The sequence below is a fragment of the Rana temporaria genome, chromosome 3 (assembly GCF_905171775.1).
Source record: "Rana temporaria chromosome 3, aRanTem1.1, whole genome shotgun sequence".
In the NCBI taxonomy this organism is placed as follows: domain Eukaryota; kingdom Metazoa; phylum Chordata; class Amphibia; order Anura; family Ranidae; genus Rana; species Rana temporaria.
Genome location: NC_053491.1, coordinates 262,223,829 through 262,368,007, shown reverse-complemented (window position 1 = coordinate 262,368,007; position 144,179 = coordinate 262,223,829). Strand labels below are relative to the sequence as shown.

General features: G+C 45.6%; 1 protein-coding gene across 1 annotated transcript; it reads left to right on the top strand.

The window, feature by feature from the left end:
* Positions 1-64,833: 64,833 nt before the first annotated feature.
* Positions 64,834-139,369, top strand: HSPA4 (heat shock protein family A (Hsp70) member 4). Its single transcript, XM_040344618.1, has 19 exons — positions 64,834-65,078; positions 94,950-95,007; positions 95,517-95,657; positions 96,231-96,353; positions 103,373-103,472; positions 108,872-109,005; positions 113,166-113,410; positions 116,782-116,858; positions 117,443-117,594; positions 118,741-118,847; positions 118,977-119,110; positions 119,578-119,759; positions 119,858-119,944; positions 123,124-123,276; positions 124,175-124,300; positions 125,684-125,791; positions 130,560-130,679; positions 132,731-132,892; positions 137,877-139,369. Exons 1-19 carry the CDS (start codon positions 64,972-64,974, stop codon positions 138,075-138,077), a joined length of 2,517 nt encoding a protein of 838 aa, XP_040200552.1. The 5' UTR covers positions 64,834-64,971; the 3' UTR covers positions 138,078-139,369.
* Positions 139,370-144,179: the final 4,810 nt, after the last annotated feature.

The following is a 144,179-nucleotide window of genomic DNA, read 5'->3' as shown; positions in this document are numbered from 1 at the left end:
TGAGGAGTCCCCCGAACTGTTTCAACACAGTGTTGGGTACATGCTGCATGAAGATGCGCAGCGTTTTGAAGGCTCCGATGATGGAACACAGATAGAGGAAGGCATTGATGTAAGCCCAGAGAGAGCAGGTGCCCGAGAGGGACAGCAATCTGGCAGTCATGTTCCCCCAGCTGCAGCATGCTGCCAGGTTTTCGACAGTGATGAGGAGGGGGGGATGATGAGGTCACTGACTCTACGTGGGTGCCTGATAGGAGAGAGGAGGAGGAGGAGGAAGAGGCACAGGCACATTTCCAAAGAGGCAGGATGCTCTCCAGGGGCCAGCTTAAGGGCAGCACACCAACTGCATTACATCGCAGAGCTACGCCTGTGCAGGGCGCTGCTGTGTCTCAACGGTACTGCAGAAGTTCTTTGGTGTGGGCCTTTTTTGAGACGTGCATCAGATCGCACCGTTGCTATTTGCAACATATGTCTCAAGCGTACCTCGCGTGGCCAAAACATCACCCGGTTGGGCACCACATGCTTGACCAGACATATGTCGACCTGCCATGCAGTTCGTTGGCAACCCACACCAAAGAACAAAGCCTCCCCTTGCCCCTCATCAGCTAGGACCTCCAACCCCACTAGACCCTCAGTCCTCTCTGAAGACTGCACTGATATGACTGAAGGTGTAGAAATAGGTGTGTCATAACCTAGTAGTACATGCGGGAAATCTACTGATGGTAGCAGACAAATTTCCCTGCCCCAGCTGCTGCAGCGCCAAAAGAAGTACTCTCCCAGCCATCCACATGCCCAGCAGTTGAATGCTAGCTTTGATATAATAAGAAGCCACACATTGTTGAGTATCCAAAAATATTTATTGTATCACACTTAAAATGTGTCATTTTTATTTTTTCAAAAAATATCTTAATATAAATTCTTAAATTTTTTTTTTTTGCTTTGAAATACTTGTCTACATCTATTTTTTAATTTTTAATTTATTTATTTATTTTTAAACCCTCCCCAGCACATCAATGAGATTCTTTAGTTTTTGGTCCACCTTTTGGTTTTTCTTTATAAGCTTCTCTAAGGCGAGGTTTGTGTCCTCTATTTCTGCCCTGCAGGACATGATCTCCCCAATTAGGACATGGGCACTGTAGGTGTCCAATCCGCCCCCAACAGCTCGAACACCTCCTGAAATTTGGAAAAAAAAAACATGTATTACAATTATGCAGGCCTACATGTATTACCTGAAGCTGTGCTGTATGACACTGACCTGATGTGGTGGCATTTTTCACTTCCTGCACATCCGGCGAGGATGGGGCTTGGCTCTGTGTGGGGTTGGTCGGCTCCACTGCTGCAGCTTGATTGCGCCCTATGAGATTGTAAAATAAGGGATACATGAATCAAAAAGATTAGAGGCCTGAAAGAGGAATATCAATCATTCTTTTTATAAAGTGTGGTACACTTGTCTGTTTTTACAATCCATTAACACAGGATTTTATCCATTACCAAAGCTTCTGCATTTCTCTCTTTGGCCAAGTTTCCTACATGGAAAAACAACAAGTATACACTGGATCACCTCTGTGTGACACCCTAACTAGGTTGTTCTTGTGGCCAACACTCAGTGCCGATCCTGCCCTCCCTGGGGCCCTAAGCAAAATGACATGGCATATTAAAAATGAGAAGCGGGAAGCGCTGACGACAGTGACATGTCACATTAAAGAAAGTTGAGAAGTGGGGGGAGGGGGTGTTCTGCTGTCGGAAATGACATCTTACATTAAATTGAGAAGCAAGGGGTGCTGACTTCTTGCCTCTTCTCCCATGCAGCCAGCGAGTTGAGAAGCGGGGTGAGAGGGCGAAAATAACTTCTTACCAGGCGGGGCCTCTAGTAATTTGGGGGGCCCTTTGCAGCTTTGCGGGGCCCTAAGCGGCTTGCATAGTGGGCCTATAGGGCGGATCGGCCATGCCAACACTTCTGCTACTGAGTCCATATGTGTAACCAACTGCTGAGCATACTCTCCTTTTACTGTATATTGACTTAAATTGGATTATTTAAATCTAGTTAATAACCCATCTACATTAAATAAAAAATTGGTCTTACATTAAAAAAATCTTAAATAGAATGAACAACCAATTATTATGCCCACAAACATGAACCTTGAGACATCTATTCTTGAACTGTATATATACACAACCTGAAATAAAAAGCACATGCCGCAAAATATTAAAAACAAATATTCAGAGTACACATGAAAATTACTTACGTCTTCTTATGACTCTTCGAATTCTCTCCATCTGGTCCGGCTCTCTGATTTTCAAATCAGACCATCTCTTGCGCAACTGCTCCCTGGACCTCTGCACCCCGAATTTTGCATAGATAGTCCTCCGTACCTTCTTCATGATCTCGGCCTTGACTTTATTTGGGTTCTTGTAAGGCCCTTTTTTGCAGTCGTAGTCCTCTTTTTTAAGAATAGCCACCATCTCAACCATCTCGTCGAAGGTCATGTTGGTGGCTTTGTACCTCCTGCTCCTCCTGGTGTGTGCCTGGCCTCTCTCCTGCCTGTTTGCAGCTTGCTGTCTCTCCTCCATCATGTCTTCACCGTCTTGCATTGACTGACTGAAAAGGGGCGTGGCAATCACTAGAACGATCGTCATGGGCGGGGAAACGTGCGGAGCTTCTCACAAGCGCAGTGTATAAAGGGATATTGCGTGAATGAGAACGTCGTTCACAGTCGGTAGAAAACGTCGGAAAAACGATTGTGCAATACGACGATACGAAACTTGATTTTTGGACTTTATGATCAGTGGATGAGTTTGTGGGTTAGATATGGGGAGGAAGCTAAGGCTTGACTGACATTAGCTTTTTTTGCTTAATTTTGACTTTCAGGAATAATGGAGGCCTTCAGAGAACAGGAGTTCTTCACAGAATTTGTTCAAAGGGGGCCCCGGATGGCAACCCCCCTTTTTTCTAGAATTTTTATTTCCCAAACCAAAAATGTATTCAGCCAAGATCTGGCATTGTAATGGCCCCCCCCCCAACCCTAAAATAATCGACATATTGTTGCCACACAGCATGTGCACTTTGGGGGGCCAAGCCTGTATGGACAGTCTCACGGGCCACCACCACTGGAACATCAGTGGCCTCATCAGGCACAAGTGTCATGTAGTTTGTTGAGGGTCTCTTTAGGAAATTGTGCAATATGCAGGAGCAAAGTACGACATGGTTCAGATTCTACTTAACAAACCTACAGTCCTTATCTTGTTTGCAACGCCTGTATACTGCTGTTCAAAGTATATAGGGCCAAAAGGTCTTGTCAGGGACGATCCTCGCTATAGGCTCACTATGCAAGCAGCTTAGGGCCCTGCAAAGCTGCAAAGGGCCCCCCAAATTACTAGAGGCCCCGCCTGGTGAGAAGTCATTTTCGCACCCTCACCCCGCTTCTAAACTCGCTGGCTGGCCTGAGTCATTTACGACAGCAGAACACCCCCTCCCCCCGCTTCTCAACTTTCTTTAATGTGACATGTCACTGTCGTCAGCGCACCACCCGATTCTCATTTTTAATGTGCCATGTCATTTTGCTTAGGGCCCCAGGGAGGTCAGGATCGGCACTGGGTCTTGTAATGACCTGGGGGGAGTGGTGGCGGGGAAACTCATGCTATTTTTTTCAATGATTTTTATCCATATTGCAGGGACCAAACATTACATTAAAGCCACAAGCAGTATTAAATTTCTTTTTTCTTATAGTAATCTCATGTTGTGCAGGGACATTTCTAAACATGTGCCACTACTATAGACACCCAACAGGTACGATATTTAAAGGAATTTTTGATTTATTTTTTTCACTTTAAGCATCATTAAAATCGCTGCTCCACAAAAACTAGTTTTTAAAAGTTTTTTTTCCATTGATACATGTTCCCTGGGGCAAGACCCAGGTTCTCAAAGACGTTTTCCAACAATAACTTCAATATTGTGCTTTAAAATTAGCACTTTTGAATTTGAACGTTCGAGTCCCATAGACTTCAATGGGGTTCTAAATGTTTGCGCGAACGTTCGGTCCGTTCAAAAGTTCTGGTGCGAACCGAACGCGGGTATGTTCGGCTCATCCCTACTCCCAAGGAATAGTGCCCCCTCTAAAGCAGGGGCCCATAGTCAGTAGGCAAGAGGCTAGCCTGCAGTCCCCTCCAAAAGCGCTTGTCCCAGTTGGGTCTGTCACAGACCATGAATAATAAGAAAAGGGGAAGGGGGGAAGCACTCACATTGCCACATCTGTATAATCAGGGGAAGCAAGGGGATTACTCAAAAAAGAATAACCAATGATAGGACTTTGGAGGCAAGACAACAACAGAAATAGCAAAAAATATTTTATTACAAAAAGTATAAACCAAACAACACAGGGCCAGATTCTCAGAAGAGATACGACGGTGTATCTCCAGAAACGCCATCGTATCTCTGAGTTGTGCCGTCGTATCTATGCGCCTGATTCTTAGAATCAGTTACGCATAGATTTCCCTTCGATCCGACAGGCGTAAGTCTCTTACGCCGTCGGATCGTAACTGCATATTTACGCTGGCCGCTAGGGGCGTGTACGCTGATTTATGCGTCGAAATATGTAAATCAGCTAGATACGCAAATTCACGAACGTACGCACGCCCGACGCAGTACAGTTATGCCGTTTACGTTAGGCTTTTCCCGGCGTAAAGTTACCCCTGCTATATGGTGGCGTAAGTGCGGCGTACCAATGTTAAGTATGGCCGTTGTTCCCGCGACAAAATTTGAAAATTTTACGTCGTTTGCGTAACTCGTCCGTGAATGGGGCTGGAGGTAATTTACGTTCACGTCAAAACCAATACGTCCTTGCGGCGTATTAGGAGCAATGCACACTGGAAGATTTCCACGGACGGCGCATGCGCGGTTCGTGAAAAACGTCAATCACGTCGGGTCACACAACATTAACATATAACACGCCGCTGTACGAGAATCTGGCCCACAGTGTTCAAAGATAAAAAAACATACAAGATATAAGAGAGTATGAGTTGTATCCCTTGTGCGTCTACGCGTTTCGCTGTGAGGCTTCTCCAGGACAAGCAACAAGAGGAGACAGTGACAAAGAAAAAAACTCACTATCTTTGGACGGATATAACCAGGTATAAAAATATGTATGCGAGTATCAGGGATTCCACATATATAAATGATACTCCATAGGAAGATGATAGGGATAATATAGATGAATATATCCAGGGACTCGCAGAGAAGACCAAATATAAAATATTCAAGCACAGACCACTCCCTTTAGAGGGAATATCCAGTATAGGAAAATCCCATATAATGAGCATACGTTCCAGGGATTTGAGGAAATATCAATTCAGCGGGGGAACAATCCAGAGAAGTAACAAGAAGAAAACTTAGAGGGCCAGATTCAAGTACATCTGCGGCGGCGTAACGTATCGCATTTACGTTACGCCGCCGCAAGTTTTACGGGCAAGTGCTCGATTCACAAAGCACTTGCCTGTAAAGTTGCGGCGGCGTAGCGTAAATCCCTCCGGCGCAAGCCTGCCTAATTCAAATGATCCGGGTAGGGGGCGTGGATCATTTAAATTAGGTGCGTTCCCGCGCCGAACGTACTGCGCATGCTCCGTTTTGAAATTTCCCGCTGTGCTTTGCGCGAAATGACGTTGCACCGACGTCATCTTTTGAACGTCGACGTGAGTTACGTCCTTTCCTATTCACGGACGACTTACGCAAAAAAAAAAATGTTAATTCGACGCGGGAACGACGCCCATACTTTAACATGGCAAGTCTAACTATAGGCCACAAAATAGCAGCTCTAACTATACGCCGGGAAAAGCCGACTAGCGACGACGTAAGAGAATGCGACGCCCGCGCGTACCTTCGTGGATCGACGGAAAATGCTAATTAGCATACCCGACATGGAAAACTACGCAAACTCCACCCAGCAGGCGCCGAAGTATTGCACCTACGATCCAAAGGCGTACGAAGCCGTACGCCTGTCGGATCGAAGCCGTCTTATCTTGGTTTGAGGATTCAAACTAAAGATACGACGCTGCAAATTTGAAAGTACGCCGGTGTATCAGTAGATACGCCGGCGTACTTCTTCTGTGAATCTGGCCCAGAAAGTCCACAAATAGTCAGGATATAATATCCAGTGGCAGATCAAGTGGATCAAGCTGACATGTGTAGATAGCGATAAACTGCTGGGTAGATATAGTCCGCAAGATATGATCATAAAAGAGCTTATGCAATCAGGCATCAGGATTTACTCCCTGAGCCGCCACAAGGCAGGGTCCTTCAATGACACCCCCCACACACACAGACACAGGGGCCAAGTGTATCACGGGAGCGCGCCTGCAAGAACTTACCCATATGCGAGAGAGCTCTCATGAAGGGGGTTAGTTCTTGCGAGGAGGAGTCGAGACAGCCGCCGATCCCCCATCACAGATTCCCCCCATCAAAAAGCCCCCATATAAGGTCATCCATCACAAAGCCCCCCATAAAAGATCCCCCATCACAGACTCATCTATTATTACAATGTAATATAAATTTAAATAGTTCAACTCACCATAATGCAGAATGAGTGGGAGCCCTGATGTCACTGTCCCCAGCCAGCGGAGTGCCTCCTTACACCTCAGGTGTCCCTGTCCCCAGCGGAGTGTTTCCTTACATCTCAGGTGTCCCTGTCCCCAGCGGAGTGCTTCCTTACATCTCAGGTGTCCCTGTCCCCAGCGGAGTGTTTCCTTACATCTCAGGTGTCACTGTCCCCAGCCAGCGGAGTGCTCCTTACATATCAGGTGTCACTGTCCCCAGCCAGCGGAGTGCTTCCTTACATCTCAGGTGTCACTGTCCCCAGCCAGCAGAGTGCTTCCTTACATCTCAGGTGTCACTGTCCCCAGCCAGCGGAGTGCTTCCTTACATATCAGGTGTCACTGTCCCCAGCCAGCGGAGTGCTTCCTTACATTTTAGGTGTCACTGTCCCCAGCGGAGTGCTTCCTTACATCTCAGGTGTCACTGTCCCCAGCCAGCGAAGTGCTTCCTTACATCTCAGGTGTCACTGTCCCCAGCCAGCAGAGTGCTTCCTTACATCTCAGGTGTCACTGTCCCCAGCCAGCGGAGTGCTTCCTTACATATCAGGTGTCACTGTCCCCAGCCAGCGGAGTGCTTCCTTACATTTTAGGTGTCACTGTCCCCAGCGGAGTGCTTCCTTACATCTCAGGTGTCACTGTCCCCAGCCAGCGAAGTGCTTCCTTACATCTCAGGTGTCACTGTCCCCAGCCAGCGGAGTGCTTCCTTACATCTCAGGTGTCACTGTTCCCAGCCAGCGGAGTGCTTCCTTACATCTCAGGTGTCACTGTCCCCAGCCAGCGGAGTGCTTCCTTACATCTCAGGTGTCACTGTCCCCAGCCAGCGGAGTGCTTCCTTACATCTCAGGTGTCACTGTCCCCAGCCAGCGGAGTGCTTCCTTACATCTCAGGTGTCACTGTCCCCAGCCAGCGGAGTGCTTCCTTACATCTCAGGTGTCCCTGTCCCCAGCGGAGTGCTTCCTTACATCTCAGGTGTCCCTGTCCCCAGCCCGCGAAGTGCTTCCTTACATCTCAGGTGTCACTGTCCCCAGCCAGCGGAGTGCTTCCTTACATCTCAGGTGTCACTGTCCCCAGCCAGTGGAGTGCTTCCTTACATCTCAGGTGTCACTGTCCCCAGCCAGCGGAGTGCTTCCTTACATCTCAGGTGTCACTGTCCCCAGCCAGCGGAGTGCTTCCTTACATCTCAGGTGTCCCTGTCCCCAGTGGAGTGCTTCCTTACATCTCAGGTGTCCCTGTCCCCAGCCAGCAAAGTGCTTCCTTACATCTCAGGCCCCATACTCACGAGCAAACATGTCTGCTGAAACTGGCCCGCAGGCCAGTTTCAGCAGACATGTTTGGTCGTGTGTGGGCGCGAGCGGGCCGAATTCCAGCAAACATTTGCCCGCCGGGCCTTTTCCCAGCAGACAAATATTCCTGGACTTGTTTTAAAACAGCCCGCTGGAATTCAGCCCGCTCGGACATGTACGGTCGTCAGTACAGACCTACCGTACATGTCCAGGCGCCCGCCGTCCCTCGCATGCGTCGAATGACTTCGACGCATGCGTGGAAGCATTTTAAAGGCGGGCCGCCCACGTCGCCGCGTCATTGTCGCGGCGACACCGCGTCATCGACGCGGCGACACCGCGGACACGCCCCGCGTATTGTTTACGCGCGGACTTCTGTACGATGGTGTGTACAACCATCGTACAGAAGCCCTCTGGCAGACATGTATGGTGAAAACGGTCCGACGGACCGCTTTCACCATACATGTTTGGTCGTGAGTACCCGGCCTCAGGTGTCACTGTCCCCAGCCAGCGGAGTGCTTCCTTACATCTCAGGTGTCACTGTCCCCAGCCAGCGGAGTGCTTCCTTACATCTCAGGTGTCACTGTCCCCAGCCAGCGGAGTGCTTCCTTACATGTCAGGTGTCACTGTCCCCAGCGGAGTGCTTCCTTACATCTCAGGTGTCACTGTCCCCAGCCAGCGAAGTGCTTTCTTACATCTCAGGTGTCATTGTCCCCAGCCAGCGGAGTGCTTCCTTACATCTCAGGTGTCACTGTCCCCAGCCAGCGGAGTGCTTCCTTACATCTCAGGTGTCACTGTCCCCAGCCAGCGGAGTGCTTCCTTACATCTCAGGTGTCACTGTCCCCAGCCAGCGGAGTGCTTCCTTACATCTCAGGTGTCACTGTCCCCAGCCAGCGGAGTGCTTCCTTACATCTCAGGTGTCACTGTCCCCAGCCAGCGGAGTGCTTCCTTACATCTCAGGTGTCACTGTCCCCAGCCAGCGGAGTGCTTCCTTACATCTCAGGTGTCACTGTCCCCAGCCAGCGGAGTGCTTCCTTACATCTCAGGTGTCACTGTCCCCAGCCAGCGGAGTGCTTCCTTACATCTCAGGTGTCACTGATCTACCAACCTGACGCACACACTGACCCACCTACCTGACGCACACACTGACCCACATACCTGACGCACACACTGACCCACCTACCTGACACACACACTGACCTATCTACCTGACACACACACTGAACTACCTACCTGACACACACACTGACCTACCTGACTCCTATAAATTCCTGCACTACGCACCCCCCTCCCCCACACACAGCTCGATGTAGATAGGGAGGATCCATTCTCCTCCTTACCTCTGCATCTTTGACCACATTTTAGACATCCGGGGGGAGATTCAAATAGAGATACGACGGCAGGGCTCAAGTCCTGCGGGAACGCGTGGGAACGGAGTTCCTGCACTTTTTTCACAGCAGGAATTCTGTTCCCTTTGCAGGACTAGAGCAGCCGAGTCGCCCGAGCCAATCCTTCACTAAGCGGCGATGCCCAGCTCGACTCAATGTCAGGGGCAGGCGAACCTTAGTAATCCTTAATGTTACTGGCTGCTTCCTGTATATGGATTCATCAGGTAGTGTGCCGGTATTCCGTCACTTCTTCAATGCTGCAATGTCTCCTGGGAGCTTTTGTCATTGTTCCCAGGAGACATTGCGGAGGTCTGTCGCGAATTATCGCGGGATTTAGAAAGACCTCCGCACACTCTAAGGTACAGTGGATAAAAAAAAAAAAACATGCGGTTTAGTAATTATGCATATGAGCGTATCATTTTTTTTTTTGGTGGGGGAGTGGATCTTGGGTGGGAATTCCCACACTTTTTTTCCCAGGACTTGACCCCTGTACCTCTGAGATCCGACGGTCGGATCTATGCGACTGATTCATAAGAATCAGTTACGCATAGATCTCTCTTAGATCCGACAGGTGTAAGTGACTTACACCGTCGGATCTTAGGCTGCAATCTCCTGCCGGCCGCTAGGTGGCGCTTCCATTTGTATACGCGAAGAATATGCAAATGAGGAGATCCGGCGATTCAGAAACGAACGCCCGCCCGTCGCTTTTCTTTTACGTCGTTTGCGTTCGGCTTTTTACGGCGGATAGTTACCCCTGCTATATGCGGCGTATCCAATGTTAAGTATGGCCGTCGTTCCCGCACCGAGTTTTGAATTTTTACGTCGTTTGCGTAAGTCGATCGCGAATACGGATGGACGTAATTTACGTTCACGCCCAAACCAATGATGTCCTAGCGACGTCATTGGGAGCAATGCACGCCGGGAAAATTCGCGTGCCCCTTCAGTGTCCCCCCTTGCATCAGAGTGTCCCCCCTTGCATCAGAGTGTCTCCCCTTGCATCAGAGTGTCTCCCCTTGCATCAGAGTGTTCCCCCTTGCATCAGAGTGCCCCCCTTGCATTAGAGTGTCCCCCTTGCATTAGAGTGTCCCCCCTTGTACCAGAGAGCCCCCTTTGCATCAGAATGTCCCCCTTATATCAGCGTGTCCCCCTTTGCATCAGTGTCCCCCAATGCATCAGAGTGTCCCCCATTGCACCAGGGTGTCCCCCATCAGTGTGTCCCCCCCTTGAATCAGAGTGCCCCCTCTCCCTCCCCTCCCACATGTACTCATTCACAGCTCTCCAGAAAGGCAGCATTGTTCCTCTCTCCAGTCATGTGATAAGTGACAAGTGATAAGGGGAGAGAGGAAGGAAAGTCTGCCGGCTGTCTATCTCCCCCTATAGGGCGCAGGGCGGGAGGGAGCAGAAAGGCTAATACTCACTCCAGCAAGTGACGGCTGCTGCTTCTCTTGACAGGAGTGAAATCGCGATTACTCACTGTCAGAGAGGAGTGGCTCGAGGACTGCACCTGACCGGCCCACTGAGCCATCCGCCCACCGGGAAACTCCCGGTAGTCCCAATGGCCAGTCCATGCCTGTATAAGTCCATAATTATAATTTCATAAACAGGCAAAAAAAATTGGTATATTTACATTTGAATTGCTTCCTCTTTTATCTATTCCTTTCATGACCGGGGATCATTACCACTTGGATGCACAGTCCCCCTTACATCAGAGTGCCCCCCTTGCATCAGAGTGTTCCCCCTTGCACCAGAGGGCCCCCTTTGCATTAGAGTGTCCCCCCTTACATCAGAGTGTTCCCCCTTGCATCAGAGTGCCCCCCTTGCATCAGAGTGTCCCCCATTGCATCAGAGTGTCCCCCATTGCATTAGAGTGTCCCTCATCAGAGTTTCCCCCTTGCATCAGTGTCCCCCATTGCACCAGGGTGTCCCCCATCAAAGTGTCCCCATCAGTGTGTGTCCCCCTCCTCCCCCCCCCCACTTGTACTCATTCACAGCTCTCCAGAAAGGCAGCATTGTTCCTCTCTCCAGTCATGTGACAAGTGATAAGGGGAGAGAGGAAGGAAAGTCTGCCGGCTGTCTATCTTCCCCTATAGGGCGGGAGGGAGCAGAAAGGCTAATACTCACTCCAGCAATTGACGGCTGCTGCGTCTCTTGACAGGAGTGAAATTGCGATTACTCACTGTCAGAGAGGAGCGGCTCAAGGACTGCACCTGACCGGCCCACTCAGGAGCATACCTAGAGCATTTGGCACCCGGGGCGGATCCAATATCTGGCACCCCCCCCACACGTTAAAATGTAAAAACACCCCACTGTGCCCCCTGCATACCTCTGTATCCTTCAATATCTTTTTGTTACTACTGTGTACCCCTTTCCACAACTGCACCTCTGGACCCCTTTACATTGCACAGCACCCTGCATCACTGGACCCCTTTACATTACACAGCCCCCTGCATCACTGTACCCCTTTACATTACACAGCCCCCTGCATCACTGTACCCCTTTACATTACACAGCCCCCTGCATCACTGGACCCCTTTACATTGCACAGCCCCCTGCATCACTGGACCCTTTTAAAATTACACAGTACCCTGCATCACTGGACCCCTTTAAAATTACACAGCACCCTGTATCACTGGACCCCTTCACCTCTGGACCCTTTTACATTACACAGCACCCTCCACCTCTGGGCCCCTTTACATTACACAGCACCCTGCACCTCTGGACCTCTTTACATTACACAGCCCTCTGCACCACTGGACCCCTTTACATCACATAGCCCCCTGCACCTCTGGACCCCTTTACATTACACAGCACCCTGCACCTCTGGACCTCTTTACATTACACAGCCCCCTGCATCACTGGACCCCTTTAAATTTACACAGTGCCCTGCATCACTGCACCCCTTTACATTACACAGCACCCTGCATCACTGGACCCCTTTACATCTCATAGCCCCCTGCACCTCTGGACCCTTTTACATTACACAGCCCCCTGCACCACTGGACCCCTTTACATCACATAGCCCCCTGCACCTCTGGACCCCTTTACATTACACAGCACCCTGCACCACTGTACCCCTTTAAATCACATAGCCCCCTGCACCTCTGGACCCCTTTACATTACACAGCACCCTGCATCACTGGACCCCTTTACATTACACAGCACCCTGCACCTCTGGACCACTTTACATTACACAGTACCCTTCATCACTGGACCCCTTTAAAATTACACAGCACCCTGCATCACTGGACCTCTTTACATCTCAAAGCCCCCTTCACCTCTGGATCCTTTTACATTACACAGCACCCTGCACCTCTGGGCCTCTTTACATTACACATCACCCTGCACCTCTTTACATTACACAGCCCCTGCACCACTGGACCCCTTTACATTACATAGCACCCTGCATCTCTGGACCCCTTTACATTACACAGCACCCTGCATCACTGGACCCATTTACATCTCATAGCACCCTGCATCTCTGGACCATTTTACATTACACAGCACCCTGCATCACTGCACCCCTTTTACATTACACAGCCGCCTGCACCTCTGCACCCCTTTACATCACATAGCCCCCTGCACCTCTGGACCCGTTTACACTACACAGCCCTCTGCACCCCTTTACATTACACAGCACCCTGCACCTCTGGACGCTTTTACATTACACAGCACCCTGCACCTCTGGACCCCTTTACATTACACAGCACCCTGCATCACTGGCCCCCTTTACATCTCATAGCCCCCTGCACCTCTGGACCCTTTTACATTACACAGCACCCTGCATCACTGCACCCCTTTTACATTACACAGCCACCTGCACCTCTGGACCCCTGCATGTTACACAGACCCCTTCAGTGCAGACACCCCCCCCCTAAGTGCAACCCCCCCAGTGCAAATCCCCCCCTCAGTGCAACCCCCTCAGTGCAAACCCCCTCGGTGCAAACCCCCTCGGTGCAACCCCCCAGTGCAAACACCCCCAGTGCAAACACCCCCCCTAGTACAACCCCCCAGTGCAAACCCCCCTTAGTGAAAACCCCCTAGTGCAAACACCCCCTTAGTACAACCCCCCCCCCAGTGCAAACACCCCCCCCTTCAGTGAAATCCCCCCAGGTTCAAACACCCCCCCTTCCCATTCAGTACCTCAGATCATCGCAGGCAGCGCCACGGCACATGGACAGAAGGTCCCCTCGGCCCCTCCCCCTCTGTACACACAAACAGAGAGGAGGGGGCTGTGCCTGTGTGCCGACTGCCGAGCACCGCTAACAGCCCATGACTGTGAGAGGAGGGGATGGATGGTGCTGCGGTGTCACCCCGCAACCCCCCCTCCTCTTGTACCACGGCGCTCTGCGGTCTGCGCTTGAATATTTTATATTTGGTCTGCTCTGCGAGTCCCTGGATATATTCATCTATATTATCCCTATCATCTTCCTATGGAGTATCATTTATATATGTGGAATCCCTGATACTCGGATACATATTTTTATACCTGGTTATATCCGTCCAAAGATAGTGAGATTTGTTCTTTGTCACTGTCTCCTCTTGTTGCTTGTCCTGAAGAAGCCTCACGGCAAAACGCGTAGACGCACAAGGGATACAACTCATACTCTCTTATATCTTGTATGTTTTTTTTATCTTTGAACACTTTGGTTTGGTTTATACTTTTGTAAAAAAATATTTTTTGCTATTTCTGTTGTCTTGCCTCCAAAGTCCGACCATTGTTTATTATTTTTTGAGTAATCCCCTTCCTTCCTCTGTCACAGACCAGTTTTGTGGCAAGTTTTCATTAATTTACGTTCACATCTGTCGACAAACTTACAATAATTAATTCATTTTATGCATTCTGTGCAATGCGTATTTAAAATTTTACTGAGAATTGCAATTCATTTCTATTATTATTATAATTTTTTTTTGCTTTTCTAACAGCTTCACAATATTCTGTAACTATCAGCAGCATAGTGTTACATTTAACATTTTCTTACAGGCCTGTGCTGAAACACCATGCCAGGAATTTTCCAGTAAACGCTGCAAAACTCTGCACGAAACACAGTAATAAAACAATCTTTCTCCCAAAGGATTCCTTATATCCCCCCTGCACTTAACAATGCCATGTTCTCATCGATCCAAAATGTGCCTGTTCTAAAAGCTCAGATACTCGGAATTATCATACAAAGAAAAAGAAGAGAGGAACATAGCCTTATCATAATTCATAATCACACAGCAAATATGCACGCATCCAAAAATGTTCCATTTGTAAAAGCGGTTACGTGATCAGATAAAGAAAAGAACAACATGTAATAAATCATACAGAGCAAATATACATTTGCATGAAATTTACATTGCAACATCCTAATTGTTCTCCTGTGCCCAATCTACTAAATAGTATTACAACCAGTCAGGGTTTTTTTTCTCAGAGGATAGGTGCAGGAACTCCGATCTTCACCCTTCGTTTCTGCTCCCTATCCGCCCCTGAGCACTGTTCCTTTGCTCCACCTCCTACCGACCTCCCAGTACCGCCCATGTTAGAGAATACAGAACCAAATATAATTTTTGCTACTAAGTGATTTGCATTAAATTTGTTTATGATAACTAAGAAAAACAGTAAAATATATCCCCTGCAGTGAGCAACAATAGATCCTACCCCAACAACAGTAGACCCCCCCCAGCAATGATAGACCTTACCCCAGCCAAAATAGAGCCCACACACAACACAATACCACCCCAGCCACAATAGACCCCCGTCAACAACAGCAAATGTCCCAGCAGACTGCATCAATAGACCCTCCAGGAGGCAGCAACAATAGACCTCTCCCTCAACAGTAGATCCCTCCCAGCAACAATTGCTCCCTCCTAGAAACATAGGACCCCCCACTAGCACCAATAGATTTACCCAGCAACAAGAGGCCTCCACACAAAAATAGATCCCCACCAGTGAAAATAGATCCCCCAGCAGCAAGCATCAATAGACCCTCCAGCACACCCCTGCACTCTAACATGTGCTGGATTTCACACCACCCCAGCTACTGGGGGGGATATATCCCCCCCTGGCCCTCTTTTCCATGCTGTATCCTGATGCGATATATACTGTAAGTACCCAGGTTAGACATTTTGGCTTTTCTGATGCACTTAGTCAATATTTTGACGCAATTATATCTTAACATTTCAGATATCCCCAGCATCTGCCCCTGAGGAAGTGTTTTTTACAACAAAAAAACACAGAAACGCGTCGAGGACTAAGGATGCAGTTACCTACCTCAACAAGATGATTCTCATCTAAACTTGTTACGATTTATACTTTTATATCATGTTATGTGCTGCTGAATTTACACCTGTATTTAATTAATGATTATAATCTTTTCTACTGTTTAATGAATTATGTTTATTATTACTATATGAATATGTTTATTATTACTATATGTATATGTTTATGTAGGTTTCATCGTGTACACTGACACATGTCACCTTCCATATATCAATACATTAATGTTTTATATACACATTAAACTTGATTATTTTCATTTTTACTCCCCACCTGTGAACTGCTTCATTTAAAGTCCCACTGTCCTTCCTATGTTCGCTTCAATCGGGATGGAAGCATTTCCCCATGCTTCATTTAAAGTCCCACCAATTTTCCTTTTGTCAATGCATGTTTGAAGGTCATAATTAAAAATAAACCATACATACCTGCAATACATCCTTCAAGCGCACAGTGGTGTAACCAAATGCCCAGATTGGGAACTAAAATAAATTCTAAGGGGCAGATCCTCAAAGAAATTACGCCGGCGTATCTCTTGATACGCCGCGTAATTTCAAATTTTGCGCGTCGTATCTTTGTTTTGTATCCACAAAACAAGATACGACGGCATCTGGGTTAGATCCGACAGGCCTTTTCCAGGCGTATAGTTAAAGCTGCTATATGGTGGCGTACTCAATGTTAAGTATGGCCGTCGTTCCCGCGGATAATTTTGAAAATTTGACGTCGTTTGCGCAAGTCGTCCGTGAATGGGGCTGGACGCCATTTAGGTTCACGTCAAAACCAATGATGTCCTTGGGACGTCATGTAGCGCAATGCACGGCGGGAAATTTTAGGGACGGCGCATGCGCAGTTCGTTCGGCGCGGGGACGTGCTTCATTTAAATGAAACACACCCCCTACCCGCCACATTTGAATTTCGCGCCCTTACGCCGCGAGAGATACACTACACCGCCGTAACTTACAGGGCAAATTCGTTGAGGACTCAAACAAAGCCAAAGTAAGTTACAGCGGTGTAGCGTATCTGACATACGCTGCGCCCGGCGCAGATCTATGTGGATCTGCCCCTGAAGCTTTATTAATTCTCTTCTGTACTTTTTCCAGTGGCTTAAAGGCAACTGATTGTAACCATCTTAATCTCAGGACAATTTCTGAGAAGACTAGAACTGTATGTGGAGAAGTTATTTTAAGGAAACAAAACGTATCCTTCATACTAGAAATTAAATCAAAAGTTTTAATTTTCCCTATATCATTCCCACCTAAATGAACTATAAGAACATCTGGGGCAGTAAAACTAGCATAAAGCCTACTTAATTCAAAAACTAAGTCACTCCAGACCATACCCCTAAGTCCATGCCAATTAATGCAGAAGGAAGATGGATCCAGGCCCAAATTCTCAGTGTAAATTCTGGGCCCAGAAAATAATACGATTTGTATAACAGCTTACCTGTAAAAATCTTACATCACGCGTCACGCTTTGCTGTTTGCGTTCCACGGCTGCATTCCACCACGCCGGATTACGGCGTTCCTGCATTTCCCTGCTGTACCAGCGCTGAATTACCATCCAGGGATCCCCAGAGACGCCGCACCTGGCCCCCGCCCGGGGATCATCTACCATGCTGACTGCCTGAGCCCTAGGCAAGATCTACACAGCGGAGTTCATGTACCCCGGAAGTCAGCCACTGATGATACCATTATTTTCATTGCCTGTACCCTCTGCAGTCCTGTGAGTAACCCCTCATAAGAATTGTTGTCTATTTTGTGTTTTGTATTAAACCTCATACTACGCTTAGAGGGCGCCGCTTTTTGTTCTTTTGTTGTGTTTCAGAAACACTACACTAACCTACCTGACTCCTATACTGACCACTACACAAACTACACTATCCACTACACAATACTCTACGCAGCCTGTAAATTATTAATCCTGCAGCAGTAGGAGGGGGGGGTGCTTGGAGGGGGCTTTTGGCATGTAACTGTACTTAGGCATGATGCTGCGTGTGTGCTTGCTGGCTGGCAATGACATTAACAACATGTGGCGGTTCAGTGGCGTGACTCTCCCTAACTTCAGTGCTGCTGACCGGCGGCTGCTCCCATGATCTGAGATGCCTCCCTCACAGGCTCACTCATGACTCATCTTCTTTTTTTGTTGAACATCGATCAGCTTGGGAATGATTCCCACTCAGTCCCAGATGAAGTCCCATTGGACTTCCTTTGCTTCCAGATCTGGCGCGGTCAGGACGTGGAGGAGAAGATGGCGGCGGCTTAAGGAAACTCCAGGAGCAACCTTCGCGCATGCACAACGCCCAGGTTCAAGGACTGGCCAGCCCGCCGCAGCACATGACCACATTCACCCAATCACAGGGCGCCAGCTGCCGCAAAATGGTGGCCGGGGCCCCGGGGACACAGTTAATGGAATTTCACAGAATTTAGAAAAGTGACACAAACTGGTGCAGGATTTCGCTCCCCCAAATGTTGCGTCCGGTGCCACGGTGATGGACACTGGCATAATCAAGACAGGAAGACCCCCCTCCTATATAACCCCTCCCATACAGGGAGTACCTCAGTTTTGTAGCAAAGCAGTATATACATATCCCAATAAGAGGGGAGGGACCTCTGTGTCCCCTGATGTACTCCAAGAAAAGGATTTTACATGTAAATCCTATTTCTCTTTTCATCCATTGACGGACACAGCTCCTTATATTCTTGACTTGTGGGTTATGTTCCTGTTCTATAGGAGAGGACTAGGCAGAACATGTTAGATATTTAAATACATGTTACTTTAAACAGAGTTGAACAGCCCCGTCCAGGGGGCGGTCCCTCCAGGAATAACCCTCCTCCCTGCAGTCAGCAGTTTAGTTTTTTTCTGCATAGTAGAGAAGGATGTGGCTCCCTTTGGGCCCAGGTCCTGAGGAAATCTTTTATTATTTTATTTATTTTTATGATTTTATTTTTAAGAATTTTCTATGAACTGCTGGCTGGGTGACAGGCTGTATAATATAGATCCTTGTAGTCCCCCCAGTCCGGCCATCGAGTGTGAGCAGGCTTTAGCTACGCACTGGGTCGCCACGACATACCCCATGGCTCCAGGGGTTGCCGGTGAGCTATGTGCTCCAGGGTTCACATATGACCGGGCTGCTTGCTGTCTCAGTCACAGTGGACCGGGCCGACAGCTACTCCGTACTACTCGGTTGAAGGTCTGTCAGGAACGCACCAGCAGGTCCTCGCAGGGACGGGTAAGTACAATGCCTCCTGCCTCGGCAGGATGGAACAGCTGGGCATTCCTGGGAAGGGGGTTCTCCTGTCCTCCTCTTCCTCTCCCTCTGTCACCCTTTTTCCTCCTGTTGCCCTGACCTCGGCTTACCCATCACTATCGCTTGTCCTGGTTGCTGCTTCCCCTCTCTCCCTGCAGAGCGTGACCTAGGGGATCCAGCTGCAGCGAAGGCCATCCTCACCACTAGAGGCTCTGGTGAACACAAAGCTGGGTCTTAGACTCTGCGCCCTGGGGAATCTTGGGCTCACGTTTCCTCTCTGATTGCAGCAGTCGGCTATAGGGTTCACTACTCTGTGGTGCATCCCTGACCCCAATGGGGTGCACTTGTCTCCTGGCCACAGGTGACCTGACAATTCCTTTCTTGACACTATCTCAGAAAGTGGCCTTTCTAGTGGCCATTACATCTGTCAGACGAGTTTCTGAGTTGGCGGCCTTGTCTTGCAAGTCACCTTATTTGGTACTCCATAAGGATAAGGCGGTCCTACGCCCGCAGCCTTCTTTTCTTCCGAAGGTGGTTTCAGCTTTTCACCTAAATGAGGACATTGTACTTCCTTCTTTGTGTCCTCGGCCGTCGTATCCCAAAGAGGCTGCTTTACATACCTTAGACGTGGTACGTGCCTTGCGGGTGTACCTATCTGCTACGACTCCGTTCCGGAGGTCTGACTCACTGTTTGTGTCGGTGTCTGGTCCACAAAAGGGCCTGGCGGTCTCATCGGCCACCATTTCTCGGTGGATCAGGCAGTTCGTCAGCCAGATTACGACCTTAAGGGGCGGGCACATCCTTTTCCTGTCACGGCGCATTCCACCAGGGCTATTGGTGCCTCCTGGGCTTTCCGACATCAAGCGTCTGTCTCACAAGTGTGTAAGGCGGCAACTTGGTCGTCACACATTTTCCAAATTTTACAAGGTTGATGTGAGTGCATCTTCAGATGCTTCTTTCGGCCGCAAGATTTTGCAGGCGGCTGTTAAAAATTGGAACTCCTCCATTGAAGAGCTCTGTTTGTTTGGGGTGAAGTTAGTTTTTTGATTGCTGTTCCCACCCCTCGTTTTTTGACACTGCTTGAGGACGTCCCATAAGTCAAGAATATAAGGAGCGGCGTCCGTCCATGGACGAAAAGAGAAAGTATGATTTTTTGTACTCACAGTAAAATCCTTTTTTCTGTCGTCCATGGACGGACACAGCACTCACCCCTCCTTTTTAAATTTGTACTGCTTTTTACGAACTGAGCTGCTAACTGCAGGGCGGAGGACTATGTCTGGAGGGGCCGCCCCCTGGGCGGGGCTGTTCAACTTTGTTTAAAGTAACATGTATTTAAATATCTAACATGTTCTGCCTAGTCCACTCCTATAGAACAGGAACATAACCCACAAGTCAAGAATATAAGGAGCTGTGTCCATCCATGGACGACAGAGAAAAGGATTTTACGGTGAGTACAAAAAATCCTATTTTTCTTTACCGTACATCACTGGGCACAGAGCACCATAGTAATTACTACTGTATATGGGATGTCCCAAAGCAATGCCATCTGATGGGAGGGGGACACACAAACAAACAAACTGCTGTCAGATGTGAGAACCTATACTGTCGCCTGCAGAACACTGCTCCCAAAAGCGGCATCCTCGTGCTGACCTACATCCACCTGGTAGAATTTTGTGAATGTATGTACTAATGACCATGTTGTGGCCTTGCAAACCTGAGCCACAGAAGCTTGGTGGTGAACTGTCTAAGAAGCACTAACTTCCCTGGTGGAGTGTGCTCTAGGACGAAAAAGTGTAATCTTCCCCTTTAAATCATAAGCCTGCGTAATAACTTGACGAATCCAACAAGAAATGGTGGACTTTGACGCTGCCTGCCCCTTTCTGGGGACCTTCTGGTAACACAAACAAAGTGTCAGTTTTCCGAATCTGGGCAGCTGCCTCCAGATAGAAATTGACCGCTCTCACTACATCTAGAGAGTGCAATAATTCTTCTTCTACAGAACATGATTCTGGAAAAAACGAAGGTAAGGAAATATCCTGGTTCAAATTAAAACCAGACACTACCTTAGTCAAAAAAGACGGATGAGGACGTAACACCACCTTGCCTTTTATGAATCACCAAGAATGGCTCTTTACAAGAAAAGGCTGGCAATTCAAAAACTCTTCTTGCGGAGGTGACTGCCACCAAAAAAAATAATTTCTTTGTCACAAGGAGCAACGAAGCCTCCTCCATTGGCTCAAAGGGGGGCTCCTGGAGGGCCGACAGGACTAGATTAAAATCCCATGGGCACAGAGGTGACCTAATTGGTGGATTTATCCATGTCCATGGCAAGCGTCCTTTGGAAAAAAACTGACAAGGCCGAGATCTGACCCTTGATAGTGCTCAGGAATAGCTTCATCTCTACTGCCAACTGTAGGAAAGCAAGAATCCTCCCTATGTCATACTTGCAAGGATGCCAACCCTTGTCTTCACACCAGGTCACATAGGCCTTCCACACCCTATAATACAGGGGGCCAGTTCACAGTCCCTCAGACTGTTGGGGGGCCAGACTATAGTTTAAAAAAAATATGAACCTATGCACACATCTTATTTAAAGAACAATCTTAATCAACATAAACTTATTAGTATTTCACAGACTCCCCTCATCACAGAACCCCTCCCCAACACAGACCCCCCTCATCACGAAACCCCCCCATCACAAATTCCTCTCCATCACAGATTTCCCCCATCAAAAAGCCCCCATATCAGGTCCCCCCATAGCAGATCCCCCCATCACAGGTTCCCCCATATTAGGCTCCCCAACACAAACTTCTCTCCATCACAAAGCACACAATAACTGACCCCATCACAAAGCCCCCCCAACACAAACTTCTCTCCATCACAAAGCCCCCAATAACTGACCCCCCATCACAAAGCCCCCCCCAACACAAACTCCCCTATATCACAAAGCCCCCAATAACAGACCCCCCACCACAAACTCCTCTCCATCAAAAAGCCCCCATAACAGATCCTCCCCATGATAAAGCCCCCCCACAACACAAACTCCTCTCCATCACAAAGCCCAGAATAACAAACCTCCCATTACAGACTCCTCTCCATCACAGATCTCCCCATCAAAAAGCCCCCACATCAGGTCTCCCCCATAGCAGACCCCCCCCATCACAGACTCCTCCCATCATAAAGCCCACCCAACACAAATTCCTCTCCTCACATAGCCCCCCATAACAGACTTCATCATCACAGATCTCCCTCCGTCACAGATCTCCCCCCAACACAGATCTCCCAATCGATTTTATTACACTGCCGCCCCTTCTATAACATCCCAGCACTCCGCCTCTCTGCTACCTCAATCACAGAAGACGTGAAGCATGGCAGGTCCTGACAAAGGGTGGGACTTTGCTAGTAAAAGGCAGGTGTTTGATTGCTAAAACCGCCCTGCTGCTTAAGTCAAAAGACCCGCCTTTTGTCCGGACCTGTCGTAGTTCTCATCTTGTGTGATAAAAAGGTAGCAGAGGGGAGGGGGATTGCTGCTGCAATATTAAAGGGGCAGTCCGCGGACCGGATCCGGCCCGCGGGCCATAGTTTGAGGACCCCTGCTATAAAAGATGGCTCTGGAGGCCAGCTTCCTAGCATTCATCAGGGTAGTTAGCACTGAACCTTAATGCCCCTGCTCTTTTAGAATGAGGGTTTCAACAGCCTAACTGTCAAATTTTGCGTTTGTAAGGCAGGGTGGAATATTGGCCCTTGTGAAAGCAGATCCGGACGAAAAGGAAAAGTCCAAGGACCCCTTACTGCCATCCTCACGATCTCCGCATACCAGGATCTCCTGGGCCATGCTGGACCAACTAGGATTACCAGCTTCTGTTCCCCCTTGATCCTGCGCAGAAAATGCGGAAGCAATTGTACTGGAGGAAATGCATAAATTAGAGTGAACTGATCCCAGGGAGTCACTAAGGCATCCGTCCCGCATGCTAGTGGATCCCTTGTCCTTGACACAAACCTGTCCAACTTTCTATTGAACCTAAATGCTAATAGGTCTACTTCTGGGTACCCCATTTTTGGTCAAAAAGACGACGGGGGCAGAGACCATTCCCCTGGAAGCAATTGTTGGCAACTTAGAAAGTCTGCCTCACAATTCTCCACTCTTGGGATGACTATAGCAGATAGGCAAGGTACATGCTCTTCTGCCCAAGCTAGAATATGGTTTACCTCTTTCTGGGCAGCGCGGCTTTTGGTGCTGCCTTGGTGATTGATATAGGCCACTGCTGTGGCATTGTCAGACAGGATATCGCCATAACCTGCTTGTCCAAGCCCTTAGGGCCAGACGTGCTACCCGAATTTCTAGAATATTGATGGGCAGGGTCTTTTCGGATTCTGACCACTTCCCCTGGATGGTATTCCCCTCCAGGACTGCTCCCCAGCCCAAAAAGCTGGCATCGGTCGTTACTATCCTCCAAATCACTGGTATGAAGGTTTTCCCCTTCTGTAAATTCCTGGCCAGCAACCACCAATTGATACCCTGGTGCACGCTTGGAGTCAGGCACATTGGACAACCCAGATCCTGGCCTTTCCTGCTCCAAGCAGACAGGATACGGTATTGCAACTGCCTTGAATTGAATGGAGCATAGGGAACTGCCTCGAATGAGGCTACCATTTTAACAACCTCATGCAAAGGCGGATGGAGGGACTCTCCTTTGTCCTGACGGCATGAACCAGTTCTCTTATAGCGCAGACCTTTGCCTGGGGTAGGAACACCCTTTTGTGGGTTGTATCTATAAGCAGACCCAGATACACCAGCCTTTTTGCTGGCTGTAAGGATGACTTTTCTAGGTTGTGAATCCATCCTAAATGTTCTAGGTAACTGACCGTGCGGACAACACTCTAGTCTAGCCCTGCTACAGACTGATTTATCAGCAACATTTCGTCCAGGTATGCCATTACTGCTATACCCTGGGCCCTGAGTCTTGCCAAAGGTAAACACCCTTGGTGCAGTGGCCAGCCCGAAGGGCAAGGCCACGAACTGAAAATGCTGCTGTTTCTGATGAGCGGGGAATATTGGGACATGAAGATACGCATCCTTAATGTCTATGGATGCTAGAAGTTCCCCCCCCCCCCCCGGAGGGTGGCTACCACCGACTGAATTGATTCTATTCGAAACGAGCGGATGTTTAGAAACTGATTCAGACTTTTGAGATTTAGAATGGGTCTGACATCTCCGTTTGGCTTTGGCACTGTGAGGAGTTTTGAATAAAACCCTGTTCCCTGCTTTTCTAAAGGAGTCTCTGATCACCCCGTGAGACTGAGATAGCAGACGGTCTAGTGCCTGGAATAAAGACCCCCTCTTTATAAGGTCCTTAGGAACGCTCGATCTTAGGAAACGAGGCGGAGGAAACCTTCGAAACTCTAGTCTGTATCCTAGAGATATTGTGGAGATGACCCATCTGTCCTGGATTTCCTCTTGCCAGACTTCTGTGAACTGCCGAAGCCTTCCCCCCACTCGATCGAGCGGAGGCGAACCTTCATAGGGAGGGCTTGGGGCCCTGCTTTGCAAGTTTTTGCCCCCAGGACTTTTTCTGACCCTGAGCTTGGTTCTGAGGCCTTCCTCCTGGAGCTGACGGCAGAGGCCGTCAAAACTGCCTGGGGGCTATTGCCCCAGGAGATGGAGAAGCTGAACACTTAAATGAAGGACACCTACTTCTTCTTTTTACTGGAAGAAGGGTACTCTTTCCACCCAAAATCTTCTGGTTTTTATTTTCTAACTCATCCCCAAAAAGCCGTTCCCCATAAAAAGAGAACCCAGTCAACAGCTTTTTACAAGGTAATTTTGCTGACCAATGCTTAAGCCAGAGAACCCTCCACATGTGAACTAACATGAGGACAAGGCAGGACGTCTGATGGATAGAGTCTTTAATAGTGTCTACTGCAAAACAAAGAGCCCTAGGTAAATCTGCTAGGTCTGGGACCACTTCCCCTTTAACGACCTGCTTCACCTTGTCTCTAAGGGATTGACAGATGCCAATTGCTGCAACCGCTACAGCACCAGTCATAGAAAATGAGGCTTTAAGCAATGACTCCAGCCTTTTATCCGCTGGATCTTTAAAGTGGAGGTTCACCTGAAAACTTAATTTTTAACATTAGATTGATGCTCATTTTGTCAAGGGGAATCGGGTAGTTTTTTTTAAATCGAAGTCAGGGTCAGGCTTCCGACGGTCGCATACATCGCGTCACGATTTTCCGAAAGTAGCCGAACGTCGGTGCGCTGGCGTCGTATAGAGCCGCACCGACGTTCGGCTTCTTTCGGCTACTCGTGACGCGATGTATGCGACCATCGGAAGCCTGTCAATCAAATAGGAACGCCCAGTCCCGAAGACCATACCCGGAAGCGGCGGAGAAGATCGCTCTCTAAAACGGTAAGTACTGCTTTGATTTAAAAAAAACGACCCGATTCCCCTTGACAAAATGAGCATCAATCTAATCTAATGTTCGGGCGTAGGGTCCTGTAGATACAACTCCTCTGCTTTTTCCACCGCCCTTTCAGCCTCATAAGCCCACTGCCTATTCCTTGTTTTAATAGGACTGATTTCTTTTATACACATCCCCCTAATATAGGCTTTTAGCGTGTCCCATACCACTCCAGGCGCAGCTGACAATTTATTATCATCCAAAAAATATTGGATCTGTGTCCGCATGCTCCCCAAATCGGTAAATAACCGAAACCAAAAAGGGTTCAATTTCAGAGGTCGCAGTGAGTACTACACTACAGTTGCGCTTTTAAAAAAAGCCTGCTAGCGCGCGCCTGTGCCGTAAGCTGCGTGCACACCGAAAACACGCGCACGTCGGCGGCGCTGAGTCCTGCCCCCCGCTCATGACGTCATCTCAATCATAAGAAGGAGAAGCTCTTGCGTGGCGGTCCATTACAGGAGTCACGGGGGAGGTAGGGAGGAAGAAGGAGCCTGCAGAGCGAACCTAATCCAGCATTGGTGTCAGTGGGATCAATAGTGACCCTTCATTGGCGTGTGTGGCCATACTGACATGATTGCGCAGTGCCCCCCCCCCTTTTTTTTGACAACAGGGGAGGCATAAAATGTATTCAACAAGAGCTGCTGATAACCAAAGGTAAACTGCGGCTGTCAACACACAGGTATGTTAGCTTTACACCCTCCAGTGGAACAAACAGGCAAGACATCTTCTAGAGAGACCATAGGATATCACCCAGGCTCTTCTTAAATGGGTTGTAAAGGTTAATTTTTTCTGCATTAAGGTGAAAAAAAAAACTGGCAATGACGGCCCCCCCCCAGCCCCCCATTTTACTTACCTGAGCCCAAATCTGCTGTGCGCGTCCCAAGGCGTCCTCTTCTCTTCGGAGTCTGGCCGTCGATTGGCTAGATTTGCTAGATTGATAGCAGCGCAGCCATTGACTCGCGCTGCTATCAATCACATGCAATGATGTGGCAAACTGGGGGCTGAGGCCGTGTGATACAGTCGACGGCTATGGCCGCCGGCTGTGTCACAGGAGCGCGCCCGCAAGCTAACCCCCTTGGTAGAGAGCTTCCCATGAAGGGGGTTAGCTGATGCAGGGAGGAGCTGAGACAGCCGCCGAGGGACCCCAGAAGATCAGGATTGGGGCCACTGTGTGCAAAACGAGCTGCACAGTGGAGGTAAGTATAACATGTTTGGTATTTATTTATTTTTAACCACTTAAGCCCCGGACCAAAATGCAGCTAAAGGACCTTGCCCCTTTTTGCGATTCGGCACTGCGTCGCTTTAACTGACAATTGCGCGTTTTTTTCCCCACAAATAGAGCTTTCTTTTGGTGGTATTTGATCACCTCTGCGGTTTTCATTTCTACACACAGCTCTCCCCGTTCTTCAGCTCCGGGGACCGATCGCGGGACTCCACGGTGACGGAGCTTCGGACCAGGTCGCAGGAGCGCGCCACGGGCCCGCGACCCCACGGATGGGCTTAAAGGACAACGTACATATATATATATGTTGTAACAAGTGAAATATTTGCGCTGTAAAGTGTTATACAAATTAATGTGTGTGTGCATATAACCACATACATATACAAGTACAAAAAATGGGTGGGGAAAGTCCAAAAAAGGGGGAGTGACACTAATATACCAGTAAACAATATTGTTGAATAGTCATTAATCGAGGGCACAGTGCTGAAGAGGTCCAGGTACAACAAAATCCAACCATGTAGGGGTGCAGTTCATCAATACTTTATCCAATCAATAACGTTGTGAAGTGAAAAATGTTGAAAAACACAACAATAAAAATAAAATATAAAAATAGAAATAAAAATAAATTAAAAAATAAAAATAAAAATAAGAATAAGGGTCAAAGTATTTCAGAAGAAGGAGGCCTTGTATCCAAAAAGGGTGAAAGATAGAGAGTGAGCCGTAACCAAGATCTCATATATGCACCTCTAGTGATCCCAGCAGCTCACCTCTAATCTGGCAAGCTGGATTAAATCAGCCTGATCCTGATGGGTGTGGTCCGTTGTTGAATATCACATACGGGTCTCCATAAAGTGTATTACATGAAAAAGTAAAAGGAGTAGAAACCAAATGGTGTGATAACGTCACAGAGAGGGATAACAATGTCTTCTAATTTAAACCAGTGGAGATGCACTCACATGTGGGTGAAAAAACTGGGGCTCTTATCCACGAACGCCGAGCTCGTCAGTCCCTCCTTCCTCTCCCTTACTGATTCTCCAGGGTTAGGAGTCCCGTGTCCCCAATGGTTCACGAGTCGGCTCTTATTATGTATGAGGATCTCGGTGGTGTATGTGGGGTAAGAGAGAAGGACAAGCCTGATCGTGTGATATCATCAACAATAAACAAAAACCCCCCAGGAATGCCCAGGTAGTAATGCACTCACATGAACAATATAACATAAAAGACCTTCCTCCACGAGTGCGGACTCGCAATAAATCTGTGCCTCCAACACTTCCCCTCTATCTGTGGCTCAGTCCGGACACTCAGATGTGGCAGTCATACATGGGGGGAAGTGGAATAAACAACCACAGCGTAGCCCAGTCAGACGTGAAAAGTTTATTTTAAAAGCACTTAAAAACTCACATTTAAAATCGAAATTGCTGCATCAATCCGACGAGTGGCGAACTCGTATATCCAGTGGTCGGATGCTGGAGTGTGTCAAGCCCTCCAATCCCGACGCGTATCGTCAACATGTGACTTCATCAGGGGATGAAGTCACATCAGAGTCCACACAGTGGCCCCCCTTACATCAGAGTCCACACAGTGGCCCCCTTACATCACAGTCCGCACAGAGGCCCCCCTTACATCACAGTCCACACAGGGGCCCCCCTTACATCAGAGTCCGCACAGAGGCCCCCATACATCAGAGTCCACCAGTGGGAGGTGAGCAGCGGCCATGAACTGTTAACAGAGCTCCAGCAAGCATATTCCTGCTCTGCAAAAACAGCATTTGGTAGTGGCGGCCGGTGGCTGTGCATAGTGTCACCAGCCCGTGGGGAGATTTCCACCCTGGCCCCCCTGCCAGCCCTCCTCTGGCCTTTGGACCTGTATGGTACCCTGCCAGAGCAAACCTGTGATATAGCAATGTGACCAAGGCGCTGGATCCCAGGGCCCAGCTCTTCTGAGAGAAGCATTACAGGCAAAACCTTGTTCTTCCGTGCCAAGGCTCAAGTACCATCCACTTTTGTCTTTGTTTATAGACTTATTGAATGGATCCGATAGTGAAGCTCTCTGACCCTGACCAGGCCATCTATGGAGCACTCTTTAGCAAAGTATTAACCGTGACCAATAGTGTTGAGCGGAATACGCCATATTCGATTTCGCGATATATCACGAATATATAGACGAATATTCGTGAAATATTCGCTAAAATCGAATATTCGTGATATTTTATCAAAAAAAAATGTTTGCGAAATTTCGCTAATGCGAATGCGAAATTGATTGCGAAATTCTGAAACATTCAATTTCACCTGCCCTTTGGAAAAAGTGTGGTTTTACGTAATGGACCCTGCAACTAACAACAAGGTATTAATAAAATAAATACATTATTATATAGATTTGAGGGTTTACTTTAACCAATTTGTATATTGATTAGTTTAATAAATATTAAATAACCATAGATTTGGAAAATACAGATCTCTCTTCTAGACTGACCTGTATTGAGTTAGGTAAAGATCAACCGCACACTGGGGCCCCTGATTCTGTTGAGTTAAAAAAAAGCCAAGTAAACCGTTTACGTTGACATCTCTTAAATGTCTTTATGTTAAACAGTTATTCTCATTAAAGAGGTGAAATGCAAATGATGACACGGGACAAAAGATGGAAAATTCTTTGAAGATGTGATACACTGGAAAAACGCACAGAAACACTCCACTCTCTGTAGCCACCTTGTGAATCTGCACTGAAATACTGCTGGGAGTGATCTTATATACTGGTCGTGCAGGCAGGTTCCTATTGGTTGCTATGGAGGTTGCTAACCTCTGACAACTGTGGTAGGAGAACTCTGATTGGCTCTGATGCAAAAGAAGGGCGGAGAAAGTATTCGCAAATATTCGTAATACGAATATTCGCGATAGCGAATATTCGTCAACATAAAAGGATCGCCTCAGCTTAGCTACTCGGCCCAAGGTCTCTAATCATACCAGCAATGCTTTTAGACGTCGATGGAGATCACTAGGATGTGATCTGTTTTAAAAATAAATTTGAAAAAATGTGAATATTCGTAATAGCGAATTTTGGCCGCGATATTCGAGTTATTCGCGAATAATCGAATATGCAATATTCGTAACGAATATTCGCAATACAAATATTCGTGAGCAACACTAGTGACCAACACCTTAGATACTGGCGAAAAACTGAAAAACTGAGTTAATCCCTGTCTGGGAGGGGTTATATAGGAGGGGAGACTTCTTGTCTTAATTATGCCAGTGACCATTTCCTGAAGGTGGGCGTATAACCCATATAGTAATTACTATGGTGCTCTGTGTCCCGTGGTGTACGATAAAGAAATATGAGTGGCCCACAATCCACACCATTAGCTAATTCCCTTACCTAAACAAAAAACAAATTAATAAGGACGAATATAAAGCTTATAAGAGTTTGAATAACATCTCCCTTTTTTTAATGTTACTTTATTCTGAGCCCTTCCAAGCAGACTCTGTAGCTGCCTCGATACAAAAAGAATTGAGTAGTTATCCTCAAGTGACTTAATTTTAAAATAAAACATCTTTTCAAAACCACCAAAAATTGGTAACTTGTTAATGGTGAGAAGAAAAGAAAAGTGGGGTAATGGTGCGCTTATTCAATATTATATACTAATACTGTACCTAATACTTTACCAGAAAAAACAACTGCAAAAATAGTCCAAGTGAAAAATCGGAGGTAGATATCAGTTCTTAAATAAGTAAATGACTAACTGATCTGTAGCTTGATAGAAGGAGGCCAAACCTCAATCCAGCATCGATTGAAAAATTTATAGATTTGCCGCTCACCTCCAAGGATGACCAAGAAGGTCAGACAAGGCTCATCAGATATCAACTGGGGAATCCTGCTGATGGATCTGCGGAGACACCTTCCGGTCCCAAGCCAAGACATAGGGCTGGATATGGTCCTGGTATCAAAACATCATGCGATCACCACCAGATATTTCCACGAATAGAGCACTGCTTCTTGTATGAATGTCAAAAAGACATCCATAGTGCAATATTGCCAATTAAAATATAACACGTTTATTAAAAATCTGCTTACATCAAGTAATAACAAAATCTGCAGTTTGAAAAATGAGAGTAGTGACACACTCGCCTCGTCACCACGCTTCCACTCTCGATAGACACCAGAAGTGATTTCACAAGGCTCCACCCGGCGCGTTGCATCACTGGTCACGTGACTTCCTCAGGGATAGGAGCCATGTGATGAGCGCCGGTTATTTATACCCCATCTGCACCAATGGGTTTGCCTTAGCAACAAGGGACTTATCAGTTCATCTATGTCTATGTAATTAATTGGCCAATAAGAAAAAACTACCCAGCAACCAAGGCGGATAGGATGAATTTAGTACAATAGGTAGAACATGCGGGCTAATATGGAAGGTTAAAAGTAGTGCATAAACACTAAAGGGATTAGATGAAATAGGTGTAAATAAGGAACAATAATTAATTATCACAGTCCTAAATAATTTTGGAAACATTTTAAACATTTAAAATAAACTGGAAAAATGCATGCATTCTAGTGACATCTGGTGGTCAAAAATTATATCACTAACAAGTGGACCATATAAGCATATAGATGGTAGATAAAAACATTTATAGCCAGATTCAGAGAGGTTTACGCCGGCGTATCAGTAGATACGCCATCGTAACTCTGAATCTGGGCTGTCGTACATTTAAGTGTATTCTCAAATTGAGATACACTTAAATGTAGCTAAGATACGACTGCCTGCGCCGTCTTACCTTAGCTGTCTAGTTCCGCCGGCCGCTAGGGGCGTGAACGCTGATTTACGCCTAGAATGCGTAAATCAGCGAGATACGCCTATTCACGAACGTACGCTTGCCCGTCGCAGTAAAGATACGCCGTTTACGTAAGGCGTTTTCAGGCGTAAAGTTATTCCACCAAAAAGCTGGCCTAGCCAATGTTAAGTATGGATTGTAAATTGTAAATACAATACGCTACGCCGGCTGAAATATACGCCGCCCTACGTGAATCCAGCTATATGTAATCGTAAATGAAGCAATTAAAGTGGTTTTACACCCTGTACAACCACTTTTACCTACAGGGTAGGTGCTCAAAATATCTCCTAAACCTCCACAGTTTAGGAGATACAGTAAAACCTTGGTTTGAGAGTAACTTGATTTGAGAACGTTTTGCAAGACAAGCAACATTTTTGAATACATTTTGACTTGATATACAAGCGATGTCTTGATATACAAGTAGCGTCATGTCACAACTGAGTATAAAAGCAACAGGCACATCTAAGTATGCAGGTGTAGCGGGGTCGTCCTGTCAGAAGTCTAATGACAGGCTATCCCCACTGGACTTTATTTATGCTTGTAAATATGTGAGTTACCTTTAAGGAGTTATGCATTGTAGGATTGCAAGTAGCGGGAGATATGGACTCCATTTACTCTTAGGAGAAACAGACTACACGTCCCACAATGCCCTGCGATATTAGAACATGTGACACCCCCGCACAGACTTATGGGGGAGGTTACTTAAAGAGAGGGCGCGGCTGATTTCAGCCTCTCTGGACCTGCATTTTCTTCTCTGCGGAGCTGCTGACAGAGCACAGCCGTGTGAATAGGCCAGAAGCCTGGGCCTCAATCCACCCGAGAGAGCAGCCATCCAGAAGGAAGCAAGGCTCCAGCATCCAGCCCGTGTTCCCGAAGATCAAAGAGGCAGCCCCTTGTGCTGTGGAGCTGTGTTTTTATCAGGAATCAAGTACTCACCGAGACCGAACTGCCGAGGGTGGTTCACCTTTACGACCAAGCGCGCCCGCCCACTGAGTTTTGGAACAGGTGGCGGAAGCACGAGGCGGTACCGGTGCCAGTGGAGAAGCGTTGAGCGGTGACGGTTGTAGATGACAGGTGCTTCTGGGTGACTGCAGACGGAAACAGGAACAAGCGATACTGAAGCCGGATAACCGGTACTGAAAGAGTCCAAGAAACAAACTGGAAAGTCCGGGGTGCAAGCCAAGGTTCGGGGAGCAGAGAAGACAGCAGATCCGGGTCACAAGCCAAGAGGTTCAAGGGCAGGAGAAACAACAACAGAGTCCAGGTCACAAGCCGAGGTCGGGGCCAGAAGAGTTCAATAGAGCGGTGAAGCAATCCGAAGTCAGGTTCCAGGTGAGAGGTGAGTCGGACGGAATTCCAACAGGAAATGGTTTCCAGAGACACAGGTTCAGGAAGTAGCTGACGATAAACCAGCAATCTGTCTACTGACAGGAGCTGGTTTAAATAGGGCAGTCACGCTGGTGATTGGCCCCGAGAGGTCACATGCGTATGCGCACACGCCTAAAGTGCCCAGTTAGCCGCCGGGAAGCCAATCTACTACGCTGGTGTGTTAAAGGAGGAAGTACAGCGCTTTGGCCCTGACAGTGCCCCCCCCAAGGGGCGGACTCCGGACGCCTAAACTGGCCATCAACTCCGGATGCTCCTGGTGAAAAACACGAATTAGCCGAGGGGCATGCACATTTCTTGAAGGTTCCCATGAGTTGTCTTCTGGAGGGTAGCCCCTCCATTTGATCAGGTATTGGAGTTGTCTCCCCTTTTTTCTACAGCTCAAAATGGCCTCGACCTCAAACTCCTCTTCTCCATCAATCTCCACTGGTGGTGCAGGAAGAGCTGCCCTTCCCTGAAAAGGGTTGGGGATGGTAGGTTTTAGGAGGGAGGCATGAAAAACCGGGTGGATTCTATAAGAGTTGGGTAATGAAAGTTCAAAAGCTACTTTGTTGATCTTGCGTTTGATTCTAAACGGGCCAATGAATCTCGGACCTAGCTTCCGGGTAGGAACTGGCAACTTCAAATTAGCCGCGGAGTGCCAGACCTCTTCCCCAATTTCAAAAGAGGGACAGTCCTTCCTTCCCTTATCATAGAATTTCTTATAATCCTCTTGGGCTTGCTGCATTACATCCCTGAGTTTCCGAAAGTTAGACTGTAAGGTGGTTATACGTTCCTGGGCAGCTGGGACAGGTATCTCCGGGAGAGGGTCTGGCAGGAAGGCCGGGTGAAAACCGCAATTAGCCCAAAAGGGTGTTTGGTTGGTGGTAGTGTGAACAGAATTATTGTAGGCAAACTCCGCGGTGGGCAATAGAGATGACCAATCATCTTGGGAGGCGGAACAAAAACATCTGAGGTATTGTTCAAGAGTTTGGTTCGTCCTTTCCGTTTGCCCGTTGCTTTGCGGGTGGTAGGCCGATGACAAACATGTTTTGACTTCCAGGGATCTGAAAAGCTCTCTCCAAAATTTAGAGGTAAATTGGACCCCTCTGTCTGAGACAATGGTTTTGGGGACCCCGTGAAGCCTAACGATTTCTTTGAAGAAAATTTTCGCCGTTTCGGCAGCAGAAGGGGTTCCAACCATGTGTAGAAAATGTGCCATTTTAGACAGGCGATCCACGACTACCAGGATTGTCGTGAAGCCCTCCGATGGAGGTAAATCTACGATGAAATCTAGAGCAATATCAGCCCACGGACGTTCTGGAACTGGCAGAGGCTTAAGTAACCCCCAGGTCTTGGTTTTAGGACCCTTGTTGCGTTGACAGATTGCACATGAAGAAATGTAAGTTTTACAGTCTTGTTTCCATTTTGGCCACCAAAAATAACGGGAAAGTAGTTCAGAGGTCTTCCTTGCCCCAAAATGACCGGCTAACTTACGGTCGTGGAAGGTGCTCAGAACTGATTGCCTGATCTCGGTGGGAACGTAGATCCTGTCTTGAAGCCAAAATAAGCCATCGCGCTCCTTTAGTGACGATGATACTGGGTCCGAGATTTGTCTGGATGCAATTTTGATGGAATTTAACAGATAAGTTTCAGAAACCAAGAGAAAATTCCGGGAAGGCAGGATGGTACTTGGTTCCGCTGTGCAAGGAGTCTCTGGGAACATCCTGGAAAGTGCGTCCGCCTTTCCATTTTTCGAACCAGGCCTATAAGTAATATGGAAATTGAATCGTAAAAAAAAAGAGCCCATCGAGCTTGTCTAGGTCTCAAACGTTTTGCGGAGCGCAAGTACTCGAGATTTTTATGGTCTGTAAAAATTATAATCGGGTGAATTGCTCCTTCTAACAAGTACCTCCACTCCTCAAGGGCAAATTTGATAGCGAGGAGTTCTCTGTCCCCTACGTCATAATTCTTCTCTGGAGTTGTTAGTTTCCTGGAGGCAAAGGCCACGGGATGGAGTAGGGACTTTAACCCTTGCCTTTGTGAAAGAATGGCTCCTAGGGCTGTCTCAGAGGCATCCACTTCCAAAGTAAAGGGCAACTTTGGATCAGGGTGCCGTAAGACAGGTGCTGAAGAAAAAATCTTTTTTAGTTTCTCAAAAGCTTCCTGAGCCTCCTGCGACCAGTGAAAATGGCTGCCTTGGTGGGTAAGTTTGGTGATAGGAATCACGATGGCAGAAAACCCGACGATAAATCGCCGGTAGAAATTGGCGAAGCCAATAAACCGCTGCACTGCCTTCTTATCCACTGGTGTCGGCCAGTCTAAGATGGCTTTGATCTTCTGGGGATCCATGGCGACCCCGCCGGTGGAGATGACAAAACCTAGAAACTGTATCGTCGTTCTTTCAAATTCGCATTTTTCGGCTTTCAAAAATAATTTGTGTTTCCTGAGGATAGTAAGAACTTTCTTGACGTGGTGCCTATGAAGCTCAAGAGAAGGGGAAAAAATGAGGATGTCGTCCAGGTATACAACTAAAAAATCGTCCAAATACTCACGAAAGATATCATTGACCAGATGTTGAAAGGTGGCCGGGGCATTGCAGAGCCCGAATGGCATGACGAGATATTCAAAATGACCTGAAGGCGGTCTTCCATTCATCCCCGACTCGGATTCTAACAAGATTGTAGGCACCCCTCAGATCCAATTTGGAAAACACCTGGGCATCTCGAAATCTCTGAAAAAGCTCTGGTATGAGAGGCAACGGGTACCTATTTTTGATGGTGATCCGGTTAAGTTCTCTGTAGTCGATACAGGGTCGTAACGAGCCGTCTTTCTTTTGAACGAAAAAGATACCTGCCCCCGCTGGAGAAGAAGAAGGTCGGATAAAGTTCTTTTGTAAGTTTTCGTCGATGTATTCCTTAAGAGCCGCAAGCTCGGTTTCAGATAACGGGAAGATGCGGCCGAAAGGTATTTCAGAGCCAGGTAAGAGATCAATCGGGCAATCATAAGGCCGATGGGGAGGGAGAGAGTCAGCCTGCTGTTTATCAAAAACGTCTTTAAATTCATGGTAAACAGAGGGGACGTGAGGTGGAAGTTCAGGTGAGGTTACCACAGTTGAACAGGTGGCTACCGTGGGTGCGCAGCAGTTTTGGGCACAAAAGGAAGATGTAAAGTTGACCTCTTTCTTCAGCCAATCGATGCAAGGTTGATGTGTTTGCAACCAGGGAAGTCCTAAAATAATAGGAAAAAGCGGTGAAGGAATGAGATCTAGTCGTAGAAATTCCTGATGACCTGAATCGGTAATGGCTAGAAGAGGCACAGTTTCCTGTGAGACTAGTCAACTATCAGGAATCAAGTACTCACCGAGACCGAACTGCCGAGGGTGGTTCACCTTTACGACCAAGCGCGCCCGCCCACTGAGTTTTGGAACAGGTGGCGGAAGCACGAGGCGGTACCGGTGCCAGTGGAGAAGCGTTGACCGGTGACGGTTGTAGATGACAGGTGCTTCTGGGTGACTGCAGACGGAAACAGGAACAAACGATACTGAAGCCGGATAACCGGTACTGAAAGAGTCCAAGAAACAAACTGGAAAGTCCGGGGTGCAAGCCAAGGTTCGGGGAGCAGAGAAGACAGCAGATCCGGGTCACAAGCCAAGAGGTTCAAGGGCAGGAGAAACAACAACAGAGTCCAGGTCACAAGCCGAGGTCGGGGCCAGAAGAGTTCAATAGAGCGGTGAAGCAATCCGAAGTCAGGTTCCAGGTGAGAGGTGAGTCGGACGGAATTCCAACAGGAAATGGTTTCCAGAGACACAGGTTCAGGAAGTAGCTGACGATAAACCAGCAATCTGTCTTATGACAGGAGCTGGTTTAAATAGGGCAGTCACGCTGGTGATTGGCCCCGAGAGGTCACATGCGTATGAGCACACGCCTAAAGTGCCCAGTTAGCCGCCGGGAAGCCAATCTACTACGCTGGTGTGTTAAAGGAGGAAGTACAGCGCTTTGGCCCTGACAGTTTTACTAACACGCCTTCTGAGGAGAATTCAGGCGGGTCGGCCTGTCGGGTGAGAGAGCATATGCTCAGCATTTGACTTCCACATAGACAGACACCTTAGTGCCACCCCACAGGCCGCAGACACACGTTCGGCCTCCGGCTAACTCATAAAGGCCCAGTTTAAACGTTCATAGAAGTGACTGACGCTTACGGGCGATCAATTCACCAGCGCTTACTGTTCCTGATACTTTGTTGAGTACTTTCTTCCCGATTGCCACTTGTGGATTACAAATTTAACGTGCACCAACCGGCCGCACCGTCATATTAACTGTTCCGCGGAACTGCTCGCTAGAGGGAGCTGGCGAGTATAGACTTCCTACTTTAGTTTAAGTGAATATCGCTATTCTTTAGTTTGACCATTTTATTTGTTAACTTAATTGCTGATTCCTGCAAGGGCCCTTGCGGAATCATAGTGAGTCATTACCTAACAGTTATTTGTTTGTGATTCAAATCCCATGCTTGTTTCTTAAGTTCACATAAAGTAAACGTATCCTTCTTGATTTAAATATATCAACTGTGTGAAGTGTAATTTCTCTTCTGGAGGGACCATTGTCAGGGAAGGTTCCCCCCGCTGGTGATACTGCCTGGTATTTGGCGTGTAGTACTGTGGCCCACCACCAGGTGTCTCCCTGCAGTCTTTGACTGCCAGGGGAGCTCTCACCTGGTGGTATTATGTGATCCTTGGGCTGCAGTACTGGTGTCCACCAGCGGGGAGTTCTTGGCAGTGTGGGGCCGACATCTCCTGCGATCAGGCGTCACCTGAGCCTGATTGCAGGAGATGTGTATAAATACCTGGCAGTGACAATTAGACCTTGCCTTGATATCTTTCTTGCGCCCTGAACCTGAAACCTGAACCTGTTATCCTGTTATCCTGTACTCTGTGCTCTGTGGTCTGTACCTACACCTGTTCCCCCTGTGATCCATCCATCCCCTCCTTGTCCTGTTTGTGCTCCCTTTCCCCAGCTGCTGACCTCCTGTTGACGATCCTGGCCTGGCCCTGTTGTGATTCCGGTTTGTCCTTATTACTTGTACATATTAGTCTATTACTGTTATTATTTGTGGTTTCTGTTGGTGTTGGTTGGAGTGTTTTTGGAGGTTGTTATTTTAATATATTATTTCACTATCCTTAATAAACCGTATTTTCACTTAAAACACGTCTGGGTTCCCTCGGTTGCAGTCCACACAGTTCTGATCACATCTGATTCATGACAGTATATCAAGGCCATCCCTGATCAGAAGTGGCTGCACAGAGGAACCATATTGGTTCCATTGGCTTGTTGAAATGAACCCTAACGTGATTCCCTATTATGCTTTGCTGGCGTCTAAAAGTGGTGACTATCTACGCCAGACACTAAAAGAGTGGACCTGTGACCAGCTGCTTGAGATCATCCGTTTGGCCCACTCCCAGGTTGACCAAGGTTGTGTTTTGTTTGGAGAGGTGCAGCCTTTGATCCAAATATGTGCTGAGCTAGCACTATCCTGTGTTCCAGGGACCTGTGATGATTTTTCTCCCCCTTTCAGTGCTGATCAGGTGGAATCTCTGGTGTGGCTGCTAGAGGATGATCCCTCATGCTTTTGTGAGCACTATTCAGTTTGTTCCCGGCAAAAACGTTTGGAATATATTCAGTCAGTACAGACCCTTGTCAGACAGGCAGCATGTAATTCATTCTTTGTCCAACCAATACTCTCTGCATGGTCTGATATGTTACAATCAATCCCAGCCAACCCACAGCAAACCACTTCTACTATCAGACACCTGCCTGTTGAAAAGCCTGTTCTCCCATCACCCATGGCAACCCCAGTCGCAGCTCAGTATACACTGCTTCCCACCAGATACCAATATCCAGTCTCTGCTCCCTGTACCTATCCTGTATACAACCCACCTGTCTCTTCTCAGCTGCCAACAAACCCACAAAAACTTCCTCCAGCTACTGTTCCCTCTTCTCTGCCATATCCCAATCCTCCTTTCCAGTCTGCTGCACCCCTTACCTACAGAGCTTCTGTGGCTAAGCCCAAGAAAAAACAAAAGTTTTTCCCAACCAAGACGATCCTGCCAGTAACCCAACCTGTCTCCACACCAACCAACCTGCTCCAGTCTGCTTGCATGCCAGCTGAACCTGATAACCAGCCTGATTCTGTCAAACCTCTACCTGCTACCCGGCCAGTGCCTCCGCCTGAAGTTCCCGTATGCCAGCCCGATGTTCCTGTGCCAGTTTGCCAGCCTGATGTTCCTGTTTGCCAGCCTGAGGTGCCAGAGCCAGTTTGCCAGCCTGAGGTGCCAGAGCCAGTTTGCCAGCCTGAGGTGCCAGAGCCAGTTTGCCAGCCTGAGGTGCCAGAGCCAGTTTGCCAGCCTGTTCCAGTGCCATCTGTTCAGCCTGTTCCAGTGCCATCTGCTCAGCCTGTTCCAGTGCCATCTGCTCAGCCTGTTCCAGTGCCATCTGCCCTGCCTGTTTCAGTGCCATCTGCCCAGCCTGTTTCTGTACCAGCTGCCCAGCCTGTTCCTGTACCAGCTGCCCAGCCTGTTCCTGTACCAGCTGCCCAGCCTGTTCCTGTACCAGCTGCCCAGCCTGTTCCTGTACCAGCTGCTCAGCCTGTTCCAGTGCCAGTTGCTCAGCCTGTTGTTCCAGCTGCTCTACCTGTTCCGGTGCCAGCTGCTCGGCCTGTTCCAGTGCCAGTTACCCAGTCTGTTGTGCCAGTTACCCAGCCTGTTGTGCCAACTGCCCAGCTTGTTGTTCCAGTGCCAGCGGTCCAGCCTGTTGTTCCAGTGCCAGCGGTCCAGCCTGTTGTTCCAGTGCCAGCGGTCCAGCCTGTTGTTCCAGTGCCAGCGGTCCAGCTTGTTGTTCCAGTGCCAGCGGTCCAGCTTGTTGTTCCAGTGCCAGCATTCCAGCTTGTTGTTCCAGTGCCAGCGGTCCAGCCTGTTCCAGTTGCCCAGCCTGACATTTCAGTGCCAGTTACCCCGCCTGACATTTCAGTGCCAGTTACCCCGCCTGACGTTTCGGTGCCAGTTACCCAGCCTGACGTTGCAGTGCCAACCGCCCAACTTCTTGAGCTTCTGTCTGCTGCCCAGCCCGACGACCCGGAGCCTGCTGCCCAGCCCGACGACCCGGAGCCTGCTGCCCAGCCCGACGACCCGGAAGCCTGCTGCCCAGCCCGACGACCCGGAGCCTCTGTCTGCTGCCCAGCTCGATGACCCGGTGCCTGCTGCCCAGCTCGACAACCGGAGCCTCTCTCTGCTGCCCAGTCCGACGACCCAGAGCCTCTGTCTGCTGCCCAGCCCGATGACCCGGAGCCTGCTGCCCAGCCCGACGACCCGGAGCCTCTGTCTGCTGCCCAGCTCGATGACTCGGAGTCTGCTGCCCAGCTTGATTTGCCCCTGTCTGCTTCCCAGTTTGATGTGTCTGCTACTCAGTTTGATGTACTTTTTGCCCAGCCTGGGATGTCTGTATCCGCTGCCCGGCTTGACAGCATGGACTTTCCCCAGCAACAGCTAGTTGGAGAGTCCGGAGGCCGCTCCTTTGAGGGGGGATACTGTCAGGGAAGGTTCCCCCCGCTGGTGATACTGCCTGGTATTTGGCGTGTAGTACTGTGGCCCACCACCAGGTGTCTCCTTGCAGTCTTTGACTGCCAGGGGAGCTCTCACCTGGTGGTATTATGTGATCCTTGGGCTGCAGTACTGGCGTCCACCAGCGGGGAGTTCTTGGCAGTGTGGGGCCGACATCTCCTGCGATCAGGCGTCAGCCTGATTGCAGGAGATGTGTATAAATACCTGGCAGTATCATTGCCTTGATATCTTTCTTGCGCCCTAATCTGAAACCTGAACCTGAACCTGTTATCCTGTTATCCTGTACTCTGTGCTCTGTGCTCTGTACCTACACCTGTTCCCCCTGTGATCCATCCATCCCCTCCTTGTCCTGTTTGTGCTCCCTTTTCCCCAGCTGCTGACCTCCCGTTGACGATCCTGGCCTGGCCCTGTTGTGATTCCGGTTTGTCCTTATTACTTGTACATATTAGTCTATTACTGTTATTATTTGTGGTTTCTGTTGGTGTTGGTTGGAGTGTTTTTGGAGGTTGTTATTTTAATATATTATTTCACTATCCTTAATAAACCATATTTTCACTTAAAACACGTCTGGGTTCCCTCTGTTGCAGTCCACACAGTTCTGATCACATCTGATTCATGACAACCATCCATAAAAGCAGGTAATACTATTGTTATATTGTCACTGCATGTTGTGTGCCTGCTATTGTGACCCCAGCCAAGCAGAGGTCACAATACCTTACCCACCAGAATTCTGATGTGTCAAGGGAGGGTTCGAGCCAGTTAAATAGGGGTGAGCCAAGCCAAAGAGAGTAGATCCCAAATCAACCAGCGGCTCCTTCGGGGGTAGCGCTACACGTGTGGGCTCGTCTGGGATTCGGCCGTTACCGTTGGCAACAAGAGAAGTGAGTAGTAATTTATTAAAGAGCAAAGAGTGTTCGGTATCGTGGTTTTGAACTGTCCGGCAATGAGGGAGTTAACCTCGCACCGCTGAGCTTGGGCGTACGTGCAGCATAGCACGCGCCTGTAACGTGCCTGGACAAGTTCTTCCAAGTGGGAGGAGCCACCCCCCCCTACGTGAGACGTACAGTGGGATTTTGCGCCAAGCAGCAAAAGCACCGTCCATCTGCCAGAGAGAAGGAGAACCGCGTTGTGATGTCTGCCTTCCTACAACCGGGCGTTGCCTCCCAGAGACTGAGGCCTCCAACCACTTCACTGGGGGTCTTCAGCGCATTTGTGCCGTCTGGGGTGCCTGTGACAGATACAGTTGTCCGCTTGTCTACCCAGGAACAATTCGTCCTCCTGTCTAGTGGAGGGACGGAGATGCTGGGCCTAACCTGTCCCTGTAGCGGGGACCTGTCTGTGTAGATCCAGCCCTTTGCCCGATGCCAGCAATGCCGGGCCTACTTGTTTGTGGCCGTTTCACCCACGCAGGCTCTGAAGGAGTACCGGGTGAACTTTATTACTGCTACCCTTACCGCGGAGGAGAAAACAGTATGGCAGGAGCCCTCCCCATCGGTGGTGATCGTGGAACCAAAAGTCCGGGACCCCGACGTGATTTCAATATCATCCACCCTGACCCTACCTTTGGCTACCTCGCCACCTTCCTAATTGGATGTAAGCCCTGGGGAAAACCCGGACTTAGAAAGTGTTCTATCCAGTGTGACCAGTTCATCGGATGTGACAGGCACTCAGGGCAATGCCACCTCAGAGATGACTGCAACTCCCACAGCGGTCTCCGTGTGGTGTGCCCCTACCCAGGGCCGGATTAACATAGGGCCTCTTGGAGCTGCAGCTCCAGGCCCCTTTTTCAAGATAGGCCCATTTGCCCAAAAAAAAAAAAAAAAATTCAGAAAAAAAAAAAAAAAAAGATCTACTTCGGGGGTTGTAGCTCGACGACCAGAGGTCACAGAAACCCCACATTTGGGGGGTAGGCAGGTGAAGACCTACCCCACAACTGGTAAAAATATGGGACGGCTATCATTTATGGTTCCGGAGATATGGGCCTGCTTGCACAGCCTGTCAGAAGCTACATTCAGAGCGGCCAATATAAATACAAGCTGACACACTGCAGAAAACTGATAGGATCACAGTGCTTATAATAATTATTTGTATATTACTCATGGTAATTAACCCCTTGCCACCCAGGCCAATTCTGACACTTAAATAAAAAATAGAGAGATCTAATGCGCTACTGTGAGTAAACAAAAAGTGAATGAGATGAGCATACGTGTGATCTAGAGCAGCTATATCTAAAGTGTTCACAATACACAGCTGATTGAATAAATTAAATAAAAGGTGATAAGCGCTCAAGACGACAGTGTGCAATGGGTGACCACAACAAAATATGTAAATAATAATAAACACAATATACTACTAAACACAGGGTGACAATAAAATAGCTACTAAGTGCAAAAAGGTCAAAATGACACAGTGACAATGCTCCTATGAATAAAGTACATTAAGTGCAAACAGTAACATTAGTGTCTGTGACTAGGCGTTTCAGATGGGAGTATTAAGTGGGTGAATCTTCTCCTTAATAACTGATGATAGTGACTGCATCCATAAACGGTCTCTCAGTGCCCTTACCTGGAAGGTGCTATATATGCGCATATAGTAAGGGTATCTGTGTCTCCCGGGTGTAGACCTCTCTCTTTTCCAATGATAGTGTTTATCTCTGCTGGTTCCTATTACCACTGAGTATGACGGACCTATCAGGTGCTCAATGGACCATATCCACCGCTCCTAATTTTTTTTGGTATCCTAAGCGATGCTTTATTTTTTTTTAGGTTACATGTTTAGAGTTATAGAGGAGGTCTAGTACTAGAATTATTGTTCTCGCTCTAACGATCGTGGCGTATGTAACCTGTGTGTATCTGGCTCTGATACTACCAGTGCCTACCCAGCCACTGACCACTATCTCTCCCCAGCCTGTCCCCGCACACCCTCTCACCTGCTGACCTGTGGATGGGGGAATCACTCCTGCAGTGTTATTGTGTTCTGCCAGTGAGTACAATGATCAGTGTTGCTAACTATAGCTGGCAGCACTGATTGTTTTGGGAAAAACCTAACAGGCTGGTTGTTCTCAAGTCGATTAATAGATTGACTTGTGTAAAACCAGCTAGCCCATTTATAGATCGAATATGGCTGGTCTCTGCATAATTGGCATAATTTCAATCCATGTATGACCTGCTTAACCACTACGCAGTCCCTAAATATCCTTCCACTCCTGTACATAGTGCTCACTGTCATACTCTCCACACTCCTATCCTGTACACAGTGCCCACTGTCATACTCTCCACACTTCTCTCCTATACATAGTGCCCACTGTCATACCCTACACACTCCTCTCCTGTACATAGTGCCCACTGTCATACTCTCCACATTTCTCTCCTATACATAGTGCCCACTGTCATACCCTACACACTACTCTCCTGTACATAGTGCCCACTGTCATACCCTCCACACTCCTCTCCTATACAGAGTGCCCACTGTCATACTCTTCACACTCCTCTCCTGTACATAGTGCCTGCTGTCATACACTTCTCTCCTGTACATAGTACCCATTGTCGCACCCTCCACACTCCTCTCCTGTACATACTGCTCACTGTCATACCCTCCACACTCCTCTCCTATACATAGCGTTCACTGTCATACCCTCCACACTCCTCTCCTATACATAGTGCCCACTATCATACCGTACACATTTCTCTCCTGTACATACTGCCCACTGTCATACCCTCCACACTCCTCTCCTGTACATACTGCCCCATCATACCCTCCACCCTTCTCTCTGGTACGTACTACCCTCTGTCATACCCCCACACTCTTCCTGTACATACTGCCCATTGTCATATTGTTATGACCCTGTTGTACTCAGAGAACTACACTTGAAGTTTGGATCCCAGCTGAGGAGGCCTATCAGGTTTCAACCACCAGTTCACTCTCACAATTGATTAGAGAGTTTGGGGTTTAAGTCATCATATCCTCCAATGAAAGCAAAACATAAAGGTAGCTTAATTCCTCTTAAGCTTAACAGATTAGGGTTATAATTGAAACAGTCCTGATACTACTAGAGGAAAAGACAACTTATACTGGGGTACACTGTCAGGATAATTAGAGTTGGAGTTAATGTTGAGTATCACCACTCATATACTGATAACTAGGAGACACACTGGTATAGCTCAAGGAAGTATATTGTTGATATAGGCACACGGCACAGTGAAAGATACAGTCCAGGATAGCATTTAGCATATACTTATAAGCAAAACATCATAGCTGAGAAATACTTGCGGTTTGGAAGTGTGTCTGATGCTTAATGGCTGTAAACCTGAAGCTGGTGTTCCTATTCTCAGTATGGCTAAGGAGAGTTCTGATCCGGAAATGGATCCGTGTCCTGTAGTGTAGTGGAGATATAGTCCCAGTACAGGTGATCCAGGAGATGGGGTAGGCAGAGGACCTCAGTGGAGGAGATTCCAGAGCGGAGGGTCCAGGGTTCAGAGTCCAGGGATTAGGGTCTGGAGACAAGGGAATCCTGTAGCTTGGTTCCGGTTCCAGGTGGCGGCAGGGTCCAACAAGAATATCCGAACACCCTGCTGCCGTACCTGAGGCTTTAAATAGCCCGGGCTCGTGAAAGGAGCCGGGCGCCGTACGCTGGAACGCACTTCCGCGTTCCAGTGTGAATCGCAGACGTCCGCGCACTGGAAGTGACGCGGACGTCTTTCTGAACGGAGCGCAGCTGTTAGTGAGAGATACAGCTGCGCTCGTATTGAGTGAATTAACGCTGATAGCGTTACACATATCCTTCACACTTCTCTCCTGTACATAGTGCCTGCTGTCATACACTTCTCTCTTGTACATACTGCCCACTGTCATACCCTTCACACTCCTCTCCTGTACATAGTGCCTTTTGCCGTACCCTTTGCACTCCTCTCCTGTACATTCTGCCAACCATCATACCCTCCACACTCCTCTCCTGTACATACTGACCAGTGTCATACCATCCACACTCCTCTCCTATACATGCTGCCCACTGTCATGCCCTCCACACTCCTCTCCTGTACATAGTGCCCACTGTTAGACCCTTCACATTCCTCTCCCTCACCTGCACATACTTCCCACTTATATACCGTCCATACTCCTCCCCTATGTTGTTTACCCACAAAAACAGATCTTTAAAATTATACTGAATACCCTCAATATTACCAGCTCTAGAATGGACACACTTTTGTTAGTTCAACTAAAGGAAATCTCAGTTCTCATATTTGTTCTGCCCCATTATTAGTACTCATTTAATTTTCTGATTACTACTATGATGTATAGAGGAACATAGGGGATCTCAGCTACTCTAAATATAGCACTTATATAAAAAAGTGTCCCTGAAAATATTTTTTAAATGTTGGCAACTATGCACTTAGGCACTGCCCAAGGGCCACTGGGTCAGTAGTGGGCCCCATGAGAGGCTCCTGGGATCCTGTGATATTAAAGTGGTAGTAAACTTTCCTGACATTACTACTTTTTAGAGGCCCTGGGGTAAGTTATGCCACAACGTACAAGTATGCACAGCATATTAGCACATTAGGGTACACTTAAATTTTCAGACTGAGCCCTCCGGTGCTGCGCTGTGATGAATCAGGCGGGGCCCGGGCACTTCCATCTTCACCCGGTCTTCCTTCTGGGTTCTGTGCCTTTGGTCACTTGCCTTGGCCGGGCTGCGTTCATGTCATTCCCACGTATTTATTTATTATTTATAAAAGGCCCCACCAAAATCCTCAGCACCAGGCCCATGATGTTCTTAATCTGGCCCTGGGCCCACTGTGTTTATTCTCAAGTTTTATGATTTCCTTCATAAGTTGGGACTGTTTCTGTTCTTTTTCATTTTTCAGTCTTGGTCCATGCTTGATAAAGACTCCTCTCAATACACATTTAAGTGTTTCCCATTGTATGGGCATTGAGGTATCATTCAGGTGAAATTCATTCACTACTTCATATATCAAGTTCACATTCTTTATTTTTTATTAAATTGTCATTCATGTCCCTATTGTTTTTTTATATTCAACTATCTTAAGTTCCACATATATCGGGGCGTGATCTGACCAGGTGAAAGTACCAATATCTGATGATGGAGTCATCATCAGAGCAGATTGGTTAATAAAGAAATAATCTATTCTATGGTATGAGTTATGTATATTTGAGTAATATGTATAGTTTTTTTCCATCTGGTGTTGAGCCCTCCATATATCTATCATTTGATGTCTTTGCAGTAAATGTTTAAATTCTTTTAGTTGATTATTTTTCCTATGGGAATGAATACTAGTTGTATCTATTGTTGGGTCCAATATAGGGCCAGATTCACAAAGAGTTACGCCGGCGTATCAGTAGATACGCCGACGTAACTCTGAATCTAAGCCCGTCGTATGTTTAAGTGTATTCTTAAACTGAGATACACTTAAACATGCCTAAGATACGACGGCCTGCGCCGTCATATCTTAGGGTGCAATATTTACGCTGGCCGCTGGGTGGCGCTTTCATTGCGGTCGGCGTAGAATATGCAAATGAGACGTTACGCCGATTCACGAACGTACGCTTACCCGTCTCAGTAAATTTATGCCGTTTCCGTAAGAGATAAACATGCCCCCTAGGTGGTGTATCCAATGTTAAGTATGGTCGTCGTTCCCGCGTCGCAATTTGAAAATTTTACGTCGTTTGCGTAAGTCGTCCGTGAATGGCGCTGGACACCATTTACGTTCACGTTGAAACCAATGACGTCCTTGCGACGTCATTTACCGCAATGCACGTCGGGAAATTTTAGGGACGGCGCATGCGCAGTATGTTCGGCGCAGGAACGTGCCTAATTAAATGATCCACGCCCCCTACCCGGATCATTTGAATTAGGCGGGCTTGCGCCGGGGAATTTTCGCTACGCCGCCGCAACTTTACAGGCAAGTGCTTTGTGAATCAAGCACTTGCCCGTAAAACTTGCGGCGGCGTAACGTAAATGCGATACGTTACGCCGCCGCAGATCTACGTGAATCTGCCCCATAGAATTTAAGTCTCCGCCCATAATTACTGTACCTTTCACTTTTTCCATTGCTTCCACAACTGATTTTATTTCACACTTAATTTGTTCATAATTTGGTAAATATAAATTTATGATTGTAAATATTTTCCCATATAGCATAGCCCTTATGATTAAGGATCTTACACCTTTACCTTTACAACTCTGTATTTGTCGTGATCAGGCGTCGAGCTTGAAGACCAATTGCAATAGCAGTGGCAGGACAGGTATACAGGCAGTCACTTCTGGCAGATGACACAGGCTCACCTGAGGTGCAGAGTCTAAGTACTAGCTGGTTTTCCCCAGAGCTCCTAATGGTGGAGATTGATTTAGCTGCAAGCTAGTACCAGGTCGCGGTGCTCAAGTTTGCCCCACCAGGGTGTGAGCAAGCCGGGGTCCAATAGCGGATAAACAAACAAGGAGGAAACAGCAGCGTGGTCAGTAAACAAGCCAAAGGGATCAATCACGAGTGGCTGCAGGTTGGGATCAAGCAGTAGAGTAGTCAAAGAACAGGCCGAGGGTCAAACACGGGTGGTTGCAGATTGGGATCAGGCAGCAGGAAAGACAACAGCAAGACACTGTCAGGGAAGGCACAATAACCTGGCAAAGAGAAAGTGCTGAGACAAGGCTTTTATAGGAAGTTCATGGGAGGAGCAAGGTTTCAAGGTTCAACGACAATCAAGACACCAAGCAGAGTAGTCTAATGGATAAGATAGGTTTATCCAGCAGATCAGGCAGGGAACTGTCCAGCATCTGAGATAGCTCAGTGGGAGGAGTCAAATACAGACACAGAAGAGGTCCCAGCCCAGGTCCTGACAGTATTATTTGGTGAAGTATATCTTTGTGGAACGCAATAGACACTCCTCTTGTTTTAGAACCCCAGATATTCCTAAATTTGTAGTTGATTCCGCCATATTAAGCAGTTCTTGTGATGCTTGTGATATTTGTGACGTTTGTGATGATTGAAGTTGCTGAAAATAATCTTTAATGTCTATTGTTTGAGTTTGAGTAGTTTGAGCCCCTGTATGTTTTTTTTCTTTCTTTTTTTCCTTTTTACTCTTTTGTGATGGCAATGTACTATTACCCTTTTTGGGTGCAATAATTTTGAAAAAATATATTAGATATTGTTGAGAGCAGGAACGGGCCCTGCTGAGAAATATTAGATCAAAAATTCGAGATTTTCCTAGCTTGTGACGGAAAATATTGATTATATGAAGACAGGAGGCGAGTATCTTATGCATTAATCTTTCTTTATTAATGCCCATAGCAGATAGTGCATTGTTCACATTTAACGTAAGTAAAACAGAAAAGAAAAAACTGTACAAACTACACTTCCCAGCAGTCCTTGGGCCGTAGCCACTCCCATCATAGTCTCTATATAAGCACTGCTCTCTCCTGGTTCTTCCTCTTTCTTTATGTGAATCTTGAGTTACAGGAACCAGGATCCTTACTTGAACTTTGTCTTCACTTGTCGACTCTTCGGCCAGCCGGCCTTACGTCTCCGCGTCTGAAGACAGCTGTGGTAACAGCAACAGGTCCCAACGGGGTTAACCAACTGAAAGATTTTGACCAACTGGTCATCCGGAAAGGGGGGAACATCACCCGATCAATAGGTCGCTTGTATGCCTTGGCCGCGATTGCTATCAATAACCTGAAATAGAATGTAGAATCGTGAGAGGGTTGGGTAGGGAGGGAAGATACTCGCCTCCTGTCTTCATATAATCAATATTTTCCGTCACAAGCTAGGAAAATCTCGAATTATACATCAGACAGGAGGCTCATATCTTATGCAAGTTCAAAGCTTAACATAATATCTATACCAACATAAAAAGTAAAACAAGATATTCAGAGATTTAATCATCATAAGACTGACATGGAGACATGTTCCTCCGGTCTGAAATAGAAAAGGCGAAAGACGGTCTCGGAAGACCAGTCGGCCGCCATTAATAGGTCTGCGAGAGAGCCTCCAGTCGTAACCACCTTGGTAGCCATAGCCCCTCTGGAAGAATGTGCTCCAAACAGGGTAATGTCTATACCCGCCATTGCCATGGCTGGTGTGGCTGTACGTAAGATATTAGAAGTTGAGAAAATCCCGGGGGTCGCAGGTCATTAGTACGTGTTTCGTAGACCTGTAGGCATCTAACCACGCAGAGTCGTGGGTGTGCAGGAAAATAGGGGTAAAACACCGATTGTAGGCCTGTTTTGGTTCTACGGACCACTGAGAATTTTACCCCTTGAGGTGAAAACTGACGCCTGGAAATGTCCAAAGCCCTAACGTCTGAGACACGTTTGATGGAGATTAGGCACAGTAAGACCGTAAGTTTAAAAGACAGTAGCTTGAGAGGCAGAGTATCGTTGTCCTCCCAGCCTGCGAACATGTCGAGAACCCTGGAAACATCCCAGGTGGATTGGTATTTAGGGCGAGGAGGCCGTTTGAATCTGATGCCTCGTAGCAGTCTACATATCAGGGGATGCTTGCGATTGGCAGAGAATCCACAGGGTAGTGGTAAGCTGATATGGCCGATCTGTAAATGTTTATGGAGCTGTATGACTTGCCAGATCCGAAAGAATCCGCCAGGTAATTCACTATGACGGTCACAGGGGCATGTACGGGATCAACCTGCCGTTGGTCACACCAACGTACCCAGAGTTTCCAGGCTGATCGATATGCCGATCGAGTCCCGGGGGCCCCGGCCATGGCGAGGAGATCTCTAGCCGAGTTTGAAAGGCCGTTGTGTGTGTCCGGCACCCAGAGACCAACCATGCCAGGAGGGTCAGCGTGCCCTCCTCTACCAGAGGGTGAGTGCCCTTGGTCGGATGAGAGAGGATGTGCGGAAGCGGAGGCAGAAGTCTGGGATAGTCCATGATCAACTCTAGCAGGAGAGGGAACCATGGTTGTGTTGGCCACCATGGGGTGATCAACACCACCGTCGCCTTCTGGTTCGCAATCTGCAGTAGTACCTTGGGGATCATCGAGAATGGGGGAAACGCATAATGTGTTTCCCCCGTCCAGGAGTGACGGAACGCGTCCACCGCCGAGGACCCTGGGTCTGGTCTCCAGCTGAAGAATCGGGGCAGCTGGTGATTGAGACGAGAGGCGAATAGGTCTATGCCCAAGGGACCCCAAAGTAGGTTCAGTTGAACGAAGACTGATCGGTCCAAACGCCAATCGCTGGAGTCGATAAGATAACGGGAATTCCAATCTGCTACAGTGTTGGAAATACCCGGAATGTACTCCGCCATAGGGATGATGTCGCGAGACAGACAGAAGTGCCAAATCTCTGTGGTAATGTCCGCCAGAATTTTGGATCTGGTGCCTCCTAAGTGGTTGATGTATTGCACCGCTGCGATATTGTCCATTCGTAATAAAACGCAGCAATTGGATCTCTCCGCTAGGAAACTCTGAATAGCGAATAGTGCTGCTGAAAGTTCCAGTGCATTGATGTGTAAGAGGGACTCTTCTCTGGACCAGGTCCCTCCCGTCGAGGTCTCTCCTAAGCGAGCGCCCCAGCCTCGGCGGCTCGCGTCCGACTCTATGATGACGTCTGGACACGAGTTGAAGATCGTTCTGCCATTCCACTCGACGGCATGTCGGAGCCACCATTGCAGTTCGACTTTGGCCTCCGTAGAGAGTGGCACCTCGTCTGCGTAGCGGAGACCCTGTCGCAGATGAAGGATTTTTAGCCTCTGGAGGGCCCTGTAATGAAGCGGGGCCGGAAATATGGCTTGAATGGAGGCCGCCAGCAAGCCTACCAGGCGGGCTAGTACGCGTAGAGATGAGTAACCCTTGCGCAGTACTGCTCTGATCTCTTTGCGGATCAGGGCCAATTTCGCGCTGGGTAGGCGGAGAACAGCTTGGTTGGTGTCTACCAAGAAGCCTAGGAATTCCATCTCTTGAGCCGGAGTGAGAACCGACTTTTCCTGATTGATCAGGAAGCCTAGACTTTGTAGTAGATTGATCGTCCAGACCATGTGGCGATACGCTTAAGTTTTGGAGCATGCTATTATGAGGATGTCGTCTAGGTAAACGATCAGACGTACTCCTCTGCTCCTCAGTGATGCTACTACTGGTTTCAAGATTTTCGTGAAACACCATGGGGCGGATGACAGACCGAACGGAAGGCACGTAAATTGCCAAGTGCGTCCCCACCACATGAAGCGGAGTAGGTGTTGGGATTCCTGATGCATGGGGACGGTGAGGTAGGCGTCCTTTAGGTCTACCTTCACCAACCAGTCTCCCGGTTGGAGGAGATCTCGGAGGCAGTGGATACCCTCCATCTTGAAATGTCGATAAGTGACATGTTGGTTCAAGTCCCGAAGGTTTATGACGGGGCGGTAGCCTCCCCCTTTCTTCTTGACTAAGAAGAGGTTGCTGATAAACCCCGGGGAAGAAGGATCGACTTCGATCACCGCACGTTTGGATATCAGTTCCCGAAGTTCGTTGTCTATCAGAACAACGTTTTGTTCCGCAAATCGGATAGGGGGTGGTATCACTCCTAGATTTGGTGGGGACAGAAGTTCTATGTGGAACCCTGCAACTGTGTTCAGTATCCATGTATCTGCCGTAATCGCAGACCAAGCGTGGGTAAAAAACATTAGACGGCCCCCCACAGGTGTGAGGGGCATTGGAATGTATGTGGTACTCACCGGTATATGGGCGGGAACGAGGGTATCCTCTGTGACCACGCCCTCTCCACGGTCTACCACGGGGCGGGAAAAAAGGTGCTGGTTGCGCCATAGTGGTGTATGGAGTGGGAGCCTGAGCATAATGAGATTGGGCAGCCGCTCTGTGAAACGGTCTGCCGTTGTTATTGCGGCCGGCAGAACGGCCCCTACTTCTGCCGGCCCGGGGAAAAACCCTACTCGTTCCGGCTCTTTTGAGTGAGGTTTGAGCCTTGTCAAGGCTGTTAAACAGCCCTACGAACTTGTTGATATCCTTGACTAAGGATTCACCAAATAGCATCCCCTCTGCTGTGGGGCCTGGCTCGGTTTCCGCTAGGTGTGCCAGTTGCGGATCAAGCCGCATCAGGATGGAGCGTCTGCGCTCGACGGAGTAGGCGGTATTAGCGCTGCCCACTAGGCATATGGCCCTTTGGGCCCACCCACGTAATTGGGTTAAGTCGACCGTCTGGTCAGTTGTCGCAGCCTGTTCTGACAGGTTTAGAATCTTTGTCAGTGGTCCAAAAAGATCCAGGATCCGATCCTGTATGGTCTTAAAGGATCGGTCTATCCCCTTTTTGGGAAACTTCCCTGTCTTTTGTAAGTATTTGGATAGAATGGGGTCTATCTCTGGTGTCATGACCACCTTCATTGGAATATGTGGTCGAGGGCATTCCGCCCGCAGCTTGTTACGGTTGGACCTTTCCAGGGGTCTACGTGCCCAAAATTCGACATACTGCGACACGTGGGGTAAAGGGGACCAATCCCCAGAGCGGGGATGGGAGATGGCGTCTGGGTTGAACAGTGGTTCGCCCAGAGCATCCACTATGTCTTTGCCCTGATTTGCAGGGGTGGCGTCTTGTAGGAGCGCTGATGCCCCAGCATCCTCTTCCTCTTCGTAATCAGACTCTGAGACCCCAGACCCGTCCGACTCGGCGGACGAGTCCTCGTCTGACTCGACTACGTACGAGTCGGGTTTGGTCCGCTTAGCGGATCCATGCCTCTTTGATGACTCCCTGAGGCCCAGGGGTTGAAAGGAGTCTGAGGGATGTGTGGGGTGGCAGTCCGTGTGGGGAGCTGCTCTATGCACATTGTTTACTTCCCCTGCCGGGGAGTCATAGGCCGTCCCAATATGTTTCCTCTTCTGAGAGGATTTTCCCTTTTTTATGGGCGGCTCACTGCCGTGTGGTAACGGCACAGGGGCGAGGGTCAGGGCTTGCTGCGCTCCGGAGGAGGTGGTAGCTGCAGCCAGTGCCGCTTGCACTGATTTATTGATGAGTTCTTGAATTTGAGCTGAGCTCAAGAGCTGCGCTGGGTCCAGCGTCAACTCTTCATCATGGACGGGGAAAGAACCCTCTTCTGCCATTCTGTGGTATAGCAAAACACACAGACAGTCAGAAAACGTTTCAAGGGGTAGATTAGACCCAGAAAGTATGTTAAATAAGCGTTATGTATCTAACAGTGTCAGGAATAAATTCCTATAAAGAGCTCTAGCTGGCTAACTAATAGTTAGTGTTACCTCACTAGCTCACTAACGCAGGCTCCTACCTCCGACACCACAGGCGTTGACTGGCTTGCGGTGGGAGGAGAGCCTGATGAAATTCCACTCCAGAGGCAAAGTCTCGCGAGACTACGGCCTCTGGAGTTCCTATTGGTCTGTAGCTGAGATGGACAGGGCGGACAAGAGGTCCGCCCTCCGCGTCCCGCTCTAACTGCGATTGGGAGACGTAGAAGCGTCTCCAGGTAATAGGTCTATCGAAAGGCTGAGGGCGGACACGAATCGAGGATCCGCCTCTTAACACGCGCGCAAAGAATATCGTGAGGGGAGAGGAGACAGACTAATATGGCGCCTGAAGAGGGAGTGAGAGAAAAGAGAGAGCGCGGACGCAGCAGCGGGGCGCTGCGGAGCACATCGTTCCCGCGCCAGAATAGTGACAGACGGATATAACAATAAAACAATAATAAAACAATAATAAAATCAATAATGATGCAGTGTAAGAACACCCGCAAATACCCAACAATCGGGGTACCAGCGAAAAGGTTGGGGCAACACAGGGATAAAAAATCCCGGTAACCCCGTTATGTTACATAATAAATTACATATAAATATAAAATCATGGCATATACTTATCTTCTAGTGCTCTGCCATGAGCAGAAAGAAAGAGGAAGAACCAGGAGAGAGCAGTCCTTATATAGAGACTATGATGGGAGTGGCTACGGCCCAAGGACTGCTGGGAAGTGTAGTTTGTACAGTTTTTTCTTTTCTGTTTTACTTACGTTAAATGTGAACAATGCACTATATGCTATGGGCATTAATAAAGAAAGATTAATGCATAAGATATGAGCCTCCTGTCTGATGTATAATTATAATTACGCACCCCTGTTAAACGGGCAGAAAAATTGGGCCTTAGGTTGTGGTGCCACAACACTGCAACCCCTCACAGATATTCTAGTTGTGCGCACTGCTTGCGTAGCCCCTAGAATGCCTACGGAGCACCGCTGGTTCAGAGGACAAATCTGCACAGGAAGAAGTCATAGAGGAAGAAGAGGAGGGGGTGGAGGAGAGAGGTGTGGCAGAATCACCACTACCAGCATTTTGGAGGCGTGGTGGTGGAACAAGCTCCAACAATACTGCACCCTGTCCTGCATCCTTTCCAGCTGCCAGCAGAGTTACCCAGTGTGCCGTGAAAGAAAGGTAACGTTCCTGTCCATGCCTGCTGGACCATGAGTCAGTGGTAATATGCACCTTACCACTGACCGCCTTGTCCAACGAGACCGAGACATTGCCTTCCACATGCCGGAATGGTCTTTCGAGGGGGAAAAATGCAGTTTGGGAACCTGCCACTGAGGTACCACACATTTCACAAATTCTTGAAAGGGGGCAGAGTCTACCAGCTGAAAAGGCAGCAGTTGAAGTTCTAGCAAATTAGCCAAACTAGCATTCAGCCGCTGAGCATGTGGATGGCTGGGCCCGACTTTCTTTCGACGGTTTAGCAACTTGAGTAGGGAGATGTGCCTGCTATAATCGGATTTAGGTGTACTGCTAGCAGATTTGACTGGCTGACGTCCCTTCTGGTTCCTGATCCTGTTCTTTTGCCTCTGACCACGCTGATCTCTGGTTTCCTGATTACTGGATTTTCCAGCTACCTGCATTGGCAATCAATCCCTGACTACGTTTACTAATCTGTACCATTTATACCATTACAATAAAAGGTGTGATTTTTACTGTATTTTCTGTCTCAGTCTGATTCATGGTTCCTGACAGGATGCCCCTTGATTGCACACATGGTGACTCTCTCTCCCTTGCACAGGCTGCGACTCAGCCACAGCACCACCTGACACAGACTCCTTGCTTGCAGATTGTAACAGCTCTGGTGATCGGAGTGAACCAAAACTGCGGTAGCAAAGATTTCAATGCTCTTATTTATGTGAAAATTCAGCATTAGACCCCAGGCGTCACTCCACACAAACAGGAGTTTGGGGGTTTTCTACATCATCTCTCTCTCACATAAATAAAGGCGTTGAGCTACTGAGCTTGGACGCATTACAACATGCGACCAGAGCGTAGCATTTAAAATTATAGCAGACAGTTAAAGATTCCAATGCACCTCTATATGCAAGTGATTATCAGTAAGGGACCCCAGGCATCACTCCACGCAAACAGGAGTTTGGGGGTTCTCCACATCATATCACTTAAACATATAGTAATGCATTAGGCCAATAAGGGAGTTGGTATGAGAATACCATCAACCCTTAGCATAGAAAAGTTAGAGCGAACATGTTCAGCAATTTAGGGCAAGGCCCATAAGCAAATTACACTTATGTCAAGCACATAGTAAATAGGAATTGTAAAGACAACTAATAGTTGCAAATGAGAGGAAATTATGGCTCAGGTAATATTAGTTGCATATGAGGCCGGGTACACACGGACAAACATGTATGGTGAAAGCGGTCCGTCGGACCGTTTTCACCATACATGTCTGCCAGAGGGCTTCTGTACGATGGTTGTACACACCATCGTACAGAAGTCCGCGCGTAAACAATACGCGGGGCGTGTCCGCGGTGTCGCCGTGTCGATGACGCGGTGTCGCCGCGACAATGACGCGGCGACGTGGGCGGCCCGCCTTTAAAATGCTTCCACGCATGCGTCTAAGTCATTCGACGCATGCGAGGGACGGCGGGCGCCTGGACATGTACGGTAGGTCTGTACTGACGACCGTACATGTCCGAGCGGGCTGAATTCCAGCGGGCTGTTTTAAAACAAGTCCAGGAATATTTGCCCGCTGGGAAAAGGCCCGGCGGGCAAATGTTTGCTGGAATTCGGCCCGCTCGCGCCCACACACGACCAAACATGTCTGCTGAAACTGGCCTGCGGGCCAGTTTCAGCAGACATGTTTGCTCGTGAGTATGGGGCCTGAGAGGCAAATATAGCTCAGGTAATTTGAGTGTAAATGTGCCTTTAAGATATTCCTTAGCAAAAAGTCATAGGCACAACAGTCTATCCCAAGTAGTATGTTAATAGCCACAAGCCATAATAAATAACAGCAATTGTTTTAGGTGGAAAGTATGCAGCAGATCTGTCTATAGAACTACAAGTGACACAATTGCTACTTATCTGTTTTCAGGGCTTCAGGGTAGCAACAAGGGATTCCGTGGTGTAGGGAGTCAGCAAGGAAGGTCTCAAGGTTGTCCCCGGCAATGGCAGTCTGTTGCAATTAATGTAGCAGCATTAATGCAGAAGTTGTAGGCTGGTCAATTGCTGCAGTATGGGGAGCGATGGCACCATTGTTTGTAGCATGGCCGAGCTACGGCTGACAATAATAGAACAAGGCCTGTATGGACTCTGAATGCCTTTAAGGTGCGGTGCAGTGCATAAGCACTGATATGAGGCAAGGCATCGGTGATGTGCGGCGCACTTCCGCGTTCCACGGTGGAACGCATGCGGCGCCGGGCGATGATGTCATTGCGCGGTCGTCGTAATGCATTCCAGCGTGGAACGCACTACAGTAAAGACACAGCGCGAGGAGCGCCTGTTACACAGATCCAGGCCAGAATTCAGAAGATTTAGGCAATCCACAGAGTGGTAATATTTTCTCCAGATTAAATGAGCAGGACCACCGCATGGATCAGATTGCCATAGCGCTACGGACGCTCCTGATTTGCACTGCTCACCTGGATCCTCCCATTGTGGCTGTTCTGGTACAACCAGTGTTACAGGCCATCCCTGTTGCTACATCTGGTTTCGCTCCACTTCCCTAGCGATTTGGGAGCGATCCAGCTCAATGTAGAGGGTTTCTCAACCAGGTTTTCCCAGGGACAGAAGCAACGTAGGCTTCATTATTTATTTGCTTTCTGATAGAGCCTTGGCCTGGGCAAATCCTCTACGGGAGATGCAAAAACCCATTGTCCTGTGTTACCCTGAGTTTGTGGCATCCTTTAAAAGGGTATTTCATGTTCCCCCTCGCTTCACTTCTGCTGCCAAGAGCCTCATGTCCATCAAACAGAATACGAGAACTGTTGCTGATTACGCCATTGAATCCTGTACTCTGGCAGCAGAGGTTGCTTGTAATAATGAGGCCCTCGTGGCTGCTTTTTCTCATGCTCTCTCGGATAACATTAAAGATGAGATAGCAGCCCGAGACATACCGTATTTATCGGCGTATACCGCGCACTTTTTTGCCCTGAAAATCAGGGCAAAATCGTGGGTGCGCGATATACGCCGATACCTGCTTTCGCGCGCCGAGTTTGAACACTGCGCCGGCATATACCGAGCGCAGTACACTCGTGTATAGTCGGGCAGGCTCGGCTCCTCTCGCACTCACGTCCTGGACGTACAGGACGTCCAGGACGTGAGTGCGAGAGGAGCCGAGCCTGCCCGACTATACACGAGTGTACTGCGCTCGGTATATGCCGGCGCAGTGTTCGAACTCGGCGCGGGGATCGAGTGGGGAGGACACTGCAGAAGGACGCCAAACCCGACGAAGAGGACACCCGAAGCCGCAGACGGACGCCGGACCCGACGAAGCCGCCGATGGACGCCGCGCAAGACACCAAAACTGTAAGTACTAAAATGTTTTTTTTTACAGGAATGCGGGTCCACTTTAGGGGTGCGCGCTATACGCCAGAGCGCGCAATACCCCGATAAATACGGTACCTATGGATCTGGAAAATTTAATCACGAGAGACCTTCCTTTAAGGAGCGCTTGTGGAAGCCTCCTGTATTTATGGCCCTTGAGCTTTGCATTCCCACTCTTGCCTCCCTCACCTCCCATGCCTCCTGATACCAAGTCCACCAGTGAAGTAGAACCCATGCAGTTGGGCTTCCCATGTCTCTCTGCGGAGGAGAGGGTCTTTAGAAGGAGGGAGAGATTGTGCCTTTATTGTGGCCAGGCAGGTCACTTTTTGAAGTCTTGTCCTACCAGTCTTTAAAACTCCCGAAGCTTGAGTTTCTGTAGGGGACAGACCTTAGGCGGCGTTGTTGCGTCCCCAGTTATTGTGAAGGATAAGCCTTTAGTTCCGGTTACCCTTTCTTGGTCTGAGTCGTCCATCGATACACAGGCTTTAATCGACTCTGGGGCTGCAGGTCTGTTCATAGATAGTGTTTTTGTGTCTTTCGCTGCAACTTCGTGCCACTCAACTTGCCGTTGAGGCTATTGATGGAAGACCTTTACAGCCTGCCGATGTGACTAATGAGACTGCTCCGTTGACCATGAGATAATCCAATTTCAAGTAATTTCCTCACCTCATTACCTGGTGGTCATTGGTTATCCTTGGTTACAGAGGCACAACCCCTCTTTTGATAGGCATTGTTCTAAAGGTTCCTGGTCGCCACAGTGCAGTAAAACAGAAAAAGGTCACCTCGGTACCAAGTCCTTGCCCGGTTGAGGTTGAGAATCATGAGGAGTCTGAGATACAATCTATCATTGACTCCCTTAGGTTCTCTGGGCGCATACAGTACCTTGTTCATTGGAAGGGGTACAGTTCGGAAGATCGCTCTTGGGTCTCATCCTCAAACGTACATGCTCCTGTCCCCCCTCCATGCTTTCCATAGACGTTTTCCCCTCAAACCAGGGGAAGGGGTCAATATGGGGGGGAACTTTCAGGGCTGGGCTTTTAGCAGCTCTCTTCTCTGTGCTCAGGCTGTTTAGCTGTCGGATAATTGTCGGCACTCATTCCTTTTGTGCCTTTTCCTTGGTCAACACATCTGGAGATTCTCTGCTGTGTTCCTGTGAAAGACTTTGCCCAGCTGATGTCCCTTCTGGTTCCTTATCCTTAAGCAACACCTGACACAGAGTCCTTGCTTGCTGTAACAGCTCTGGTAAACGGAGTGAACCACAACTGCGGGTAGCAAGGATTTCAATGCACTTCTTTATGTGAGAATTCAGTATTGGACCTCAGGCGTCACTCCACGCAAACAGGAGTTTGGGGGTTCTCTACATCATGTCTCTCTCACATAAGGAAAGGCGTTGAGCTACTAAGGATGGACGCATTACAACATGCGACCAGAGCTTAGCATATAAAATTATAACATACACTTGAAGATTCCAATGCAAGTGATTATCAGTACGGGACCCCAGGCGTCACTCCACGTAAACAGGAGTTTGGGGGTTCTCTACATCATATCACTTAAACATATAGAAATGCATTAGGCCACTAAGGGAGTTGGTATGAAATACCATCAACTCTTAGCATAGAAAAGTTAGAGCGAACATGTTCAGCAAGTTAGGGCAAGGCCCATAAACAAATGACACTTACGTCAAGCACGTAGTAAATATGAGTTGTAAAGACAACTAATAGTTGCATATGAGAGGCAAATATAGCTCAGGTAATTTGAGAGTAGATGTCTCTTTAAGATGTTCCTTAGCAAACAGTCATAGACACAACAGTCTATCCCAAGTAGTATGTTAATAGCTACAAGCCATAATAAATAACAGCAATTGTTATAGGTGGAATATATGCAGCAGATCTTTCTATAGTACTACAAGTGAAACAATTGCTACTTATCTGTTTGCAGGGCTCCAGTGTAGCAACAAGGGATTCCGTAGTGTAGGGTGTCAGCAAGGAAGGTCTCTAAGGTTGTGCAACGGCAGTCTGTTGCAGCAATTGTAGCAGCATTAATGCAGGAGTTGCAGGCTGGTCAAAGTTGCAGCATGGGGAACGATGGCACCATTGGTTGTAGCGTGGCCGAGCTATGGCTGACAATAATAGAATGATGTGCAGTCAGCACACCGCTCTGTTTATAAGATAGAGGCAGGTGCAGTGCATAAGCACTGATTCAAAGAAAACCGCCGTAAGTTGCGGCGCACTTCCGCGTTCCACGGTGGAACGCACGCGGCGCCGCGCGATGATGTTATCGCGTGGTCGCTGCATGCTCTCCACGCCGGAACGCATTACGATGGCGCAGGGAGCGCCTGTTACACTTGCAGATCCAGGCCAGGGTCCCAAAAAGAGAGATCCTGCCTGCTCACAAGCCTTTTATCTCCTCTCCCAGCATCACATTCTTCTCTCTCAGCCGGCTGGTATTTGTGTTCAAAACAGTCCAGCTGAATTCAAATCTTGGCTTCCTGGACTACATGTCCCAAGATGTTTTGTTTTACCCTTGGCGCTCAGTCATTCTATGTTCAGGAAGTGACAGCACAGAGTCCAGGCTGAACACTAGGAGAAAATAGCTGCACAGCAGTGTCTCTTGAACGCAAGTAATAATAGCCGGTGTTCTGTCGAAAACTCTAAGTTCCCGTACACACGGTCGGACAAAACAGATGAGAATGGACCGAAGTTCAGTTTCATCGGTCCAAACCGACCGTGTGTATAGCCCATCGGTCTGTTTTCCTTCGGTCCAAAATTTTAAAACATGCTTCAAAACCGAACCGATGGACCGCTGCCCGATCTGTCCAAACCGATGGTTAGTACAGAAAAGCATCGGTTTAAAACCCGCGCATGCTCAGAATCAAGTCGACGCATGCTTGGAAGCATTGAACTTTGTTTTTTTCAGCACGTCGTGTGTTTTACGTCACCGCGTTCTGACCCAATCGGATTTTGAACTGATGGTGTGTACACACATCAGACCATCAGGCCACTTCAGCGGTGAACCGATGAAAACGGTCTGTCAGACCATTCTCATCGGTTTTGTCTGACCGTGTGTACGCGGCCTTAGGGCTAGTTTTACACTTGCTTCAAAACATGGCTTCGGATACGCTTTGTTAAAGCTGTACGAGCCCCAGTCAAAGCTACTGTCACTAAATAAAATGGTTAGCTTACTTACAGTCCTATTTACACCTTGCTTTTGTTTGGTGCTTCAATGAGGAGTCGATGAGGCTTTTTTTTTTTTCTTTATTATCAAAATTTTGTATTAATTTTTCAAACTTTCCGTTTAACAATATATTACAATGTATCACACCATTATACCATAAACATTTCTATCTGTATCCCATTCCCCTCCCCCCGGGGAAAGAAAAGAAAAAAGAAAAAGAGAGAGAAAAAAAAAAAGAGAAAAATTGTCCACCTCCACCCTCACTTATTCCCCGCGGCTCTCTCCCCTCCCCCCCCTATAATAAACAAACAAAAAAAAGGTGACCCCTTAGATATGAGGCTTCTAAAAAGCCATTAACCCCTCTAAAACTCAACTCATCACTCATTATTCCTTATAGCCCCATCACCTTCCCCTTAAAACACTTTTACCAAGTGTTCAAAACCTGTCGATGAGGCTTTGATAAAGCTTTGGTGGAGCTTCGATGGGGGTTCGATAAACCTTTGGTGGGGCTTTGGTAAGGCTTTGTGGGGCTTCGCTGAGGCTTTGGTTGGGCCTCAAGCAAGCTTTGCCATAGACTTCTATGGAGGCTTTGAAGCAACTTTTGAAGCACCACTAAAGCAACATGAGGTATAATTTTTGAAGCAAAGCCAAAGAAAAGCAAAGCAAAAGCAAGGTGTAAACAGGACTGTAAGCTAACCATTTTATTTATTATTAAATATTTTTTTTTATTAGAGAAAGGATAAATCAGAGTACCAAATACAGCCAAGGTACCTAAGTACCGCACAGTAGCACATAATCACAAAATGTCAATACATACTCTGAATATAGGCAATTTTTATATCCTATATCAAAAGAAAGCAGAGAAAAATATCACTATCTATGATTTACCCGCTACTAGCTAATACTAAAGACAAAAAGGGGAAAAAAGAAAGAAGAAAAAAAAAAAAAAAAAGAAGAAGGGGAGAAAATAAAAATAAAAATAAAATAAATAAATAAATAAGGGTGGCCGAAGACACCGTAATGAACGGATCTTCTAAGGTCTCTACGTACCAAAAGGAGTGAGCAGGAAATGGTCAAAGCCAAAACAGCAATCTCATCCCATATCGAGTTGTAAGTATTGATCAGAATACCTGAACGCCACCCAAGGTGACCACGTCTGATTGAATTTTTCCGACGATTCCCTGGCAATTGCTACCGTTTCCTCCAATTGGTGGATGTTCTCTATGGAGCTAAACCATTCCGGAATGGAAGGAATATCCTTCGATTTCCAGTGCCTGGGAATCAAAACTTTCGCTGCGTTCAGCAGATGTCTAGTCAATGATTTTTTATAATGTTGCATGGAGCAGTCCGCAATGTGGAGTAAGCAACAAGCAGGTGTAAGAGAGATTGTGGTATCCGTAATGGCTTTGATCAGTTCGCACACCTTGTCCCAGAAGGGTCTCAGACACGGACACTCCCACCAAATATAAACAATGGTGCCCGAGTCTTGCTCGCATCTCCAGCAAGAATCCGATGTCAACGGGTACCATTTTTTTTATTTTATCCGGAGTGGTATACCATTGTGTTAAAAGCTTATACGACATTTCCTGCATTCTCGTGCCAATCGCACACTTATGGACAAAAATGCAGGCACGTTTCCATTGCTTATCTGTAAAACTTATTTTGAGCGCCTTTTCCCATTGTACTTGTAATCCCGACGCTATCCCCCCCCTGTCTAATTGGAGCCAGGAGTACGTGAGAGAAGTAGATCTCGGAACCGGAGCTCCAGTCAGGCAAGTTTGTTAAAGCGGAGTTATTGATCTAAAGAATTGTTTTTTAAACTGGGAGACCTGTATATAGTTATGCAGCTGACGGTAAGTCCAAAATGAAAGAGAGCTCTGGGGATTTACATCTCTTTTTAGGGAGTCAAAGGATTTTAAGGTGTTAGCCTCAACACAATGTATCATTAAGAGGGGCATTGTTTGGTCCGTGGGTGCAGAAAAGTGCAGGTCCATCCCAGGCAGGAAATCCGGATTGCGAGTAATAGGGGTGAGCGGACCGGGACATGAGGACAATTTATGCTGTTTCATCATCATGTGAAACGCTCTGAGCGTGGACCCCACCAAGGGATGCTGCCGCAAGTTCTGCGGGAGTTTCCCCCAAGGAGTCCAAGGTAGGAATCTAAGATGCAATGTAGAGGAAGCTTCCTCCAATGTAACCCAATCCTTCTGCCCCCTATGACAGTTCCAGTCCAAGATTCTAGCTAAATGTATCCCAGAATGATAGAGTTTAAAATCAGGCAGGCCTATACCCCCTTCTTCCTTAAATTTTGAAAGCGTTTCCAACTTTATCCGAGGTTTTAGCCCCTTCCAAATAAAGGTGCGTACAATAGCCTGAAGTCGTTTAAAAAAAGAACCTGGGAGTGGAATAGGTAAAGTATGGAAATGGTACAAAATTCTAACCATTTTATTTAGTGACTAGGGCTTTGACTGGCGTTCAGAGAGCTTTAACAAATCGTGTCCGAAGCCATGTTTTGAAGCATGTGTAAACTAGCCCTAACTTGCCAAAATCTCCAACCACGTCACTCCCGGTGATTCTTCCTCAGCAGTAATTGGAGATTTAGACAAGTTGCCTGTTTTCACAGAAAACCGGCAGCGTATACACTCTGGTACATGACGACTTGGCTGTTTTGACAGAACACTGGGTAAGTAGGAAACAAGTTGTCGCCCGCCTTGGAGGCGCCCATGTTTTTGGTTACTAGTGGGCAGACTAGTGCATCTTAGTGTATACGCTGCCAGTGTTCTGTGAAAACAGACGACTCGTGGAAATCTCCAATTACAGCTGCTGGAGAGTTAACGGAAGTGACGTGGTTGGAGATTTTGGCGAGTTGTATCTTTTGGCAGAACACCAGCTTTTGGCTACAGTTTTTTTTATAAAGGTGAACTATCCTTTTAAACTGAGCTCCAAGCCAAAATGTTTGATTTACTTTTGGACAGAGTGGGAAAGGGTCAGGTTTTCATTTCCCTCCTTGTCCGTATTGAGGTAATTTACCTTCACTTCCTGTCTTGACAGGAAGTGACAGGAGTGATGGGTAATCTCTCCACAGGGATCTTCTATTTTTAACAAGTTCTCTACACATTGTTATTCAAGGAAGGGATTGAACTCCTGATAATGTTTTTTTTTTTTTAATACTGCTTGCGCCCCAAATTACGGCAATGAGAAAAAATCTCCCCTCTGGTGGGCAGAAATAACACTCTTATAGAAACTGTACCCTTCCCACTCTATTTTGGCTGGAGTTAGACTTTATCACGGAGATAATTAAAAACCAGCAGAGCCATCTTCATTAGAGAACACCGTTTATTTATAGCGCGTCTAACGTCAGGCCTAGAGGGGGGAGACAGACCTTCCTCCCCTTACATTGCAGTATCCGTAGCAACTGCATCAACGTACGTATGACGCAACCCTCAGAAGCGTGGCCCCACCCCCTCCCCTTGAAAGGGAAATCGCAACGTGAGGAGGGAATTCGTCACCTCGCGCCCTCCTTCTCGTTCTAGTGATGCGCTAACCCGTTCCTCCCTTTCATTGGCCAGACGCAGGCGCAGGGAGGAGCGGATTGGCCGGGTAAACCTGAGGCTATGACGTTTCCATTTATCGCGAGATTCTTCGGCGCTTGCTTCTTGCTTTTCCTCCTCCTGTGACAGCGAGATCTTTCGAGATCTTCCAGGGTTCCATTCATCTTCCCGTGCAGGAGTGTAGTGCGGCCGCTCTGCCGTCTTCCCCTCCCCGTGTTGTGCGCTACCGGTTCCCCCAGCTGCAGTCATGTCTGTGGTGGGCTTCGACCTGGGCTTCCAGAGCTGCTACGTCGCGGTTGCAAGAGCCGGAGGGATTGAGACTGTGGCCAATGAGTACAGCGACCGCAGTACCCCGTGAGTAGACCCGGCGCCGCCATGCTGCCTGCTCCTTGTCATTGCTTCTTATCGTGTGAGGGGAGGTGTGCATGAGGCAAAGCCCCCCCCTCCCCCACCCATGGCAGGCTTCCTACCTTCTCCTCATCACATATAATCGCCTAGATATTCATTATATAGGACATCTTTATTGTACATCCACATTGCCTCACCCCCACCATAGGCTTACATTCATGTATGGGAGGGAATCTCACAGTGACTCAGGTTTGCTTCTCACCTGCTTAACAAATGGCCGATAAAACGCAGAATGAAAGTACTATTAAACCCAAAACTGTATTATATTGTAGCTTACTGATCCTTAGCTGTGGTGGCAGCATTAGTTTTATTTTCTTTGTTTCCCCACCTTTTGTTTTCCACCTGGTGATCTGGCCAGTAACACCTGTATTCGTGAGACACAAATCTGGAGGAATGAGCATAGGAGTCACAGCAGAGGGGAGTATTAAATTAGCAGATTTAGAACCACTAACAAATTGAAGCCAAACTCCTCCAGCTCGCACGTTTTAACCACTTTAGCAAGGGAAGGATTTACCCCCTTAATGATCATGCCATTTTTTTGCAGATTGGCACCATGCTACTTTACCCACTTGATCCCCGGGAAGTATTTACCCACTTCCTGACCAGGCCACTTGTTGTGATGTGCGACACTGTGTCGATTTAACTGACAATTGTGCGACGCTGTACCCGAACAAAATTGTCATTTTTTCCACAAATGGATATATATATATATATATATATATATATATATATATATATATATATATATATATATATATATATATATTCCTTGATTAAAGGGGTTGTAAAGGTTCATCTTTTATTTTCTAAATTGGTTCCTTAAGCTAGTACATTGTTGGTTCACTTACCTTTTCCTTTGATTTCCCTTCTAAATGTTTTTTTTTTTTCTTTGTTCGAAATTCTCACTTCCTGTTTCTACTCAGTAAGCTTTCCACCATCATCCGAGCGGTGGAAAGTCATTTAGAACAGCTTACTGAACACCATACTGAGGAGGAACAGGAAGTGAGAAATTCAGACAAAGAAAACAAAACATTTAGAAGGGAAATGGAAGGAAAAGGTAAGGGAACCAACAATGCACATTTAGAAAATAAAAGACGAACCTTTACAACCCCCTTTAATTGTTAATTTTTATGACTGATCAAAATTCTTTTGATCGGTACTAGTGGTGCAACGGATCGTAAATGATCCATGATCTGAACGGGTCACCATATGCAGATCGGCACACCACGTGATCTGCGGCGCTCCGCTGATTCCTCGGGCCATAGGTAAGGCCGCGGCTTCGGCCTAGCCCCCGGAGCGGCGGCCATCTTGGTCCACCCGGCGGCGGCCTAGGAGAGCCTAGAGCAGCGCACTTGCGTCATCACCAGGCCTCAACGGCTCGTGTTTGGCCGGCTTCTCTGGTAAGACCAAGCAAGCACTAATCACCCTATACAGTGGGGGAGAGATCTGTGGGTTATAATTGAAATTAGTAGATTAAAAAACGATTAACCGAACACGAAAATGTATATGTATTTTGTAAGCTCTAACGAGCAGGGCCCTCTGATCCCTCCTGTATTGATTTGTATTGTGACTGTACTGTCTTCCCTGATGTAAAGCGCGCTGCGCAAACTGTTGGCACTATAGAAATCCTGTATTATAATAAAATTATATATATCTATATCTAGACAAACGGAGGGAGACAACAGGAAGTGAGTAAATTCATTCCTGTAATGCCGCATACTCACGATCGGAAATTCCGATAAGAAAAGTCTGCTGTGAGCTTTTGGTCAGGAATTCCGACCGCGTGTAGGCTCCATCGGACTTTTTCTGACGGAACTTCCGACAGCAAAATTTTTAGCGCTGGTTCTCTAATTTTCCGAGGCGATAAGTTCTTGTCGGAAATTCCGATTGTATGCAATTCTGATGAGCAAAAACACGCGTGCTCGGAATCATTGGACTTCATTTTTTCATGGCTCGTTGTACGTCACCGCATTCTTGACGGTCGGAGTTTTGTGTGACCGTATGTATGCAACACAAGTTTGAGCCAAAATTCCGCCAGAAAATAATCGGTTTTCTTTTCGGAATTTCCAATCCTGTGTATGTGGCATAAGAGTTATTATGGGGAAAAAGGTGTCTCCACTGATGCTTTATCACCAAGGCTTGTTTCCACAACAACCCAAAATTTTCAAAATCCAATTGTCATTGGGGCAGAAAGTGAGGTGAAATCTTCTGAACAGGGGCACAGACCGCAAAATGTTACAGGGGTGTTGAACCTACCCAATGCTATCCAAAAAGCTTAAATAGTGTTTTTTTTTTATTTTGGCTGGAGCTACACTTCATTTTTTTTTTTCCTGTTTAGACTTGCAAACAGATTCAACTTGAGTACAAACCCTAGTTTGTAACTGGGGACCATATAGATGGTGATCAGTGATTTTTTTTTTTTAGTGGGATTGTGGCAGACAGTTCAGTCGCCAAAGTGACACTATATTTTTTTTGTAACCAGCAACATTACAGTAGTACTAAAAATAGATGCTCACATTGTACTAATGACACTGGAAGGGAAGACGTTAAAAATCAGTGGCGATCAAGGAGTTAAATGTGTCCCCTGTTTGTGTTTTCTAACTGTATAGGGCAGGGGTCTCCAAACATTCTAAACAAAGGGCCGGTTTATTGTCCTTCAGGCTCTTGGAGGGCCAGACTTTGGCCAGCGGGAGTGGAAATGTACCTGGCATCATTGTTAGTAAACATCTGGTATTAGGGGGAGGAATAATGCCCAATTGCTGGTATCATAGGGAGTAATAGTGCTCTATTAGTTGTGTCAGTGGGAGAAATGGTGCTCCAATGTCGGTGTCAGATGGCAGAATAGTGTCTTGTATCAGTGGGAGGGATAGTGCCCCAAGGGCCGGATAAAGGCAAGCAAAGGGCCGCATCCGGCCCTCGGGCCGCAGTTTGGATACCACTGGTATAGGGGATTGTGTGACTGGGGAAACGCACAGAACCATCTTCCCACTTGGCAGAAGGACAGGATCTGTGTGATCTCCCCTGTCAGAACGGAGATATGCCTTGTTTACACAGGCAGAGCACCATACTAGAGTTCCACGATTCTGGCCAAAATGAGAATCACGATTTTTTTGCTTAGAATGAAGATCACGATATTCTCACGGCGTAAGATCTTTTATATTTATACAAAAAAAAAAATGGGTCAACTTTACTGTCTAGTTTTTAAATTCATTAAAGTAATTTTTTCCAAAAAAATTGCATTTAAAAAGACTGCTGTGCAAACTAAAATATTGCAACAACTGCCATTTTATTCTCTAGGGTCTCTACTAACAAAATATATAATGTTTGGGGGTTCTAAGTAATTTTCTAGCAAAAAAAATAAGGATTTTAACTTGAACAGAGCTGTGAGAAAAAGGTTTGGTGTTTAAGTGGTTAAACGTTCCCTAAATTACATATAGAAGTTTATTCCTTTGATGTGATACAATGTTTTCAAAACTTGGCAGGCTGCCCAGACTTTGACTTGGCTGAGAGCAGAGAGAAAATTCTTTTCATGTCAAAGATTGTGAAACCTTGTGTCAAGAATTGCAACGGGAAAAATATCGCGATAACGATTCTTGACGATTAATTGTGCAGCTCTACACCATACTGTCACTGCGGGGAACGATCGTGGGTGGCCAGGACATTGAGTTTGACCCACCCGCTAATTGGCTCCCATGTTGGCTAATGGGAGCACCCGGGCATCCATAATAGCGCTTTTTCCCCAAGCAGACGATTCGCGGGGTGTGCCACCTTGCCGCAGTATGACGGCAGCTGGTCAGCAAGTGGTTAAAGGGGTTGCAAACCCTCAAGCTTTTTTCTCCTTCATGCATTCTATGCATGAAGGTGAAAAACCTTCTTCTGTAGTGCAGCAGCCCCCCCCCCCCTTTATTTACCTGAACCCGATCGTTCCAGGGACGAGCACAGCAGCTCCAGCTTCTGTCTCGGGTCCTCATTGGATTGATTGCAGCGGGAGCCATTGGCTCCCACTGCTGTCAATTAAATCCAGTGACATGGGAGGGGGGGCAGAGTCCTGCTGTCTGTGTCAACAGAGTGCCCCCTTGGAATGCAGATCAACGTTGGTGCACTCGAGAAAAGGAAGATCTGGGCGTGCCACTGAGGGACTCCAGAAGAGGAGGATCGGAGCCCCTGTGTGCAAAACCCTTGCACAGAGGAGGTAAGTATAACATGTTTAAAAATAAAAACAGAAAGTGATTTAATACCACCAAAAGAAAGTTCTATTTGTGTGCAAAAAATAAAATATATAATACTAGGAGATGTTCTATTAACCACTATCCCACGTCATATGATGTCAGGTTTAAGCAATGGCATCTGAATGATGGATGCAGCTGCAGACCTTTCATATATATATATATATTTTTTTTTCAGCCAGCGATTCACCATCAGAACGATCATAGCAGCGATTTAGTCGCTTGATACTTCTTACAGGCGGTGACAGGGAACGTGTCTGTCTCCCCGCAGCTTTCTGGTGCTTCTACCGACTCACCCCTGCCATCGGTGAGTCGGAGAAGGGAACCACTGGCGCCAGATGCTGACGATAGAGATTTTCGGCGGACCCGGAAGTCTCTGATTGTTCCGAGGCCAGGTGTGAGGTAATAAAAATGTCAAACTAGAAAAACTAAAATTAACCACTTAACACCTGCCATATAACAGAATGATGGTGGCAAAGTGGTTGTGTTGACCCGAACAGACACACAGCAACTCTGATCGTGGTATGAATCCGCTGACAGAGGCTTCTTACCACGTGATCAGCTGTGACCAATCACAGCTGATCATCGTTTGAACTTGGAAGTGCCGATAAATGGCTCTCCCTGTCAGAGGGGGGGGGGGGGGGTCTGTGCTCATCAGCACAGCCCCCATTAAAAGGTGCCCATCAGCTGCCAGCCTGTCCCCATAATAAATGGATGCCAGTGCCACTCACTAATGCCTGTCTTTAGCTCCTCATCAGTGCTTCCCATCGGTTTCTTTCCTTTCTTTCTTTTTTTGTCTAGAAATTATCGGTCTTTTTTCGTTTTATAGCGCAAAAATTAAAAACCGCGGAGGTGATCAAATACCACCAAAGGAAAGCTCTATTTGTGTGATTAAAATTTAAAAAAATTTAGTTTGAGTTCAGTGTTGCATGACCTCGCAATTGTCATTCAAAATGCGACAACACTGAAAGTAAAAAAATTGTCCGGGGGGGGGGGGGGGCATTGGGGAGTGCCTGGTATTGATGTGGTTAACATTAAAGGAAACATTTTTTAAAGCAAAGCAAAAAAACGCAGAGAATCGCGGCGGGAAAGAAGAGAACGTGATAACCGATTGTGTGTACGAGGCTTTAGATTTAGATTAGGGCTGACCATGGGGATTTTAGTGCTGGAGAGGCGACAGTGAAAGGTAAGTATCAAGTTAAGGAGGCCTTTTTTGCACATGCTGTCATTTTGCCAGAGCACAGAGTAGAAAGAATGACATGTTTTTAGTTTCAAAGAGAAAAAGTAAACTTTTTTTTTTTTTTTCTATCACCTAAAGCTCTAGCAGAGCAAACTTACAGGAATTCTTTGTGTGACATGTATAAGAACCCAGACATAACTATTTAAACTTCAGGCTGGGTTCACACTTATGGGAATTGGATGTGGGTTTCCCCTACATGACAGGCAATTGTGACCAGCTCTTAAAACAAAGTTCCACCCAAAAGTGGAACTTCCGCTTAATCCACTCCTCCCCCCCCTTACATGCCACATTTGGCATGTAATTTTTTTGGGGGCGGAGTGGGGGCTTCAGAAGGAGTGAGACTTCCTGTCCCACTTCCTCCTTCCGTCGAGGGGCTGCTAAGGCGAATAGTTGTATTGCCTTTTGGCAGCTCCTCCTTGTAGGCGATCGCCTGGGACACGTGACAGATCCCAGGTGATCGCCTGTCCAGTCGGATGGAGCAGCGCCGCTCGCGCATGCGCAGTTGGTGCCCGGCCGTGAAGCCGAAAAACTGTAACGGCCAGGTGCCCACACTTAGAATGAAGACGCAGGCCGGAGAGGGTAGGGAGAGGAGAGGAGCGGAGCCCTGGCCGGCGTGTCTCTGGAACGTGGAGCAGGTGAGTATGTTTTCTAAAAGCCAGCAGCTAGACTTTTTGTAGCTGCTGACTTTTAATAAATATTAAAAATGTCTGGAACACCCCTTTAATGGAGCTGGTTCACTTATCTCCAGGGCAGCTGTGGAGCGGATTGCACAACGGTCCTGTGCGTCTTTGACTCTGTTTCAGGTTCAAATTCAGGCAAAAATTTGGGCCAAATTCATCTCTGAAACGGAGAACAGGCACGCACCAGACCCCTGATGAGCCACATCCAAATTCAGTGTGAACCCATCCTTGCAAACTAATGGTATCGATACTTTTATCCCTGCCTTAAAGCGGGAGTTCACCCGGAATTTTTTTAACCTTAGATTGATGCTCATTTTGTGAAGGGGAATCGGGTAGTTTTTTAAAAATCGAAGCCGTACTTACCGTTTTAGAGATGCATCTTCTCCGACGCTTCCGGTTATGGTCTTCGGGACTGGGCGTTCCTACTTGATTGACAGGCTTCCGACTGTTGCATCTATTGCGTCACGAGTAGCCGAACGTCGGTGCGGCTCTATACGGCGCGGCTCTATACTGCGCCTGCGCACCGACGTTCGGCTACTTTCGGAAAATCGTGACGCGATAGATGCGACCGTCAGAAGCCTGTCGGAAGACTGTCAATCAAATAGGAACGCCCAGTCCCGCAGCCCATACCCGGAAGCGGCGGAGAAGATCGCTCTCTAAAACGGTAAGTACGGCTTCGTTTTTAAAAAAAACTACCCGATTCCCCTTGACTAAATGAGCCTCAATCTAATGTTAAAAATTTACATTTCCGGGTGAACCTCCACTTTAACAAAGCAGGAGTCCTTTGTATTTAAATGATGACATCTTTATTTACACAATAAAAATTGCACATTTTTATATTGCAGTGCCCTAGTAACTGATACAAGACTTGAGCCACAAAGCTGGCACACCATGATAAGAATCCTACTTTTCATTGCCCTAGTGAATGCTACACCTGCCTGAACTGCTGAAAAAAAAAATGCCCAATTGCTGCTAAACATCCGTTTACCAGCAGCAGTGTACATGAGGGCTTAATAGAAATGCTTGTTTTGTTTGTGTTTTAAATAAAGTATTTGAAATGATGGAGTAGATTCAGTAATAAACATGTAATAGGAGTAGCAGTGTAATTGTGTTATGCTTAACCCATTCAGAACTATCCAATCCATTGTGGTGCATAAGTGTGCCCTATGTTGCACCACTCAGACCTGAAATTGGAACTGCTATTCTTTCCAACACATCACAATGTGTTATTTATATTCATCCAGTTTCATTGGGATGCTGTTCAAACTGAATGGCACTGCAGTCTGTGCACTGCACACATTCTTGAAAAGCAACGCATCACAATTGTTTGGGTTCACTTCAATGTGTGATAAACATTGTAATAGGGCTGTAACTAACGATTATTTTCATAATCGATTAGTTGGCCAAATATTGTTTCGATTAAATGGATAAAAAAACAAAAAAAAGTTTGGTAATTTAATATGTAAAGATTTAAAAAAAAAATACACTTTATTCTTGAACAGCTGTATGCGATGTAAATAACCAGCTATATGGATAGCTAACAATATCTACGAATAACATATTTATTTTATTTAATATATTATATACATTTTATTAGAGGCTGAATCTGGTACATATCATCAGACTCGGCGTTCTTTTTTTCTTTTTCTTTTTTAACATTTGCCGCCCGCCTTATTGCAAAATGACGGAGGCAAAGTGGTTTCAATATCCTGACTGGACGTCATATGATGTCTTCAGGATATTGAGCTGCTGCGTGCCCCCGGGGGGGCGCATCGCGGCGATCGTTGTTGCGGGGTGTCAGTCTGACACCCTGCAACACCGATCTAGGTAAAGAGTCTCTGACGGAGACTCTTTACCACGTGATCAGCCGTGATTGGACACAGGATCGGCTTTTCCTCACTCGCATCTGTTAGACGCGAGGAGAGCCGATCGGCTGCTGCTCTGACAGGGGGGGTTTTGCTGATCGATTATCAGCGCAGCCCCCCTGAGGATGCCCACACTGAACCACCAGGGATGCAACTAGACCACCAGAGATGCCCACCACTGGTATGCCACACTAGACCACCAGGGATGACAATCAGAAATTAAGAATGCCAATCAGTGCCCACAATGGGCATCACTGATTGGCAGGCATTATTGTTTGGCACTGCTTGGCATCCATTAGTACAGGGGTTGACAAATTTGCTTGGAATCTAGGAGCCAGGTAAAAAAGTTAGGAGCCAGAAAACGCGCCCCGTCCCGACGAGCTTGCGCGCAGAAGCGAACACATACGTGAGCAGCGCCCGCATATGTAAACGGTGTTCAAACCACACATGTGAGGTATCACCGCGATTGGTAGAGCGAGAGGAATAATTCTAGCTCTAGACCTCCTCTGTAACTCAAAACATGCAACCTGTAGATTTTTTTTAAACATCGCCTATGAAGATTTTAAAGGGTAAAAGTTTGTTCCACGAGCGGACGCAATTTTGAAGCGTGACATGTTGGGTATGAATTTACTTGGCGTAACATTATCTTTCATAATATTAAAAAAAATGGGGATAACTTTACTGTTGTCTTATTTTTTAATTAAAAAAAGTGTAATTTTTTCACAAAAAAAGTGCGCTTGTAAGACCGCTGCGCAAATACTGCGTGACAGAAAGTATTGCAACGATCGCCATTTTATTCTCTAGGGTGTTAGGATAAAAAATATATATAATGTTTGGGGGTTCTAATTAGAGGGAAGAAGATGGCAGTGAAAATAGTGAAAAACAACATTAGAATTGCTGTTTAACTTGTAATGCTTAACTTGTAATACCAACGGCCACCACCAGATGGCGCCAGCTCACATCTGGTGGTAATAACTTGTAATACCAACGGCTCACCACCAGATGGCTCCAGCTCAAAAAAAAAAATTTTTTATTTTTTTTTGCCCCCCCCCCTTCCAATTCAAGTCGCCAGGACCCTATTTCTAGTCGCCATGGCGACCTGGCGCCCGGGATTTGTCGAGCCCTGCATTAGTACAACACATTACAGTACATTAGTGCCGCCTATCAGTGCCCATCCGTGCTGCCTATCAGTGCCACCTCATTGGTGCCACCTTATCAGTGCCTCTCAGTGCAGTACCATCAGTGAAGGAGAAAACTTACTTATTTACAATGTTTTGTAACTGAAACAAAAAATTTTTTTTTCTACATTTTCGTATTTTTTATTTTTTTTGCAGAAAATAAAAATCCCAGAGGTGATCAAATACCACCAAAAGAAAGCTCTATTTGTGGGAGCAAAATTATAATTTAGTTTGGGTACAGTGTAGCATGACCGCGCAATTGTCATTCAAAGTGCAACAGCGCTGAAAATTTGTCTGGTCAGGAAGGTGTATAAGTGCCCTGTATGGAAGTGGTTAATAAAGAAAAAAAATTGGAAACTGCTGTTTTACAGATTTTTGTTTTACGAATGTTCGCTCGATTTTCTAATCGTTAGTAGGCTCAAATTGGCGGTCGTTTTTGACTGCAGTAATGGGAGAATTCAAAGAAGCTGAATAATAAAAAGAAAAAAAACTCAAACACATTTTTGGACAGTGTATATGTTTTTTATTTTTTTTTCTCAGAAACTGCATTCATTTTAAAATTAAATGTTAAAAGCAAGTGACTTGTACAAAGAATTTTTGTATGAATATTCTCGTCCAAAAATCGATAAGTGTATGGCCAGCATAAGACGTTTAGTAGCAGCAGCATGCTTTAACACTGTTCGGATTTGCAGTGGGAAAGGCTCAGGAACAGAATATTTCCGAGTGTTTCAGAACTGTTCTGAATGACTGAGTGTCACTGGTGCCCCCACACTTCTGGCCAAATGTGATACTGCACACTGCAGAGGATTGAATCCTGCTCGTTTTGCAAGACAACACTTGTAAACCGAGTCAGGATCTTGAAGAAAAAAAAGCTTGTGTTGCGAAATGCTCGTTAACCGCGTTACTCGCAATCCAAGGTTCCACTGTAGTCTTTTTTTAATTTAATAATAACTTTAATATGACATTATTGGCACCTTTTTAGTGCAAGAAAAATGCAATCTCTAACCATCTCTTGTATTATGTCTGCAATCTAGCACACGTGATACCGGAGACGGTCAGAGACTGCCGACGGTGACCATTTTCGGCAGCTGAAATTTCAGTGCACCTCCTACTTTTAAATGTAATTGTAATGCCTTATTTTGCCTCCAGACTATCAGCCTCCAGCTTCTCTGGGTCATCTTGCCCGCACAGAGCCCTTAAAGGGTGCATTGTTGGTTCACTAACCTTTTTCTTCGATTTCCCTTCTAAATGTTTTTTTTCTTTGTTTTCTTTCTCTGAATTTCTCACTTCCTGTTCCTCCTCAGTAAGCTGTTCTGGCTGACTAGCCCCCATGGATGATGGTGGAAAGCTTACTGAGGAGAAACAGGAAGTGAGAAATTCAGAGAAAGGGGGGGAAAAAACATTTAGAAGGGAAATTGAAGGAAAAGGTAAGTGAACCAACAATGCACTAGTTTAAAGGAACCTATCTAGAAAATAAAAAAACAAACCTTTACAACCCCTTCAAAGTGATTGTAAACATAGGTTTGTTTTAAAACTAAAAATCCAGTTATACTTGCCTGCTTTGATCAATGGTTTGCACAGAGCAGCCCTAATCCTCCTCTTCTGGGGTCCCCACCAGTGCTTTTGCGCTCCTCTTGCCTTCAGAGTGCCCCTATAGCAAGGTAAAAAAAAAAAAAATCTTCTGCCTGTAAGAATCACTTCATTCCTTCTCCTGCCCAGGACTACATGTCCCATGAGGCATCACTCCTCTCACATTCACACATTTTCAGGCACTTACTGACATGCATGCATGGATGGATGGTGTACTGGGCTGTGTATACTGACATGTATGAATGGTGTACTGAGCTGTGTATACTGACATGTATGAATGGTGTATTGAGCTGTAAAAGTGTTGCACTGTATTTTCTGATATGTAAACAAATAATGTTGACAACTATTTTCAAAATCGATTTAAATTGAGTTGTTTCAGCCCTACATTGTAATACATCTGTGCTCAGTGCTGGGAGTCTGATAATCTGCACATATTAAGCATTGCACACATATTGTGGTCCAACAGTTGCCTCATTCCCCTTCAATTGCATTATACTCTGCTGCAGTAAAAGACAAATGGATTTGTATTGTCACAATCGTTGCTCCTTTATTCGTTTTTAAAGTGTATCTAATCCCAAAAGCAAAATTTGTATATATTGCAACTACCAATTCTTCATCATGGTAGGTACATTCGTCTTCTTTTTTTAGACTTTCTTTTTTATCATTTATTTTCATCTCGTGATCTTGCCAGTAACGAGTTAAAACTAAGACCCCTTTCACACTGGGTCGTTTTGCAGGCGCTATTGTGCTAAAAATAGCGCCTGCAAACTGACCTGAGCTGTGTCTCCAGTGTGAAAACCCTGAATTGTGCCGCAAAATTGGCGGTAAAGCGCTGCCTAAAAATGTCAGCGCTTTACTGCCGACGCTGCCCCTGCCCCAGTGTGAAAGGGGCCTTAGCAGATACCACAACAGTTTTCCTTTTCGTAAAAAAAAAAAAAAGTACCCCTATCCAGAGAAAGTAATGGGGCCAGCCACAGAACCTTATCAGCCAGCTCGGGCTGAGAAAACATCTTGCGGGCAGCACGATGGGCACAATTATAATGGCAAGACCCTGGGCAGCTGCTGCTGGCATAACACCCACGCCCCCCCACCCCGACTTGCTATAACATGCCGCCGGGGACTGTGTGTGCACGGGATTCGGGCAACAGCGCAGTGAGAGCACTGTGCGTACCCTCAAGGGATACCACGGGTTGAGAAACCTGGGGTTAGTCAACCCTCTATCTGCCACTTTTGCTGGACCGTTCTGTTAAAGCAGAACTAAAGTCACTACACCTACCACCTCTCTAACCGACAGAAGTTGGTAAAGGGTCCTGTGCCGGCATCTTTATTGGCCAGCATGGGACGACCTATCCCCTGCACATGTGTCAGAGTTGGTCATCCCAGTACACATTCTCACATGCACAGCTTAGTTTATATGCCACGGAGACTGAGCAGGTAGGTGTATTTGTATTGCAGGAGAGAGATCTCATTAAAGCAGCCCTTTCATTTAACCACTTACCCCCCGGACCATATTGCTGCCCAAAGACCAGAGTACTTTTTGCGATTCGGGACTGCGTCGCTTTAACAGACAATTGCGCGGTCGTGCGACGTGGCTCCCAAACAAAATTGGCGTCCTTTTTTTCCCACAAATAGAGCTTTCTTTTGGTGGTATTTGATCACCTCTGCGGTTTTTATTTTTTGCGCTATAAACAAAAATAGAACGACAATTTTGAAAAAAATGAATATTTTTTACTTTTTGCTGTAATAAATATCCCCCAAAAATATATAAAAAAACATTTTTTTTCCTCAGTTTAGGCCGATACGTATTCTTCTACATATTTTTCGTAAAAAAAAATCGCAATAAGCGTTTATTGATTGGTTTGCGCAAAAGTTATAGCGTTTACAAAATAGGGGGTATTTTTATGGCATTTTTATTAATATTTTTTTTACTAGTAATGGCGGCGATCAGCGATTTTTTTTTTTGGTATTGCGACATTATGGCGGACACTTCGGACATTTTTGACACATTTTTGGGACCATTGGCATTTTTATAGCGATCAGTGCTATAAAAATGCATTAGATTACTATAAAAATGCCACTGGCAGTGAAGGGGTTAACACTAGGGGGCGGGGAAGGGGTTAAGTATGCCTGGGTGTGTTCTTACTGTGGGGGGGGGGTGGCCTCACTAGGGGAAACACTGATCCTCGGTTCATACAGTGTATGAACCGAAGAAAAGCATTTCCCCTGCTGACAGGAACGAGAGCTGTGTGTTTACACACACAGCTCCCGTTCCCCGCTCTGTACCGAGCGATCGCGTGTGCCCGGCGGCGATCGCGCCCGCCGGGCACACGCACGGGAGTCGGGGGCGAGCGGGGGGCGCGTGCGCGCGCCTCCGGCGGCGCGCGTGCGCCCCTAGTGGCGGCTAAAGGGTAGGACGTCATAATACGTGATCTCGCCTAGGAGAGCCACCTTGTGGACGTATTATGACGGTGCGGCGACGGCAAGTAGTTAAATGGACTGCCTGATGCACCCAAATGGGTGCATATGCTGTTTTTGTAATGCAATACACAATGCATTGTGGTTTATTGCAGTGCAGATATCTTGGTTAAGAATGAATAGCAATGCAGCACACCAACAGGCATCAGTAGGGCAATAGGTCAGTAATGGCAACCAATATCTTTCTCCAATGACAGGTTTCCTATGTGTGTTTTGCTGAGCAATTACTCTTCCACGTTCATATGTCTACATTACTTTACCAACTGCAGCAATTCCTTCTATTGTGTATTGAGACTGTTTCTCTCCGTGACATGTGTACTATCAGAGTACAATGTGCACATACTTATCTGTGCCCAGACAGGGCTGGACAAATCCCAAGGGCTGAGTCATGACGCTGCAGTTGGCAGGTTAGGTAATGTATAGTTCTTGATGAACACACCTTTCTTTACCTGTTTCTTAAAATCAATTCCCGGTCTTGTTTCCTAACCCTCACCACACAATATAACTTCAGTTAGGCCTCATGTACACTACTGCTGGTAAACGGATGTTTAGGAGCAGTTGGTCATTTTTTTTCAGCTGCTCCTAAACGCTCCTCTGTTATCTTCTCAGTACATGTACACAGGGTGGTCTTGTATAGTCCTTTTTATAGGCAGTTGAGTTTTAGAAGCATTTTTTTTGGAACGCAAAAAGAAAAATCCATTCAGAAGCAGTTCAGAGGCATTTGAAATGCCAAATCCCTGTAACGCCCTGTAAAGGCGGTAACTTGCATTTAGCAGTGTTTCGTTTATAGACTTTTTTTCATTTAAGCCCAAAATATTTTTTTTAATTTTTTTATTTTATTTTTTTGTTTATTTTAAAACTCTCCTAGATGTAAACACAGCTAAATGGACGGTTTTAGACGTCGGTTTCTAACTGTCAAGTTGCCTCATTTAGGAGAGGTTAACCACTTAGGACCGGCTCATGTACATATACGTTGGCACTTTAAAGATGGATATCTTGGTAAAGGCAGCAGCTGCTGCCACAACAGAGAGAGACATCTTTTACATGGCCGGTCCTGTAAACGATAATGGTGGTCTCTGCGGTGGATTCGCCGCAAGATCAGTTATCCGCAGCGGGAGAGGGGTCCTTCTCCCTCTGTGGCATGGATATGAGTGAGGGCAAGATGGCCCCCACCCGTCTCCAAACCATAGCAGGGCGAAAACGTCACTTCTGCCCATGCGTCTATTTATTTTTATTTGTTGATGTCTTTTTGCATTTTAGTGTAAATCTGAGGTCTTTTTGACCCCAGATGTCATATTTAAGAGGACCTGTCATCCCTTTTGTTTTTTTTTGTTTTGTTTTTTAAACGGTGTTAAAATAAATAAAATCAAGTCAAATAAGAAAACAAAACTTTTTTTTTTTTTTAAACCGCCCCGTCGAGCTTGCGCGCAGAACCCTGCACGTAATTGTAGCGCCCGCATATGAAAACGGTGTTCAAACCACACAAGTGAGGTATCGCTGCAATCAATAGAGCGAGAGCAATAATTCTAGCCCTAGACCTCCTCTAACTCAAAACATGCAACCTGTAGAATTTTTTAAACGTCGCCTATGGAGATTTTTAAGGGTAAAAGTTTTGCACTCCTGTGACCCTTTTTAAGCAGAGAGTGGTCTGAAGTCCGCTCTCTGCTGATGTCACACATCAGTCCAGGCCCCGCGTCATCACAACGCTGGAAGTCTGGATCCTGGACTTTACGGCTGTCTCAGCCTCTAAGTGAGCCCCTGAGATGGCCGCTCCCCACCCCTCCACAACTCGGCACTCCAGTTAGCATGGAGGAGCAGAGCAGGAGAGCTGCTGATTGACAGCCGAGAGACCTTAGCCATCGGCGGTGTTCGATCACTCTGTTCTCAGTGCAGAGACGCCGGGGGACAGATGCAGAATCAGACCGATGCTTCATCCACCTAGGTAATTATGATAGTTTTTTCAGTGCCAATACAATACCGAAACTTCGGCCACCTATCTGGCCAATATTATGTGCCGATATTCTGTACATTTAAAAAAACAAAATGTTTCTCTGTTATTGCTGTCACAAGGAATGTAAACATCCCTTGTGACAGTAATAGGCAGTGACTGGTATTCTTAATGAAGGGGGTCTATACGACCCAAAATTTCTTCCCTGCACTTGAAAGTATTCATAATGTCAAGATCAGCGTTTTTTTAATACCTATTTTTGAAAACTGGCACCTTTTTTAAGATGCCATTAATTCAGAGGTGATGTCATGACATTGTTTCCGGGTTACTAGATCAGAGGTTAACAAAGCATCAGGTCTTCGGCAGCTGGCTGGTAGCATGGGAGAGTTCGGGCGAGCAGCGAGAGGGGGTTTTCCCCCTCCCACTGCTTGTAATGACAGCTGAGATGCTGCTGAGCCTTATTGGTTGTTATTGCAAGAAAGCTGACCATCTACTCTAAAGAACGGTACTGGGACAATGCCTGCAGCTGCAGGCATCACCCTGTTACAACCCCTTGAAGTAATATCGGTAAGTTTTGTGACCCATTTTTACTAATAATTAGATTATTGTAATGCTTTGTACTTGGGTTTACCTAATAACATCATGCACAAATTACAGCTTATTCAGAATGCCGCTGCAAGGCTACTCATGGGTGTTGGTCGTCGTGACCACACCACGCCATCGCTGAGAGCCCTGCATTGGCTACCCGTGAAGGAACGGGTTCTGTTTAAGACTGGATGCATGGTGCACAGGGCTACCCATGGCAAGGGGCCAGTGTACCTGCAGGAAAAATTCACTAAGTATGTGCCCAACCGTACCTTAAGGTCGGCTAATTTGGAAATTTTGGTGATTCCTAAATTTCGTAAGAAAAAATGCGGAGGGAGGACGAGTGCGGTCCAGGGAGCACAGTTTTGGAACTCCCTGCCTCTAAAATTAAGGCTTGAGAATGATCTTTTTAAGTTCAGGAAGCTTTTAAAAACTGAGCTTTTCAGTCTAGCCTATGGAATTACATAGGTTTTTATAGTTCTTTGATCTGCTAACTATTTTAAATTTGATCTGTTCCGCTGCCTGTGTGTTTTTTGGTTGTTGCTGTATTGTTGTTCTCGGCGCATCGAGGCCTACGGGTAACTGACTGCGTTTTCTTTATCGTACATCACGGGACACAGAGCAGCATAGCCATTACATATGGGTTATATAGTGTACCTTCAGGTGATGGACACTGGCACTCTCCGACAGGAAGTTCCCTCCCTATATAACCCCCACCCATAGTGGGAGTACCTCAGTTTTTTCGCCAGTGTCTTAGGTGTTGGTGCACGTTGAAGGTTGTGCCTGCAGTTTGTCCTTGGGACCAGGGCCAGCCGACCGGATCCGTCCAAGGTGCTTCATAGCCAAAGTGGACGGTACCCGGGCCCCAATTCGTGGATGGGGTTTTGCCTATAATGCCTCTCCTTGGAGGGCTGGACTCTGGGTTCCAGGACTGGGTTTTTTAACCTATGAATACCTGCTGCCAGTAGTGCTGTATAGGTCCAGGTGTGTGGTGTTCCTGACTTGGACCCCGGTCCCTGAAGGTCTATGACCATACCCACGGTGAAGGGGGAAGATTGGGCCTCTTGCATGAGCAATACCCTGCGGCGTGGAAAGGTAAGCGGGGGGCCTACGGAACTTGGTTTGTCAGTGGGCTCCCCACAGGGGACTCTGGGGAAAAGCCTTTTTTATGCCTCTGTGCATGGGCTAAAAGAGAAACCACAAAGTCTGCATGACTGGATGGCTCAAACACCCATGTATACTGTTCCTCTGGCTGGGCTAATAGACTGCTGCTGCTGCTACAAGGTGTTTTGCTCCATGAAATGTAAAAGGGAGCATGTCAGGTTTAAATTACTTACTTCCTGATGTCTGTGTATCTCCAGCAGCTCCCGGGCTCCTCTCCCCACATGGATTCTGCTTCCTGCTTCCTGAAAGCGGCGTCGGGAGCGCGCGCGCGTGCGCGCGCACTGTTATAGGCGCCGACGCTGCGTGGAGGGGCGGGGGACGCCCAGGGAGTTCCCTCCCCTCTGTACATCAGAGGGAAAAACTCTATTTAGCCTGTCAGTTTGCTGAAGGCTGTGAAGGGACACGGAGCAGCGATGCTGAGCTGAGCAGGATAGGTTTGCCTATGTTATGCTGACACAGTGACACCTAGTGGCCGTTTTTTTTTTTTTTTTTGTACACACCTTGCTAAAGAGCTGTTTAAGCTCATATTTTCTCTAAAAAGCCGGTGTACTAAGTAGCAGTCAGAGTACTTAGTATTTGGTACTCTCTTAGCCCAGCATTAAGGGAAGCAATATTAGGATATGATTAAGCCCTTGGGGCTCAATATTGCTATCTCTTGTTAGGTTTTGGGAAGTTTAGTTTCTGTCTAACATTACCCTAGCCTAAATTTTTTTCCTCATTTATTTAAATGTGTGTTTTTCTCCAGCTATTACAGTTAGTTGTATATTAGCGGAGTATCTCAGATTTGTTATGGCTCCTAAGGGTGCAGGGAACGCTAAAAATGCTAAAGGTGTTAAAAAGCCGAAGGGTTCCCCATCGGGCTCGGAGGATATTTCCCAGAATCCACCTGCCCCTACCTCCCCGGAGGATCCGGAGGTTGCTGCCCTGGGTGAGCCATCGGGGTTGCTAGGTGCTATGGCGGGCCCTATTCAACCAACTCCTTCCTATGTCACGGAAGAGATGTTAGCCTCCACCTTGGGTGGATTTGAAAAGAGGATGGCCGCTCTTATTACGGCCTCTTTATCCGGGAAGAAGCGGGCTAGGTCCCCGTCTCCCAGGTTTGAATCTCCTGAGGAAGATGTCCTTTCCACTGAGGAATTGGAAGATACAGGAGACCAGGCTGAGGATCATCTGGACCATTTGGGTTCTGAAGATTCTACTATAGAAGAACCTTTTTCAGCTTCTCACGCAGAAAAATTGTGGGTTCAGTCCTTAACGGATATGGTGCGGTCAGCTTTTAAAATGCCTTTGCCTCAGCCTCTGGCCTCCGCTGTGTCCTCATTGGGCTCCCTAAAAGCGCCCCAAGCCAACCTGGTGTTCCCGGTCCATCCTTTGTTAAAGGACCTGATGTTTCAGGACTGGGTTAAGCCAGACAGGATTTTTCTGCCTCCTAAAAGGTTCGCAGTTATGTACCCTTTAGAGGAGGAGTTTTCAAAAAAATGGGCTGTCCCCACTGTTGACGCAGCCATATCATGTGTCAATAAAGCTTTAACATGTCCAGTGGACAATATTCACATGTTCAAAGATCCTGTGGATAAAAGGCTTGAGACCTTACTAAAGGCATCCTTTTCCACAGCGGGGGCAGTGGTCCAGCCAGCTGTAGCTGCCATTGGCGTCTGCCAGGCTTTAAAAGACCAGGCCAAGCAGGCCCTAAAGGACCTCCCGGCTCAACAGGCTCAGGACTTAGCCGATCTACCTAGAGCCTTATGTTTCGCGGTAGACGCTATCAAGGATTCAATCCAACAGGCGTCCCGCCTATCCCTGTATTTGGTCCACATGAGAAGATTACTTTGGTTAAAGAACTGGTCTGCAGAAACCCCCTGCAAAAAACTCCTTACAGGATTCTCCTTTCAAGGAGAGAGATTGTTTGGAGAAGATCTTGACAAATATATTCAAAAGATCTCTAGTGGTAAGAGCACCCTTTTACCGGTTAAGAAAAGGTTCCGAGGTCCCTCTTTTAAGCGCCCAACCTCTCCAGTTCCAGGGCCCTCATTCTCTAGGCAGTATCGACGGCCTCCTGGACGCGCAGCTGCAAACAGGCCCCAGGGGCAAGCTGCAGGGAACAAGAGACCGTGGAACCGTAAGCCGGTTAAGGCTGCCCCTAAGGCAGCCTTGTGAAGGGGCGCCCCCACTCTCTCGAGTGGGGGGAAGACTCCGGTTGTTCTCGGAGTTGTGGGGGGCCCAAGTTACCGACCAATGGGTTCTGTCCTCAGTAACTCAGGGGTACAAGCTGGAGTTTCGGGAGTTCCCCCCTCCTCACTTTCAAATGTCAAGACTTCCAGGCGACCCTCAGAGACAGGCATCGCTTCTGTCCGCCCTAGAGCGACTCCTATCTCAAGGAGTGATTATGGAAGTACCAGCAGGGGAGCAAGGACAAGGGTTTTACTCAAACCTCTTCGTTGTCCCGAAGCCAAACGGCGACGTCAGGCCTATTCTGGACCTAAAGTTATTAAACCGCTTTTTAAGAGTCCGGTCTTTTCGAATGGAGTCCATTCGTTCGGTGGTGGCCGCCCTCCAAGGAAAGGAGTTCTTGGCCTCCATCGATATAAAGGACGCATACCTGCACGTTCCGATTTTCCCAGGCCATTACAGGTATCTGCGTTTTGCCCTAAACTATCGGCATTATCAGTTCGTGGCTCTTCCGTTCGGACTAGCCACGGCCCCTCGGGTTTTTACGAAGATCCTGGCCCCCGTATTAGCCATCCTAAGGGAACAGGGCATTCTGATCATGGCCTACCTAGACGATCTTCTGGTAGTCGACCACTCAGCGGCCGGTCTAAATCGGGCAGTGTTGCTAGCAGTAAACTGCCTAGAGTCCCTGGGTTGGGTTCTAAACCGGGACAAATCGGCTTTACAGCCCACAAGAAGGTTGGAGTATCTAGGTCTGATTTTAGATACAAGACAACAACGGATCTTCCTGCCCCAGTCCAGAGTGGACTCGATAAGGGAGTTAATCCACATAGTCCTAAGCAGCACAAGGCCATCTATACGCCTCTGCATGCGCCTGTTGGGAAAGCTAGTGGCCACCTTCGAGGCAGTGCCCTATGCCCAGATCCATTCTCGGAGACTACAGAGAGCAGTTCTCGCGGCCTGGGACAAAAGACTCCAGGCCTTGGATCTTCCCATTTCCCTTCCCTATGCGGTAAGGCAGAGCCTGTGTTGGTTGCTAGTCACAAAAAATCTTCTGAAAGGAAGATCGTTCAATCCCCCCTCATGGAGGATAGTAACCACGGACGCCAGCCTATCGGGTTGGGGTGCAGTCCTAGACGATTTAACCCTACAGGGGAAATGGTCAAGGGCAGAATCAGCCCTACCCATAAATGTCTTAGAGATCCGAGCAGCTCGGTTGGCTCTTTTGGGCTGGACGGAGGTTCTGCAGGGCTCCCCAGTAAGGGTACAATCCGACAATGCCACTGCCGTAGCATATATAAACCACCAGGGTGGCACCAGGAGTCAGGCAGCCCAAAGGGAGGTAGATCGGATCTTTTCATGGGCAGAAGCCCATGTCCCCTGCATCTCAGCTATCTTTATCCCCGGGGTGGACAATTGGCAAGCGGACTTCCTCAGCCGCCAACAGATGTCCCCAGGGGAGTGGTCCCTCCATCCCGAAGTGTTCCAGGTCATTTGCCGGAAGTGGGGTACTCCGGAGGTGGACATTATGGCGTCCAGATTCAATGCCAAAGTAGCAAACTTTGTCTCTCGAACGAGGGATCCATTGGCCTGCGGGACAGATGCCTTGGTGTGTCCTTGGCATCAGTTTGCGCTAATCTATGCCTTCCCTCCAATACGGATGCTACCCCGTCTTCTTCACAGAATTCAAAGGGAACGCAAGCCAGCGATTCTAGTGGCCCCGAAGACCTTGGTACTCCTTGATAAAAAGGATGACCGTAGAGGAGCCTTGGGTCCTCCCTCTACGTCCGGACCTCCTCTCACAAGGGCCATTCTACCACCCTGCCTTACAGGCCCTAAATTTAACGGCCTGGCGGCTGAGTCCCTGATTCTCAGAAACAGAGGCCTTTCAGGGCAGGTCGTTTCTACCCTTATAAACGCAAGAAAACCAGTTTCCAGGTTAATATACTATAGGGTGTGGAAGGCCTATATTACCTGGTGTGAAACCAGGAAATGGGATCCCCGCAAATATACTATTGGGAGAATCCTGGAGTTTTTACAGTTGGGAGTGGAAAAAGGTTTGGCGGTCGGCACAATCAAGGGGCAGGTGTCTGCCTTGTCGGTCTTCTTCCAGAGATCGTTGGCTGCCCATTCCTTAATGAAATCCTTTTTACAAGGTGTTATTCGGGTGAATCCCCCGGTTAAAGCTCCCCTGTATCCTTGGGATCTAAATTTGGTTCTATCGGCCTTGCAAAGGCAGCCCTTTGAGCCCTTGTCCGTGATTCCTTTGGTCCTTTTGACTAGGAAACTAGTGTTTCTGGTGGCCATGGCATCCGCCAGAAGGGTGTCGGAGTTGGCAGCCTTGTCATGTAAGGCACCTTATTTATTATTGCATAAGGACAGGGTCGTTTTGCGGCCGCTTCCGTCCTTCCTGCCTAAGGTGGTATCAAATTTTCACCTTAATCAAGATGTGATTCTTCCATCATTTTTTCCAAAGCCTTCTTCTAAGGAAGAGAGGTTACTACATTCCTTGGATGTAGTTAGAGCTGTAAAGATTTACTTGGAAGCTACAGCCCAGATTCGTAAGACGGACGTCTTATTCATTCTGCCGGAAGGGCCCAAGAAGGGCCAGGCAGCGTCTAAGGCCACTATTGCTAAGTGGATTAGACAGACGATTATTCAGGCCTTTGGCCTGAAGGGGAAGAGTCCACCCTTATCGGTTAAGGCTCATTCCACTAGAGCTATAAGTGCCTCTTGGGCAGCGTATCACCAGGTCCCTATGGCTCAGGTCTGCAGGGCAGCAACCTGGTCATCTGTCCACACATTTGCAAAATTTTATCAAATGGACGTTAGGAGGAACGCTGATTCAGCCTTTGGGCAGGCGGTACTGCGGGCCGCAGTTTAATCTCCTCTTGTCCGGTGGCACCTCTTGTTTGGTTTTTTCTGGTTGTCTCCCTCCCCTCATGGAGCATTGCTTGGGGACATCCCATATGTAATGGCTATGCTGCTCTGTGTCCCGTGATGTACGATAAAGAAAAAGGGATTTTTATTAACAGCTTACCTGTAAAATCCTTTTCTTGTAGTACATCACGGGACACAGAGCTCCCACCCCTCTTATGGGGAATTTTGGGATGCATATTGCTTGCTACAAAACTGAGGTACTCCCACTATGGGTGGGGGTTATATAGGGAGGGAACTTCCTGTCGGAGAGTGCCAGTGTCCATCACCTGAAGGTACACTATATAACCCATATGTAATGGCTATGCTGCTCTGTGTCCCGTGATGTACTACAAGAAAAGGATTTTACAGGTAAGCTGTTAATAAAAATCCCTTTTTTGTACTTTTTTGTACTTTTAAGAATTTTAATAAATAATGCTTCAAAAAAGTGAATATTGGCCACACTGATAAATTGGTCCATCCCTATTTTAACCCTCAGCCGTCGGTCCCCCTTTATGCCCCTTAGTCTGATGTCTATCATCTACTCGATCCTGGGAGAATCACTCCACTGGCCTGCTAATGGAAAACCTAAATGTTGCAAAGGCAGGGGCTTGGACACCTGGAACAAGAACCCATATAAGAAATAAACAGGGAGGGAGACCCCCATTTGTGTAGGATCATTCTTCCTTCCCCAACAGCAGGTAACTGCTGGTTGTGCACATAAATGGGAACAGCAATGGCTTCACATCTACACCTGTCATCCCAGTTACAAGAATATGCAGGAATCTGGTGCATGCTTGTAAATGCCCATGTGAAGAAGACTTCGGCTTTGGGCAGTAACACACTTCCTGTCCTAAGGTAACAACAACCCTGCACTTTAGTGTGTCTATCGCCCTTAAGTCGGAAAGCCAAAATGCCCCTCCATCTCCATAACATGGTAGTAATGTGTTCTATAGTTCAGAGGAAACATTGGCAGGGCTGCTTGGACTGCTCGAGACAAGACTACAGAGTGCAAAGGGCTGAATTGGTTTTCAGCAAGACTCAACAGCTATGTTATGAACTTGCTGAGCAAGTATAACTACACCTTTTCATTGCTAAAAAGTACTCCCTATTCTATGTGTGTGGTTTAAAAAAAAAAAGGGGGGGGAATACAAATAAAAAGCAGCTGTGTCTGTGATACTCGCCAAAACTCTGGCAGTGCTTACTCCTACAGACTCGCCAATCCAGCAATACTGCAGGATTGATATAAGCTTGTAGTCGGACATTAAACAAAATTAGAGGTGCACCAAATGGAAATTTTGCTACCGAAAATTCAGGATGCACTTGGCTGAAACCGAAACCAAAAATTACAGTGTTAAAAAAATATATATTTTTCACAAAAATGTGAAGATATACAAAGGACCAAAAAATGCAGCAACACCACAACGGAAGCGTGACAGACCAGTGTGAAGACATGCATAACATTTTAAAGGGATGCATTTTTGTTGCACTAAAGGTGCCGATAATGGCTGACAAATTCATATTTTAAATTCATGAAAAAGTTGAAAATACAGCATCTCGCAATAGTGAGTACACCCCTCACATTTTTGTAAATTTTCTATTATATCTTTATGTGACAACACTGAAGAAATGACACTTGGCTACAATGTAAAGTAGTGAGTGTACAGCTTGTATAACAGTGTACATTTGCTGTCCCCTCAAAATAACTCAACGCACTAATTGTCAAAACATTATTGTCTAAACCGCTGGCAACAAAAGCAAAAACACAATTTTCAGTGCATCTCTAAACAGAATAACAAATCAGTATCCCGCATGTATAGAGGAGAAAATGCTAAGAAAGCATTAAGTTAAAAGGCCTGAATACACGGGACACGTCACACGAACCCTACTGTAATTTCCGAGTGAGATTCAGCGATGTTGCACGAGAGACACGGCTGTCCGGGACTCGCCTTCATTGGCTGAGATGGCTCCCGCTGCTGTCAGTGAGCCAATGAGGAGAAAGAGGGGCCGGGGCCACGGCTCCGTGTCTGAATGGACACAGGGAGCTGCTGCTTGCTGTGGGATCACTCAACAGGAGGTGGGGCCAGGAGTGCCAAAGAGGGACCCGAGAAGAAGATCTGGGCTGCTCTGTGCAAAACTATTCCACAGAGCAGGTAAGTATGACATGTTTGTTATTTTTAACACACACAAAAAAAACAAGACTTTAATATCGGTTTAACTTTCAATTATTTTTATTATTTTTTCATATAAATAGAAGAACTTTACATACTTTCTTTACAAACATTTGTAACATTTAATATTGCTTTAAGGCTGCATTCACACCTAGGCGTTTTTACGCCTGTAGCGCTACGCCGCTGCCGCCAGAGGGCTGAAAACAGATGTCCCTCTATGGAGATGGTTCACATCTCCTGTCGCCTGCCGCGTGAAAAAAGGTCCCGGACCTTTTTTTCAGGCGTCTTCGAGCGTTCGGCTAGGAGATGGGAATCATCTCCATAGAGGGGGTCATCTTGGGGCACATCTAGGCGGACAATACCGGCGTTTTTTCGCCGCAAATCGCGGTACAAAATGCTGCTATTTTTACCGCGATTTGCGGCGACAAAACGCCGCGATTTCGTCCGCCTAGATGTGAATGCAGCCTAAAACAAAATGATTATTGTTATGGAGCCCTCACCTGGGTAACACAAGATCCTATATTTAGACATCATTGATATGGACCTGCTTTCCCCAACCAGGTGATGTGGAACCGTAGCAACTAGGAGATGAAAAGCTGGTCACACACAAAGTACATTATGGCCGATTCTTAATTAACCTGCCAAAATTCGCTCAGCGGGTGGCCTTGGCTTGCTCCTGCCCAACATTTCTTCATTGGAAAATCAAAGGAGCCAGGCGGAAAACTATCAGCCGAACAGGTCCTGTATCTAATCGGATGCAGTCATGTTCTAGTATTTTCACTGCCAATGTGGTTGGCTATCAAAATAGAATGTATGCAGCGGGCTATTCGCACTGTGTAGCATGGATGGTGGAATCTAAGATTTATACAGGCTAAATTAGAAAAATCTGTATATGGGCAGTTTAAGGGACATTCTATTGCTGACTGCTAGTGTAATTAGCATTGTTATCACTGGCGACTAATAAGTCTGCCGTTCATCACAAATGTAAAGGAGCACTGTAGTTTTCATTGCCTGTCTGCCTTCCTTTTCTGGTCATTATTAGTTTTATTTTTTAACTGGGAAAAAAACTATACTTTTTTTTTTTTTTTTTTTTTTTATAGCAGTTCTTGGTGACAAGTGTATGGGAATGTGTCCTTTATTTCTTTTTATATCTTTTATTTCGGCCTATTTACACTAGTGTACCATGAGCCTTGGCTAAAATAAATAGTGTTTTCTGAGACCTGAAAACTATTTCAAGTATTCACCCATGCTAGACAGGTTAAAAGGCTGTAGATGGTATTGTATTCCAGACAAATGCAGCATTTGTTGCTGCACGTTGCCCAAAAAGCTACCAGACGTGTAATAGTGTGTTGCACATTTTACCTTTTGGCCCCATGTACACAGGATGCTGCTAAACGTACGTTCAGTGGCAGTTGGACACTTCTTTCAACTGCCCCTGAACTCATTCAATGTTATCCTATGTGACCATGTACACAGTCTCGTTTATTTGCAGTTTCTTTGTTTTTGGCCATTTAAAAAAAATCATATTTTTAACGCTTCTAAATGCAAACGCTGCATGTAAACGCGGCAAAACTGATGTTTTAAATGTGGGTTACTATCGCTCATATATAATCATTTATGGGCAGCTGTAAAAGCGTCCCGTGTACATGGAGCCTTTGTCAACACAAGCTACAATGCCTTCTAGTGAAGGATGTGTATGTGCAAACAAATTTTGGATTTTGTAAGCCGTTCCACAGTGTTGATAAAGCAGACGGGAAATGTAAAAGGTCAGTTTTTCCATAAATAATCTAGTCAAATTCTTCGCAGCCATAAATGTAAACATTTTATTTTTGTTTTACCCTCCCACCCCCTCTAACTTATGCAGACAGTCCTCTCTCTTTTTTTTTTTTTTTTTTTTATCTGGCAAAGCCAGAAACACATGCCTAAGCTCCCCATCCTGGTCTCTTTCCACTGATGGGCTTATGTAAGGAACTGGTGCCCCCAGGACCATTGGTACCACACTGTCCCTCTGTCATATCGCCAGTCCTTTTCTCTCTCCTGAAGATTGCTGGAAGCCACCCGATGGGAAGAGTCTGTCGCACAGGCAGTGACATGGGCAACCAAAGAAGCACCCTGAGCAGGAAGTAAACAGAAGATGGAAAGGCTCAAGGCTGCGAGACCGACCTCAATGTGTCTTTTGCATTAAAATACTTACCTGACTGTTCGATCCCTTGTAGAATGTAAAATAAGCTGGGGTTGCGCAGCTCTTTTTGCCTTGCGGCACACTGCACATGTGTCGGAGTAATGTCATCCCATGCTGGCCAGTCAAAACGGATAAAGACTGCACCTGAAGGAAGCTAGGGAGAACATGCTGGCAAGGGGCCACGTGAGCGTTAGACCAGCGGAACCCCTTTCTGCTGCTGCCCTTTAAGAGCTCCTAAATGCCCGGGGGCAGAGGCGGCCTTTCGGGTCCTGTCACTGCTGTGATTGGCTGTCACAGCAGTCACATGATCAGAAAGCTCCCGATTGCAAGTATGCATCATGGGCTTTCCGGTTTCCACTGGTAGTGCGCACTCAGCACAGAAAGCGTTAAATCCCACCCTCCAAGTGGCTGCATATATGCGTACCATCATCGAGAAGGAGTTTAAAGCAGTGTCCTTTCTATCTAAATCTCTGCATGGACGGCCTCCCCGGACGGCGATGGCTGTTAGAATCCTGATGAGATGAATACCACCAATCGCAGAAACCAGACGGATGCGATCTCCAATGCAGGACATATAGAAAGCCCCAGTGGGCTCACAGGGCAAAATGGGCAAAAGGTGGAAGAAAAAGATGCTCCAAATGGTGCAGGTCAAATTAAACCGTGACAAGTTTTATTTAAGATATGAAAAAACATAAAAAATAATCATGTGAATAGTAATAAAAGCAGTATGGGATGCAGTAAAGTGGACCTGCTTTACTGCATCCCATACTGCTTTTATTACTATTCACGTGATTATTTTCATCAGGATTCATACAGCCATCGCCGTCCATGCAGAGATTCAGGTCCACCGAGACCACTACGCCTTTAAGACTTACTGTTATCATAAATGGCTGAGTCCACAACCTCCGGTAAGAGTACCCATTATACTTACCTTTTTGATGCCTTGGTGATCCCTTCAGGCAACTGTATACTCAACGTTGATACATCCATTTATCACGTTTTTTTGGAATTCGAATGTCTTCACTCATTGGTGTGATTTATTGATTCATTCAGTGTCAAGTTCTGAGACACAAGGTTCTCACATGGACTTTACTTATATTTTGTATAATTTTTGTCGTCAGAACTATTGATCACAATTACTCATTAGCGCTGCACTATTGTTTTACCATTTCTGTTTCACTTTGTTTGTGTGCTGGCAGCTTTTTCATGTATATGTTTGGTTTAGCGCAGTTTTTTTCCAAGTTTTCTAAACTCCACTGCCTAGAAACGACTATAAACGACCCTGTGTACATGTACCGATAAGACAACATAGAGAAGAGTTCGGGAGCAGTTAAAAAAAATACCCAACTGCTCCTAAACGTGAGTTTACCAGCAGCAGTGTACATGAGGCCGAAGACAGGAAGTGCAGTTGGCTCCTGCTGCTGTCAATCAAATCCTATGCTGTGGTAGTATGGGGGCGTGGCTGAGCTGCTCTGTTAGCATCTATGGATGCACACGGCTCGACTCGGGAGCGTGCCTGAATATTTGCCCTCATAGCACACGCCTTGCTATGGAGACACACTCAAAAGAGGAAGAGCAGACTGTGCTAGCGGTGGTCCCCAGAACAGGAGCTAAGGTGCCGTTCTGTGCAATATCCTTGCACAGAGCAGGTAACTATAAGCTGTTTATTTATTTTTTACCAAAAAAAAAAAAAAACATCCTTTATCACTTTTAAGGTTGCTGTGTGCCTTTTCAGTATAAGAATTATGGCCTGCTGTATTTAGAAGACCTTTGGCTAGAATCCGGAGAGTAAGCTTTATTTTTATATATCTTGGTCAGGTAGTCCCCTTCCTTTTTTTTTTTTTTTTTAATGTACTCCTAGACCTGACATGATTGTCAACTAAACTTGTCTGAACTGGTTAACGATTATTCTTCTGAAATACTAGCAGATAAGTCTGGCTGATTGCACTCTATCTGTTTGGGTTTTTTACAACCTTTTGGCTTCTCGCACGTGGTATTTATGTATGAGAATCCTGCTGGTTTTTTTTTTTTGGTCATTTCAGGTGTTTGTTGCATGTTTCTGTGCGTATTTATGTGCATTCGAGCGCACAATGCATTCATAGAGAAAATGTAAAAAAAGGTAAATACTGACTGACCTGTGTGTACAGGCACATTGTAAACAATGGGCTGCGTTTTAGATTTTTAAATGCTGTACTGAAATTTTTCAAGCTTCTAAATCGTTTCAATGATCTGGCAATGTACCAATCTTTGGAACGTGCAAATTTTATTTAATTTTTTTCTGATGCAATGCCCAGTAATGCATTACCTTGCATAGCAGTGAACTACAGCACGCGTGTGTCAGAAGTGAGGTTATGCAATGCACTGGAGAAGTATGAATGGGCCCTAGGGTCTGTCTAACCCTTTTCATTGCATGATTATACATGCTCAATTGATACACTTGTGTATAATAATGTAAAAATACTTGGGTTATTAAGGCTTTCAATAATGTTAAGGTACATGCTTGAAATGTTTCAGGGAGAACACATTAGGTTCCTATGGCAGTTGATATTGTGCTTGGTCCTAGTTTCCTGAATTCCTAGTTTACAGGATTTATATAGCACCAACAGTTTGTGCAGCAGTTTACAATATAACTGAGCACAGTACAATACAGTTCCCTGGAAAGGGAATAGGAGGGCCCTGCTCCAGTGCTCCTGGAGCTTACAATTTTAAAGCATGGGGGAGGTGCTACAAAAGGTAAATGGCTGCCAAGTACAGTGTCCCCCCCCCCCCCCCCCTGCTGGTATTCTCGTAAATTGCACATTCAGATTGTAAAGTTCTAGAACATTAAAAAAAAAGGTTGGTCTTTGGCAGCCCATCATTTAGGTTTGATATGTTTTATTTTCCGTCATTAAATCATGTATGATAACATATACAACAATCTGTACAGCCTCTCCCGTCTCATTAAAACAAGTACAAAAAAGTGGTAATATTCATGATGAAAACCTGTAATTGGGTGCACCCACCAGGGTGGTTTTACTACTAATTTTTATTCAGGATTTATATAGCAACAGTTTGCGCAGCGCTTTACAATATAAAGGGAAACCCATTCACTAACAATGTAATTTTAGAAAAACCCTTTCATTGTACTCTTGGGTATACTATATCTGTGTATTGCTACAATGTTTTAGGTAGTTGAAAATTGCTTTCTTATAAATTAAACAATATGAAAAAAGTGGTCTAAAACAAATGGCATATGTGGGGTAAATCGGAGACCTTGCTCTGGAGTAATGGGTGTATGGGCAGGTCTAACCCATGTGCCCCATACTTTTTTCAATGTGTGTTTCTTTTTTTCTGGTTTTGTAAGCAAAATCATTTACATTTTATTAAGTATCAAATGCCATGACATGACAATGTATTCAGTGTCTTGTTATATTGTTTCTATCTTGTAGGTCATGCATTTCATTTGGTCCTAAAAACCGATCTGTTGGAGCAGCCGCAAAAAGCCAAGTAAGCTCTGTTGCCTACAAAGTCTATAAATACGTGTGTGTGTGTGTGTGTGTGTGTGTGTGTGTGTGATTTATTTCTCCTTCTTTCTTCTTTTTTTTTTTTTTTTACTTTCACTGGCATATGGCTATAAAATGAGAACTACACTGTACTGCTCATGGCAATTATTCGGATTGCTTCTGTCATTTACTTGTGTGTAATAAAATATTGATCACCTCCTGTGGACAAAAAAACTATTTATCCCACGTGTGTTCTACATTGGCCACCTTGTTTCTAAAACTTATTTGTGAAAACATTGCATATTCAAGTTCACTAAAGTATTATTCTGATGCTAGGTTTTATAGTAATATAAAAATGTACTGTACATTCAGCCAGGTCTCCCCTAAGCGAATGCTTTTTGTCTTTTTTGCCTTGTTCATTTCCTATCATTGATACATAACTGTACTTTATTATTTCCTCTTGCTTATGTCAGCCTAAAACATGCTGAGTAATTTTGGCTTTGTTTTCACTAGGTCATTTCCAATGCAAAGAATACACTGCAAGGCTTTAAAAGGTTTCATGGGCGAGCCTACACGGACCCATTTGTGCAGGCTGAGAAGCCTGGTTTGGCCTGCGAGCTTGTTGAGCTGCCAACAGGCTCCACTGGTATCAAGGTAAAAAAAAATACGTTTTTAAAAGTGCTCTTTAATTAGTAGGGGTTGTCTGGTTTCAGTGGTAATTCTTTGTGGCTTTTATTCAGGGTTAGTACTCTATTTTAACTTGCGTGCATTTTACATAATTTATAATTGAGGTTTTCATCAATACATTGGTACCGTATAAAGAATTTATTCTGCACGTCTGAAGGTTCCAATTCTATGACTTGTGTGGTTAAATGATCTGAGAACTATACCAGCTTTGGCATAATTGTTAGTAGGTCATCCATGCCTTGAGCCTTTAGTAAAAATAATTTATAACCTTATTGGAGTGTAAGGGTTGAAAGACTATGGGAGTTGGTAAGTATGGGAAATGCTATACTGATATGAAGATTTGCATTACAGTACCCATTTAACATGGCGTTGCTAAAATTCCATTGGACAGTCGGCAGCACCAAATGTTGAGAAGCTTTTACTGTTTTGGTTGAAATCTATACACGCTTTGGGGATCCAATGAAGATAAGACTACTATTTTCTAGATGCTTTTTCCATAATTTTTTTTTCCAGAGCTCAAACACATTTTTTATTTTTTAGGTCATGTATTTGGAGGAGGAGAGAAGCTTTACTACTGAGCAGGTGTCTGCCATGCTACTGACCAAACTTAAAGAAACAGCAGAAAGTGCATTGAAGAAGCCTGTAGTAGACTGTGTTGTTGCAGTAAGTAATGTATTTTTTATTTTTTTTGTAAGGGTTAACGTTTATGGTCAGTGAGCACATTCGACATATTTATGGGAAATCAAGTTCATAAGGAATTCTGCCAATACGTGATTATTGTCTTATAATTCAAGTTTTCCTGCTTCTTGCTGATGGCTGCCTAGAGTGGATTGTACTCTATGCACATGCTCATGGAGTGTCGTTAATGTGAAGCAAATTGCTGTATATGTACGGCGGCTCCTAGAAGAGCCATAGCAGGAGTGCACCCGGGCAAGAGAGCCAGAACAGAGATGTGTGTGTGTGTGTGTGTGTGTGTGTGTGTGTGTACTAGTCAGTCCCATCCTCTCGCAGTTAGAAACACACCTAGGGAACAATCTGCATTTTTTTTTATTTTTATAGTGCTGCATGTCAATGATTCCAAATAAAAAAACGTGTTTGATCTGTCCACCACAATGTCGCAGTCGCAATAAAAATCACTGATCGCCGCTATTACTAGTTAAAAAATAAATAAAAATGAATAATAATAAAAATGCTATAAATCCATTCCCTACTTTGTAGACGGTATAACTTGCGCAAACCAATCAATATATGCTTATTGCGATTTATTTTATTTTACCAAAAATATGTAGAATGCATAACGGCCTAAACTGATAAAGAAATTCGTTTTTTTTTTTTTTATTGGGATATTTATTATAGCAAAAGTAAAAAATTGTGGTGATCAAATACTATTTGTAGGGAAAAACCGAAGTTAGGCTTACCGGTAACTCTGTTTTCAAGAGTCTTCCAGGACAGCCCTGTAGATGTAGCTCCTCCCTCCGGGACAGGAAACACAATCACCCCCAATCATAAAAGGCGGTCCTCCAGGTCCTCTCCTCAGTTCATCCAAGAATTCCTGACGGACTCTGAAAAACATAATCTTACCAACATATCGTTAGTACAAACTTCCATTTCCAGTTTAGAATAATATACACCGGGTGGGAAGCCAGGCTGTCCTGGAAGACTCTTGAAAACAGAGTTACCGGTAAGCCTAACTTCGGTTTTACCCTTTCGTCTTCCAGGACAGCCCTGTAGATGATAGACAAGAAACTTACTTATCAGGGTGGGGTTACTGCTTGGAGGACCCTCCTACCAAATGCCTGATCCTTCTCAGACATCAAGTCCAGGCGATAATGCTTGGCGAAGGTAGTATAACTTGACCACGTTGCCGCCTTGCAAATCTCTTCTGGTGAGGCTCCGCCCCTCTCGGCCCATGAACTCGAAACTGCTCTAGTCGAGTGTGCTTTAACAAATGGGGCTTGTAGGCCCTCTAACTCATAAGCCTTCTCTATTGCCATTCTGATCCATCTGGCAATAGAGGATTTTGATGCCTTATGACCCTTCTTACTACCTGAAAAATTAACAAAAAGGGAATCACTCTTCCTAAACTCTTTGGAAGCTTCTAAGTAAACTAAAAGGCACCTCCTCACATCTAGTAAGTTTTGGGGTGCTCCCTCTGAGTCTGAGGTGGAACAAAAAGAAGGAAGGACAATGTCCTGTGTCCTATGGAACTTGGACACAACTTTAGGAAGAAAACTGGGGTCTGTTTTCAAAATAATCCTATCATCAAAAATCAACAAAAAAGGCTCCAAGATTGAAAGAGCCTGTAGCTCACTCACCCGTCTGGCTGAGGTCACTGCCACCAAGAGGACCGTTTTAAGTGTGACCCATTTCAGGATGGATTTCTCCAGAGGTTCAAAAGGTTTGCCTGAGAGTGCTCTGAGCACCAATGAAAGATCCCAAGAAGGACAGGTCGAGACCCTCACTGGCCTAGATCTTGATAAGGCCTTGAAAAAACTCCTAACGTATGAATTCTGCTGAAGGGAACACTGCAAGAAGACACTCAGGGCTGCTACCTGTACCTTTAGAGTGCTAGGGGAGAGACCCAGATCTACCCCAGCCTGCAAAAAATCCAGAATAGCTGGAATACCTGGATGATCTAACTCTTGTTCTCTCATCCAGGAACAAAATCTCTTCCAAAAGTTGGCATAGATTGCTCTTGTAACTGGCTTTCTGCACTGTAATAGGGTGTTTATTACTTTCTCTGAGAAACCCTCTGCTCTCAATAACTCTTCCTCAGATACCACGCAGTTAGACTCAATCTGTCTATCTGCGGGTGTAGGATTGGACCCTGCGAGATCAGATCCTTCCGGACTGGAAGGGGAAATGGAGGAAAAATGCATAGTTCCTTCAGGATTGCGAACCAAGGCCTCTTTGGCCACCAGGGCGCGATCAAAATCAAGTCTGTCGCCTCCAACCGAAATTTCTGGAGCACTGCTGCTATCATCCTTACTGGGGGGAAGGCGTAGCAAATGTTGAACCTCCAGGGATTGGAAAATGCGTCTATCCTTAAGGCCTGATCTCTGGGATCTATTGAGAAGAACTGGGTTACTTTCTTGTTCTTTTCTGAGGCAAAAAGATCTATTTCCGGAAGACCCCACCTTTGTGTTATCTGAGCAAATACTTCTTCGTTCAGGGACCATTCGTCCTGTTTCACTGGCTGGCGACTTAAATAATCTGCCAGAGAGTTTTGAGTGCCCTTTAGGTGAACTGCTGTCAGTGAAAACAAGTTGGTCTCCGCCCAGGAGAGGATTTTGTTGGATATCTCTTGCAAAGCCGGACTTCTTGTCCCTCCCTGCTTGTTCAGGTACGCAACAGCCGCTGCGTTGTCCGAACGAACTTGCAGGTGATGTCCTACCAACCTTCCCTGAAATGACTCTATGGTTCTTAGAATTGCCAACAGCTCTCTTTGGTTGGAGGAACGACTTGCCTCCACAGGAGACCATGCTCCCTGGGCTACTGCTTCCCCTAGATGGGCTCCCCAGCCCCAGGCACTTGCGTCCGTAGTCACTATTACTTCCACCGGGAAGGACCAGTCTAGACCCTTGCTCAGGTTGTGATGTTTTCGCCACCACCACAACTTCCTTTTTACTTTGGCTGAGATTGGAATCAGTGACTCTAAATCTTGACTTTGGCCGCTCCAGAGACGGAGCATAAGTTCCTGTAATGGGCGTTGATGATGTCTTGCCCAAGGAACTGCAGGGAAGCAGGATGTCATGAACCCCAGGACTCTCATTACCTCTCTGATTGAAATCCACTGATTGGACTGTAGTTGGGCAACGGCCTGACTTACTTTGATAACCTTTTCCTCGGGGAGATAAATTTTTCTCCTTACCGAAGATATCCTGTACCCCAGGTAAACCACTTCCTGGGATGGCACCAACTGGGATTTGTCCCGGTTGATTATCCACCCGAGTGAGGAGAGATATTCCTGTGCCACCAGTAAATCCTTCCCTAACTGTTGAGCCGATCTGGCTACAAACAGTAGATCGTCCAGATATGGGATTACCGTGATAGCTTGATCTCTGAGAGGGGCAAGAGCTTCTGCCAGAACCTTGGTAAAAATTCTCGGAGACGAGGATAGACCAAAGGGCAGAGCTTGGAACTGGAAGTGTTGAATCCCTAAAGTTGCCCTCACTGCTACCCTGAGAAATTTCTGGTAATCTGGATGTATAGGGATGTGCAGATAAGCATCCCTGAGATCCAGGGTCGCCATGTAACACCCCGGGAACAGACATCTTGCAACTGTAAAGATCGACTCCATCCTGAACCTTTTGTACTTTACAAATCTGTTCAGGGGCCGAAGGTTCAGGATCATCCTGAACTTCCCTGATGGTTTCTTTACTATGAAGACATGGGAATATACTCCCTGTCCCTGCTCCTCCAGGGGTACCGGAATTAGAACTCTCTGATCCACTAATTCTCCTAGCGACAGCATGAGAGCTTCTGCTTTTGCCTTTTCTCTGGGAGGATGAGTCACCCTGAAGTTCCATTGAGGCAGTGACGCAAACTCCAGTTTGTATCCGTTCTCTATTAAATTTAGAATGAACGGGCTTGAGGTTGCCTTGGTCCATTGTGGGAGGAACTGCCCCAACCTTCCTCCCACGGGGACACAGGAGTCATTGCGGTTTTGGGGGGGGTTGAGGAGGATTAAACAGGATTCCTCCTCTACCACGCCCCTTGTGGCCTGCCCAATGCTTCTTGGGTTGGCCTTCCTTTTTCTGGTTTTGCCAAAAGTTTGAACCCCTGAAGCCACGAAAAAAACTCTTTCCTTCGGCTTTTTTCTTTTTCTCAGGAAAGGCCTTCTTCCTGTCCTGAGTACGTTCTAAAGCCTCTTGGAGGCCGGGTCCAAAAAGGTGATCTCCTGAAAACGGAAGACCACACAATTTTAATTTTGAGGCGGCATCTCCCGTCCAAGTTTTTAGCCATACTGATCTTCTGGCTGCATTGACCAAGGCTGCTGACCTGGCAGCCAACTTTACTGACTCCTCTGAGGCGTCAGCTAGAAAACCCACTGCCTTGAACAAGAGTGGAAAAGATTTTAAAAGCTCTTGTCTAGAGGTACCGGCCAAGATGTGTGCCTGTAACTGGGTGAGCCAACACTCTAAGTTTCTTGCTACACAAGTAGCCGATAGAGCTGGTTTTAAACTGATCGCAGAGGCGTCCCAAGCTCTTTTCAAAAGTAGGTCCCCCCTTTTGTCCATTGGGTCCCTAAGGGAACCTAGGTCATCAAATGCCAAATCTGTCCTCCTGGAGACCTTGGCTAAAGGGGCATCCAGTCTAGGAACCTTGTTCCAAGGATGAGACACATCTGATTCGAATGGAAACCTACGTTTGAGGCTGCCTGAAAAAAAGGGTCTTCTTTCAGGTTGTTCCCACTCTCGCAGAATCATATCAATCAAAGACTTATGAACCGGAAAAACTTTGGTTCTGGTCGCATTCCCCTGATACATGAGGTCATGCCGTGAGAGCTGAACCTGTTCCTCCTGGATATCTAAAGTGTCATAGATGGCATTCAGGAGATCCCCCACATCATCCAATGACAATTTGTATCTGGCCGCCCTGGAGGAATCCTCCTCTCCCTCTGATTCAGATGCTGAACCTGCCTGAGAGGAAACAACTGATCTGGGAGTTCTGTCTCTAATTTCCTCCTCTTCCTCCTGAATTTGTAAGGAAGGAGTACTAGAGGCCCTAGTTAGGGACGGGGCTGGAACCTGCATCCTATCAATCAGTCCCTTAAACGACTGAAATGTGGATGCCATCTCATCTTTAAAAGATGATAACATTTGGTTACAAGTGGTTAACGAACTTTCTTTAACCAAGCTATTAACACAGTCAGGACATAAAGGCTTATCCCAATTAGAACTTAGCTTTGTCCCACACACTGCACATTTCTTCCTAGGAGGCTGGTTCTTATCATGGGCCTTGACCTGTTAAAATAAACAACACAGTTTGACCACATTACAACCAGCTAAACCTTCATTCACCACTGTGACAAGGTTCCTAGAAGGTGCAAAAGAAAAAACCTCCACCAAACAGGTTCACCACCTAGGGGGGGGGGGGTATCTGGGGTAAAAATCCCCTACCTATCAGAGTAAGCCATGTGCCGTCACCAGGCCTTACCTGAGAGGTACCGGTGCCTGCTGGACCAGGATCGGAAATAGCCGCTGCTGCCTCCATGGTCCTGTGTAATCGTTTTCAGTCTCCCTGAACAAACACCAGCGCCGGGTCCTTCGAGTCTCCTCCGCGCCCTTTTTTGAAGTAGGAACGATACTTCCGGGCGCCCCCTGATGACGCGCTTCCGCCGAGAATACTCCTTCCTCTCTTTGGAACGCATGGAACCCGCCCCCTCATCGAATACCGGAAGCGGCGCGCCGAATCGATGGCGTCTCTCACCCTCGCGGCCACGCCACCCGGATCACTACAGGGGACGGATCCCACCGTCAACGGGGTCCGACTCTCGCCGAGCTCACGGCGGAGGAGACTCCAGCTACGCTCTCTACCCCTAGGGCCAGAGGAGTGCTGAAGGCTGAGGTAGGTTCTCTCACATAAAAAACAAACAAACACGTTCCCTGATTGTATCTCCTCCCGTCCGGCAGGAAACACAAAAAACTGAGGAGAGGACCTGGAGGACCGCCTTTTATGATTGGGGGTGATTGTGTTTCCTGTCCCGGAGGGAGGAGCTACATCTACAGGGCTGTCCTGGAAGACGAAAGGGTAAAATAAGGGTGTCAGTTTTATTTGGGTGCAACGTCGCACGACTGCTCATTTGTCAGTTAAAGCGACGCAGTGCTAAATCACAAAAAATGGTTGGGTCAGGAAGGGGGGTAAATCCTTCCGGGGCTGAAGTGGTTAATGATCACGTCAAAATGCTGATTGTTTGCGGTCTCTGGCACCCATACTTTAGAAGTCTGGATCCTGTGATTAGCATGAAGGAAGAGTTCCCAATCTGACTTCAGTTCATTAAGTCCCGGTTCACACTGATGTGGTGTGGATTCCACAGCGCATCCTAATCGCACACCATTCATGCAAACTGATGCGGGTGTGTAACGACACCCCAAAATCAGTTTGCAAAACGCAGTTCAAATTGCTGAATCGGATCGCATGGGTGTGTGAACACCCATGTGATCCAATTCTGGTGCGGCCAAAAAAGGTCCTCCAGGATTTTGGTGCGGATTCGGTGAAATTTGAACCATACAGAATAATGGCTTAAATCACACTGCTGAAGAATCGCATGTGATTTGAACAGGAATGCAATGCAATTCCTATTCAGATTTGCATGCGTGGCCCCCCCCCCCCCCCCCCGCATAGTGTGCACCGGCACTGTGTCACAGCGCATATACATAGCAGCATACATTTGTGTGTGTGTGTGTGTGGGTATATAACCAGAAAACTGTTGGTAGAACTTAATGACAGTTTTCAGAAGCAATAAGATTTTTGGTTTTATGAGGAATATAAATGGGACTGAAATTTTGAATCTGAACACTGAAACGCCTGTAGTGTTAATACTTTTTTCATTTTAATGGCCTGTGGCATACGCAAGCCATATAACTAAAGGTGTAATTTTATCTGGAGCTCTATATTCACATGTCTGTAGGCAAGTGTAATGTAATGTGATGTGTAGTCCAGTGTTCTCTTTATTCCAGGTTCCATGCTTCTTCACTGATGCGGAGAGGAGGTCTGTAATGGATGCCACACAGATCGCTGGGCTCAACTGTCTACGACTAATTAATGAAACTACTGCAGGTAACAGATGGCCAAAAAAATTATAATAAAGAAGCTGAGTATTTCAGACCGATTTCATAACAAGCAATCCTTTTCTATGTAATTACAGAAGGTTTTTTTTTTTTGCTGGGAGGCTAGCTCTTTCTAGCTAATAGGTCCTAAAACTGGTGTTACTCTGGCTCCTAATTATTTTCTTTTCCCTGTTAAAGTGATTGTAAAGGCAGAAGTTTTTTTTATCTCGATGCATTCTGTAAATTGAGATAAAAAGCCTTCTGTGTGCAGCAGCCTCCCCAGCAATCCCTTAATACTTGCGTGAGCCCCATCGATGTCCACGAGTCCCTCGGCCATCCCTCCTGATTATCTGAGCACACAGAAGTGGTGCCTTTGGCTCCCAGTTGTGGCAATCAAAGTCAGTTTGGCAATCTGGAGAGAGGTGGGGCAGAACAGCAGTTCAGTGTCTGACTGAACACGGAGCTGCGGCTCGGTTTTGGTGCCTCCATAGCAAGCTGCTTGTTGTGGGGGCACTCAACAGGAGGGGAGGGGCCAAGAGCACAGATGAGGGACCCATGAAGAGGAGGATCCGGGATGCTCTGTGCAAAAGTATAACATGTATGTTTTTCTTTTTTTTAAATGAGACTTTGCAATCACTAGCCGACCTGCCACCGCAGTTATACGGCGGCAGGTCGGCTTGGCTGCGCGAGATCATGTAGCTATACTTCATCTCGCAGTTCAGCCAATAGGGGTGCGTGCTCGCACCTAGTGCCGACGCGTGATCACCCGCGATCGCTCGTTGCAGAGCGAGAACTTGGAGCTGTGTGTGTAAACGCACAGCTCCCGGTCCTGTCAGGGGGAGAAATGACGGATCGTCTGTTCATACAATGTATAAACAGCGATTGGTCATTTCCCTGTCATTTCCCTGTCAGTCCAACCCCCCCCTTTCACTTAGAACACACACACAGGGAATATAATTAACCCCTTCCTCGCCCCAGAGTGTTAACCCCTTCCCTGCCAGTGGCATTTTTATAGTAATCGATGCATTTTTATAGCACTGATCGCTATAAAAATGCCAATGGTCCCAAAATGTTAAAAATGTCCGCCATAAGGTCGCAGTACCGATAAAAATCGCTGATCGCTGCCATTACTAGTAAAAAAAATAAATTAAATAATTTTTTAAAGAAAAAACTATCCCCTATTTTGTAGACGCTATAACTTTTGCGCAAACCAATCAATAAACCCTTATTGCGATTTTTTTTTTTTTTTTTTTTTTTTTTTTTACCAAGAATATGTAGAAGAATACGTATCGGCCTAAACTGAGGAACAAAATAGTTTTTTTTTTTTTTTTTTTTTTTTTTTTTTTATATATATATTTTTGGGGGATATTTATTATAGCAAAAAGTAAAAAATATATTTTTTTTTTTCAAAATTGTCGCTCTATTTTTGTTTATAGCGCAAAAACAAAAAACCGCAGAGGTGATCAAATACCACCAAAAGAAAGCTCTATTTGTGAGAAAAAAAGGACGCCAATTTTGTTTGGGAGCCACGTCGCAGGACCGCGCAATTTGTCAGTTAAAGCGACGCAGTGCCGAATCGCAAAAAGTGGCCCAGTCAATGACCAGCAATATGGTCCGGGGCTGAAGTGCTTATATAAAACATGTTCTACTTGCCTGCTCTGTGCATTGGTTTTGCACAGAGCAGCCATAAACCTCATCCTTCTCCGGTCCCAGTCAGTAATCCTGGCTCCTCCTCTTCTCAATGTCACTATAGGAAGCTGCTTTCTTTGGTGGCTTAGCTGATGGCTCGATCCTGAGTCCGTAGACACAGACAAGTAAGGCTCAGCACAAACCCCCCCCCCCCCCCCCCCATATCTCTCCTCGCAGGCTGTGATTGACACAATGGCTCCCGCTGCTATCTCTGAGCTAGTAAATAGAGAGGGAGAGAACAGCTCTGGTGCTCTCAGGCACACCTCTGAATCGAGGTGGGGCTCCAGTAATTATTTAGGGGGGGGGGGGGGGCTCGTGGTAGAGCGAAATGAGAGCTTTTTTTTTTATTTTTTAAGGGGAGAAAAAAACACTTTAGCTTTTTGCTACGACTTTTATATTTCACCTGTGGATGATTATAAAGAGTCTACATGAAGCTGGTGTAGAATTGGCACCATTTTAACATAAAATAAGTTGTTTGGGTGTGATGCTATAAAACGGCTTTTGGCAAGAAACCTGTCATGGAGTCTGCAATTACTGACCCCTCCTGCCTAAACAGTTTGCCTGGCTGTCAAGCAGATTTAATACAATCAGAGTTTTCACTGAAATTCCTGCCATGCATACTTTTTTGGGTAAAAGCCAGACAATCAAGGTTTTTAGGAGGACGGCAAATATTTCATTAGACATACTGCACTCAAGGAGGTGGGGCTGGTTTATTTTTTTTCCTTTGTAAATGGCCATAGACCCAAGATTGCAGTTGGCCAGTTGATGATCATCTGGTCACCTCATCTTTCTTTTTAGTGGTGGTTTATGAGATGAATCATCTGATCCCTTGGCTCTTTCAGGTCTTTGAGGCATATGCTGCTGAAAAATCTAAAAATAGGAGAGAATGGGGAAGGGAATAGCCCAAGGAAAGGCTAATTGAAAGCGGTTACCTATAGTAACAAATAATAATCTAATCGGAATTAATACAAGATAATTTTATTCCAAAAAAAATGACATATTAAAAAGTGCAGTTATGAAATACCTTTTGAAAAATGGAATCCTATAGAAATTGATAGCCATGAACATAAATGACTAACAGGACTCACAATAACAACATAGACACAGGATTAGTCTGGACGTTATAGATCCAGCCGCAAGTTGTATGCTCTCCATCCAATTTGATATATTAATTTAGTTCGCAGGGGGAAATTCAGTGTGTAGGTACTTGATAGTACCTCCCCTGACACGACCAATGAGGGCTTTAACAAGGGGCTGGACCTAGTGTGTGGGAAAAGAGTGAAAGGAGAGAAGGAGCAAAATTAGATTAATTTAGTCAAGGGGCATCCAAGTAGCTTCAACTACGTGTAATGGGAGTGAAGAATGTGTGTATACCCTGTATAGGCAATATGGTTAATCGACCGTCTCAGTAGCTAAATTAATAAATAAGGATGTATTGCAAAGTGTTCATGCAGTTCTGCAGAAAGTATGGTTAGTATTGTTTAGTAAAGCAATTCCAGTTGTTGGTTTCCAATGGTATTTGTTAACATCCTATAGGTGGAAGTAAAATTGATCCATCTATTAATTTGCCTCATCCATGCAAAAATTGACCTATCACAAAGCGTAGTGGAAGGTACTAGTAACCAATTGGTCTAATAGGCATGGCAGGCATTGGAGCTTGGAGTGACATGAATATGGGGCAATTCAAGCAACTGGTAACTAGAGCGATTGGGAAGATGTATTAATACGTTACCACTGTGTTGCTTGTTGCCACATTTTGATCTGGCTGATTGGTTCCTTAATTGCTGGAGCAGCGGCTCCTAGTAGTTAGATTTGAGCACCCCATGGTGATAGTCACTTAGCCGAAGGACTGGATGAGTGGTAGGCAGGTAATATCCCTGTTCTCAATCGGTTCAATCTCCGTGTTCCAGAGCCGTTTCCCAGCAGACACGTGTTGCCAGTCGGTGATCATAGTTAGCGTGTATGCCCGTTCCTCACTGTCAGTGCTCCGCGTTGGCTTGAGCACTCCGTAGCTCCTTTGCTCAGTTCACCCATTCACCGCACGTTAGACGACAGGCACAGGGTGATGACGTCAACGCGTTTCGCCGTGCTTATTGGCGTAGCTTCATCTCGGACATAATCATCACCAGCCGCCATACATACTTATATACAGGACAGCTAGTGATTACCACCAGAGTAAAAGTAAAGGTAATTGAATAAAAAGTTTTGGTCCTGTTTTGAAAACAAAAGACAAATAGTCCTTATGGCAATTCTTCTTGGTTTTATACCATTGCCGTGCCGTTTCCAGTTAGCAGGGCGAGGGGTCACTGTACATTAAAGCAACCTCTGTCCCCGCATTGGCTTCTGTTGAGCTTAGTTGGTAAATTATCGCATTTGTTGCTTTCAATCTGTTGCTGCTTGCCTAGTAAACTAGTCATTTGCTTTTTGCTTGCATGTGGAATTTTTTTTAAATTTTTTTAAAAAAAAAATTCCCCCCACATTTTTAATGCTCCAACAGTAAAGAACCCCTTAAGCAATTTAGGGTTAAACCGCTTCTCCTCCAACTTCATTGAGTGACCACATGTCTTTTTAAGCGAGCTAAGACTGATTCTCTCCCTATGCTGAAATCACTATTTAGAAATGTTGTATTTTGCGGTCAGATTGTCTCTTATGCCTGGTACACACGATAGAAATTTCTGATGGACTAAAAATCTTATGGAATTTTTCGTCAGAATTCTGATCAAGCTGTCTTCCATCAGTCTTGCATACACACTGTCGGACAAAATTCTGACCGTACAAAACGCGGTGACGTAAAACACTACGACGAGCCGAGAAAAATTTAATTTAATGCTTCGACTTGATTCTGAGCATGCATAGGAATTTTCTCCGACGGAGTTCCACACAGACGATTGGAATTTCCCATAGGATTTTATTTCATCAGAAAAATGTAAAACATGTTCTATTTTTTTACTCTGATGGACAAAAATCCTATGGGCCCACACACGATAGGAATTTCTGATGAAAAAATTCCATCAGACTGTTTTCATCAGAAATTCCTATTGTGTGTACAAGGCATTACGCATCTCTTCTCCAGGGGGAGGGAGTTTTTAATGTCTGCAGTTGTTAATCTTCAATGCGCCAAGGCGTATTGGCTGCACAAATGCGCAGTATGTTCCGTTTTTAACTGCAAATGTCAACCATGCCACTGGGCAAACCTACAGGGCTGCTATTTAGGTCCGTTAATTATTGTCTTTTATTCAGTGGTAGATTTTTTAAAGTGTAACCAACAAGCCCAAGTCTCTGTGAATCTGTCATTGAGGAGTTCTTTATTTTATTGATGTAAATGAACCAGTCAGCAATCGTGGGCAGCTGGGTTGCAACACACATTCTGGCTGTGTTCACCAAAGATGTGACATTTGCACGTTTTGGGCATTCTTTCAATGGTGCAGTAGAAATTGATCAGGGTAAAGTCAGAGGTGATAGGTGCAGGATTTTAATGAAACGGCACTGAATTTGAAAACCACACTGCAGCCCTGACCAGGCTGGGTAGTGTAAAATGTAATTTCTCACAATCCTTAACACATGCCCTTGCATCCTAAACAGTCTTGCCTGTTTTTAAAGCAGTATGGTCATGGAATATTTCACATGCGTTGCTACAAATGAAACAAAACAAATGTAAAATGCTATTAAACAACGTTTTTTTGTTTTTTGTTTTTTTTTCTTCTCTATTTACCAATACAGTGGCACTTGCATATGGAATCTATAAACAAGATTTACCTGCACCAGAAGAAAAGCCAAGGATTGTGGTTTTTGTGGACCTGGGACATTCTGCATATCAAGTCTCTGTGTGTGCTTTTAACAAAGGAAAACTTAAAGTAAGCTCAATTCTTTTATGTTTTTTAGAAGATCAATGCTGAACACATCGGCCCGGATTCACAATGGACTTACGACTGCGTATCTCCACGTACGCCGTCGTAAGTCCGAATCCGAGCCGTCGTATCTATGCGCTTGATTCATAGAACCAGTTACGCATAGATTTGGTCAAGATACGAGCGGCGTAAGTCTCCTACACCGTCATATCTTGGGGTGCATGTTTACGCTGGCCGCTAGGTGGCGCTTCCGTTGATTTCCGCGTCGAATATGCAAATGAGCTAGATACGCCGATTCACAAACGTACGTGCGCCCGGCGTATCAAGATACGTCGTTTACGTAAGGCGTCTGACCGGCGTAAAGTTACCCCTCATAAAGCAAGGGTAAGTCATGTTGGGTATGGACGTTGGAAACGTCCGAACAGCGTCATATTTTACGTAGTTTGCGTAAGTCGTCCGTGAATAGGGCTGGGCGTAGGTTACGTTCACGTCGACTAAGCATTGAGCGGGCGTAATTTACTTTGAAATTTTGACGTGATACTGAGCATGCGCCGTTCGTTCGGCCATGCATCTACATGGGGTCACGCTTAATTTAAATACAACACGCCCACGACCTGCCTACTTTGAAATACGCGCGCTTACAGCGGCCCATTTACGATACGCCGCCGTAACTCAGGACGCAAGTGCTTTGTGAATACAGCACTTGCCTCTCTAAGTTGCGGCGGCGTAGCGTAAATAAGATACGCTACGTCCGCACATAGTTACGCCGCCCTACGTGAATCTAGGCCATAATGTTAAAGCAGTTCTTTAGTAGTTTCTTGAAAAATTTAAAAGTCAACAGCTACATGTAGTTGCTGACATTTTAATAATTAAAAACAGTTGCTTGCCTGTCCAGGGATCCAGCGCTGTCCTCACCCAGGTCTTCGGTGCTGGCATGTTAACTGTGGGCAGCTGGTTATGACTACTTGTGGCTTCAGAGCAGGCTGACAGCTGTGCATGTGTAAGCCACACTGCGTATTGTGATTGGTCCTACAGAAGGTTGTGGGCAGGGAGGGGGGATGAGAGCTTAGGTGATCCAAGTGGGAGTGGGTACCTGTCAAAACTAGGTACCCGTTCCCCACCCCCCCCCCACCCCCCAAAAAAATGTGGGCTCCCTGGACAGGTAAGTGTCCTGATTAAAGTGGAAGTTCACCCCTGCAATCATTTAATGTGAGCTAAGTTTAGCCTTGTGTCTTAAAATGAAAAAATCCCAGTTTTTCTACCTTTTTTTTATTTTATAGCATCTAGTGCTGTCGCATGACTTCAATTCTACTTCCTACTGAGACTAAAATCAGCCAGTGGGCTATTAACATCGATTCCTGGGAGGGACATTGTTCTTGTGTAGCCAGTGGGCACATTTATACAGAGTATAGCTGTGCACAGGAGAAGGAGAATAAGTGTAGCTGGAAGTGCTCTGGGGTCTCTGCTCACAGTCTACAATGATCAGAGTACAGGCAACCACATTTCACTGGTGAAACTTGTCATGCGACTTTGGACACAAAGTGTGTTCAAAGTCGCATGACAAGTCGCACTAGTGGAAACTGAGCCTTAAACTTATTGCGCACATGTAGCTACCTCAGCTGGCTGTGTGCCACGCAGAAACAACCATATGGTTGTACACTGTAGAAAATCTGCAGCATGTTGCATTGGCAGGTCTAGGCATGTCTGTCTAAACGAAGAGGAGGGATGGGGGCGGGGCTGAGCAAGACTGGGGCAGTTAGAATGAACAGTAGGCATGGCTGTGTAGAAGAGGAGAACAACTTTTTCAGCTAGTGAGAGGCAGCATTCAGAAATAAGGTGGTTGCTGAAAAACAGGGAAAAGCTGATTGCCAAGCTTAGAAAGTCTAATCAAAGCTAGACATTCGGCTAGACAGAAAATGAATTGTGTCAAAGATAGAGCTATTTTACATATAATTTAATAGAAACATTTTCATTTTTGACTGGACTTCCACTTTAACCACTTCCGGACTGCCCGCTGTCGTTGTACCTCAGTACTTTGAAGAGGAATACCGTTGTTATGGCAGCAGCTAGCTACCATAACCCCAGTATCCTCTTTTTCAGCGAGCGGTCCGCTTTCAAATAAAAGTAGTCTCTGCAGCTGATTCGCCGCAAGATCACTTTTATCGGTGGCGAGAGAGGGGGGCCTCCCGCCACGCTCCAGTGCCCTCCGCCGCTTACTGGAGGCGATTGGGTTCTCTCCTTGGACTGGAGACAAGTGAGGGGAAGATGGCCCCCACCCGTCTTCATACCAGGGTAGAAGTGACGTTAAAACGGCAATTCCGCCCATGGCTCTTAAAGTGACCTTTTTTTCTCCCACAAATGACATTTAATTTTTGATTTTTTTTTGCATTCTATTTGGGATTTGGGGGGGCTTTTTGGTCCCAGATCTCAGATTTAATAGATCCTGTCATGCTTTTTTCTATTGCAAGGGATGTTTACATTCCTTGTAATGGGAATAAAAGTGACACTTTTTAAACTGTTCTTTATAAAAAATAAAAGGTAAAATAAGAAAAAACAAAACCGTTTTTAAACGCGCCCCGCCAAGCTTGCTTGCAGAAGTAAACACATATGTGAGCAGGACTTGCATACAAAAACTGTGTTCAGACTACACATGTGAGGTATCGCCGTGATCGGTAGAGTGAGAGCAATAATTCTAGCCCTAGACCTTTTCTAACTCAAAACATGCAACACATATATATGGTGTTTGGAGGGTTTTCTAGCAAAAAAAAAAGTTTTTAACTTGTAAACGCCAAATCTCAGAAAGATGCCCAGTCATTAAGTGGTTAAATGTCAGCAGCTACAGTGTTTGTAGCTGCTGACTTAAAAAAAAAAAAAAAGAACCTGACCAAGGTTCTAACCATTCCCCTACTGTTTCGACCTCTCACCGATGCATGTTTTTCATGCAAAAATTGCCGTAGAATTGCTGTTAAAAGCACAGAAGCAACGCTCAAAAGCAATATGCATAGATGTGATCGAGCCTTCGTGAGGAGAAACCCAAAACGTTACTCCCCATTCCACTGACGGCAGTAGAAGGATGATAACTGACCGATGTGGGATTTGGCCTCCTTTTTAGGGGGATTTCCACTCCCTTCCTGTCTATGAAACCAAAAGTTGGGAATATTCCACAAAAAGACACAAACCAAGTTAAAAAACAACTGCTACAGAACATTTGGCTTGAATAGAAAACTTCATGAGACTTAATTTGAAATTGAACACCAACAGGTTTTATTACCTGGGTTCACCACACTTTACTTTTTACAACCAAGTCATGTTTTGCAAAGGGGTCAAATACTTATTTCACTCATTAAAATAAAATGAAAATCAATTAAAACATTTTTTTTTTTTTATAAATGTGTTTTTCTAGATATTTTTGTTCTGTTTCTCACTCTTAAAATAAACCTACCATTAATATTTTAGACTGATATTTCTTTGTCAGAGGGCAAACGTACTAAATCGGAAGGTAACAAATACTTTTTCCCTCACTGTATATGCGGTAAATGTAAAAATAAAAAAAGGTGTACGCAGAGCGAGCATGCCCCCCCCCCCCCTTTTTCAACCATTCTAGGCAACATGCCCTCAAATGCTTGCAATCTATCGCTCCTGTGTGTAATGAATCTACGTAATATGTGTTTCATTTTTTAATTGAATTACCGAAATAAATACAACTTTTAATGATATTCACATTTTTTGAGATGCAAATATTTATATAAATAATAATCGCATCTCAAAAAATGTGAATATCATTAAAATTATTTATTTCAGTAATTCAATTCAAAAAGTGAAACGCATATTGCGTAGATTCATTACACACAGGAGCGATAGATTTATATGAGAGAGCGAGAGTTGTATATTCCTGTGTTTTAAAGCAAAACATCAGACAAACTGTTAATCATTTTAATTACTTGCTTAATTTTGGCTTTCAAAAATGTGTAATTCTGCTCTTGTATTTCACAATGCACAAAGCTAGTAGTTCCACATTCAGAGTTAATGGGTCCTGTTCGTTTGTTCCTAAACTGCTAATGCTGTTTGAAAAAGTTCATACTTTGCCTACAGTGTCACATGTCAAAAGATATGGCAATACCCAATTTGGTTTTTTAAATTTTATTTGTTTTATATATATATTTCAGGTGCTAGCTACTGCCTTTGACCCATATGTTGGTGGAAGGAAATTTGATGATGTTCTGGTTGGCTATTTCTGTGAAGAATTTGGCAAGAAATATAAACTGGATATCAAGTCTAATATTAGGCCTTTACTGCGACTCGCTCAGGAGTGTGAAAAGCTCAAGAAATTGATGAGTGCAAATGCTTCAGATCTGCCTCTAAATATTGAATGTTTTATGAATGATATTGATGTCTCCGGAAAAATGAACAGGTAGTGTGCATATTTCTGAAGCTTGGCCCCTTTTATTGGCATTCGCTTTTAAATCGAAGCTCTTGTTCAAAATCTATGAGAGAAAAATGTTTTGTCTGGTTCCGATGCTGCATCTGTCCCCTGGTACCTCTAAGACTGACAACCAAGCAATCTAATTGCGCTGATCGCTGTGTTCTCAGAGCTCCCTGAGCAGAGAGCTTGTGACTGTAAGCCAGTGACTTCAGCTGAATGAACTGCACTCCTGTGATCCACAGGGGAAATACAGCCAAATGAGCATACTACATTGATGGATATCATTATGAAATAATATCCACCCCTAAAATTACCTTTTCGTCCACTTGACTGGATAATATGTATAACCATACTCTAACCACATCAATACTGGGCACTTTTACCCCCTTCCTGCCCAGGGCCAATTTTCAGATTTCTGTGCTGTCACACTTGTGCGGTCATGCAACACTGCACCCATATGGTTTTCTTTTTTGTTTTGTTTTTTTTTTTTGCATTTAATCACCACTGGGGTTTATTATTTTTTGCTAAACAAACCAAAAAAGACTGAAAATTTTGCAAAACAAAAAATCCTTGTAAATGTGTGCTGTTGGAATTGCGGGATACTGGCTCTCCTCTACTCATGCTGTGACCACACGTGAGGAAAGGAATGCTGATAACTGGCAAGTTTTTTTTGTTTGTAAATAATGGTAACAAAGATGAATCTGCCCTTTCTGTGTTCCCAACACTGCGTTTATGAACAAATAGTGATAATCAAATTGGCAAAAGAGTGAAGCAGCTACTTTTAAAAAATCAAACTGAAAAAGTTCTATTCTAAAACCCTAAAATTAGTGTAATCCTAAAATATAGGCAGCGCTGTAAACAATGTAAGATGAAATATAAATTTTCACATGTATTCAAAAATAATGCTAATGTCCATAAACCTCACCATGTGACAAAAGTGAATATGTGCACAAATTCCAAAAAATATATATACCGTATTTATCAGGGTATTGCACGCTCCCGCGTATAGCGCGCACCCCTAAAGTTGCCCCGAATTCCTGTGGAAAAAAGTTTTTTTTGTACTTAGTTTTGGTGTCTTGCGCGGCGTCCATCGGCGGCCTCGTCGGGTCCGGCGTCCGTCTGCGGCTTCGGGTGTCCTCTTAGTCGGGTCCGGCGTCCTTCTGTGGCGTCCTCCCCGCTCGTTTCCCGCGCCGAGTTTGAATACTGCGCCGACATATACTGAGGGTAGTACACTCGTGTATCGTCGGGCAGGCTCGGCTACTCTCGCACTGACGTCCTGTACGTCAGCACGAGAGGCGGCGCCGAGACTGCCTGAAAATACACGAGTGTACTGCGCTCGGTATATGCCGGCGCAGTATTCAAACTCAGCGCGGGTATCGGCGTATACCGCGCACACGCGATTTTTGCCCTGATTTTCAGGGCAAAATAGTGCGCGTATACGCCGTTAAATACGGTAAATGTGTTTAAATATTAATTAAATAGAAGTCCATAAAACACCAAGTTGGTTTCTGAAAAAAATAATGGCTTCCAATCTTCCACCACACCCGGTGTCAGTGAATCCTCTCCCGTCAGATGCAAAACTCGCCAACTCAAATTGCCTTACACTCTCGTGTTCGGCGTGTAAACGTGTACAAAAAGACCTCACTGGTAGGTATAGACGATAATCCCAGTTCCAACCAATTCACTGCCAGAAAGCTCTGCATGTAAATAAAAGAAGTGCTCAAAATAGCGCGATACCGTAAAATCCGTTTAACACACTTAAATGTTCAAATATAGCACTCGCATGAATCTCAAAAAATAGAGCAATACACTGCACAGCAAACACTCATTCAGAGATGAACCAAAATCGAATATATTGGTCACAGCAGACCCAAGGTGTCAACTGATCGCTCACCACCTCCCCGCTGTTCCTTCCTTGATCTCTGCTTCCTTGTTCGGCCCTGGTACGTTACAGGTTCACTTCAGATGGTTGCCGCACAGCCACACCCCGACATGTTTCGTCATAAAAGACTTAGTCATGGGATTGATGTTTTTTTTTTTGGTTTACATGTGACAAGCTGTGATTGGACACAGCTGATCACATGGTAAAGGGCTGCTGTGATTGGCCATTTGTGGAGAAGGCGTGTGGTTCTGAGAGGATATCCATGGACAACCTCCTGGAGCGAGAGCTGTGCTGTAGTGGTCTTTTAGCTATAGTAGTTAAAGTGTCCTTCAATCCCAAAGCATCATAAACGGTAATTTTCTCCAGCATTGTATCCATTTAAAGTGTAAGACCAGTCAAGCCCTAAATATTATTAAACCTGCTCACACTCCTGTTTTAAGCCTATTTTAACTACCCTGTAAAAGAATAATCTCTATATTGCTTGCCTATGCTGAGGGTTATCTAGTCCGCTCTCATGATTGGCTCCGGCGCCAGCATCAATGTAGAGGTGGGACAGCCGACATCAGATGACTTATAGTAAGTCTGTGGGTGATGTTACCAATATGGCTGCCATTGTTAATGTTCTCTCCTATTCGCTGAAGTTGGATGCTGTGGAGATTATGTGACCGGACTAGAGCACCCTCCGTATAGCTAAGTATACACCTCTTCCTTTCACTGGGTATTTAGAATAGGGATGGGAGCAGGTTTAAGTTTAGTTAGGATTAAAATGAACTTCTGCTAAAAAATTGTCTAGCAATGCAGAAGGGTACAACTGCACAAGGGCATAGAAAGGATCAGAGGCTGTTGCAAATTAAAGTAAACCTGGCCAATTCTTTTTACATAGTCTGGTTGAAAAAAGACACAAGCCTAGCCAGTTATTATACTGCATAGTGCAGATATAAGAAGCTGAAGCTATGTAAATCTCAACTTTGTCTTGTTAAAGCTTGGCTTGGTGCCACACTCTTTTTAGTGTCTGTCACATTAAAGAACCAGTAGGGATGCTCAGGGAAGAGGCAGAGCCTAACCTAAACTTTACAAGAAGAATCAAGATTTGTGTTTTAAAGTAGAACTTAAAAAAATTTGATCAGGCTAGTTTTTAAATGCAGAAGAGACAGACTACAGTCTGTCTCTTCTACATTAAAGTTTCTTACCAGCAGCTTGGTGTACAATTTTGGCATCTGCCAAGATCAATGAACTCCCATGCAGGAGTAATGTTTTCTAGGCCCAGCCAATCAAAATTGCTGATACCACAGCACTGGAGTGAAAAAAGGGATATAACTCTTCTCTTAAAGTGGTATTCAACACAAAACCAAAAATGTATAAGACCAAATCACTACAGCTTACCAATCATTGTGGTGACTGCATCAGCTTTCAAGCAGTTTTTTTTTTTTTTTTTCCATTTTGTATAAACAATATTTATTTTTCTTCATTTTCAAAGGGGTCACTTTGAAGAAATGTGTGATAGCCTTTTGTCGCGAATTGAAGGCCCTCTGCGCAGCATCTTAGAGCAAACCAGTAAGTAATAAACTGTGGAGGCTTAGTTTACTCCTTAGCTAGCCTCTGAACAAATTTAGTTTTATATAGGAGAAAAGGTTTTAATGTAAATTATGTCTATTGATTGTACCATTTTAATGCCGCAAATAATTTTTTGGTAATTGAAGTGAGGTAAAGAACATATAAAAGAGTCTGCACGAAAAGACAGACACAGCAACTTGGACAAATCTAATTATACATGCATCATACCTGGCTGATCCTCTTTGGGATTGGGAAATCACTAATGGGCACCACTTCCTGGTAACATGCAGTTTAGCACAAGACTAGGAAGCTGGCAGCCATCACTGTTTTTTTTTTGTTTTTGTTTTTTTTTTACAATGATTTTTAGTAGCTTCCCTGGGGATCAGCCAGGTATGGCACATGCATACCTAATTTGCTGTAAGCTGGCCCAGTGAAACTTTACAAAATACTCCATATCTAAAGTTTAGCTTTAAATCTGACAAGATGTGAGCATAACCGAACTATAGACATTTATTCTGTCCTTTGGGGTGATGAACCCTGTGTTTTAGTCATTTTTTTTCACCTCCTTTTTTATGCCTCCATAGAGCTCAAGAAAGAAGATATTCATGCAGTCGAGATAGTTGGGGGTGCTACACGTATCCCAGCAGTTAAAGAACGAATAATACGCTTCTTTGGTAAAGAAATCAGCACAACGTTGAATGCTGATGAAGCTGTAGCCAGGGGCGCTGCATTGCAGGTAAGAGTCATTGATGTGTGTGTGTGTGTGTGTGTGTGTGTGTGTGTGGAGAGAGAGCGAGAGAGCGATATATAGCTATCTATCTTTATGCTCGCTTGCCCTCTCTCCTCAAAATTAGGAACAGCGTTTTAAGTTGGACAAATGGCCCTTTTTAAGTGTTTTTGATATCTAATATTTCTTTTAAAAAAATTGCATGTGACCATGCATGCTTGCACTACAGGGCGGGACCTATCCTGCCTGATCCTTGGGTGCAGTCAATTTAAAAAATGCCAGGGGGGCATACTCTCAACACACCTAGGTTTTATCCTCTCCAACACTCCCCACTGGCCCTGTCTGTGTGTGCTTTGCTAACAGTTTGTCACAATATGATAGAGATGCAGGGAACCCATATTCCCTGGTCATCCAATGCACATCTGTACCACAATTCACAACCTGGAAGTAACAACAGGTATTACTTTTGGGTAGTGCAGGAGTAAACAGGCAATGCTGAATGACCACAACATACATGGATATACAATGTAACGTAATATGTAATTCCCCAAGTCTCTGGATGGCTGCAATGAAAAGCGCATGTATTAGGACAGCATTTCTCAACTATTTTCAGTCATGGCATCCTTTTTAAAAGTGTGCAAAATCACAAGGCACCTTGGTTCTGAACTGTATTTATTGCACCGAATGGACACTTGACATCGGCACTGGATGATGCCACCCTCTCCTGGCACCACACAGGGCGGGGTCAGAGTTCCCTTATCACATAAGAGTCAGCCCATTCACATTGGGGTCCACCACCCCCCCCCCCCTCCTACTCTTTCACATTGGGGTCTGCAACTTCACATACGAATTCCCCCATCATTGCAGGACACAGAGTATATCTGGAGCAGAACTTCCATCCTCTTAAGTATACTGGTCTTGGTGGAGGCACCACTGTAATCTTGGGGGGGGGGGGGGGGGGTACAGCCTACTCCAGCACCCCCCTAGATCTGGCCCTGTTACGCTATATAATTAGAGTGGTTGCATGAATTGCTAATGGACAAATAGAAAATTATGTGAGTTTGTGCCTGTTGGCTGTAATTCAATTAAGTCAATGCTGAGTGTTCTGTAAGAAGATACTGATTTGCTGACTTTGTTTGCCCTGTCTCGTTGCAGTGTGCCATTTTATCCCCAGCCTTTAAAGTTCGAGAGTTTTCAATTACTGATCTTGTACCTTACCCAATATCACTGAAATGGAATTCTCCAGCAGAGGAAGGTCTTAGGTAAGGGTTCTTTACGCGTTGTCCACTTATTTGTAAAAATAGATGTGGCTCTGTTCATGTTATGTCTTTTTTATTTTTTCCTGTTTTTGTATATTTATTTTTCTGTTTTGTTTTTGTTTTTTTTTGCAGCGATTGTGAGGTGTTTCCCAAGAATCATGCAGCTCCCTTCTCCAAAGTGCTTACCTTTTACAGAAAAGAACCTTTCACTTTGGATGCTTACTATAGTGCACCCAAAGAACTGCCCTATCCAGACCCCTCTTTAGGTAAAAAATGAAAGTACAATATTTCTTGGGTTCAGATGATACAAGTGCTGGACTTTATAAGCGAGGTTTAGGATCTTTATGTGCATGTTTTCTAAAGCGGGTGTTTAATGGGAATAGGCTGCTTTTTTTTTTTTTGTATTGCTTATTTTGCAGTATACTCTGTGAAGCATTTGTTACAGGTCCCCTGCTGCCCCAGTTCACATCCAGAGCCACCCAAATTCCTTGCTGTAGCCTGCACTGGGCTTAGTATGTGCCACTCGGCTATGCTTGTCAGGAAAACTAGGTGCTGAATTGCAAAGAGGCAACGGTGGTGTCAGGCTTGTCTAGCATTTCTCTGGTTCTGATGGGAGGCACTAATGTGCCAGCAAGAGCTAATAACTTGTAATGCCTGCTAAAAATGCTGCTGCTACAAAGTACAGGTTTGTTTTACGGATGCCGCCTTTTCCATGTTTTTTTTTTTTTGTCAGGTCAGTTCCAAGTACATAAGGTTACCCCTCAAGCTGATGGCTCCAGTTCCAAAGTGAAGGTGAAAGTCCGCGTAAACGTCCATGGTATATTTAGTGTTTCTAGTGCGTCTCTTGTTGAAGTCCATAAAACGGATGAGTCTGAGGAACCTATGGAAACTGACCAGACTGCAAAAGAGGAGGAGGTATTGCTGCATATTTTGTTATTTTTCCTGTACTTGAATGTTGTTCAGAAGCAAGTCATGTATATACTTATTACATGTTTCTGCATGTTCTTTTCCAGAAAATGCAAGTTGATCTAGAGGAGTCCAAACAAGAAGAAGCTCAGCCCACACAAGCAGAAACCAAATCTAATCCTGAAGAAATGGAGGTGCTTAAAATTTGTTTGGTTGCAGTTGCTCTTCAGATCAGCCAGAATGAAGCTTTGGTTATGTTTATCATGATTGCAGTATTTTTGAGTAACTATTCCTTATGCCTCGTACACACAAGCGTTTTTTCAGACGGGAAAACTGCTATGAGAACTTTTCGTCGGGAATCCCAGCCGTGTGTATGCTCCATCGCAGTTTTTCCGACAGGAAAACTGCCGGACAAAAAAGAGATCAGGATCTCTTTTTTATTTTTTCGTCGGGCCAAAATTGCGAGCGGGAAAACCGTTCATCTGTATGGTTTTCTGACAGGCAGAAAACCGCGCATGCTCAGAATCAAGTATTAGACGTGAGTGCTCTTTTTGGTAAAACTAACGTTCGTAATGGAGATATCGCATTCGTCGCGCTGTAATAGACTGAAAAGCACAAATCATTTCTCGCAAAACTTTTACTAACGCGAGGATCAGCAATGGCAGCCCAAAGGACTGGAATGGAACTTCCCCTTCATAGTGCCGTCGTATGTGTTTTGTACGTTTATTGCGCTTTTGGACGGGCGGACTTTCTGAGCGTGTGTATGCAAGGCAGGCTGGGAGGAATTCTGTCGGGAAAACCGTAGGTTTTTTTTGTCCGACGGAAAAACCACTCGTGTGTACGAGGCATAAGGGGTTTTGTTTTAGATTACAGAGTTGGTCAGTTTGGATAAGGGTAGAGACCTAGGGGTTTATTTACTGGAGTTGGAATGCGCAAAATTGGGCTCATGTCTGCTTGGAAACCATAGGAACCAATCTGCTGCTAACCAGCTTGTTTATGATTTGGCTATAACATCTGATTGGTTTCTATGCAGAAGTGAGCCTAATTTACACTCTCCAGCTTTATTAAATAAACCTTTGTAGCACCTGACTTGTGCACTTGGGAAAAAATACTTTTTTTAATGCAAACAAACACAATACATAATTTTTTTTTTTTTTAAATCTAAAAATTGGGTTATGTCAAGCAAACGGATACCAAACATGTCACGCTTAAAAATTGCACACGCCCGTGCAACGGCGACAAATGACTTAAATTTCAATATCCATCCGCAATGCTTTACATGCTTTTTAATACCACTTTAGATTGACAGAGGAGGTCTGGTGCTAGCATTACTGCTCATGATCTGACATTCGCTGATACCCCACGTGTGGGAAAATTGATGTTTGCGTGCATGCAGGACCGACACATGCGTTCATCTTTTAGGGGTACTTTAAAAAAAATTGTTTTATATATTTTTTTGATTACTTTTATTGCTTTAACAAGGAATATAAACATCCTTGTGACAGCATGGGGCATGTGACAGGTACTCTTTATAGGGAGATCTGGGGTCCCTCCTCTGCACTTAGATCAGTGCTTTCGAATGCTTTTTGATTTTTAAGAACTGGTGCAGGTGGTTTTTGAGGACACCGGAAGTGATGTCATGTTATCGCTTCTGGTTTACTGTTACGAACAAGCGATCAAAGCAGATCCCGGCTTTGCTTGCTGGACATGCTGGCTGGTCGCTCGGGACTCCCAGTGGGATGAGAGAGCCGCGGGTGGAGGTGGGTGTAGGTGTGAGTCCCCTCCCGCTGCTTGTGATGGAAATCGTGTGGCTAGCAAGCCGCTCTAATTGCTTTTACAAGGAAGCCAATCGCTGGCTCAAAAAAAAAAAAAAAAAAAAAAAAACAGGTAGGTACTGGGGTATGTTGCTAAACGGGAAGTGGTTAATGTGCAACCACACCCACCACCATACCCATATAACTCTGATTTTGCTGAGAATATCGCTTTAGTTTGGTATGCACTGCACATAAGGCAATGTGTCTTAAAGGTTCTACCTGTTTTGGGTATCCGATAGCTATCTGACACTTTGAAATTCTTGCACAGTCCACGGTGACAGCATATATAAGTGTCACAGGAAGAGCATACAGGCCTGAGGCTAGCAGCAATGCATACTACTTGAAAGTAAATCTAGTATTTTTGACTTCATTAGCAGAAGCACCGTAAAATTTTGAAATTTTGAATTTGTGATTTTATAGAGCGTGAATTGGACGTGAAGGAAGCCTTTTTATAAAGAGGAGATTGCAGACCAATATAAGCTATTTAACATTGTAGGAATGATACTAAGCCAAACAATAAACAAAGTGGCTTAAGTGTCGGTTCACACAGGGGCGACTTGGCCGCCTGACAAGTCGCGCTCCATTCTGTACTATGGAACTGTTTTAATAGGAGCGACTCAAATCGCTCCGACTTAAAAAAAGGTTTATGTATGGAACATCTTCAGTGCGACTTGCATTGACTTCAATACAGAAGTCATTTTGCAAGTCGCCTCTGAAGTCATGTGCAGATCGCCTTGCCGAGTCTCCCCCAGTGTGAACCGGCACTACATCTTTTTCATAACAATAGCATTATAACAATACAAAAAATTATTGTTAACCCAATATAAGCTTACTTAAATCTACTTTTATGTGATATCTTCCTGTCTGCTGGCTATCCCTTTAATTTAAACAACTTCCTGAATTTCCTTCACGGTTTGTAACTTCTCCGCTGCTGTTTACTTTATTTATAAGAACTTGCATGATACCCTGCTGTCTGCAACCTGTGATTCCTGTACTGCTTGCTTCTACCTCCTAAAACGCATCTCGGCATTTCCTATAGTTCAGAAGACTGCTCTGAAAATTCTGCGGCACAACAGTGCCTACCCTCAGCGCAAAGCAAATATGTCACAAAATTCTAGGAAGTAAATGTGTGGGGACCATTTAAAGTACATTTCAGACTTCAAGATTTGTTTTGTACATGTATATGTTGATCTATGAGCGCATCGAGGCCTTCGGGTAATGACTGCGCTCCAAATAAGTATTTAAATAAATAAGATCCATTCAGATTAAGACTAGACATATTTTAAATTCATTGTGGAAATTAATATAAGATTTAACATTTTTAAACCTTTTTTAGACCATAGATATTCTTTAAGAGCTTCTTCACATTCAGTTTGTGCAAAGCAGACACATTACTAGTAGCACCAGAGTGTGTAGAATATCACATAATGTGAGTCTTCAAAAAAATATAGTGCAAAATAACACCCCTATTAGATGTGGCATCAAGGTACTTCTAGTTAAGAATTTATTCCACATTTCTTGGGTTGCCTGTGAAAGTTTTGTTTACTTCTTACTTTTAGACTGCACAAGCAACACCTAAAGACAAGAAGACGGATCAACCTCCACAAGCCAAAAAGGCTAAAGTGAAAACTAGCACAATTGAATTGCCTATTGATCATTACCCTCCATGGCAGTTAGGACGGGATACGTTGAACTTGTTTCTGGAAAATGAGGTTTGTAAACTGTGTATTACAATATTGACTAGCAGATGTTGGGAAATGGGGGCATAATGCTTGCAAGGGGAATGATATCCCAGGCTGGCAGATGTCAAAGGGTTTGGAGGAAGGCAGATATGTTGAGTTTTTCTAGCCAGTAACCATAGTAATCTAATGCAATACCTTTTTGTAAGGTTGTCTGCTGCATGTATTGATAATTGTGTGACACAAGTGCACATATTTATGTAACTGTCACGAAGATGAGCTATTGACAGATAGTATTGTGCATACTTGCTGTTCATCTTTAGCTAGCTCTAAGGCCTGTTCACACCTACTGCCGTGCAGGTACAAATGCTGAAGCATGGATTTTTCCGTAAAGCACAAGAATGTGCCGCCAGATGTAGACATGCGTGGGTGCCATTAATTCATAATGACATCCCCATGCATTTTGCAAATGGGGCGTATGCTGCCATCAAAATCCATAGTACCGCAGTATTTTAAAAGGCATGACATGTTGTACTTTTTTGTTCTTTCTGTGGATGCCCACTGAAATGACTAGGCTGTCAAAAACACTCTGGGTATGCGTTGTGGTGTTAACTGCCCCTTAATCTCATAACAAATACAGTTTAACACATGCCCATTGTAAGCTGCTGAGAATTGACCTTTAGTTGCCATTCCATTTATGCAGTGTTAAGCACACACCAATCCTTTTTGGCCATTTACATGCAAAAATGAACTGGTTTTGTTGTTCAAAACATTTTATACGTATTTGGTGTCGTCTAACAACTCTATTACAAATAGATCTGGTGCATCTGCTAGTAGACATTTGTCTTTGGATGAAATATTAAATGCTATGTGTAATGCTGGGTACTGAAATAAATTGTATAACTGTTAACTATTTAACGCTCTTCCCCAGGGAAAGATGGTCATGCAGGATAAACTTGAGAAGGAGCGAATTGATGCCAAAAATGCAGTTGAAGAATATGTATATGAGATGAGGGACAAGCTGTGTGGCATTTATGAGAAATTTGTCAATGAAGATGTAAGTGGTGATCCATTCACTTTTTTTGATTCTGGGATTTCCCCTCCCCTTAAAATGTTAACCCACACTTCTTATTTAGTAATAATTATTTAATTACTTTCACTTGGCGACTGTACTTGCATGGCCCTGCAGGATAAGCGTCATTCTGGTAGGATGTATGGGTATTTCCTCTCAGCACACCTTGTGCACGCCCCAAGGGGGTGTGCAACGACACAATCCTATAAATGATTCGTCTGATCACCAATCTGTGTACTAAGCGACTGTACTCTCCCCTGGTACCATGTGGTTGCTGTAACAAATTACAGCCGTCACATGTCCAGTAGTAAACAAATGACTGTAATTTTATGATGCTGTTGCTTACTACTGCGATCTCTGTGCTTGGTCATAGTGATCACGTGGCACATAAGCCCTGTAAGATGTGATAGTTGTGACCAATCACATAGTAGTAAACAATGGCACTAGGAATAGATACCAAACGCAATGTAAGACTTGCAGGTGTTGCCGTGGGAGTTTAGAAAAATATTTCAAATTGCTAGCGTTTTTGAAACATTGAACAATAAAATGGTTAATCAATGTCGCAAAAGTTATAAAAGTAACATGTATAAAAACGCAATCTTTGTCAGCCTGTCAATTTTTTTTTTTTTTTTTTTCCCCGTAATGTGAGACTTGTGCAAGATCTCGTGAGAACTCGATCGCTCTATAATTAGATTATAATAGAGACAGTTCTATTCCAACTTTGATGCTTCTAAAAGTTTGTTCATTGTTTAGCGATTGAGAAATACGTAATCGTGTCTGGAATGCTAAAAGAGAAACTGTTAAGTGGGAAACAAGCAAAAGTACAAAGAAGATTACAATCGTTTCGTTAGGATTTGCTTTTGAAAGCAGGCACATCCTTCCCATTAAATCTAAAATAAATATACATATAAAGTAAACACATTTTATTTAATTTCTTTATTTTCCAAGAAAATGTGACAAATACTACTTAAAAAAACTCACCATGCCTCTTACTAATTAACTTGGACTGTCTAATTTCCAAAAAGGGGTCATTTGGGGGGTATTTTTTACTGTGTAATGGCATTTTAGGGCCTCTAGAAATGAGCAATCAGAACTGATCAAAAAGAAAAATAGAGATTGGATAGATAGATAGATGAATGGATATGTATCTATTTAACACAGAATAAGTAATGTGCACTGATTTGGGTTATTTTTTACCAAAGAAAAGAAATGTTGCCAAATACATTTTGGCCTAAATATGAAGAAAGACTATTTGCAACATTTTACAGCTTTTAATTTTTGTGTTTTGTGGTATAATTTGATTTCATAAAGACATATACATTTATTTAGAAAATCATTTTTTTGACTACTGTGAACATAATGTTTTAGGACAGAAACAGTTTCATCCTGAAGCTTGAAGATACAGAGAATTGGCTGTATGAAGATGGAGAGGATCAGCCAAAACAAGTGTATATAGACAAGTTAACAGACTTAAAGGTAGGTGAACCTTGAATGTGGTTGATTTCCCTTGTGTAACTCTGTCAAAGCTTATTAAAATGTTAAATGTTAAAACAGTAATTGTTGCATTTGAATTGGGTCTGCTGCCTAGCTTGTGACCTATCAAGTCACATTGTCTGAATGTAGGTTGAAGGGCATAGTTACCTTTTTATAAGGTACCCACTGCGAAGTCTACTCTTGGAGCATCCTAGAACCCCTGAATCTATTCGGTCTATAGATCTGTGGTTTATGGCACTAGAGGGCTATTATTCTCTTGCCCAAGGTTTCATTTGGGAATGAAAAGTATATTATGGCTGCATACACAAAGTTGCAGATACTTTGACAGGGAACATCATCAAGAAGAGACATTGGGGTAGAGAAAAATGCCGGGGGGACAGGAGGTGGACAGAGAACCTAGTAGTAAACACACTTCTGCATCACTGTGAGGTATTTGAATTTTTTTTTTATTGTATGGCATGAAAGATATTTTAGCTTGAGAATGTCTTAATAGCTAACATACTTTAGAGCAAACTTGTCCATAAGAGAAATATTGATTTGTCTGTTCTGTACTTTTTTGCGGGACTTTGAAATCCTAACTTTCTAAAGTAATGAAGTATCACTCGCACTTGCATCTGCTTCAGCAAAACTATTCCCCAATGCATTAAAGTGTTAATTTACTGTTTACTGTTTACTTACTACAATCGTTGACCAACTTTTGTGCCTTGCACCCAGAGTATTCAGCAAAGTGTTTTCTTTGTACTAGGATAACGCATTAACACATTTTGATAATGACTTTAAAAGAATACAGTTTTAAAGTGGTGTTTTGTTTTGTATTGTTTTTTTTTGCATTTCTTGCATTAAAGCGGAGGTCCACCGGAATTATTTGTATTTTTTTTAAAAGCCAGCAGCTACAAATACTGCAGCTGCTGACTTTAATAAAATGGACACTTACTTGTCCAGTGCGCCCACAATGTTGGCAGCCGAGGCCGAGCAACATCTCGGCTGCCCCCGCCGCCATCCTCGGTGAGGATGGCAATCGGGAAGTGAAGCACTGTGCATGCGCGATCCTCACTGGCTGTCTCCTGGGACCAGTGTGTTTCCCAGAAGACAGTGGGGTGTGACGCCAAGAGGCATGACTCCCGCGGCAGTCTTTTCCCAGAAGTGGGTGCAAATGCCTGTATTATACAGGTATTTGCACCCCCTCCCCCCTGAAAGGTGCCAAATGTGACACCGGAGGGGGAGGGATCCAAAAAGCGGAGGTTCACTTTTTGTGTGGACCTCTGCTTTAACCACTTGCTTACTGGGCACATCTACCCCCCTCCTGCCCAGGTGAAATTTCAGCTTCCTGCACTGCGTCGGTTTAACTAACAATTGCGCGGTCGTGCGACGTGGCTCCCAAACAAAATTTACGTCCTTTTTTCCTCACAAGTAGAGCTTTCTTTTGGTGGTATTTGATCGCCTGTGCGGTTTTATTTTTTGCGCTATAAACCAAAAAGTGCGACAATTTTGAAAAAAAATACAATATATTTTACTTGGATATATAGAAAAACAACTGCGCTAAAAAGTAAATAGAATAGATAAATAAATGAATATAAAACGTGAGCTGCCAGCACACACACAAACAAAGTACAAGAACAATTATAGAATATAAAATGCAGCGCTACACAATGAAACGATCTAGGACAAAAATCCTAACACGTGAGTGATATAATGAAAATAGTAATATGTGAATATTATGTGCAGAGTCCTTGGTCAGGAACTCTTATTTCAAATACGGTCCCTTATGTTAGGGGCTCAGAAAGTGATTACACCTCTATCAAAAGTGTACAAACAAACAAAAAAGCGTGAGTATTCAATTCACAGCTTGAGATGTTTATAACATAGAGTCCGCACATGTGTTTCCAATAAGTGAGTAAAATCACTAAACAGGTGAGGAGAGTGAGGTGGAATAGTTCTTAGATATACTCCAAATACAAGAGACAGACAGTTCAACTGAAGTAACAGGAATAATACTGGCTTGTCTGAAGCAATCCTCAAAGAACAAAATAAGTGAAATAGGTACTCTTACCAACTTCGATGGACTCAAATACTAGTATTAGCAGTGAGTCAGATAAGCGTGATGGTCACTCCAGACCCTGGGCTCTGTATGGATCAATCAGCAGGGATGGTCGCTCCAATGGGAAAGATGGACCCACTCCTGGACCTGAGACCTTGCTTCTGGAACAGGAACCCAAATATGCGAGGCCAGCAATAAAAGGGCCAAGCTCATGGAACAGTGTAGTCCAAAGGAGATAAAAGAAAAAAAGAGAAAAAATGCTCCCGATGGTGCAGGTCAAAAAAAACCTTTGAAGGCTTTTTATTAATAAAATTCACGTGATACAATTAAAAAGCAGTATGGGGTACCAGATGTACTACCCAAGTAAGTGGGTAGTACATCTGGTACCCCATACTGCTTTTTAATTGTATCACGTGAATTTTATTAATAAAAAGCCTTCAAAGGTTTTTTTTGACCTGCACCATCGGGAGCATTTTTTCTTTTTTTCTTTTATCTCCTTTGGACTACACTGTTCCATGAGCTTGGCCCTTTTATTGCTGGCCTCGCATATTTGGGTTCCTGTTCCAGAAGCAAGGTCTCAGGTCCAGGAGTGGGTCCATCTTTCCCATTGGAGCGACCATCCCTGCTGATTGATCCATACAGAGCCCAGGGTCTGGAGTGACCATCACGCTTATCTGACTCACTGCTAATACTAGTATTTGAGTCCATCGAAGTTGGTAAGAGTACCTATTTCACTTATTTTGTTCTTTGAGGATTGCTTCAGACAAGCCAGTATTATTCCTGTTACTTCAGTTGAACTGTCTGTCTCTTGTATTTGGAGTATATCTAAGAACTATTCCACCTCACTCTCCTCACCTGTTTAGTGATTTTACTCACTTATTGGAAACACATGTGCGGACTCTATGTTATAAACATCTCAAGCTGTGAATTGAATACTCACGCTTTTTTGTTTGTTTGTACACTTTTGATAGAGGTGTAATCACTTTCTGAGCCCCTAACATAAGGGACCGTATTTGAAATAAGAGTTCCTGACCAAGGACTCTGCACATAATATTCACATATTACTATTTTCATTATATCACTCACGTGTTAGGATTTTTGTCCTAGATCGTTTCATTGTGTAGCGCTGCATTTTATATTCTATAATATATTTTACTTGTTGCTATAATAAATAGCCCAGTTTAAAAAAAAAAAGCACTTTTTTTTTCTCAGTTTAGGCCGATATGTATTCTTCTACATATTTTTGGTAAAAAAAATAAAATAAATTGCAATAAGCGCAAAAGTTATAGCGCCTACACAATGGGGGACAGAATTATTATTTTTTATTTTATATTTTTTTTTACTAGAAATGGCGGCGATCTGCGATTTTTATTGGGACTGCGACGTTATGGCGGACACATTTTTGGCGCTATTCACATTTATACTGCGATCAGTGCTATAAATATTCACTAATTACTGTATAAATGTGACTGGCAGGGAAGGGGTTAACACTAGGGGGTGAGGAAGGGGTTAAATATGTTCCCTATATAGTGTTCAAACTGTAGGTGGGGGGGGGGTGACTGGGGGGGGGGGGGTGACCGATCTGTGTCACTATGTACAAGAGACACAGATCGGTCTCCTCTCCAGAGACAGGACGCTGTCTCTGTGTGAGCCGGCAATGACAGATGATCTCATATGTTTACATATGAGATCATCTCTCATTGGCCGCACAGATCGCATCGCAAACGGCCACTCTGATTGGGCGTTCGCGGCGATCTGTAATTGGCTGTGTCCAAGGGACACGGCCAACACAGAAGTTCCCCGTTGCGCGCTCTGGAGCGCGTGCGGGGAACGCCCAAAGGGGCGGACGTCAATTGACCTCTAGTTGGATTTTGAGATCCGCGCTGTAGCTGTCATTTGACTATAGCGCGGGTCTCAGGAGGTTAAGGTAGAAAACCTCCCCCTCCTCAAATTCTGTGAGGAGTGGGACAGGCCAAGCCACACTGTTTTAGGGCGCACATAGCTTAATTTAGGACCATGCCCACACAAATGCCCCATAGCACACACAGAATAGGAGAGAACAGCGCTGGCTGGGGACCCCAGAAGAGGATGGATCGCTCTGGGCAATACTATTGTACAGAGCAGGCAAGTATAAAATCTTTATTCTTAAAGCGGTGGTTCCCCCCTAAAACAAATTTCTAACAATAGATTCGTAAGACCCGTTACACTGCGGGTAGGCTGGCTTTTTTTTTTTTTTTTCGTTCATACTGAGATCTCCCCGTCTCGTCCCTTGGCGGTGGGCGTTCCTAGTTGATTGACGTTCCTCGGACGGGCGCGTACGTGACGTCACGACTTTCCGAAAGAAGCCGAACGTCGCTGCGCATGCGCCGTATAGAGTCGGCTCTATACGGCGCATGCGCAGCGACGTTCGGCTTCTTTCGGAAAGTCGTGACGTCACGTACGCGCCCGTCCGAGGAACGTCAATCAACTAGGAACGCCCACCGACAAGGGACGAGACGGGGAGATCTCGGTATGTACTAAAAAAAAAAAAGCCAGCCTACCCGCAGTGTAACGGGTCTTACGAATCTATTGTTAGCAATGTGTTTTAGGGGGAACCACCCCTTTAAGCAACAGGGTTTAAAATCACTTTAACTGTTTTTCATTGCAGTTCAGTAAGAATAGATTGGGTCAAGATTATAATGTTTGGTTTCATTTCACTTTTCTCCTCTTCAGAACTTGGGCCACCCTATTCAAGCACGTTACCTAGAGTTTGAAGAAAGACCAAAGTCCTTTGATGAGCTTGGGAAACAAATTCAGCTTTATATGAAAGTTATTCATGCCTTCAAAAACAAGGTAATTTTTTTTTTTTTTCCTTTATCAGATGGGTTTTAAGTATTTTGAGGCAGCTGGGAAGTGTGCTGCTACAATAGGATTTTGCCTTGGGAGAATACACGCCTTCTAAGGCATGTCTAGATATGAATGAACTGATATCAGTTTCCATGTCTGTCCAGCTTTCTCCTAAAGGAAAAATGTCACTAGAATTATTATTTTTTTAACCATATGCAGTATATGTGATTCGTTTCTGTGCTTATTTTATAATCAAAATCTTGTCTTTAAAGTCTCTCTTCTTATCCAGTCTTTTTATTGCCTGTAATAAATTAACGCTGCAGTTGTGTCAACCTGTACCTTCCTTGGACAGCTAATAGAATTTTGCGACAGTTAAACACCCTCATTGCCCCACTTCCCTGTACATACAGTATCTCACAAAAGTGAGTACACCTTTCACATTTTTGTAAATGTTTTATTATCTTTTCCTGTGACAGCACTGAAGAAATTAAAACTTTGCTACAATGTAAAGTAGTGAGTGTACAGCTTGTATAAGAGTGTAAATTGGCTGTCTCCTTAAAATAACACAGCCATTTAATGTCTAAACGGCTGGCAACAAAAGTGAGTACACCCCTAAGTGAAAATGTCCAAATTGGGCCCAAAGTGTCTATTTTGTGTGGCCACCATTATTTTCCAGCACTGCCTTAACCCTCTTGGTCATGGAGTTCACCAGAGCTTCACAGGTTGCCACTGGAGTCCTTTTTCACTCCTTCATAATGACATCACAGAGCTGGTGGATGTTGGAGACCTTGCGCTCCTCCACCTTCTGTTTGAGGATGCCTCACAGATGCTCAATAGGTCTGGAGACATGCTTGGCCAGTCCATCACCTTTATCCCCAGCTTCTTTAGCAAGGCAGTGGTCGTCTTGGAGGTGTGTTTGGGGTCGTTGTCATGTTGGAATATTGCCCTGTCTCTGAAGGGATGGGATTATGACCATGGCAAGGCCTGTTCTGAGTGGAACCTTTCCTGATAAACCGCTATATGGTCTTGGCCACCATGCTGCATCTCAGTTTCAGGGTCTTGGCAACCTTCTTATAGCCTAGGCCATCTTTATGTAGAGCAACAATTCTTCTTTTTTTTTTTTTTTTTTTTTTAAGATCCTCAGCGTTCTTTGCCATGAGGTGCCATGTTGAACTTCCAGTGACCAGTATGAGAGTGAGAGCGATAACACTACATTTAACACACCTGTTCCTCATTCACACCTGAGACCTTGTAACACTAACGAGTCACATGACACAGGGAAAGGAAAATGGCTAATTGGGCCCAATTTGGACTTTTTCACTTAGGGGTGTACTCACTTTTGTTGCCAGCGGTTTAGACATTAATGGCTGTGTGTAAATTTGCTGTCCCCTCAAAATAAGTTATACAAGCTGCATACTCACTACTTTACATTGTAGCAAAGTGTAATTTCTTTAGTGTTGTCACATTAAAAGATATAATAAAAATATTTGCAATAATGTGAGGGGTGTACTCTTGTATATACTGTATGTAAGTTAAAGCAGAAGTAAACCATCGATTTAACAGTTTCAAAAAGCAGTTACATTTCCGGCATGCCGGGATTGCTGTCACATTGGTTGTGCTTTCAACCAAACTGTCAAACCATCCAATGGCTGGTGTCATAACTGATCACATGTGCAGCATCATGGCAGTTGAAGATTAAACATAGGCCAAGATGGCGGCTTCCTTGCCTGAAAATGATAGGTGGGTGTACTTACACTTTAAGTTGCTTTAGTGCGTTGACAAAGTTATGGACTTTTAGTGCCAATTTAAAGTCCTGGGGGTGTGACAAAGGAAACTGAATTAATGAAACAGGAAGTGTCACCTGTTTGGTTGTGTAGGGTGGTAGAGTTCTGTACTTCTAAAATTTTCTATGTTTGTATGCATTTGCTCACAATGTCACCCCTTATGAGAAGTATTTGCTATTTATCAGCTCCAGTGAAAAATTCACCCCAAAAAAAACAAGATTTAAAATAACTTTTAATTGGAAAGAATTTGATTAATCTGACTTTTCCATATAGGAGGAGGCATACGACCATCTGGACCCCACTGATGTGGACAAAGTCGAAAAGAGTATAAATGAAGCCATGGAGTGGATGAACAACAAAATGAATCTACAGATGAAGCAGAATCTTACTGCAGATCCTGTAGTTAAAACGAAAGATATTCAAGCTAAAACAAAAGTGAGTGCGCTTTTTTTCTTTCTTTTGTTGTGTGCCTTTCCCGGGTGTATGTTTAAAAGGTTCCCACTCACTAGAGCAGGGGTCGGCAGCCTTTTTTCCACTTAAGGACCAGATTCAATGTATGTGAATGCATGGAGGGAGCCGCATTCACCTGCTAATAAATTAAGATAATAATCCTAACCTAGTAATAATAACAGTACATGTTTACCTCACTTTAAAGTGCATTATACAATGCCAGTTCACTGGCTGAGATGCAGAGGTGGCTGTGGGCGGGGGAGGGAGAGATGCAGAGGTGGCTGTGGGCGGGGGAGGGAGAGATGCAGAGGTGGCTGTGAACAGGTGGGCAATACAGAGAATTTGGGAAATATGCTTTTTCTGAGCAACAAATGCTGATAACTATGTACATGGAAGTCTGGTTGCTAGAAACATGTACAGTTCACACTTGTGTAAGGGGGTTGATTTACTAAAACTGGAGAGTGCAAAATGTGGTGCAGCTCTACATAGAAACCAATTGGCTGCAGTTTTATTTATTTCTCTTCCATTCATGGACGGACACAGCAGCCTTTGACTGTAGGGTTATATCCGCTTTCTTCCAGGAGAGTTAGGCAGAAATACAGCAAGTGTTAACAACTTTTCTTCAGTGCAGCTCCTCCCAGGGGGCGTGGTTCCCCGGGTATAACCCACACCCTGCTCTAGCAGCCTCAGTTTTTCTCTGCCTAATGTCAGGAGAGGACAGGCCCTCTAGAGTCCTGTACTCTGGAGATTTTTGTTTCGCTTTTTATTGATTTGTTCCTGCATTTTGGATCCTGTGATCTTCTATCAACTGCCGACTGGGTGACAGGCTGGGTCGTGACTCTTGTAGTCCCCCCCCCGTCCCCCCCCCCCCATGTTCAGCCATCGAGCGTGTGCCGGCCCTCAGCTCAGCTTTGGGTCGTCCACGACAGGCCCCATTGCTCCAGGGGCGGCCGGGGAACTTCTTGTTCCAGGGCACACATATGACCAGTCTCTATGGCTTTGTCACAGGGAAGGGCAAGGAGCCTCGCCGTAAGCAAGGGCCCTCCTTTACTGCTCCCAAGCGTTTTTTTTGTGCGCCCAGCACGGCGGGAAAAGGTCCACAAGGTGCTAAGGCCCACGCTGCGGGGCATTAGCGCACCTGGTACCGCAAGCCTGTGGACAAGCCTGCTTCCGCATGAAGGTCTGCCCCCGCCCGGGTCTCAGGTGGGCCGGCTTCGCGATTTCGCTGCTCGGTGGAGGTCTTTTTTTTTTTTCCGACTGTTGGGTTTGCAAAGTAGTTGCCTCAGGGTACAAGATAGAGTTTCTCTCTTGTCCGCCAAACAGATTCTTTCCTTGCAACCTCCGGATTGCTGGCAGGGGCTGTCCAGGATCTATTGGGCAGGGGAGTGATTGTGCCAGTTCTGTTTCAGGGGTTTTACTCCAATCTGTTTGTGGTCCCCAAGAAGGACGGGGTCCGCCCAATACTGGACCTCAAGGCCCTCAACTGTTTTGTCAAGGTGCAAAAATTCAAGATGGAGTCGATTCGCTCTGTGATAGCGGCACTCCATCAGGGGGACTTTCTGGCATCCTTGGATATCATGGACGCGTACCTACATGTTCCCATATGCGCAAAGCACCAGAGATTTCTGCGCTTTGCGATCGGGGAGGACCACTTTCAATTTGTGGCCCTCCCGTTCGGCTTGGCCTCGGCACCACAGGTTTTCACCAAGGTGCTCGCCCCGATACTAGCCCTGCTGAGACAGCGAGGGGTCGCTATCGTGGGATACCTGGACGGCCTTCTCCTGTGAGCTTCCTCAGGCTCAGAATTAGAGGAGGATGTGTCCATCACGTGTCGAACTCTCCAAGAGTTCGGCTGGCTTCTGAATATCCAAAAGTCAGTGTTGGTTCCGTCCCAGAGACTGGAATACCTGAGACTAGTCCTGGATTCCGCGGAAGCAAGGGTTTTTCTCCCGACGGAAAAACTGAAGACCCTGCAATCTGCAGTGAAGCAGTTGTCGTCTCTTCGTTTCTGCATGAGAGTTCTGGGTCTGATGGTGGCCTCTTTCGAGGCGGTCCCGTATGCCCAATTCCACACCAGGGAGCTACAGAAGGAAGTTCTGTCTCGTTGGGACAAGCTCCAGTCTTCTCTGGATTACCAGATTCAGTTGAGCCATCTGGTCAAGTCTTCCCTGGTGTGGTGGCTGACGTCTCCGGGAAGTCTTTTCTACCGTGCCGCTTGACAGTGGTCACGACGGATGCCAGCCTTGGGGGGGGGGGGGGGGTGTTTGGGGCACCCAATCAGCTCAGGGGCGTTGGAGTCCCGCCTACCGATCAATATTCTGGAGCTCCGAGCAATCAAGCTGTGCCTTGCCAGGTGGTCCCTGGATCTGCAGGGCCGACCGGTCAGGATCCAGTCCGACAACGCCACGGCCGTGGCGTACGTCAATCATCAGGGAGGCACAAGGAGCTCAGCTGCGGCGACGGAGGTCGCACACATCCTTCGGTGGGCCGAGAGGTCCGTTCTGGCTCTATCGGCCGTGTACATTCCGGGAGTTCAGAATTGGCAAGCCGACTTCCTAAGTCGCACAACTCTGGATCAAGGGGATTGGTCTCTCCACCCGGAGGTGTTTCAGAGTCTGTGTCAAAAATGGGGCACTCCAGACGTAGACCTCCTAGCGTCCCGTCTCAATCGGAAAGGTGCCACGGTTCGTGGCCAGGTCAAGGGACCCGTGGGCGGACGCGTTGGTGGCACCTTGGGGTCACTATCGCCTGATTTATGCCTTCCCTCCTCTGAAGCTTCTTCCTCGTTTGCTGCGCAGAGTGGAAGCCGAGGGGATTTCAACAATCCTGGTACGCGGACCTAGTGCGTCTGGTGGCAGACGCCCCCTGGCGTCTACCCCTGAGAGAAGATCTGTCGCAGGGTCCGATCTTCCACCCTGGCTTTAACGGCATGGCTGTTGAGAGCCAGGTACTGAAGGACCGAGGCCTATCGGGCTCGGTTGTTTCTACCATGCTGCATGCATGGAAGTCTACCTCACGTAGGATTTACCATCGTACATTGAAGGCCTACATCTCTGTGTGAGGAGATGAAGTGGCACCCCCGTACATACGTGGTGTCCCGGATTCTGCTGTTTCTACAGTGGGGAGTGGACCAGACTCTCGCCTTGAGTACGGTCAGGAGTCAGATTTCTGCTCTGGTTGTTTACTTTCAGCGTCCCTTGGCAGCGCACTCCTTGATATGCACATTTGTGAAGGGGGTCCGGCATGTGGCCCCTCCGGGGCGCCCTCCACTGCCCCCATGGGACTTGAATTTGGTCCTCTCGGTGCTTCAACAAGCTCCCTTTGAGGACATTCTGAAGATCCCCTTGTTGACTCTGTCACAGAAGGTGTTTTTTCTGGTAGCGATTACCTCAATCAGACGTGTATCTGAACTGGCGGCCTTGTCCTGGAAGGCCCCCTACTTGGTCATCCATAAGGATAAGGTGGTGCTGCGTCTGCAGCCTTCTTTTCTCCCGAAGGTTGTTTCGGCTTTTCACATTGAGGACATTGTTCTTCCATCTTTATGTCCTCAGCCAAAAAAACAGAAGGAGGCCACTTTTTACATTCCCTGGATGTGGTTCGGGCCCTCCGAGTGTACTTATCGGCGATGGTTCCAGAAGTCGGACTCGCTGTTCGTGTAGGTGACTGGTCCTAGAAAGGGCCTGGCAGTCTCGTTGGCCACCATTTCTAGGTGGATCCGACAGGTTGTGCTTCAGGCCTATGCCCTGAAGGGGCAGGCGCCTCCTTTTCAGGTCATGGCGCATTCGACCAGGGCAATCGGTGCCTCTTGGGCTTTCCGACATCAAGCCTCTGTGTTGCAGGTGTGTAAGGCAGCGACCTGGTCGACGTTCCACACTTTTTCAAAGTTTTACAAGGTGGATTGTGAGTGCATCTTCTGATGCCTCCTTCGGCCGCAGGGTGTTGCAGGCGGCAGTTTAAGGTTGGGAGGTTCCTCCGTTGAGTAACTCCGGTTTTGTTTGGGGTGAAGCTTGGTTTGCTGTGTTTTTCCCACCCCTCGAATTTTTTGACACTGCTTGGGGGACGTCCCTACAGTCAAAGGCTGCTGTGTCCGTCCATGAACGGAAGAGAAAATAGGATTTTTGTACTCACCGTAAAATCCATTTCTCTAAGTTCATGGACTGACACAGCACCCACCCCTCCTTTGTTTGTACTGCTTGTTACGAACTGAGGCTGCTAGAGCAGGGTGTGGGTTATACCCGGGGGAACCACGCCCCCTGGGAGGAGCTGCACTGAAGAAAAGTTGTTAACACTTTAAGTGCTGTATTTCTGCCTAACTCTCCTGGAAGGAAGCAGATATAACCCTACAGTCAAAGGCTGCTGTGTTCGTCCATGAACTTAGAGAAATGGATTTTACGGTGAGTACAAAAATCCTATTTTTTATTTTTTGCCAAAGCTTAAACAACTTGATGTTAGAAACTAATTGGGTACCATGCACAGCTGCATCAGATTGTGCATTCTCCAGTTTTAGTAAATAGGCCCCAGGGTGTCTGTTTATTATACATCCTGCCCACGTGTGCTGTAAAAATGGTAAGAGCATGTCTTTATACCCAAAAATATGCCTGAAACAGAGACCAGTGCCATGCAAGAATCGGAATACCACAGATTTTTTGGCATCATGTACTAGTACACACCAATACACTAGGTTATGCAGTATGTATGCTAGATAACCATAAACAGCTACAATTTAAATTCTGCATATGGTGTGTGAATTTCTAAACCGCATTGCCCAGCCCCCAAATTGTCGTTTGGTGACGTTCGTCATTTGCAGGGAACTTGGCACAGGCCATAACCCAGTGAAGGTTGCATGTTTAGTTGAGCTATTTAGAGAGATGTAAGAAAAGAATGACCCACCCTTTCATTCTTCAGGAAATCAATGTCTCTGTTTGAAATTTCGTATACAGAATTAAATATTTCAATTGTTGTTTTCCAGGAATTGATGAGCACATGTAACCCCATAGTGTCAAAACCGAAACCCAAGGTGGAGCCCCCGAAAGAGGAGCAGCAAGCAGGAGAGCAGAATGGACCAGTAGAAAATAACACAAATGGCCAAGGGCCACAGGCTACAGATCAGAGTTCAGATTCAGCTGCCTCTGAGGCAGAAAAAAAACTCCCAGAGATGGACATTGAATAAATTCCATTATCTATTTCTATTATAAAACAGTATAACAAAGCTTTAAGTTGTTACCTTCATACAGCTCAAAATACCGATCAGAGAAAAGTGATGACTGCAAATTACTTGTAGTTTCTTAGTCTGCCCCTGTATTTCCTGCATTTTCTACACCCTTTGACATATGTATTGTTTTGATGTCCATTTCCTTTTCTTTTTTTAATTTTGTTTCTTTGCAGCAATTCCTCATTGTTGCAGTTTTAGCAATGGCTGTAACTTGCACAATTCACCTAGTAGGCTTTTGTCTGGCATTAAGCCAGGTTTGTAGCTTACTTGAGTAGTATTCAAGGTCTACAAATGTCTAAATTGCTTGGAAAAAGCACTTGCCCCAATTATACCAACATCTTTTGTGTTTCTTAGCAGATTTTAAAGTCCTTGATTTGCATCTTTTTCTGTGCACTGCATTTCCGCCCCCTGGCAGCTGGTTATTGGTAAGAAGCTCATCCTTTTTGCATGGAAGCCTGGTTGCTTCATGGGGCTACCAATGAAATGGGAGTGTTGAAACCCAGCACTAGCCACTGTCTTTATTTTTCCTAAAGCGCTGGACTAGCTTTATCCATTGGATATTCTGTTTTCCATATGTTTTGTGTAAAGATATAACCTATGTATTTCTAGAAGCAGTATACTATCCATGATGGAGCGCTAATGAATCCAGTGAGGTAATGGTTGGCTTTCCATTATATCAGAAAATTGAGCTTTTACAGAAGGTAGTCCTTATTCGAAAGTTTAAATACCGCACAAGGCCAAGAACCATCCTTTGTAGTACTGTTGAATCTCCAAAAACTCTGTGCATTACCTACCCCATCTTGCCTATAGAAGAGCCCTGAGTCAATTGCTGTGGAAATGAGAGCTAATGTTAATGGTCATCACTTGATGGGTGCAGGTGGATTCATTTGCACCAAGATGCAATGCAGCTTGTATGTCAATCATCCTTCATGTTATTTTAAACATGAGACAAGTGTTCAGTATTTGTTTTGTGATATTCATTTCTAGTAACCATATTGATCCCAGAAGAAAACTGGATTCTCTTTTCAGTACGTGCTAATTGTGCTGTAATGTTATACACAAGGCATCCCAGACTTTTTGGAATTCTTGTGTACAACACTCTAGCAAAATTAGGGTTAATGAGAGTTCATATTGCATAGAAAACACATGATTTTTTTTTTTTTTTTCTTTTTATTGTGTTGTTATAACCAGAACTCTTGACACCTATAGCAGTTCCTGTCTGACAATAAATTTGCTGGGTTGCAACATGTCTTTTTTTGTTGTATTTCTCTTTGTTATTAGATTTGCACCAACCACATCATTTGTTTTCTGGGCAGTCCGTGACTGTCCCTTTTTAAATGTTCTTGCACATCACTTAGATTCTATGTATAATTATTCAGCTACTGTACTATTGCATTCTGTTTGTCCTGTGACCAAAGGCATGTTTTAGAAAATTGGTGGACTGAGCACTTCTCACAGCTATTAATGTAAGATGAAAAACTTATCTTAATCTTAGTAGATGGGACACAGGCAGAGTCTTCATACACTGTGGATTATAGGCATGTACTTTAAAGTGATTGGACACTGGCAAAAGCTTTAGAGGACCAGCCCCCTGGGCACCTTCCCTATAACCCTGCTTTTGAATCCTCAGATATGTGCTAGGTGCTGGAACTTTTTTCTCCTTCACTAAGAAAATTGCCCTTGGCTTAATTAGTTTGTTTTTTATATATATATATATATATATATATATATATATATATATATATATATATATATATATATATATATATATATATATATATATATATATATATATATATAATACACACACACACATACACCTCAAAATTTCAAGCCCTGAGCTTCTAGCCAGTCCTCAAGTGTTACTCGCCACCTGTTGCCTCACCTAACCCATACACTGCCCCTAAACACGCTCTTGTAGATCATCTCTTGGAATGACACTGTTAAATGTTTTATGCCGAATCAAGTTACACAATTAAATATTACCAACAACAACTTTAACAAAATGGGACAGGGCACTGGGGCAGACCAGAGGGACATGGCATTGGGGGAAGACCAGAGGCACATGACACTGGGGCAAACCAGAGGGACATGGCACTGGGGGGGAAGACCAGAGGGACATGGCACTGAGGGGGGAGACCAGAGGGACATGGCACTGAGGGGGGAGACCAGAGGGACATGGCACTGAGGGGGCAGACCAGCGGGATATGGCACTGGGGCAAACCAGAGGGACATGGACCTTTTTACTTCTGCAAATATTGCTCTCCCTCTTCTCATGTACAAGACTCCCTCCTCCTCTGCCTTCTCTCTCTAGAACCAGGTCTTTTCCCCCATTCTCTTGCTGTCTCCTCTGCAACCCCCATCCATCCTCCTCTCTCTCTCCCTCTCCTATTCTACCCACTCTCATAATCAGGAGCCCCTGTTCCCCCTTTCATTCAGTCAGGCAGTGAGGAGAGGAACTGCAGCACAGTGGGAGGGAGTACAATCCAGCACCAAGATTCACACACCTGCATAGCCAATGACACCACAACACAGCACACACTGACACCGCACAGCATACTGCCGCTCTCTTGTCAGGGCAACTCTTGGTGAGCGCTGTGCTGCACTGCCTACCTGGGACACCCAGAGTGGTGATAATCGCAGTCCTCCAGCTCACTTGTTCCTTCCTACTCTCTGCTCTCCAGCTACATTGGTCAGGTTGGGAAGCCAGGCTCAGAGAGGTCATACTATCAGGTCCCATGGCTTAACGAGAATTGTAAGGAGAGCACCTGTGTACTGCTCTGCATGTGTGCGGCTCACCCGACTACTTTTCCTGGGCACGCACCTTTCCTCTTCGGCCGCCAATCGCAGCGTGGCTCTAAGTGTAGGCACAGATTGGACTGTTGGTCATGCAGAACTATTATCACTCGCCCACAGCCTAAATCCACTCGCCAAATGCTAGCAGGCGAGTGGAAATTTTGAGGGCTGTATATATATAATATACACACACACTCTCTTCATTTCCTTTATTCAAACCCTTACGATCTTCTAATACTAAATTAGGAACAGTGTATCCAGATCAGCGCAACATTAGTAATACCTTGGGAGCAAAACCCAAACTCCTGTCCTATGGAAATGACCTGTAATGTTGTCTTGGGCACTGGATCCTACATAGGTGCTCATCTTGGTGTAACATGTTGAGTTAGCAGCAAGGTGCTATACAGGTCCAAGGCCATGGTCCATCGCTGTGGAACCCAAACCCTGAAGCCTGCATAAGGGGTTGTAAAATTGTGTTTTTTCACCTTAATGCATCCTATGCATTAAGGTGAAAAAACACCTCGCTGTCACAGGCCCCCAGCCTGCTGCCTAACCCCCCATTTTTACTTAGCTGAGCCCGTTCACCTGCTCTGCGCGTTCCCCCGGCATCCTCTTCTCCACGGAGTCTCGGACTTGATTGGATAGATTGATAGCAGCGCAGCCATTGGCTCCCGCTGCTGTCAATCAAATCCAATGACACGTCTATGGACGCCAACTATATGACACGGGATCGCGCCTGCAAGCTAACCCCCTCGGGAAAGAGCTTACCAAAGAGGGCTAGCTATTGCGGGGAGGAGTATCGAGAGCCGCCGTGGGACCCCAGAGCAGTAGGATTGGGGCCACTCTGTGCAAAACGAACTGTACAGTGGAGGTAAGTATATGACATGTTTGTTCAAATAAATAAACCTTTACAACCACTTTAAGCCCACTGTGAGTCTGGACTTTATTTACAGTGAAGTGTTGTGGACAGGTAAGAGAGGGTTACCCTGTATCTGATCGTTGCTGTAAAAGTCAGGGCTGTGTTTGGATTGTATTCACCTTGCAGTGTAAAATGTCAAACTTGGCAATAATATTCAGGTGCATGACTAGGTTCTTTATTGGAGGTTGGCTGATATTTGGCGTTTTTTAATTAATCTGCATCGGCCGATTTTACTGTAAAAAAAAAAAAAAAAGCTGATTAAACGTCAGCAGCGCGACTTACTAAAAAGCTTCTGTAATAGAAGTCAATGCAAGTTGCCTGAGAAGTTTCCCGTGGAAGCGACTTCTCCCTCCTGGGCAGCCTGCCAAGTCGGAGATGAGAGATACAATGTTTAAACTTCAAAGGAATGAACTCGACCATTTAAAGACTAAATCTTTTTTTGACACTTGTTGCTTACAACAAGTTCAAATCCTGTATTTTGTGGTATAAAATCACTTAGAACCCCCAAACATTATATATATATTTTTTTTTAGCAGAGACCCTAGGAAATAAAATAGCGATTGTTGCAATATTTCAAATGCAATTTGAATTTTTTTTTAAAAAAAAATACGCTTAAATGAATAAAAAAAACACGAAAACAGTGAAGTTGGCCCATATTTTTTTTCCATCAAAGTTTTGATTACCTGTTTTTGTGTGTTTAAGATTTTTTTTTATAATTTTATATATAATATATATTTTTTTTATCTAAATTATACATACAAGTGCACTGATTTGAGGCTTGTGGTGTTTAAAACAAATGTTTAAATTTAAGAAATGTTCTGTATTGCTTAGCAGAGTAATAATGGAACTTCCGCTTTTCGTGCATAGATCACTGTGGTGACCTACGCCACATCTAGCGCCTCCTCCGCCCCCCGCTGTCTTCTGGGAGACCCTCGGGTCCCAGAAGACAGCAGGGACCAGTGGGATCGCGACTCGCGCGTGCACAGTAGGGAACCAGGAAGTGAAGCCGCAAGGTGTGGTGTGTTTTTTTTTTTTTTTTTGTTTTTTTGTTTTTGTTTTTTCTGCAGGAAAACGGCTGAAATTTGTCTTGCATACACACGGTCACACTAATCTTGTCTGAAATTCCGATCGTCAAGAACGTGGTGACTTACGACAAGCCGAGATCAATGAAGTTCAATAGGCAGTTCGGCTCTTCTGCTTGATTCATGATTGATTCTGCGTCATAATTGCATACAGACGACCGCGACACCCGATAGGAATTTTTCCTGTCACGAAAATTTAGATCCTGCTCAATCTTTTCTTGGCAGGAATTCTTACAGAAAAAGTGTGATGCACACTGTCAAAACAGATAGAGACAGAATACTTGTCTTTCTCTTTCGTTCATTGATGGACACAGCACTTTAAATCTTTTAAACTTAGAGCTATATCGCCACCTTCAGGACAGGACTAGGCAAAACATGTAAAATCAGCAAAACTGCACAGTACCGCCCCCTACTGGGGCGTTCCTACTGGCTATAACCCCTTACACTGCATCCAGCAGCTCAGTTTTTTACTGCCTAGTGTAGAAGGACCTGGCTCCCAGTGGGGACCATTGGTCCAGGTAATTTCTTTCATTTAATTTTTTTTAATTTTGTATTTTTCCGCTGATTCCTGTGATCTACTATCAACAAGCCGGGCTGGGTGACAGGCTGGATAATATAGATCCTGGTAGTCTCCCTAGCCCGGCCATCGAGCGTGAGAAGGCCTTGGCTACGCGCTGGGTCGGCCACAACATGCCCAGTCATCCAGGGGTGGCCGGTGAGCTATATGCTATGGGGCACACATATGACCGGGCCAGTGCTGTCAGTGTGCCGTGGCCGACAGCCACCCCATACCGTTTGGGTGATGGGTCTGTCCATGGAATGCGTCCAGCAATCCCCACAGGATGAGTAAGTATGGTTCCACCTGTCCCGGGCAGAATGGAGCAGCTGGGCATTCCTTGGAAGGTCGACTTGGGGGTCTCTCACTCTCCCTTTCTTCTCTCCCTGTCCTTTTCCCTCCTCCTCAAGCTGGGGCCGCTGTGTGACTGACCGGGGGGGCTGCGCGGGGGTTGGTTGTTTTCTCGACATAGAGGGGTGTCTAGTGTACTTTTTGTGGAAGGCCCGCCGCATGTGTCAGCACGGTCGTGGCCATTTTCGTGTAGCCTCAGCCAGGGAAGGCTGGCAGTCATTCCCCCGGAGCCCGCAGGCTTTGCTGAGGCGGCCATTTTCTTGTGGTTTTCAGTTTGTTTTACCTCTAGCGCTGGGACGGTTTGGCCGGAAAGGTGTGAAATACACCCAACACCTCGTGACTGACACAGGGGAGAA

Bases quoted from the DNA above. Each gene is read 5' to 3' on its own strand.
- HSPA4 (XM_040344618.1), top strand. From the start codon at position 64,972: ATGTCTGTGGTGGGCTTCGACCTGGGCTTCCAGAGCTGCTACGTCGCG. The intron at 118,848-118,976 runs GTAAGGGTTCTT...TTTTTTTTGCAG, and splicing joins CCAGCAGAGGAAGGTCTTAG to CGATTGTGAGGTGTTTCCCA. The intron at 119,111-119,577 runs GTAAAAAATGAA...TTTTTTTGTCAG, and splicing joins CTATCCAGACCCCTCTTTAG to GTCAGTTCCAAGTACATAAG.